Genomic DNA, 129572 nt, shown 5'->3' with positions numbered 1-129572 from the left:
CGCTGTAGCTAAGTTGAGATATTTTCTTTTTCTTTTTTTCTGACTCAAGAGAACTCATTTTGTCCAAACATACGTTACGGCAGAAATGTCCCAGTGAACGTTGTTAAAGTTAATCCTAATCCAAAAGCATAACATCTAACGTGTCGAATTATGTAGTTTTACCCTGAAAAAATTTGTCTGTACCAGAAAATTGAACATGCATGCATGCTCTAATCATATGGAGAGGGCAAAGCGTATGGAACCTCGTTGGGACTAATGAAACCCCATAGGATGCCCAAGGGCCAAAATTATATATGATAAATTAATAAATAAAAATGCATGTTATATGGAATTCTAGTTGTGTGTGTGGATCATAACTATTGAGGGGAAGCAGTGAGGAGAATCATGTCTTCTTCTGTCTTATCTAATGGTTAATAAAGTCAAGACACACGGCTCCACCGACCAATGAGCTAGCATCTTCTTCAATCTTGGCTTTTCATAAAAGCACCGCGAATAGCATTTCTACACACACACACATATAAATCAACAAATATATATATATATTATAATGCATTAAATTAATATGTATTTCTCACTTAAAAAAAGTCAAGAAGTTAACCTATCTAGTCCTCCTCGACTCTATTAATTAATTGATCAATGTCCGTGCCATTTCTCACTTTACTTTGTGGTCACTGAAATTAACCATGCACCGCAAGTTCAACTTTGCTTAAAAACATTAATAAACATACTCTTTTTCTTTCATAGCCCATTGCATGCACATGTCTCATTCTATATATTAATTAACTGATGGAAATGATTATTTTTACTGGATGCTACTTTCACATTAATTGCATGTCTTATTTCTTGAGATGGAGGAGAGGAGAGGAGAGGAGAGGGAGAGATTGAAAGAAACGCGTTGATTAATTAATGAAATAACATATTCTACACTTTATAGAAGCCTGCTGGTTGGAAATTTATCCCATAGCAATGAGAAGAATATAGTGTAACTTAAATAAATTTTAAGTCATTTTTATCTTAAGACGTACAGCAAGGTGATATTGCGTTATTTTACTTGTTTGCAAATATATAGTTGCAACTCACGGAAATTAAAGCCTAATCGTGTTTGGTTTCTGTCTATTTTAATTAGGATAATATTTTTTAATAGTTTTAATGATATCTTAATTATATTTTTTTAAAATATAAAACAAACTATTCTAAATGCACCCTATCATTTTGTTCGGGTGTGAATAAAAAAATTAGGGAATTGAAAAATGAAAGAAATAAGATATAGAAAAAAAGGAAATATGATCATTTTTGCTTGTATTATTTCATTTATTAATTTGGATAAAAATGACAAAAAAAATAATCAATCCTCTTTCTTCTGATCTGATTGTGAAAAAGAAAAAGAAAACAAAATATAATTATGATAAATACTTTTTTTATTCTTTTAATATAATACTAATAGCTCAAAGTAATAAGAAACTTGACTTATTCACTATTAGAAAAAAGACTTTTCTAAAACGATCGCTAATCGTCATAAAAGCCGACATCGTGAACATCATCTTTGAAGATAAGGATTTTAAGACGGTGTTGATATAAGCACCGTCTTTGAATTAAATATTATTTTTAATTATTGACATTTTTCATGAATGATATCCCATTAGAAAAAAATAAAAATAATTAAAAATAATTTATGTTAGCATTGTAATTAATATTAACCGTAAAATTTATTTATTAAATAAATATTTAAATGATAGATTAAATCAAAATAAGAGGTTCACAAATTATTTATATTTAATCTATCATTTAAATATTAATTTTATAAATAAATTTTAATATTAATTACAAGAGTGTAACAAAATAAAAATTATGAAGACAATTTCATACAAAATACAACTTATTATAATTTTTTATATAGAGTTATTATAATTTCTATGACAAAATCCTAAATTAAATAATGATTTTTCAGAAAAATTTAAAGGACCAAGTACCTTATTTTTGACAGGATGGATTATATTATTTCTTATAGCATATATACACAAAGAGATGCTGAAAAAATAAAAATAAAAATACTACATTAAACAAATATTTAAAAATTCCACAAATTCATATTTATAGATTTTAAACTAAAATTAAAAAAAAAACAAAAAAAAAGCCTACATGAAACTAACTAATCTAAGTCATCAAATATTTGTTAAAGAAGTAAGAATGAGAGTGATAACTGCTAAATAATTGTGAATTTATAGGAGTTAAATAGTCAAATTTTGGCTTAAAATTAATTATTTAGCAGTTATTTGTAATTAAAAGTGAGAAAATTAATTTAATTGAATTTCTGGTTGCAGATACAAAAAATAAGGTTGCATTTAGCAAAAGTGGCACAGAAAGGAAGAAAAAAAAAGAAATTCTGAAGCAGGCCCAATCCAATAGGGGCGCTAAGCGCGCATCTGGCGCTAAGCGAGCAACTAACTGCAGGCGCTGAGCGTGGCGTTAAGCACGAAGGTGGAAACCGTTACGCGCGCTAAGCCCAGCTAGGCGCCCAGCGCCCGATCCAACAGAAGCACAAGCCCAGCGTGCATGGGGCGCCCAGCGCGCGATCTGAACGCGCTAAGCGCGAGGTGTGGCGCTGAGCGCGACTACGAAGGCCCATAAGCCCACTTCAGCAGCTATAAATAGAGAGACAGTCCCAAGGAAACTTCATCCCGTCTCAGAGCACTACTCTCAGTTCCTCAAGCCTGAGTTTCTTTTCTCTCTATATATTCTTTGTTTTATTAGTCTATTCTTTCTTTCATCCCCAGTTGTAAGCCCTCAATGGCCATGAGTGACTAAACCCCTAGCTAGGGCCTGGCAGGCCTAAAAAGTCAACGATGTACAATGAGCTTCAGGAGTTATCAATGCAAAGGAATTTATTCCAGGTTGTTCTGTTCTATTTCTTTTCTTTTATTCTTGCATTCATTCTTAGATCTCTTTTTGGGTTTTATTCGCTCGGGAGAGGGTAATTCTCAATAATATTTAAGATTCAATGCATGCATCAGTTTTAGGGGTTATACCCTTGGGAAAGGGTAACACCTAATAGAACATCTAAAGAAAAGAATCATTGGGTTAGCATTGCTAGGCATAGAATGATAACTCACTGCCCATGCATTTAAGCAACATCTAGAACTTAATCTTAATGCATTTTAATTATTGAATCTTCAATAAGGCATTTGGGAGATAGATAGTTAAAATAGGCTTGCCAACGTGAGGCATCAAGGGCAAGTAGTCAACAGATGTGGGTAGAACTAATACCATTTCATTGATAATGAATATCCTATTTACATGCATCGTAGGCCAATTGGGTTTGTCTGGTCTTGGCATTTCTATTAATCGTTTCCCTTTTTTCTTATTTGTTTTAGTAATAGCACTCTATTCCTACTTTCGTTCCTATTTTTACTATTTTACTCCCACTTACAAATTGAGAGGTATTGAATAAGTGCAATAAGATCCCTGTGGACACGATACTCAGACTTCCGAGCTTTACTACTTGTCACGATTTGGTGCACTTGCCAAAGTCATAACAGAGAGCAAATAGCAGTGTGACTCAAGGCTAACTTAAGAGATTTTTTTTTAATTAGGATTTTGTGTTGTTAGGATTGTGTGTAATTAGTTATAATTTGTTAGATTTCAGCTATCACGGTGCATCTATAAATAGCTAATCACTTTATGCTGTAATTAACTTTTCTATAATTCTGTTTCAATCAATGAAACATTTTGTCCAGTTCAATAACAAAATTCTATTTTTCATTAAAAATAAAATTCCAATATTGCTTGTAACAACCGGTATCAAGAATCGTAGAAAGTATCTAAAGTTTTAAAACACTTATAGTTACTATCAGTGTGAGCAATCCTAGCTAATGGGATAAGATAAGACTTTGTTGTGGTATCAGTGTGAGCAACCTTATTCCTTACAAGCAAATAAGTAAACTACAGAGTTTATTTAATGCATAGCTTAAGAAAATTATAATTATCCCACATAATTCTTGGGGAAGTTTCCATGCTCAATCTACTGGTAGAATAAGAATTGAACATGCAGGACCATGCAGTCTCGAGATAGGTGATGACTTGACAAAATAAAAAGAAGCACAAAAAGGACTAAACTAATATGAAAGGTGTTTATTCATATGAAATATTTTTTGCTAGCCCCAACCGATTGCATCAAATTGGATATATTGTCTCCCACCCACCAGGTAGAATAAATTAACCATTCACTGTATAATATAAACTTGGTAAGTTTCTCAGCTCTGATATGACCCGCTAGAATAGACATTCCTCCAGTTTTGATTCTTATGTACAAATAAAATAGACATTGAAAAAGATTTTATCTCCTTAAATAAATTGAATTGATGCGACTCGATTCAAATTAATTAAGATATAAAGTTTGGAGAAAGGGTTTCACCCAAAAAATTTAAGATGGATTGATGAATAAATTTATTATTTCAACAAAAAATTAGTTGTTTTCTCTCCACTGTAGACAATTTTTTTGGGTCTCACTTTTTTTCCCTCCACATCTAAACAATGAAAAACGTAATGTTTCTTCCTAATTCTTTCCACCTAGCTGTTTTCCTTTTTTTCCATACATGAACATGTGTTTCGTAATAAATAAAGTTTTATGATCTTGTTCGATCGAAGAAAAGTAAATATATTTTCCATCATAAGCCCAAACATTTTGCAGATGATCAAATTAACGCAATTAATATGTACTGGTAATTAATTCCCATGTGATAGAGAGTATACTTCTCAAGGAATAAAGAAAGGACAGATCACAGAAGTGACGTACCTAGCCACAATGCTCCATTTGAAAGGAATCCATTGGCCATGACTTATGAACCTTCGCGTGCCTTTCCTTTCTTTCTTGTGTTGGGTCCATCAATCAATAAGGCCCCCACTCCTCTTCCACTTTTGTACGTTAATAATTCTCATCCAAATCCAATCTTTTTTGCTCGGAGTTCATCAAACGAGGTTGGTAAGCAACTAAAATAAGAGAGAAAACTGTTTTTAAGATTTTCTTTCAAATACATCGTGATTTTTTATTTAAAAATCGTTTAGGTGCAGCACAATCTAATTTTTATTGATTAATTTGAATAGAGTTGTATTTAACATGCTTCTTGGCGGGGAATAAGTTGCCTCCTTTCTATAATTCCATGTTGTATTGTCGTAAAAACTATCAGAACTATGAAGTTATGGCAATAAAAAATTTAAAAGGAAAATGTTAAGTAAATATAAAAATAGGGCATAAAAAGTTCTTATAATTAAATTATAATGGTGTTGGTTCAAAAGACTAGTCACTTGAATTAAAGAGAAAATTTTGATTTTTTTTTGGGTAATTTTTCAATTTGAAAGTCATTTAGATGCAGCACGATCTAATTTATTTAACTTGAATATAGTTGCATTTAACATGCTACTTGTTTTGCAACAAACTACCTCAGTCTCTACTCTACTATATTGCCCTAAATTAATGGAAGTTGAGACTAAAAATTAAAGACAACAACAAAAGTTCTTTATGTTGATTCAAATGATATGTTACTAATCCATAAGATTGACACACTAGTGTAAAATTTTGTTGTTTTGTATGTGAAGGAATAATTTATTTAGTAAAAAAATTTGTATTTGATTTTTTTTCATGTGTAATTTTTTTTCGAATTAATGACAATCATACATTGCACATTACAAGTAAGATTAATATTTAATTCAATGGTTTGAGAGATATTATCATCACCAACCAAAAAAAAAATGACAATGTACTAAAATCAATTGTTTTTAATTAAGATTTTGAAATAAGGATTATGATTTTTCTAATTGAAAGTCATTTAGATGCATAGTATTTAACATACTATTTATGGGGAACATTTTCCTTTCTCTATGCACTACTAAAAAATAGCTGATTTTAGTAATTGGAATTTTGCAGAATCTCTAGTGGTTGAAATAGCAATCAAATTGTGTGAAATTACAAAATAATGTGATTTGGATTTGGTGACTTTATGGAGAGAAAGTCATTGAGACTTTTATTCATTTTAGATCATTGGATTAATCTAATTGTCTAGATTTTACCACTTGTTTTCAAAGATATTTTTAATTTAATAGTTTAGTTTTTATAATTTTTTATACTTTAAAACCATAAAAAATATTATTAAACATGTAGATTAACTGTTAGAGATTTATTTCATTTTAATCAATAGTTTCTAGAAATAATTTTACCATTTATAATAATCTTATCTAACTCAATCATAATTGTCTTCGATAAAAGATGTTGATAATGTGTATTCAAAAAATTATAAAAAAAATTGTGACAATTCTTAAACTGCTAAAAAAAATTCCGATGAATTATATTGCTAGAGTTTTTTTTATAATTTGAACAACACTCGAAATCATTGGTTAAACTAAAATAATTATGTATTAGTTAATTTATGGAATCAATAGTATTTTTATGGGTTTAAAGAATAAAAAAATTAATAATTACATTAAATATATTTTTTTAAACAAGTGACAGTATATGTACCATAAGAATATTCGAATGGTCTTAAAATTGGAAAAGTTCTTTCACGTGAGAAAGTCATATATTGAATCCAATTCCAAAATAATGTCACAAAATTTAGCCACCACAAAAACAGTGGCTGTAAATTAACAAATTGGTCTCTATTTGTGATTTTTATTATTATTATTATTATTATTATTATTATTATATATATATATATATATATATATATATATATATATTAAAATAACTTAACACGACTGATTTATTTATTTGTCGTCAAAAGAGAAATGTTCAATAATGGTTAACTCTTTTCTTAAGAAGGATTTAGGCAAAAATGCTTTCCAAAGTGATAGCTTTTTTTTTTCTAGATAAATTTCACACGAGAACAAATTTGAGAAGAAAAATTATAAAAGTGAGTCATGACATTAAACATGTTCTAATGATAATGCACAATAGTTAACTATACACTTTGTTTTCCTGTCTTATGGATTTATTTCAGGTGCTGTTGTTTAGGTGACTATAAGCGTTAATGGTAGATGAAGGATCTAGATGCATCAAATGGAGGCATGGGGGTATATAATTGGATTGTTTGAAGGGTTAATTTTGAAATTAATAAGATGTTTACAATGTCACTAATTAAAAACTACGTGGGACAACACCACGTCATCTTCGTTAAGTCGGTATATCATGTTCTTTAAATTTTAGATGTTTACTTAAAAGCAGAACCAAATTTATTTAATTTTAAAAGATAAATACTAATTATACATTTTTTATTATTCACTGAAATTTATTTTTATTATATTTGGATTGATGTGGAGAATGTAAATGAAATAAAAATACCGTTTTCTATTTTAAATATTTTATAATAGAATATTTCATTCTATTGAATAATGGGATGTGTAAATATTTCATTCTATTGAAAAAGGGAGCAAAATAGAATGAATTGTAAGTTTTTAATTTCCATATTATCCTTAAGAGATTTATGATTAGGATAAAAAAAAAATTAAAGATAAAATAGTCATTTTTTTATGAATATAAATAGTCATTTTAGAAGCTTTGTTTCATCAAGTGCAATGAAATGGAAATAGAATAAATCATGATAATTCTTCTTTGGATGTCTCATTCCTATTTTTCATACCAAATAATGAATTTCTTGAGTTGGACACAACTTGTGCTCAACTTCAATAATATCAATACTTATAAAAAAAAAAACCAAATAATGGAATAATTTTCCCTTCTTTCTCATCCCTCTTCATTCATTTTCTATTACAATTCAAAACATAGTCCAAAATCATAAAATTGTGTGAGACTCACTTCTTATTAAATAAAGGAATTTTATTTATAATTTTATATTTCAATAATTTTTTACCAATCCAAGATAACATGTTAGAAATAATATTTTTGAATGTTAATGGAATATAGTTTAATTCATTGAGTATAGTACGTTGAACTATTATAAATTCTTTGTTATGGATAAAAAATAACATTTTTGAATGTGTAATAAGTACTCAATCTTTTGAAAATAACAGGATTATAATGACGAAATTAAAACTAAAAAGACTAGTTATAGATTAACCATATTAAGAGATAATTAAATATGATTAATCTTTTTTAAAAAAATGAGATACCATAATCCTTTTTACAATATAATATTGCACGCTGATTTTATATATATATTTGGATTGGGGAGAAAATATATAAACCACTAAATGTGGAAGAGTTGAGAAATTGGATCTTTTATTATTGAATAGACCAGTGATTGGATCTTTTTAGTAGCTAATGGACAGTGATATTATTGCTATGGATACTAGTAATATGATGCACACAATTTGATCACATGGGGTGTTAGTGGTGCTGATGTCATGTTAATCCTTGTAATCATGAAATATGAAGAACCAAAGGTAGTATTTTTAAAAAATAATTTCAATGATATATATATATATATATATATATATATATATATATATATATTGTGAGGATAATTTCATGATATAATTTTTAAAAAAACATAATATATTATTTTTATTTTCTAAAATAATTAAAATATTTTAAAAAAACTTATGTAATTATTATAAATTACTTAGACATACTTTTCAATTTTCTTAAAAAATAAATAAATAAATTTAAAATTTATCTAATAATATTTGATTCTAACAATTAATTTTATATCAATCTTAAAATATGCATATACATTTTACACACAAAAAAATAGAAAATTAAACAATTAAACTTTTATAGATATGAAAAATATGTGTGCTTAGATGTGTTATATCATATTCTATATCTATCTATATAACATTATTAATGAAAAAAATATTGACAAATATGTTTAAGCATGGGATAAATGTTATATAAGAACATTTTTATAAAATATTTTCTTAATTTTTTTATTAAGAATTATTTACAAATAAATCATTTTTTATTTATTTTAACCATGGAACGTAATTTATAACATTTTTAGTGTAAATATGGTGCCCATTTTATATATACAATAAAAAAAATCTGATTAATTACTTCACATAGTAAAAAATATATTTTTTCAAAGACTTTTATTTTGTGTTTGGTTTTCATTTTTCAGTGTAAGAATTCTTATGTTGCAATTAATCACAAGTTATTTCAAATATGTTTTTTTTAAATAGTTATTAAGAAAACAATACTTTTACTGTACTTAACAATTTATAATTATATAACATTATAAAAATATTTATACTATTAATGTATTTTTATTTTTTTTGTTTTTGTTCTGATTAGTTTTTCATATTTTTTTTGAAATAAAATTAATAATATATTTATTTTAATTAAATTAATATATTTTAAATATTATAAATATTTTAGTTTTAATCCTTGTTTAATTTTTTTCTTAATTTTTATGCCTCAGTTTTTTAAAATACTTTTATTCTTTATTATCAAAAGAAGTTTGTTAAATGTCGACACTTGACTTATGAAAACCTACATCAAGAATCCCAAATATTTAAATAATCGTTAACATTGTTCTGAATATGCCATATAATCTACTAAATTATTAACAATTTAATATTATTTTAATTAGTTTGCTAATATGAGCCATGTTTGTCACGTGTCCTAGTCACCAACAAAAAAATAACTAAGAATAATGTTTTGGGATAGCAAATGCTAGTCTATATTACAAGAGAAAGACACAATCTTATATAAGAGGGAATAATATGATAAAGTAATACGATTTGATAAGAAAAAAAAAAAAAGAGAAATAAGAATAAATGTTTGTACTATTTGAGTATCATGCTACTGCCTCATCGTGGAAGTTTTTCCTTAGCTTGGGAAATTAACTTCCATTGAACTCAACTCAAATCTTCATTTCTTCTAATCTCCCTTGCCACTGCCAATATCCATATAAATATAATGAGTAAATTACACAACAAAATTTAAAGACACAAAAAAATTTAAAGAAATTATATATGTTTCTTTTTTTTTTTATAGTCTACACAAATTTCTTTTAAGATTTAAGAAAATTACATATATTTTTCTTTTAATTTTAAAATATATCTAGATTTAATGATATTATTATTGGTATGAAGTTGATTGTATGTTGAATTATTGATAATTTGATTGAAATAATTTCATTTGATTTTAGAAACTTATAATTATTCATTTAAAAAGTTAAAAAAATAATTTAAGAATTTTTTGCAAATTTAAAATAACTAAGTTTTAAATGAGCTTAACAAGTCAAACTCAATTTTTAGTTTTTTAAACAAGACAATCCCAAATTTTTAATCAAGTTCATTTAAATAAATGATTCAATATATCTTAAATCATTCATTTATTTAACAAGTCAAGCTAAAATTTTAAGTCAATTTAACTCGATTCATTAATACTCTACATGTTACTATTGTCATTGTAAGCCATCAAGCTACAATCAACAACTTTCAAAACAAAGTATTTTTTTTCTTTAAAAGAAGTCCACAAAATTTGGCATATCGATTAATTCTTCTAACTAAATAAGCAATTTCTTTAATTAAACAATCTTAAATATGGGGTTGTATTAAATAATGGAAAAAAATGTTACTCACAGTGAGTTTAGGCAACTCAAGCAAAATAGAATCCGTTAAAAAAATACTTATGGCCTCGTTCTGGAAAAAAAAAAAAAAGTCTTTAAGACATATACTTCAAGATAAACGATTTAATATTTTAGGATTGTTGGAATATTATTGAATTGGCATCCTGTATATTTTCTAAAATACCAAAATCAAAATAAGATGTAAAAGATTTAAATGTTTATTTAATTCTTCTTTTCTGTCAGAATTTCTTGCGAAAGATGCATGTCTAAAACTTCATAAAAAGGGAATAAATTTTTAATTGTTATTTATACAGCCAACTTTTGTTTTATATATTAATTCCACATCACTTTGTTAATTCTTTACTTTTATCATATAATCTATCACTTTGCTATTTTTTTTTTTCTCCCCGTCTCTCTTTTCCTTTCGCTCATACAACCAAATTTGGGAACTTTAACATTTTTGGCCCCATCCCGCCCCGAGAATGGTACAAAGGATTCATGAAACAAAAATAAATAAAACCTATTCAAGGTTTTGTATGTAAAAATCTATTGTATCAACTCTCGGGTTATAATGAGTTAAGTTCATTAAATTATCGAAGACTTTTCGTGGTGATCGATAAAATACCAATGGATTTTTTTTTTTTTTTTTTTATAGAGGAATAAGTAGTCTGTTCTAACTTGTTGGTAATTATGATTTACACTTTACAGTGAGGTTTTTTAGATTACAATGAATTAAATTCTTATAGCGTAAAATGTACCTAGCTAGGCCAACGGGAGATGCTACGATACTTTAACCAAAAAAGCTTTTCTTAAAATCTTAATTTCTTGATTTTTCTTCTGCCATCATGTAATTATTTCTAATAAAGACTTTAACTGTAAATGATAACAATGTATAACGCTTGCTTTTAAAATGACCCAAATATATGTGCTGCTTATTATCAGCTGTCCCGTTTCTACAACATTATGATTATGATCATTACAATTGTACATAATTATATGCATTATATTAATTAAACGTAACTTTTTTGCTGACATAATTATACGTAAACTTAATTACATCACTTATTAATTATACGTATTACGATAAGTAATTTTCTATCTTTAATAGAATGTAAATGTTGTATAAGTTGATCAAATCACATAAAAATATTTAATACAAGTGGGGCTCCATATATAGCCAATTTATTAGACATGGTTTATGACGACCTGATGCATCGAATCAGAATCCATTGCAATTCCCAGCTATTGCCTATTGGAGGGAGTGAATTTCGGAAAGAGGAATCAAAGGGAAGTCGTGGGATAAGGATTCATATAAATTTTTAAGTTCTTCCATTCGGTGGCGTTGTACAAGTACAAGCAAAAATTTGCGTGCAGCAATGGATAGAAAATTTTTGGTATAAATTTGATTCGGTGCAAGTTTGGGGTCATTCAGAAATTAAGGATTATTTAAAGAGCCGACAAAGGCCGTTCTGATCCTTAATTTACATAAAATTCCGAGTCAGAAGATTACTACTACTGTAGTACTACTATATAATAGTAACATAAATTAACTAAAATTTCAACTATATATACTTATTAACATCGATTAGATAGCCAATATTATGATAAACCAGCAATTTATTATCAGCTTGATTTAACGTGATGACTGCAAACTGTTAAATGAACATGAAAGATGCTAACAAAATTTTGACATATACTACTCGATCAGTATATAATAAAATACTAGTCCTATAATGACAAATATGAAAACGGTACGTAGTCTAACATTGTCGGTGCCCAATTAATGGCCACTCTTTTTCGAACCTTAAAAATATATAATATATCAACTAACAGCGTTTAACAAATTAGAGTAGTCAATTCAGAAGAAAACTCTAGTCAGCATGATCCATTCCTTAGCATTAGGGTTTAGTTGAATAGTTAGGGTTGAGTAAAATTACTTGCAGTTTAGACAATTACCTTCTAAGTTAATTATATACCCAGTTCTTATTAATCTATAAATTAATTAACGTACATGTCAATTAGCTAGTAGCATTTTATCGATCGACGTACAATATCCTCGTCCTCCTCCTCGACGTATAACTTTATCATAGATCACTGAATGTTGTTAGACAAGTTTTTGACTGAGTTTAAATAGAATTTTAGGAACAAAATCATATGAGGACGAGCATAAAAATAAATTGCAGTTCTATTTGGATGAGTTTAAATAAATAAAAAATGAAATGATATGATGAGATGATTTGAATTTTGTTAAAATAGTAGCTACAATATAGAATCCATTTGTGTGGAATTGGTAATCCTCCATAAGAGAGTGGTCTAAAAACAAACAATAGAATGGGGAGTAAAAAAGAAAGAGAAAGTTGAGTTGTGTTGGTGTTAGGCTACCAGAGCATGGCATGGAGGTTTAATTTAGGGAAATGGACCAAAAAGAGTTGACATATAGGTTAGCTGGCACGTGAAGAGCACATGGGGAAATTCATGAGATGATTATTGAGAATATCTCTCTCTATATTAGTGTTTTGAGAGGGCTGGAAGAAGCTCATAATTGAATGAATATGAATATGGGTTCTTCTTCCCCTCCGGACACTAGCAAGAGCATAAAGCTAGAGCGATACAACAGCTACATCCGGAGACTCAACAGCACCAAGCTCCTCAACGCCTCCTCCAAACTCCTCTTCCGCGCCACTCTCTTGGTCGCACTCATCCTCGTCTTCCTCTTCACCTTCAACTACCCTCCCCTCTCCGCCACCGACTCCACCCACCGCCACCTCCACGCCCACTCCCACTACTTCCTCTCCTCCTCCTCCTTCGGCGCCTGGGAGAAGCAGGTCCGCCACTCCGCCTCCCCCCGCCGCCCCAACGGCCTCACCGTCCTTGTCACTGGGGCTGCGGGCTTCGTGGGCAGCCACTGCTCCCTGGCCCTGAAGAAGCGCGGCGACGGTGTCCTGGGGCTTGACAACTTCAACAACTACTACGACCCTTCCCTTAAACGCGCCCGGCAGGCAATGCTCTGGAAACACCAAGTGTTCATCGTGGAAGGTGACCTCAACGACACCCCCTTGCTCCAGAAGCTCTTCGACCTCGTCCCCTTCACCCACATCCTCCACCTGGCCGCACAGGCCGGCGTCCGCTACGCCATGCAGAACCCCCAATCCTACGTCACCGCCAACATCGCTGGCTTCGTCAACCTTCTCGAGGCTGCCAAATCCGCCAACCCCCAACCCGCCATTGTCTGGGCTTCGTCCAGCTCCGTCTACGGCCTCAACACCCAAAACCCTTTCTCCGAGCTCCACCGCACCGACCAGCCCGCCAGCCTCTACGCCGCCACCAAGAAGGCCGGCGAGGAAATCGCCCACACCTACAACCACATTTACGGCCTCTCCCTCACCGGACTCCGTTTCTTCACCGTCTACGGCCCCTGGGGAAGACCCGACATGGCTTACTTCTTCTTCACCAAAGACATCCTCCATGGGAAGACCATCGACGTCTACCAGACGCCGGAGGGGAAGCAGGTGGCGCGTGACTTTACCTACATCGACGACATCGTCAAGGGTTGCCTCGGCGCCCTCGACTCCGCCCAGAAGAGCACCGGGAGCGGCGGCAAGAAGCGGGGCCCTGCCCAGCTCAGAGTGTACAATCTAGGGAACACGTCACCGGTGCCGGTGGGGACCTTGGTGTCCATTCTAGAAGGTTTGCTGAAAACCAAGGCCAAGAAGCACGTCATTAAGATGCCATCTAACGGCGACGTTCCCTTCACTCACGCCAACGTCAGCTTGGCCTTCAGGGATTTCGCCTACAAACCCACCACCGATCTCTCCACCGGTCTCAGCAAGTTCGTCAAGTGGTACCTCGGTTATTACGGCCTCCAGCCAAGCCTGAAAAAGGATAATCACCTTCACAATATTGAATGACCATTTCTATAATTATCTCTCCTCTATTTTGTTCTTTTTACGGCAAGAAAAAAAAAACAAAAAAACCTTCCCCTTGCTCATGGATCATTTTTCTTGTTTTTGTTGAATCATTATTATTATTATTATTGTTATTGTTGTGGTGGTGTAGCAATTATACATCATATAAATATCTGGTATAGATGAAGGACATGCATATATATAAATGTCATGGAAACAAACAGAAACAAGTGTATGTAATTGTAATGTAGATCGATCTGTAATAATGCTGTGTGTGGGGTCTGCCACAAAGGTTGCTGATCTCTCCCCTTCTTTTATCCATATAATATTTTCTTCATTTCACACTGTTTCTGTTTTTTGTTATTCAACAAATTATCTTTCCTTTTCATCACTTTATTTTTATCATTTACTGTTACAGTTTTGCTTTTCCCTTGGTTCACCATTATTCATTGCTTTGGTTTTTGGAGATTCATGACTCTTTCTCTTGAAAATACTACCATTACTAACTGTGGCACTCACTCACCAAAACAAAACGAATTGAATTGACTTGGATTGGGGTAAGTAAGGGCAACTATATATACCAGCAAGGAAACGACACAAAGTGGTGGTTACCAAAATAATGACATCCCTAGTGTCAAAATTCATTGGCTTAAACATCTTGCCAATTAACGCAAATGCAATAACTTACACACAACACAACTCATATCAAAACTTTAATTATCTCTTTCACAAGGTACATTTAAATTCCTATATCTCTTTTTTATTCGTATAAAAGGATAAAGTGTTCTTCCTACAAGATAAATATGTTTAGCTACATTTACTACAATTATAATAATTTAAACCAACACGAGAGACCCAGACAGGTAATTACTTACCCATTTTTATACATAATGGAGTATTATAAACAGTTAAGTATTTGGGAGTTTGTTCGTTATGGCTTTCTAATACGTATTTTTTAATGATAAGAAATTATTACACTTGTCATTCTCAAGTGCCCTGTAAAGTTTTAAAATTCTTTATTCCCTGTCGGTCCCAATCGAAAGAGGCATTGTGGGAGGAATGAGCAGCAAGGACATTCACTTCTTTCTTTATTTCTCCGTAAATAAGAGAAACCATCATTTCCTTAATCAACAACAACAATAATAGAAGAGAGAATTTTGTTGTTGTGTAAAATTGTACGTGATCATCACTGTAAGAATGGACAAGATTCAGCCAGTTGCTTACACTTACAACAAAAAGACACAGAGTCCCTTGGAAGTTCCGGGTAGCAGACAGGGTTGAAGTTAAAGACTAGCGTGTTCAAAAAAGAGCATTATTATTGCAAACTCTCAAAACCTCTTAGTTGTCTATGCGCACTAAGTCAAGATTTTCAGAATCCGATTAAATAAATAATTGTGATTCCCTGTTTCCTTTTCTTGTATATACAACAATATTATTTCTCCCTGTCGTGTTATTTATCACTCATCACATCTTATATTTTCATTGCTGTCAAATTTATTATTATAAATTATTGTTTGAAAATATCCTCTCATATATATATATATATATAAGTGAAGTTCGTGAGGCTTTATCCCAAACCTAAAAAAAGTAAAAGTAATTTATTCACATGTACAATTTTTCCACGACTAGCACAGTAAAGAGTAAAGACAAGTCCCGGGACATGCTGCATATATATATATATATGTGTGTGTGTGTCACAAGCTTCTTGTCTAGTAGAACTTTTTTTTATCGTGAATATATGATCATCACATGGACATTGCCTATTGAGAAATGAAACACCTAAATTCCATCTGCATCGGCAATGAAAAAGATTTTAATTAAGGAAGGGATCCATCATATTAATTACTTGCAGTTATTACTGAAACAAACCAACAAACATAAGGGTAATTGTATATTATGTTCAGCTGGATCAATTAATATAAAAATAACTAGGTATAGGCAAGTAAGTCAATGGATCCTTCTTTCTTGCAATGTGCGTGTGAGGAAAGAGGGGTATATTATTATAGTCAATGTATGTACACAACCAAAGCAAGATAGTAATGCCCTATAGACCGAAACAGGGCCACTCCTATTGCATTAGTAAGGCACAAACTTTGACCAAATGGAAGAAAGATGTTGGCATGTGTTTGGTTTGGTTTTGTGGATGACAATTTGAATGTAGTAAGACGCGTGGACTGCAATATAAATATTCTTCACTAGTCGGATGCTCAACGACAGGCTGGAGCTGTACAATTAAGTATTAGTATTGGGAACACCAGTCCTCTTCCTCTAGATCTAGATGTGACTCTATACCTTTGTCATTCACATTGAAATTTAGTGCCTATAAACCTTCACTATGTTGACTTTCTTTCGACGTGGAAATCATCAGACTACTTCTTAATTTCATCACTTGATCAATGAATCTGATTCAATTTCACATTAAATTTATATTCATGACGACACAATAATCAACATAACTAATAGTAATTTTATACCCTCGTTTTAATCTCTCACTGATTGTGATATGCGTGTGTCATAGTGACCGATTTACCTGATCCAAAGACTACCATATCAGCTTTGTTTAATCAGAAATCTAAAATTTAAAGCCGCAAATTGTGCAACAGATGATCGATAACATCCTCTGCCATTACTGTGCCAAAAAGCAACCATGGACGTTCTGCAGACTGCAATTGGTAATCTCGTTTCAAATTATAATTGACTGCAATTCCAGATGAAAAATGAGTAAGACTGATTTCAAGCAGGTTCTCTCTGACATTCTTTTAGGCATGGCTGCTGTGTTGTAATTCCTCATGCAGCATATTCTTGGTGAATGCAGAAGGTGTAATTGTTAACTGTGTGGAAGATTTGCGATCAGCGGTCATTTTTTTATACAATTTGATTAAATGTGATTTGCATAATTTGTGGGTAAATTGATTAACTTTTTTTTAAAAATAAAATCAGGATTGCAGTTTAGGCAAATTGAGTTACCTTGCTGTTAGTAAGCACATCTGCTCATCCATGGGTCGCATTTTTACCGGTTGAGATGCTTGACGCTCTTTCAGTCTGTTACATCATTGCTTAGATGATGAAGTGACATAACTTAACGGATCTCGTAAAAAAAATTAATAGGTAGTAGTCTGAGACTTTATATATTTTGAAAATAGTTTTGGATTATATTCTTCAAAAACACCCATGATTGACAATAATATTAATAAATAATTTAGGTTTATTGGAGGGAAAACTTGACTAAAGCATACTTAGACATAATATATAACATACTAGGATGTCAAAAGTATGTATAGGTTTTTTTTTATCAATAAAATATTAGTTATTAATTATTGTAAGAATGTTAATTATTTGAACCCAGAGCCTCTCTTTTCCCCCCTTCAATCCTCCTTCTCAACCATTATCTTAAAATTATATCTTTATTTTTGTGTGTGCGAGAGAGATGATATAAGCTGGTGTATACAGTTAATGTCAACGCAAGTTTTTTTTTAATCTTGTTGGATTTCTTTTTCTTCTTATTTTAATGTTAGAGAACCAATTAGCAAAGGAGTCAGCTTATATCTTCATTTATACTGAATGAAGTTTGAAAATTTGCAAAGATACCAAACTCTGCTGCTATATGCATGCATGATCTAGGTAGTATATTTTCTATGAATAACAATGAAAATGTCTCTCTTAGCTCTATGATCAGTAGATAAAAAATAATTGTTACTAAAAGAACTCGGGTCACAATTTTTAAATTATAATATAAATAAGTTAATCATACGTGGACAAATTTCAACTAATTGTTACTAAAATCTTAGTAACAATTATTTTACGTTGCGTTTTTCCGAACTAATTTCCAAATACACCGTAATATACATGGACAAATTTGTGATGTTGATATACATGGACAAATACAAATTTGGGAAATGAGAGGGACAAAGACGTTCCACCAATCACGTTGTGCAGCAAGTTCAATCTCAGTGAAAAACTTGATGTAATGATGGCTTTTGTTCACACTTGATAATAAGGACATAAGCACATGCCCTCACATTAGGGTGACATATCACTTCGAAACTCTTGACAAGATATGCCATACTGTTTGACCCATTTAAGAAACTTAAGACTGCTCACCGACACTGAGTAGGCATTCCAATCCAAGAAAACTACATTTGAAAGAACTTGTCCAAGTTTATACATTTATTAAAACTGATTAAAAGAATTATAACTGCGCACCCGCTTTTTCTTGACCTTGCCTTTTAGACCTCGCTTGCTTTAGTCCTTCCATCCCTCGCTCCTGAAATCTTAACTACAAATACTTAAGGTAATATTGACTCTAGATGATCTATTGCTTAAGTCACTCGTTCAGTATAATAGTTATATCACAAGAACCAGCCATTGAAATTTCTTCCATGAACCTGATTTTTTTGTTATAGCTCGAAGAGGTAGAACATTAGAGCGGGAGATGAGATGACATTTCTAAGATTTATTATAATAATTTTATAAAGCTATGTACAAAAGTGAGAAAGAATAATGAATATTGAGAGAGAAAACGGGGAGTGAGGGTAATAATTATGTATTAGAAAACTCCAAAGAATAGTGAAAACAAAGGAAATATATTTTCAACATTGTCTTCTACCCTTCTCAGCAGCATTGACCTTGCATTTGTTCAGAAGTCCATTGTTTTTGGCAATAGGATTGCTTCGATTAGTTTTTCTCAATGGCAGTAGGAAAATAAATGAGCAGTAAACCCAGAATAAAAACATAATGGTCTATTCGCAACTAAATGTGAAATTTAAAAATCATTTCAAGCCTATCAACCATATCAAATTTCTCTCTACTTTTATTTCCTCACAATTTATTCGTCCCATACATGGACTGCAGGCTTCGGGGTTCCAAAAAATATACGAAATTGCAAAACCGCACGACAGAAGTCTCTTATTATTAATTTTATTATTGCTGTTTGAAAAAACAACGCATTTATTGGATTTCGTAATTAAAACTTATTTAATTTTTATTTAAATTAAATGACGGGTTGTTAAAGAGAATTACAATAAGAGAATAGATAGTTACCTACAAAATTGTGAATATGATAAATCTAAATAAAAATACTTAACAAACGGTACACAACAGGCCCGTGTAATCAAACTGATTGTCCAAGTTATTAATCTCCTTTCGTGGCTTTTAGATTTCATAGGCCCAAATATAACAAACCCATATTTAGAACAACCGAAGACTTCAGAAGAATCCACAGGCCCAAGAGTAATCGTGTCAATTTAAGGGCAGAACACCCTATAAACAATTCAAACTAGTTTCTCTGAAATCTGATCATGGAAGCATTTGATAAAAAATAAAATTCCTGGCATACTTACTGTCACCATAAAAGGTGGTAGTGCCAGGCCATTTTCTCAAGTCATAATGACAAAATATATTGAAAACACCTACTTTATTTTAGTGGTTGAAAAAATAAACACCGAACCAAGAAAAGTAATTCGAAATACAACCTAACATGCACATTGACCATAATAGATGGAAACAAATGCTCCATTAAAATCACAGAATAACATAACCAAGAAATGTAACGGGGAAAAACATAAAATTCCAATAATTACTACTTTACCACTTGAGTGACCACCTTAATCGAAGTGCTAGGCATAAACATAAAATCTCAACTAAGCAGAAGGCGCAACAAACAAAAATTTGATCACCAACCACCACTACGAGAAGCAAAATCACCATCATAATCCCCGCCACGATAACCGCCACCGCCACCAGGTCGAGGTGCAGATGGTTTATCATTTGCATAGGATACCCGAATGCTTCGCCCATTTAGATCCTACAGAACTATATCATGTCAATAATGATGACTATAATAAAAAAGTTCAATATAAACAGAAAAGCACTCTGACCTTCCCGTCCATTGCAGAGAGTGCCGAACTTGCAGACTCATCATTGGAGAAGTTGACAAATCCAAATCCCCTTGATCTTCCACTGTCTCTATCAGTTATAACTTTTGCTGTGAAACAGACCCAAACCAGGCAGTCATTTTTTAAAGCAGCTGTGAAATCTCACCAGTCACTTCTAATGTTTATTCCAGTTTTGTCAATAATAAACCAAGAAATTTTCCCTTGAATACACCAGCACAATTTAACAATAAGATACAAAATGCTATGCTTGCTGTGATTCTGAGTAATATTCACATGTGGAAATAACCAGACAAAAAATGGTAATTTGCACACAAATTCCAACAGCAGGATGGGGGCCAAAATTCCACTTATAGCAGAGATGGTATTGCAGGCAAATAACAAGTTACATAGCAGTTGAAATAAAATCTCAATTAATATGTGCATAAAAAATTAATCTATAAGCAAGTAAGAATAAGCAGCTATTTTAAAATTAATATTAACTGCAAACTTCAATTACTCAAGACAAAATACCTATGAAAACATTTAAAGGAGCGGGGGGAGGGGGAGTCAGACACTATGAACGGAGGGAGGTTGTGAGTAGTCCCACACTGTCACAAAAATGTGAAGCCAATTGAAACCGTGACACACATTGCAACTGCAACAGCTGTTTTCACAGAAGTTGCACCACAAAGGAGTCGCAATGGCAGAAGAAGGATTTACACAATGTCATGGCAATATTATAATGACATCAAAGGAAACCGAAGAACATATGGTAAAGTGAGGCTAACGGGGGACTGAAATTGGACAGCATATGACAACAATGAAAGCAGGCTGAACTTACCATCAACCACATCTCCAAAGCCAGAAAATGCATCCTTAAGAGACTGGTCATCAACTCCATATGAAAGGCCTAAGATAGCAAAGTCCAAAATAATAAAACCATAAGAAAATAGGCGACCAAGTATGTGGTTTATATCCACAACTATTTTTCCAACAGAAGTGAATACCTCCAATGAAAAGCTTGCTTGAAGACATGCAGCGGATGTAATTAAGCATGGACGCAACAGGGGCATGTGTGCTGCGAGCAGCACCCTGCCTCAAGACATTTCCAACCTTATTACAGAACGCCATTATGATTGTTTCCTGATACACAAAATGAAAGGATCAATAGAATAAAAACACATCATCGGGATAGCCATAACAACTGAATGACAAATTCTAAAAAGGTCACATGCTTCACTTCACAAAAAAAAAAAAAAAAACTTTCAAGACATCGTACTCGCCATTTGGAAGACATAAAAACACACAAAGTAAGGAAATCCTAAAGCAATCTCAACAAAAGCACTCAATCATCACAAAGCTCAAAGCATTATCCTTCTCACCAACCCAGTAGCATGATTAGTTGTACCTAAACCCTAAACCCACATTTCAGATAAGCAGATTTGCACCTCGAGCCAAAAACAAATGCAGAAATAAGAAAAGAACAGCAAAAACAAACAGGTAAATGCATCAAGGTCATAGGAGAAGGATGAAGAAGAGAAGAAAATTACCAAAGTGAAGAATGAAGAGAAGAGCGGCTAGGGTTTAAGCTCAAATATCACTCACACTTGCAGGCGCAGGCGTAGTAAATATCTTCCGCTTTATAGAGTGTGCGATGAAATCTTGTGCAAGTAGGTCTATATTTTTAAAATTACAACCGCTACTGTTGTATGCTGCCTATTGGTTTGCTTCAACTTTTTCTTCGTTGACTTTCAACACTTACGGCTTTATCTTCGGGACTATCTTACTTACGCTGCACACGATCAATCCGCTAATTTAACAAACCTCTTTTGGACGAGTCATCGTTCTTATCTTCTTTTATTTTCATGTCTCTCTATATTTTTATTGGTCCTTTAATTATAATTAAAAATTTAATTTGTTTTTAATTATTATAAAATATAATTTAATATTTTAATTATTTAAAAAATTAATTAGATTCTTCAATTATTAAAAAGTTTAAGAATACATCTTCTTTTTTTTTAAGAATGAAATTTATATTTTATGAGTGTATACAGGAAGTGTTAATAAATTTTCAATATCATTACCCAATAAAAACACTTACAAACCTTTTGAACCTATACGTTGAATCTTATCCCAATATAATAAAATTCAATTAAATATAAATATAGGGTGAGGTTATTTAAATTTTAAAATAAGTGATATTTATATAAGCGTTTTTTTAATAAATACATAGAATTTACTTCTTGAAAAAAAAACAAAACTGCTTATTTAAAATAAAAATAATTTGAAAAAATACATTAGGAAACCATGAAATTGCTTATTTTAAAAAAATAAACTTACGCAAACTGCTCATATAACTGGGTAACTTATTAACTTAAAAAACTTCAATTTAGTGGCATAATTAAACAAATGAAACATATTTCTTGAAATCCAATTCAAATAATCATAGTCTCACACCATACCTCAGTTTAGCAATTGAATTTATGCATATGATAGAGTAGGATTTGACTAAAAATCACCGAGGTTTAATATATTCATTTTGGCTTTTGTGCTTCCGACCGAAAATGCTTGCTAATAGTTCTCCAATGAAAAATTAGAAACATAGTGACTAAATTTTGTGCAATACGAAGCTATGCACATCGGCAATAGTAAATCCACAAAATCTCGAGTAAAAACAAACATTAAATCTCTAAAAAAAAGGAATTTTAAACCAGCTATATATCGACAATCGTTTGTATCCATAATCAATTATGATATATACCCAATTATATAAGCGTTTATATGAGTGATTATGGCTTGATTATACTAACCACTTGACATATTGGTTATTAAGTAGTTATTGTTAAGTTATTAAAAAAAACTAACCATGAACAGTCCTAAGATCGAATAACCCTCTCACTTTGAGCCTCTCCCTTCATGAAACTGTTAGCAACGCCGCTTTCACCTCTTTTTTCTTTTTATAGTTTATTGTGTTTTTTTAGCTACACCTATACTAGTTATGTAAAGTTGCAACCTTTGGTTAGAGTAAAAAGGGATTTGTAGTACTATGCTGATTTTTTTTCCCGAGCCGAATCTTCGCTCTTCCTCATGCGCCTCTTATATGGATTAGGATTGGGAAATTTTAGCTGTTAAGGTTTGAGAATCAACATTTTGATTCCTTCCTCAAGCATTTTTTTAAAATTTCTTTTTTTTCAATGTCAATTTTTCAAGTAATAATAAAAAAAATCCAACTCACCTATCATTTATCTAATCAGTTTCTGTCATATGTTGGTCAACATAACCAAACTCGATGGTCAACATCTTCATTTTAGATGGAATGATCAAAATAGCAAACTTTTGAAAAATAAAGGATCTAAAATTACCAATATCTGAAAATAGGAAACCAAAATTAAATTTTAGCCAAAATGTTAGCTAGAAGACCAAAATAGTAATTAAAACATTTTGAAGTGTGCCATTTTTGGTCCTTAACACCATCCAAAACACTTTTTGTCATGTTATTAAAGGATTATCTAAACTATTTTGAGGACCCTGAATTCCAAAATTAGAGGAATGAAAAACAAGACAAAATTAGAGCGGCTAAAACCAAACTTCAAAACATTTAGAAGAATCATAAATATATTTTAGCCAAACAATTTAATTTTCTAGATTTGTCAATCATTTTCAAATAATTATTTTTTCAAAAAATTCAAAGTTTATATTTTTTATTACTTAACCCGTAGACCAGTCTATTATGGATTTCAATAAAGACTTTGCCATTTTAATTCCTTAGACTCACTTTGGATAGCAAAACCCTTTATATATTTAGAAGTATTTATTTATTATAACCTTTAGTTATACAAAGTAAACATTAATTTTTTTGTAAAGGACATACTAAAATACTAGTCAAAAGTAGTGAAGGAAAAGTGAACAAGAGATAAAAAAAAACACAAATAAACATGTTGTAAAATATCTTTAGGATATTTAAATTAAATTGGATTTCCTATTAATGATATGAATAAATTGATGTGAAGTTATTTCAATTTAACAGTGATTTCAGATTTCAGTCCTGAATTAAATATTTGTATGGACAATTTTAGTGACCATAATCATCTTACTCATTTACCTTTGAGCTAAGATAAAATTAAAATTTAAAAGTTTAAATGAATTAAAATTCATAATCATATATGCCTATTTTTAATTCTATTGCCCATCCGAACCGTGGGCAAAATAATGAGGTTAGTTTTGTGAAAAGATAAAAGGAGAAAGAAATCATTGAATTGATGGCATTAAAGTGCAAGTGTGTAGAAGCCTTATGAATAACGGTAGAATTAGAATTTAAATTGGTATATTATTATTAAGGGCGTATTTTTGTAGGTGTATTTGTTTGAAATAATAATAATCCTGAAAAAAGGGAATAGATAGACGCAGAACGCAAAGAAAGGAGCATTATAACAAAAACACATCAGAAGAAGAAGAAGAAGCAGCAGCAGTAGTAAGGGGAAGGGAGAATAGAAAACCCAGAATCTCGACAAGACGATTCTTTTCTTTTGTCCCCGAAGAGAAAGAGAGATCTTATCTCCTCTTCCTACAATGCCCATTCCAATAACTCTCTCTTTCAATCTCACCCCTGCCCCTTTTCATCGATTCCTATTCTTATTATTTATTATTCTTGCTTAGGTACCCCAAAAAGTTTTTATTCGCTCGATTGGAATTAGGGTTTTCTTTCTCTCTCTGGCTATTCCCGTTTCCCGCTATCTACTCAGCTTCTTTCTTTTACTTGATTTTCTAGGGTTTCCTTGGATCGTACCCTCTCGGGGGATTGCATGAAATGAGCATGAGCTCTGATCTCTTCATACCTTCCAATTTTGTGCTTCAGCATTTCTACTTGGAGATTTCTCATTCTTAAGTTTCACATGAGCATGGAAGAGGATTGTCTATATTAATTCATTCTTTACTCAGTCGCAGGCTGGCTCTTCCTTTTTCACTCAAAGGCAAAACTGTTCACTTCTTGTTACCGAGGATCTGATTGCAGCTCTGCCCCAACACCTAAGCATATACTTATTGGGTTTTAGCTCAACCATTTACCACTGTACTAGGAATCCTGTTTGTCAGCTTCAGTGTTCCATGTTCATTTCATTCCTTCATTTCTGATGATATTAGTTTCCGCCGATTGCATATTTGGTCAAGGCAAGTAAAGTAATCCTTGGTGCTCCCCATAATTTGTGTTTATAGTCAATAAGAAGCTTATGGAGGAATATTGAAGCTGGAAATGAATGCGGTGACATGGTGCATGGACAAGAGCATAGTTGCTGGTTGGTTCCCTTTCTGGAACAGTGCTACTGGAAACTAATTAAAAAATTCTCAATTTTACAAGGAAGATACACCGGACATATCTGGACTTTGTGCAATGTCGCGCTGCTTTCCTTTTCCACCACCAGGATATGAAAAGAAGGCTACAGCACAGGACGTGGATGTACTGACAAAGGTTAACGTACTTTCCTTATATTCACAATATGCATTTTGTTTCATTATCAAGATTTGGGATGCAAAAATGAATTTTCTTGTCAGCTGTATAGGTGTTAAATGTGCATTGATAATATAAGATGCTTCTTTGTGAATGGACCATCAAATTGTTTGTTAAACCATTAAGAGTAATATCTTTTACCAAATCCTTATCATTCTACTGCCTTTGTGGAAGTTTATTCTCTCAACTGAATTTGATTTGTACTTTCATGCCAGGAGTACTGATTTATCATTTATTTTAAATCATCTATAATATTTATTACTCCCGGGCAAAAGCAAAAATATTAGTGAAACCCACTTTGTCTGTCATACATTGTAAAATAATGCTTTTGTTTTGGATTTTTTGTTTTTGCTGATTTTGTGGTGCTGTATGTGTTTGATGTGGAGTAGGGGAAGGGGTCAAAACATAATCTGTTATTAGAATTGAATAAACAACTTGTCATTGTCATCAACTTATTAGTCCTTCAGATGGGAAAAGTAATAGATGACAAATTGTGGGAAAGTTGGACGTATGTTATTGAGCTGAGATAGTGTGGAGAATTAAAGCATGTCTATTATTGGATGGTTTTGGTGTACTGTTACTTTTTGTATGATAAATATGTGGAATGTTGGAGAAAACATGATTTTGATGTAAAACAATGACTTTTGGGCTTGATGCCTTTTCATTTAGAACAACCACGAGGTAAGATGTTATATCTGTAGATATTGCAAGCACTTTAGAGATACTTTTTGTCTCCTGCTTTGAATTTTTTTCTTGTGCTTAATAATGATTTTTATTTTTGTCTTTGTTTTTGTTTTTTGTATCTCTTCTTTGGTTATAAAGGGCTAAATTAATGATTAGTTGCTGTGTATTTTGCATGTAGAACAGTGAGCATTTAATGGTCTTGTTCTTTTCTTAGCTGGATCTTCTAGGACCATGTTGTTATGGTTCTTCTATGGATATTATTCTCTTTTGTATTTCTTTTCAGGGTGGAATGGAGATGTGAAGTCATTTTGCTTGTTTCCTCATTTGATTATTAGTCTTAATATCTATTTTCTCCATACAACTTGCAGGAAAAGCACAGAGAAAAAAAGCATAAAAAAGAGAAGAGGGACAAAGAGAAGAAGGAAAGTAAGGAAAAGAGAGACAAAGAAGGAAGGGATGGAAAGCATAAGGAAAAGAGGGACAAAAAAGAAAAACACAGAGAAAAAAAGAAAGATAAGGACAAGGACAGAGATAAAGATAAGAGCAAAACCAGTGCTGCAATTGAGAAAGACTTTCCAGGACAAGCTCAGGGTCCCAATGCAGGTAAATTACATCAAAAGGAAATCAAACCAAATGATAAGAAGGCTATTTTACTTGAGGATAAACTCACCAAACAGTTTGCCAGTAACAATGGAGAGAAGGTTAGAGAGAATAATCATTTGGCTGAGGAAAACAAGGATTCTAAATTCCTCCTGGAGTTGGACAAGAGGATTAGGGATAATGATGGAGGAGCTGAGAATCAATTGGCTCAAAAGTTTACAACTGCAGGACACAGAAAGAATGATGGGGCTGTTAGATTGGTTACTAAGGGTAGTGACACCTGGCCTGATGGTAAGGAAAGGCTTCAGGATAAGGGCATTGATACTAGAAAGGTTGATAGGAGAGGAATCTGGGGTGAGTCCCGACCAGTTGGAAATGCAACAGTTCAGAATAATGCTGGAAAATTTCATCCCAGGGTTGATGAAATGCCCAAATCTTTGGAAAATAATATTTACAAACCTTTGGAAGCAACAGTTGAAGGAAAAGAGAGGAGGGTTAAGGGGAAAAAAGATGATAAACATGGAGATAAAAAGAAAAATAAAGAGAAGGGGAAAAAAGGACATGGGAAGGACAAAGACAGGAGTAAAGAGAAGAAAAAGGAGGAGAAAGCAAAGGAGAATGTTGAACATGAAAACAGAGAGCAGCAGAATAAATTAAAAGAAAGCAGCAAAGCTGGTACAATAGGTTCAAATTCTTTCACACAGGTTTCCAGGCACAGCTGTGAGAAATCTGCTGTTGGGGAAAATCTCAAGAAACGGAAGGACATTGAATCAAATGGAATTATGCATGGTGAGTGTCATACATGATGAATCATCATTTTCTTATTGTTGTTCAATGGTCCCATCTGGTTGTAATTAGATAAACTAGAATGTCTCTTGTTAGATTTAAAATATTATTTCATTGACCTAATAGCTGATATCTACACTTCTCCATCCTATGAGATTTTGTTAGATTTCTGATGTTGCTACATAATTATTTTCATATTTTAATGGTTAATATATTTTTTCTATTATAATGTATTTTGTTGTTGGTTGACACTCATTTCTGAATTTTCTGACAGCAAATGACAGTTGGCCCAGTAAGTTGCCAAAGCCCTCTCCATCTCTCTCTCATCTCACTGAAAATGGGAGGATATTGGAACCCTGCCAAATTTCCCTTCAGAATACATCTGATAGGCTAGCAGCAGCCTCTAATATCAAGGTTGATAACAAAGAACGCAAGATAAATGGCATCATCGAAGCTCTACCATCCACAGTTTCCTCAAAAACTCCCACTCCCATTGCTACCATGCCAGCTCCAGTCAGTGAAGCATCTGCAAAACCACCTCATCCAGATAGCAAATACATAAGTCAGGTATATTCCGTGCCCAAAGTAGATGAGTGGTCTGATTTTGATGACCAAGAGTGGTTGTTTGGCAGCAGCCATTGGCAAGGAAGAACACCTGCAGTGAAATCTTCAGAGGTTGAGGATACACTACAGGTATGGGCAGAAGCTGTGCATATAAAGCCAGCAGATATTTTTGCTCTGCCATTTGTCATTCCATACTGACTGATTGTTTAGGTGGCACATGATACTTCAAAAATACCTGATCTGCTCAAGGAACCCTCTATTTGAGAGGAACTACAGCATCTGGAGCCATGAATTGATTCTTATTTTCTGATGCATTCTTTTGTTAGTTGCACACTAGCAACAAATAATGTTTGTCTTGATTTTGAGTTGGTTGGAGGGAAGCATCTGTCATAAGTGTTTACATGTTTGGTGTATTGGCGGAGGCTTGATTGGGGCAGTAGTTCTCACTTCACGCGACGACATAGTAATTCGTTTACAGATTAGACTTCATAAAGAAAGGCAGCCGCAGGTTGTGGGGAAGAGACGTGCAAGCTCGTGCAACTTTTTTTTTTTTTTAAATAATTTTTGCCTAGATCTTTTCCTGGGCAGCTAGCTAGTTCTTTCTAGTTGAGAATGAGAATGTAAGAGAACTAGACCACAATTTTGTTTTGTAACATAGAAATCCTATTTACTAGAATATGTATGATAGAGAGGGGGGAAAGGGTCTTGGTAGTCGGATTCATTTATTCGGTTTCCTGTAAATTTTCTTGGTTATTTCATCATTTTGCAAGTCCTTGCTTTCAATGGGCAGTGTTGAGTTAAAAACTATTACAAGGGTTATCATACAACCAAAGATATGATTGACTTGTTTCTCAACTAGCTAACAGAGTTTACTTTCATATCTGTACAGATGAATATCCTAATTATTTAGTCAATATCAATTCAAATATTTATTTATTCATTTGGATACAAAATACATGTTTAGGGTTGATTAGTAAATTTAATTAAATGGGGGAGGATGTTGAATATTACTATATCAATTCGATTGACACGAACTTAATTTCTTTAAATTATTTCTGACGCTTATGGGATTCAAGTTAATAGCTATCCGATCTACACACCATTTCAATAATTTTTTCATTAAAAGAAACAAAAATGGAAAGTAATTAACCTGTTCTAGAAGCCCAGCAACAAATAAAGCAATTTGTGATATTGTATATACAGTGATATACCCTGTAGCAAAGATTTATGATATTCATTGTCAGTGTCAACTTCCCACCAATCTTTGAAACAAAATTTGACTTGATAGCTTAAGTCTATTATAACATCAATTACATTCATACTTGAACAAGAGATAGTCACACGCGAAATTGTAATTTGAATATTTTAATTTTGAAAACCCTAATGTACTCATGTTGATATTATTTTTTTTAAAAAAATTAGTAGCAGGCTGATGAGTTAGTGGACTGAAGACTCTATCCTGCTTGTCAAATTTATGGTGAGCTGGTAGGCTAGTTTGTCATGCCTAACTCACATTGCTACTCTTATCACAAATCATTGAACTCATGATTCAAAACCCTAAGCACCAAAATTCAAACCTCCCCAACTTTGAACACTTCTAAACCCTAATATCCTAACTCACTTGTAAAACAAACATTAAACTCTCTTCATTTTAATCTTGCTTCCACGAACTCTTTTACTCTTGGTATAACGCTGTGCAAAAATTGTGAACATGAGGTGATGATGGTGACAAGAAAGCCAGACAATAATGACAAGTTTCAGTGTTGCAAGTTTTAAGTGTTTGTAAATTTGTGTATTTTAGGTTGTTGATTTTACTTACTACATCTTTATTTTTTTCTTCTTCAAGGTTTCAAATTATTTTCTGGCAGTTTTGCACGGTCAAAAAATTTGTAGTTCCATAAAATTGTTAGAAAATATTTTAAACCAATAACATTTTATAATGTGATTGTTAGTTAAATTAGTAGTCCAAATAATAAGTCATGTGACTATCACATCATTCTTAATATAATGATATTTGATGGTAAGGACTAAAAATAATAATGAACATAGTTGAGAGATAAAGATTGGTCTAAAAATCAAGAGACCAAAAGTAAATTTTGTGAAAAGATGATCAACTAAAAATGAATTTTGTAAAAAATAAAAGATTAAAAACATAATTTTAAAAAATTAAATATTGTGTCAAATTTGAGATCATTTATGATAGTATCACTCATCACTTTATTTTTTGAAAGTAAAATACTTATAGCATTTTGATCAACATAGAAACAAGAATACAATTGGGTATATGGTTAAAAATTTAGTGACTAACATAAAACCTATAAACCGTAACTAGAGAGTAGACATCTTGATTTATATGTCTCTTACTAAATTCCCCTTAAAGTTTGGATAATTTTTTAAAATTAAGTTACAACTTTCAACGATAAAATGGAATTTTGGTCCCTTAACAATTATATTTCACAACAAACACAAAATTTTATAGGAGAAATAGTTCAGGATTTGGAACTTGATTGCCACTACTAATAACGATCCTTAAAAATATATTAAACATAAAACGTTATTGAAATTCTAAAGCATACCAAAATAATCCAGCTAGTAAAATTGTTTGGCATCAAAACGAGTGATCCATGTGTGACGTGAGTTTCTGTGGTGTCTATGGTGCATAAGAGACAAAACGAGAAAGCAAATAGGATGAGCCGGGCGTGTTCCACCATATCCTCCCTTTCCATTTGGATAATCTACCAAAATATTCCACAGATATTTTTTAAATAAACCTTAAGCTCAATCAAATTTCAAACAACAAATTAACAATAAGAACACGCAAACGCAAAGGAGCTAAGGTCAGTGCCTTCCATTTTTACACATTGTATTAATTTGGATTGGATGCTTGTTATTCTGAAACTCAAAATTGATATCGGATTTTGATACAATGACATTTTGTTTTGAAAATCATGGTTCTCGTTACTCCAATTTGTAAAATAACAAATTCATGTGTTGATTTTATGCAGAGGAAGAGGATGATTGCGGGTTATGTTTGATTGATGTGTTCAGTGATCATCAATATGAGAATGTTGCCTGTTTGCTCAGCCACCCCACGTTATTCCACATCTTCCCAGGTCAATTTCTTCAGTCTTCTATCGATGTTCTGTGCTTCTGCTTTGTTCATCAATCATCATACCCATCAATGAAAAATCTCTGAGATGGAAATACTTTAGTTTTATTTATCTATCACTGTTTGTTAGTTTTTGTTTTCTTGAGGCAATTTGATCTTGTTCCTGCAGATTCCCTTGTTTGGGGGATTGCACCCCATTCGAAAGGATCTTGAGAGCAGATGTGTGGCTGAAGAAGGTGTGCATTTGGCTTCACAATATGGAACTCATTCACTGAGAAATTCATTTGCAGTGCAAGCTACAAAGACAGTATTGGGTAGTTTTTCTTCTACAAGTGAACCGGGATACCTTACAAGCACGTGGGATTATTTACCAGTGACAACAGATGGGCATCATTCTCTGAGTGATGGGGAAGTCAGACACATGGAATATTATCATCTATCTACTGTGCCTGATGAATTTGCAGATTTTGCAGAACAGGTAACTGAAGGATCTAACACATTAGTGACACCAGCACAACCAGAAACACTATCGACTGCTGATATAATGCCAGAGAACTTTGCACCAAGTCCTAGTTCAATTAATGTGGACAATGAATCATTAGTCAGTACAAAAGCAAGTGTTGGAGACCTTGTTGCCGGAATCAATGAATCATTCAGTGCCTCAATCAATAAGGGAGAAAATGCTTTACGAAGCTCACTGGATACAGCTACTTCTTTTGTAGATTCTATTGTTAAAACTGCTACTAAATCTGTAGATAATGCTTTTAGTAAGGCATTTTCTTCTGTTGATCAAACAGGGGAATTAACAAATAAGAAGTTAACCAGCTTTTCAAGTGAGCTGACTGGAGTCACAAATAAAGCACCTGCTGTGGCTATTGATGTGTTGCGCCGCACAATTATAGTTGTAGAGAGTTCTCTAACAAGTGGGGCTTCATATGTTGTCTACCTATATGGCTCAGCAAAGGAGCTCCTTCCAGCAGGAATTAGGGATACAGTCAATGTATATGAAGATAAAGCAACAGAAATCTTGAGGCCAGTTGGGTCTGCAACTCAAAGGGTAACATTTTACAGAAACATAGACGTTTCAATAAGATACTTTACTCTCAACTTTACCTGATTCTAAGTCTTAACTTCCCTTGAAATCTCATATTGGTTAATGTTTGTTTGAACTTGACTTGAATTATCAAATAAGTTGAGTCAAATCATTTTCTTCATGGGTGATTTTTCATCAGCTTTGCTTAAGAAGTTCTTTGCTCTTATTGGTGGTTGAAATATTCTGAATCCATGCTCTCAATTTGCTGTTTTATTTCACAAACATTTTAAATTTGTTAGCTGTTTCTAGTCTATTTACGTATTGTGACAATTTATGCTCCATCGGCAGTTATACATGGCTGTCTATTCATTGGAGAAGAGTCTTGGCTTGGATCCAAATGACCCAATCATTCCATTTGTTGTTCTTTTAGGCTCTTCAGCCACATTATGGTATGTGAATTTCTCCTTCCTCAAAAGTAAAATTTTGTTATTTGTCTATTAAAGAATAAAATTTGCAATCACAAATGCTCTCTGTAATAGATTGCATAGATATGCAGGGCCTTTTATTGGTTGTGGACATATGGAGGTTACTCAGGAGATTTGTCCCCTAAATCAGCTTTTGAGCTTTTGGCCGAGGATGCAAATGCTGCACTTATTGATGTCCGTTCTGAGGCAAGTTATGATTAATTTTTCTGGATTTTATTCATAGCAGGAAAAACATTTGTATAATTTATGAAGGTAAAGTCTGACTATCCCTGTGTTTTGATACCCATTCTATTTTTGTTCAACACTTCTTCCAAACTCGAACTATGGTCTCCTCATGTTTTGGAAGTTTTCCTATCTTTTTACATTTGTTTGGCTAACTATTTTGATATCAAAATTGACCAATGGAATTACTGCTCTTTTTTGGCAGGAAATGCGAGAAAAATATGGCATTCCTGATCTCCGACGGGCTGCTAGGTTTCGTTATGCAAGTATAACTCCTCTTGAGGTTGGTTTAAAGCACACTAATGTTTAGAAGATGTGACTGGGATAATTGTGGTACACCTTAAGTTTGTTAAATGGATCAAATCCTGATTCTTGGTTGCTTGTTAGATGGATTAACAATTAATTTATAATCTGTCTACTGCTAATATAACATATTATGCAATTCTCAGGTTGATGGCTCCATACGCAAGTTGTTGAAGAGTGGTAGAGAACTTGATGATTCCTTGATTGCTGCTATTATTCGAAATTTGAAGATGGTTAAGGTGTTTATCTTTGTATCTTGGAATAGGGTCTATTGTTCTGAATAAAATTACGTGAAAGTTCCTGGAATAACCCCAGAAACTTTTCCTCTTTTGAGATTTTCTTCTACATGACATTCTTTGCAAAGCAGTATTTTATACATGCCCTTCAATTTCTCTCTCTATTTTAATATTATGGTGTGAAAGTATTGAACCTTAAAAGGGATATCAATAACTACTTGCTAAAGTTATATGGTATTTATAAAATAAGCGTTGTCTTTTGGCAGTTTCATCATTTTAATTTTTTCTAGGACATTAAATGGGGCTTTTAAAGTGCTTGTGCCTAGATATGTTGCATCTTTCACAATAGGTAAAAGTTCACGGTAAGAGATAGTCACATATTCAATGCGTTGAGTTTGTGTGCCAATAGCCAAATACTTTTTAAATGTGATTAGGAATTGGCATGAGAAATGATGTCTCAAAATCTTATTTTCTTTGGCCAATAGGACAGTTCCAGGGTTATAGTGTTGGATGCTGATGGTACTCGTTCTAAAGGCATTGCAAGATCCTTGAGGAAAATTGGGCTCAAGGCAAGTCTTTCAATACCTGCTGAGATATTTTCTGCAAAACTACTGATATATTACATAAAATTCTTGGCTCAGTTTAGCTTTGTACAACGAAATTTGGGATCTAGGTAACACAGAACAGTTTATGCCGCTTCCATATCTGATATAGAATCCTCGAAATTAACTTTTGTATTTAAAGGTTGGGGTTGAAGAGCTCTGTCTTGTAGGGACGGATCTAGAAACCTATTAAGGGGGGTTGAATTTCTTTTTCCTTCCTTTATAATTGTTTAAATGTCTAATTTCTAATAATTTACTATTTTTACATATAAAATTAAAACATTTTTATTTTAAATGATAATAACCTTAACCATTATCATAATAACAACAAACATACAACTAGTTTTACACAATTTGACACTAGTTATCACTTTAACTATTGCAATAATAACAACAAATACAACTAGTTTTACATTAACTAACCTTAATCGTTATTACAATAAGAATATGCACAATTAATTTTATACAGTTTTACATTAACTAACCTTAACCATTATTATTATAATAACATGCACAATTAATTTTACATAATTTTATACTAACTAATTTAAAAATATATATGTATATATACGAAAAATCCCGAGCCCCCTCTAGACCTGTCCTTGCTGCCATGGAGGAAAAGTAAGATAATTGAGAAAATTTCTGGCAAATGTACTCCTACTATTCCACATAACTCTACTCTCTGTTAGTTTCTGCTTGATTTCAACCTTAGCGGTGTCTTTATCATCAATATCAAATATAACTGGATAGTTCTGAATGAAAATGGATTGAACTCATACTGTGAGGTTATAATATGATGATTTATGAGCTAGTTCATGATACTCCAGCAAAGGACATGAGTCTTTGATTGCTTGAAACTGTAAATGAGAAAAATAAAAAATAAAAGAATTTGATTGAATTCCAGATGCCCTAACTTGTATATGTTCAAACTAACACTTAGTCCTTCCTAGTCAACACAAATGCCGATTGTCAGATATGTCATAGACATAAAGACAGCTTCTTTTAATTCAAGTGTCTGTGCCTTAGTGGTGGTTTGTATTGCCCAGGTTGACTAACAGATACATTCTGCACAATCCACTTAATCACCAACTTTGAAATCAAATCCATATAATGGAGTATCAGAAAATTAACAACCTGTGTATGATATTACAGAATCCATACTTGGTTCAAGGTGGCTTTCAGTCTTGGATGCAACAAGGTCTCCGCATCAAGGAACTCAAACCTGAGACAGCACTTTCCATACTCAATGAGGTATTCGTCGAACTACTGTTGTTTATCTGTATTTTTACCAATTTTGTTAGCTTGAGTATCCAAAAATAATGGGATGAAAACTCTAGGTTAGGTAATGGTGCTGCTACTTAGGTGCTTCAGCCATGACTTTAAGCTCCTTGTTGTAAATTAATCATTTGGCTAAAAGCCTAAAATCCCCAAATTGATTTCTACAGTAAGCCATTGGCTTGCTTCCTTTGTCTTCCAGTTTCGTTGTCTGTCTTTTGAAAATTAACACAAAAGTTGCAACCATGTATGATTCTGCATTTCATTTTAGTAAACTTTAAAGTAGCCCCATTGCATTTATTTAGGACTTTATTAAGAATGCAGTTGCTTTATAAATCTTCTTTTAGGACAGATGTGAAACTATAATTTTCTAATCCAGTAGATGCTTATCTCTGACATTGTATTGAATAATTAAGATTTATGCCAGCCTTCTTTCTATTTATTCTTGTAAGGCTTCCTCTGTGTGTGTGTCAGTTACAAACCCGAAAACAGAACCTGAAATTTAAGAGAGGTTAGAAAACTGAGAAGAGAGAAAGTTAAAGAATGCATCTGTGATGATGGATCGAATGACAAGCAGAGAAAAAAGAGAATACTCCTTCCAAGGTTTTTCCCTTTACAACCGAGCTAGTGCGGGTTTCTCCAATATTAAAATTCCAGGAGTCCCCTTTTACCCCCTCCTACTATTCAAGCCAGCTACCTAACCAATTCTTTCACTACTCTTTATTACCTAACTAATTCTGTAACTACTCTAACTGCTTTTTGTTGGTTTCTTTCTTTATTGTGTCCTGGGTCCCATCTGTTTCTGTGTTTATGCTTTTATTTTGAAGACATATAAAAGGTTAAAAGAGAAACTTTAACTTGATTATATATGTTGGGTTTTCATTGATGCACATGCATTTCGGTACATATACAGGAAGCTGAAGCAATTCTGGAGGATGTTAGTCCTTCTCCTGGGCAACTTTTAGGTTATGGTACAGTAAGTGTCAAGTTACTTGAATGGCATCTTCATGATTTTCCAACTGTTATTTGTCAATTTGGTTGGATTTCTCTATGTTAGCTATTAAGTCAATTTAATAAGGTTCGTGTGTTTATAACATGATATGTATAACACCACTATAGGGTAGAAAACAATATTCAGTGGAGCAATTTGGGTTGAGTAGGGGGGGGGGGGGGGGGAGAATTTGATAATGGGTTTCTAGTTATTTGATTTATTCCATTGTTCTAACATTTTCAGTAATTTACTTATTGCTTCTTGAATATGTATGTAACTAAATATTCCCGTGTAATAGACAATATAATCTTAAATAAATATTTTGTCTACTTCCTTGATATCATGAAGGAATCTTTTCTTTCATATTTTTATGTGATTTGGAAATAGTTACATGATTGCTTTCAATTTTATTATCTGCTAATAATGCAACTACTTTTGACTCAGGTACTTATTGCAGGGCTTTATGCATTACTAGGTGCGTGCGTGTTCTTTGATAACCTTTCATAAACTATCAATTTGTTAAGACCTAAGAATTTGAAACTTAAATTTTTGGGTTACATCCAAATTCTATGGCGGTAGCCAGCGGTTGTAGAATTTTATTTTCATTTTGATAGGTGCCTCTGCGTGTATATGCCTACAAACATAGATTTTTTGTGAAGCTGATTAGTGACTGGTCTACTTTTTCTCACACTATATTAAGGGGTTATATCGTATATGCAAATTCATTTTGGTTCAGTGGCTTAAACTGAAGCTCTAAATCCATCAAACATCATGCATGAGTGACTCAATGTCTATGATTTCTTTTTAATGAAAACCTAAAGACTTCCATCACTTTATTGTTCATCATCCTCAAGTGGGATGAGGCTTTTTTATTTTTCCTGATCTGACAAAGCACAATCAATTTGTCTCAGAATGGGAGAAGACATTACAGTTGATTGGTGCTTTTGGCCTCGGTTTGGTATGTTTATTTTCCTTTCAGCAAGTGCTTTTCAATCAAATTGTTTCTTTGAAAAGTTTCAGTGAGAGTTTAGTTTATATATCCACTTATGTTGGAAATCACATGGCCGGCTCATAATATTTGTGTGCTGGGAAATTCTCATGTTCTGTCATGTTTTATGATCTCTTGGTCAATAACATCAGAGATTTTTCATTTCCTTACCAATGGTTCACTGTATACCAGACCATCTATTTGCGGGTTTCTTCATATGAAAAGTCAGAAGATCTAAAACAAGATGTGAGGTAAGTATACTTCATGATGGATATTTTGGTCATATAATCATGAAGGTAGACAGCCTTTTAGTAATTTAAATATTATCTTATGACCATGTCATATATTTTCAGTTTTGCGCAAGTTATCTTAACATTCATGGAAGGTCTGTCACAATCGTCTTTTTCATGTTAACTATTGCACAGACACAAAAGCCATGATTTTAGACATGTGAAAGGATCAGAAAATGTGTTCATATGCCCCCCTAGACAGTATACATGAACATAGAGCATGAGACACATATATATTTAAACACTATTCATTTTGGAATTCGTGTAGCTAAACCAACTCTTTAGGCATGACTGTTTCTTTTATTTTTGTTGAGAATGACAAATATCTTTGCTTGCTAATACCTAGAAAATTTTTATTGGAACATAGTATACATGGAAGAAATTTTTATTGTGTCCTGATAAATAAGATATTAAACGTGACTTGTGCATAAATATGAATAATACACTTTGAAACTTGTAACTAGGATAGAGTTACAATCTGGCTGGTGTTTGTTCCAAATACCTTTAAACTGCTATATACCAGTGCCCAACTCAAGCATGTTAAAAAATTAGGGGAGAAGAGATCAGTCTGATATTATTACATCTATAATATAATTCTCTCCCAGAAGAATGGAAAACAAATTTTTTTAATAAATAATCAATCTTCTGTCTAGAAAGATGTGGTTTAGATTAGGAAATAGCAGCTAACAAAAAATACCAGCTAACAATAATGTCAACTAATTTTACTCTGTCATCTATTACAAAATTTGACCTGATTGTCTTATTTTGTCCTTCAAAGGTTGTTGCTTTCTCCTGTTAGACTTGGAGCTCAAGCATTTTCATGGGCTGCTGGAAAATTAGAATCAAATGGCTTAGGATTACCTACATCACCATCATCATCAGATGTTCAGAACCGGGTGTTGCAGGCTGCTGCCAAACATGAATCCCAACCATCCGATAGTGAAGGTAACCAAGATCCAGTACCTGAACCGACAGTTCCTCTCAATCAGAATGTATGAGTCATTCCAGATTGTCATGTGCTAACATGAAAATTAGAAGAGAGATTAATATGGTCACAGCAAATTTAACTTCCATGATTGAAAGTTTGGAAGTTGACATTATCCAAACACTGCTGCCACGGACTCTGCCCTGCCTGTAGGCGTTTTGAATATATAGAAAAAGAAGAAGAAATATTTCATGAGGATGATTATGTTTGATTTTGTTGCATGCATGCCACGCCAAAAGTGCTCGGTACAATTTCCACTGTCAAAATAATAAGAATGTATTTGCGTGATGCAATTTGTACCAAAAATTTGTGGTGGTTCAACTTATAGTATTGCAAACTAATCCTTCAATAAACTCATTGATGGTTTGGTCTTCTATGATATAGTATGATCCGTTTGCCACCGGAGCACCGCAGTGGAAAATAAGGGACAAATAACAAATTTTGTTTATGGAAAACGAGCTTTTGTAGATACTTTTGAAAGACAACTAATTGCAATTGAATTTAATAGATATAAAATGTATGTGTGAAGATGGGGGAAAATATATACTTTAATTACGAGTTTGGCAATATGTTACTGTAGTTGATAGAAGAGAAGCAAACTTTACTTTTTCTTTTAGTTGCCTAATTGTCAACTATTTATTATATACTTCCTCCGTTTTCTTTTATAAGAAAAAAACTCATTTTTTTAAATATAAGTAAATATTTAACTATTTTTGTTTTATTTAATAAAATTATGTTCAAAATATTTTTCATTTAATAGAAGATTTGTGTTTAATATCAAGTTTAAATCAAAGATAATTAAGAAAAAATAGAACAGTCGTTATTGAGACGATGAAAGGGACAGTCAGAAAAGGAATGAAATTGAACTCGTCAGCTAAACTTTTAATTTTGTTAGTATCCCTTCTTTTATTTTTTCTGGTATTTTATGTGAAATGAAATAAGTCTTTTTCAGAAGAAAAAAACCTTTTAGTTGTCATGTGGTTTAATCCCCATTTGGCGTCTAATGTATTCCAAAAAATATGTATTTCTATTGAAATCCGAACCACTATGCTGCAGATAAAAATGAAATTCACAGACATGGCCAGTTGCCAACTTGACCACACATGGTTGTTAGAACTATTAATTTTATTTTTTGATGAATCGCTTAAAAAAAAAAGTTCATCAAGATTCAAGATCTAATAAATGGCATAATTGAGAATTACTCTTCAATTTAACCAATTTGTGACTCTCAGAATAGTGAAGTCAAGTATGTGAGCTCCATCTACCCACTTTCTCTTCTTCCGTTAATAAAATATATATCCACACTCACGATGGTCTCTGTCGTTGTGTGGACCAGAGTACCTATTTCCGTATCACAAACAGCGACCACAACACGACCGAGCTCAAAGAAAAATTCAAGCGCATGTGTACACAACACAACACATGGATCCCTTAGACTAAAGTGCATATAAATAATATAATTGATGATCAGGTGAAAAGTCAATGGTCACTTGACAGAAGAGGGTGGAGGCCAAACTAGGCTTAAAGCCAGAAATATAATATTGCGAGGTGAGGGACTCCTATGGGGACCTGGACTCACTGTTGAGACCCTTCTGCTCCACATGAAGCTATATATACCTATTTGGCATGACTTTCATGTCTAAATTGCATAAAATCTTCTTTAGAAGACATTAATAACATTTGTTCCATCCAGTAGAATACGAGTTTCAGCACATGAAGCAATATTTCAACCACAGATAAAGGTTCTAGAGGTATATCTACAATTAGCATCATAAATATGATGATATCCTTAACCTGAATTATCACCGACCCGAAGATCAAGCTGCAATTGTTCCATAAGTACTTCTTCAACTGCATCGACGAAACTTGATATATTCTGCCGAATATGGGTATCTAAAGAATTGGCCAACTTCTGAAAAATCAATAGCCCAATATTGAAAGTCAGCATGGAAATCTTCCTATCATATATACTGTCAAATCAGGTCATGATCAGAATAACACTTCAATGCAAAATGAAGACATGGGATGAGGAGAAAATATCTTCGGTGCCAAACCGCTGTAATTCATGATACAAGTGATTAAGTGCATCATCATTGGAAAATTTTAAAAAAGACACCACCAAACAATGGCCTGTCAAAGATCTATCAGGGAGGTGCATGTGAAAGACCGCTCATTAAGTATTTCAAAAACACGTTCCCTAACATCACATTAAATCAGAATTCATATACCCTATAATTTTCAGAATGTAATACTAAAAATACAACTTAAATACAAGAATTTAAAGACCTAGGAATCTAGTGTTCCAAATTGTAAGGTACGAAGTGCAGACTGCAAAGTTGACACTGATTAAAGGATTCAAGTACCATTTTGTAAACTCCTGGGAGGAAACTGATACTAGCTGGTAGCTGTCTTATCAATTTTGTAAACACTGATTATCATATTTTTGAAACATTGTGGACATACAAAAATTTGCTCTCCATAATATTCGAACAGGACCTCATTAAATTGCAGTTATCCCCAAATGTTCGGGACATGATTGCATTTGCAGTACAGATAATTGTATGTAGGAGACAGTCACCCATTTCGGGTTTCTTTTATTAATAAGTTAAACATCAATGGTGTTAGATAATAGGCCCAATGGCCTTTTATGTTACTTCTTAGTTGGTAGCTGTCTTATTATATAGACACTTTAGGAGAAAAATTACAGCATTCAGACTAACATTGGCTATGCCACTGAATTAATTTTATTGTTATTGTCAAAAGAAATGAAGAATACATGTAGGACTAAGCTACTCTGGAATTTCAATAGGTTTTCAGCAAACAATTAAGTATGAACATTTTTGAGCTTAAAACCCTGATGCCACACTGAGAATGCCTGTACATATCCATAAACCACAAGGAAAAATGTTGATAGAAATTTTATAGCTGATACATATTGAAATTCTCTCACCTCAACTTTGCAACGAAAACTTAGAGAAGTTCTCTTCAAATCATCTGATCCCTTTATACATATCAGTTTCAATGGAGAAACAAATATAGGCCAACCAAGTGACAATTTTATGTACGCATCGATTCCTCCAGCCATATGAACCACAATAGTCTTATCTTTGTCCAAGTATTCAAGCGAATATCTGATTTGAGACAAAAATTTAAAGAGAACACTAAAAGATAATCCAAATTTAAGAACATCAAAGCGAAACAGTCTCACCTTGATTTATTAGCATCCTTTACTACAAGATGCCTAAGTGTGCTTAGTATAATTCTATCTTGCACTTTCTGTATAAACCACTGCAATGAAGACTTGCTGTACGGAAAATGAATGTCAGGGCATGAGTTGTGGCCACAAGGAATCTGGGACCCATGGTTAAGAAAAAAAATGAGGACATGGCAAACCTGACAAACTTTGCAGTATCAACAATGTCGTTCACATATATATCATTTGGAAAAACCTAAAAATAATACCAAAAACATAATAATAAATCATCTAAAGATAGCAAGGATTGTAAAACTGCTAAATTAAATTAACAAATTAAAGTTTTTTATATGCCGTTAAGGCATAAAGAAATGGTAGCCTATAAAAACGTCCAACAATACAAACTTAAGTTAAAGGAGATTAAGAAAGAAAAAGGCAAATACGTTGCTGTGTTATACCAGGATCACATTCAAAATATGAAACAGTACCATGAATAGAAAATTAGAAATAGATTCCTCGTAAGCAAGTCAAATTAAGATAATGATCTGTTTTGATACCTGAACATTCTTTGACCTCATAGTTCCCTCAAAAACTTCAATTAATAACTCATGATTCAGTTCAGCTGTATCAACGGTAGCTTCAACTCTCGGTAGGTAGGAAATGCCCACAAATGTTGGCATATAAGTCTGCAACGACAACCTAATGCAATTCTCACCGAATGCAAGCACTTTTAGCTCCATGAATGCATACTCAATCTGCTCTACAACTTCAAACCTGAACAAGGGAACATGATGAGTAAGTATTTGAAGTGAGTGAAAGTAGTTGAACTTACCATTTGACTGTAAACTGAAGATTCTGTAGAGACTTTAGAACCAACTTCATTTCATCAATCTTATTATCAAGTTCGAATTGCTGCAACATAAGAACGAAAAAGTATACCCTTTAATCTTTATAAGCAAATTATAATAAAGAACCACCGAAATGATTAGGTGGCTATAAAAAAACCAGAATGCGTGTCTTTGAAACTAATTCAATTGAATGCCCAACTTCCCAAGAAGAAAATAAATAACAAGTAGCATGGGTTGTGAACAACACCTCTTATTGTCTAGATTTGCACCGGTCAAATTTAGACAATCATCTGCCACCATAGGGGAATCAATGCCTTCAGCTGTGTCCTGTAATCATAATTATTTGGAGATTTTTTTATATTCAAACATGTCTTGTTTTATTAGGTATAATGGAGTATTGCATGCACTCCTTCACATCCATGTCAAAGTCATCATCGGATCGATGACTTGGTTATATTTTTATTATTTTTATTCTTTTACACACACACACACACACACACACACACACACACACACACACACACACACACACACACACACACACACACACACACACACACACACACACACACACACACACACACACACACACACACACACACACACACACACACACACACACACACACATATATATACACGCGCATGATGAAAGTAAATGAGAAATTGGACCGAGTTAGAGTTATATTCTTTTTAGGAAAATAAATCTCTTAAAACTTTTTTTAAAAAAAATAGATACCTTAAATTTTAATTTAGTCCTAATTGATTCTTAACTTTTATCCCTTCACAAATAGACACTTTAATTGCATTCTAATTGATTCTTAAAATTTATCCTTTTTACAAATAGTTCTTTTAATTTTCTGATGTTAGAGTTAAATTATTTATCTTAAATATCAATAATTCATTATTATTTTCTTCTTTTGTTACAATTCATTTCTTCAAATATTAAAATATAATAAAAACAAGAACTTAGAAAAATAAAATAAATAAAAATCATAATTTTTTTTATTTCTTAAGTTTTATAATGTCTTCAGGTTTGGAAAATGATTTATAAAAATAAAATTAATAAATGAGTAGGATTAAATGAATAAATTAGGAAGTAAGTGATTTGAGTTGCGTTGAGTTTTATTTACTTTTTAATTCAATCAAATTAAACTTATTTAGGTTGAGTTGTACTTTTTATTTTCAACCCAATTTAACTTTAGTTGAATTGAGTTGGTCATCAAATTGGACCATTAAAACTTATCACCACTTTTAAGTTTTAAAAAAATTAAAAAATATCCAAACTCAAAAATATTAATTGATATTTTTTAAAATCAATATTCATAAAATATTATACTATTTATGTAATAAACAAAAAAAACACAAATATATACCGACAATACTATTTATAAAACCTTGTATTAAAAAAAGTACGAGAATGTATGAATTTTCAGAAGAAAAAAAACACAACCCAGAATAGAGTGTATGGATTTTTAGCTATCCTAAAAATATAATGTAAAAAAAAAAACAGAGCGAGAGAAAGAGAAAGAATTGATATGTTATGAAGACAAATAAAAGAGTTTTGATATATTTCTTAAATTAAATAATTGGATGAGTTTACATATACTAAGAGAGAGAAAGAGTGAGAAAAATTATAAATAACAATAGCAAAACTCTTAAAGTTTGAAGAATGTCATGGAATTTCTCAAAAAAAAGAAAAATGCATTTGTGTTGTTGTTTTGACTAGAGAACTAAAATAACCAGCCAGAATGTGCCTTTGATGAGAGTTGTTGTTGCACGACCAAAATTGATGCACGACTCTCCAAATCTGGTGAAGCAAGAAAATCACCAATGACACCTAATTCTGGGAATTCGCTCCAGTCTGTAAGTCCATCAGTTTGAGGGGACTCAATCCCATGGCGCCTCCCAACTAGAAAGAAGTCATGCTCTTTCACTATGTCACTAAGAAAAGCAGCTGTCTGGGCCCCTTCTTTTGCTATGATTTGTTGATACCTTATATTATGTTCATGTGCATGCTTCACATCTTCTAGCTCATCATCCACTTCTTGTCCCCACTCATCATCTTCTTTAAAAACAAGGTGGTAAACAACAAGGTTCACCTCTGGGTTCCTAATTGCTCTCCTAGCTATGCACAATGCCTCTTCATCATCATGTCCGCCCAAATAAATTAGTGCTAATCGAGTGGTTGAACCTCTAATTTGGTGAGAGGCACGAGTCACAAGTATTCCAACCGAGCATGGAGATATTTCTAGGACCCTATTATTTAGTGTCCTTATGTTCTTGTCATCAAATTGAACTTCCCCATCACTAGACCATCTTTGATGAAATGGAAGAATTATGATGGAAGCAACTTTGTCAAAGGCAAGGTTGCAAACATCTTCATGCATGAGGTTGGGTGGAGCTATTGCTGTGCAAGGGTATGCAGATACAGCATGTGGGTTGTCATGCTCATAAATGTCAAAAGTAAGAATGACATCATCAGAGTATGACTTGTGTTGCAATCCTGATGCTTGCCTTCGAAGGCGATGGGGAATAAAAATGGGTAGGGCGCGTCCAACTAGCTCTATTAGATGCAATACTTCCACAATGATTGGACTTTCTGTTGTTGGACAACACAGGTCAAGCACATCTATCATTGACGATATGTGACTTGGTTTATGAATGCACACCAGCATCCTCAGCTCAGACCACGGTTTTAAATTCATCATGTTCCTTTTCTGGTATCCAGCGAATTTTCTTGAAGGGTCATACAAAAACTTGACAGACCATTGCACAATGCATGCTACCACCATTATGCTCAAAATCATTACTCCGAATCCTAGCCCATCAATTACCTTGGTGTCGTATAAGAAGCAGAAGAGGCCAATTTCCACAACGCCTTTGGTGTTCAAAATGAGGGCAAGAGAGAGAGCATCACGCCACGGCATGTTGCAATAGAGGGAAGGTACAAGGCATGCTATGATTTTAACCAAATGAGTGAAGATGACGACGAAAGTCATAGTCATAACTGATGTGGATGAATGAGTGGCGGAAAAATCTGCTTTCAACACACTGATAGAGACGAAGATTGGCAAAAGGAAGGTGGTACCAAAGAAATTAAGCTTCTTAACCAATGCAGATCCTAGTGGAGGTCCTTCTGGAACAGACAATCCCAAAATGAAAGCTCCAAGCACGAATTCTTGATTTATTTTAACGGAAAGCCAACCTAAAATGAAGAGCAGTACGATGATAACATAAACGTAACCATCCTTCACAGCTCTCCCTTCCGGGGTATGTTTGATGATCCATAACATTGCTGGGCGACACACTAATGGGATTAAGATACCCATGCATATCAAAGACAAGATGTTTCTTGTAACCTCTTTGACATTAGAATCCTCAGTAACCATAACAGCAGTGCCGGTGGAGGTAACGATTGTGCACAATACGTCACTGATCAATGCTGAAGATAATGCCAATTTCCCAAGTTCGGAGTTTTGGATTTGAAGTTCATTAAGAAAGGAAGAAATGACCGCAAATGAAATTACGGTGTGGGAGACCAATGCAACAACCAAATCATCGTAGTTTCCAGAGTGGCCAAATGGAAATAAGCTTAGTATGGAAATGGCACAAAATATGGGTACTAGCAATCCGGATATGGCAATGGTCCATGCCCTCTTACCCATCCTTGTTATCAAACCAAAATCCATTTGTACACCGTTTATAAAAATGAAGAGAACAAAACCAATAGATGATATTGTGGTAATGGTGTCGTGAGTTCCATACGGAAACAAGAGCCTCATGTATGAGGCAAATGGATCCAACGCAAAACAAGCTTGAAGAATGAGGCCAGCCAACATCTGTGAAATAAATATAGGGAGGCCCAAGGGATTGAGGAGGAGACGACAGATTTGGGTGATGGCAAATATTAAAAGGACCTGTAACTCAAACAATGGGAGAAAAGATTTCATTGGTTTCCTATTTGCTGCAGCACTACCCCATAACCCATCTGACACAATATGGGGTGGCGCAGCAAGGCATACAGTGTACCTGTGCGTCGCCTCATCCACTGGTGTAATTGAAAGGAACATGGTTTCATTTGGGTTCGAATTCATTTTGATCGATGATTAATTACTCAATCGCATGTAATTAATCAGAGAGTTTGAAAGAGCTAGATGTCATATCATATCATTTATATTGGTCACGGGGGGCTTGCTAGCTACTTTTTGCTTCGGTGTAATTGATACTTAATTATGTAAAGTTTGACCCTAGTGTAGGAAACAATAGCTTGCCATCTCATAAGTAAATGTTCAAGGTTGTTCCTAATTTCATTATACCTGTTTAACAGAACATGCATTTTACAACTTGAGAACATATCATTCTATATTTACACCTGCATACAGTTGTCTAATCTCCTTAATTTCAACCATTTTATTATAATTAGACAATTAGGGTGGAAAATGTCTCCTTTATTGGTTTTAACAAACAATTAGATACCTCTCCACGTATTAAAATTATCCCATTCCTTGACTAAGGTCACGCCAATCGTGTTTAAAATATAATATTCTTTTTTAATTACTATTTTTTTAATCATTTTCCATTTTTTTAATTAAGAGGGGGACAAAGAAACAAATAAAAAATAGTAACAAGTTTTTTGAATTAGGCAGAAACACAAGTTTATTGTTTGTAATTTATCTTGAATAATTTTTTTCTCTCCATTACGACTATGTATGATTTTAGTTACTCAACATTTTTTATTCTAATTTACTCCCTCATGTTTTTTATTATTACAATTAAGTCATTCCATTATTTTATATTTATATAAAATCCAAAAATGGAAATTTGTGGGTTTTAAATAAAAAACTAATGGAAAGAATTGATTGTAAAAAATTTTAAAAAATAATGTCTTGATTGTAATAATTAAAATTAAGACTAAATTCGAAAAAAAAAATAATATCGGAAGATTAAAATTGCATATTAATCACAATCAAGTGACTAAAATTACAATTATTTAAGCCTTATATTTTCTTTTTCATGACTATATGAATAACTGAATCTTTGAAAGAACAATATCCTTTGTCATAATAAAAAGAAAGCTAAATTATAATTTTTATCTTTTTCTAATTTTTTATTCACAAATTTTATTTCCTTATTTTTAATTTTGCAATTTTAGTTTTTTTTTAATCTACAATTTTAATTCAATCTTCAATTCTGCATATATATTTTTTCCTTTTATTTTAGTCCAATTGAATCTTAGACCTAATATATTCACTTAAAATATCAGAAAAAAGAATTTAATTAATCAAAATATAAAAAACAAAAGAAATAAGTGTATGAAAAGTTGAAGATTAAACCAAAATTGTGATTTTTTAAAAATAGGAAACCAAAATTACAAAAATAAAAACAAAGTGACCAAAATAGTGGATTAAGAATTATAAGAGTCACAATTACAATTTAGTCTAAAAAAAAGAACAATGATTATTTAGGGAACACTTGTTTAACCTTATGTTCTTCTATTCCGAAAATATGAGGTTAAAAACATATACACCTATGTTTGTTAGAAGATTATGATAAATTATTTTCTGATAAGTTGTATTTTGAGTAATGTTATATATTCATATTTCAAGTTAATTTTATTCTCATGAAGAAGGAAGAGTATATGATATTTCAAGTTAATGTTATTTATTCCCACCACATTCAACTATATCTCTTTTTTCTTTTTTACTTTTAATTGTTTATATTTTTTAATTAAATAAATTTTAAATTTTTCTATAATTCTATATACCGATCATGTCTATGTGAATAACATTCCTGAGTATAATATTTTCAGGAATGTGATTATAAAAATGTAAAATTATCCCGTGAAATATATGTTCCTTTAGAGTTGAAACCTTTATCTAAATCGTCATTAAGGTAATTAGGTAAAGTAGAATGAGTATATATATCAAGTTTATGTCTATTTAATGTCCACCAATCCTACTTGTTTTCCTTCTGAGCGCCACCCACGGCCTATCTCTATGCAACCAACCCAGCAACACAATGAAGCGAAAATTAGATGTACTCCTTATTTAGCAACACATATTAAGAGACTTAATGAAGAAATATACAACCAAAAATATTCATGACTAATTTTGAACTAATGTTGTGTTTGATTTAGGGAGGGGGGAGTGAAATAGGAGAGAAATTCGATGGATCTCATGTAAGATTTTATTTTTTATACTTTACTTTAATTAAAAAGATTCTTTTATTTTTATCTGCTAAATCAAACATAATATAAGTTATTGTCTCATTAAGCCAGTAAAATTACTCGTGAGCTAGTTAGGACGACTCCATTATTTTTTAGTATCTATATTTTTAATCATGTAATTCCTTGTGTTTGAACAATTTCTTTATAATAAAATGCTATGATTATTTTCCAGAAGAAACAAAAGTCATTGTCTCATGTATTTCCAATTAAAAAAATGTGATTCTGACAAGAATATGACCAACATTGTAAAAATATATATTATCTTAAAAACATAAATCGTACAAGTATATATAATTTTTAAACTTTAACGGCTTAGGTGATGACTATGAATTAATGTCCCCACAATTTATATGTATGCAATGTACCATGTGGTATTTAACATTGATAATATGGTGTAGAAATTTCCTTAAAAAGGAAAAAGAAAGAAATTTCCTTAAAAAAGAAAAATAAAGAAATTTCCTTAAAAAAGAAAAATAAATTCCAACCTGCCGGATTCGAACCAGCAACCTAACGATTGTCTGCAGAAAACAAACCAACTACAGTCCTCCGCTCTACCAACTGAGCCAAGGTTGGCTTTTATGCCAAAATTTCAAGATTTCAATTAACAAAATATTAATAATGAAAAGCATCGTGTGCCATGAATAGGACCATGGATGACGTGTTATATCCAAAATGCAAGTTGAATGGTGAATAGAATCGTTGAGCAAAACTTTGGTCTTCAAATTTTAATGTTTTTAGTCCCTGTAAAATATAATTAACTCGAAGCTAAGCGTAGTTAATTCAAACCTAACTTCAAAACGGTGATTATCATTTCAATTTTATAGAGACTAAATATGAACTGTTAATGAAGCTCAAAATTTGTTGCATGCCTTTGACAAGCGTAGTTTCGCAGTAACATACTTTCCGAAATGGTACATACTGGGAAGAAGTTATCCAATGGAACTTAATTTCGAAAGAATATAATAAAAGAACATCTTCAATTATTTTCCTTTCTTCTTTTAAATACGTATTAGAAGTCAATGTTTAGAACCTATATATTTATGTTGGTCCCAACTTTGCTACCTCATGGAAACTAAACTTTTTCTCTCAATTTGCCACATTTTCAATTTCATTGCTTTGATTTTGCTCTAACAGCCTTAGAATGCAAAATGAGAGAAGAAAGTAATCGAGCGAGTGGGATGCAGCCATAAAACATTGAAAATCAACAGCCAACAAGGGCAAATGGTACGTCTTAAAGCTTCAACAATATATTGTTCTTTGGAGGGTGTACGGGAGGTGAATAACTAAATGTGAATAGAGGCGAATTCCACCAAGATCATAGTAATGTGGGCTTACCATTAAAAAAATAAAATGACAAAACCAAGGCATAAAAAATACCCGTTGCTGCTCTGAAATCTGAACCAACATTTACAATTACAGAGTAATTTACAATTATAAAATTAAACACTATGTTAGAGACAAAAACACAATGCAAAATAATCCGCGGTGAAAACCATTTTTAGACTGACTGTACATGTAACTTATCTGCTACTTGGAGCAAATGACTAATGTTTGTAGAGGGATAACTTTGCAGCATCTTGAGGTTAGAAGTGAAATCACCCGCTAGAAGGCGTCTACGAACGAGAATTAGCATTGCACAGCATATTCTGAGAAGTGTCTCCTACACAGTATTGCATCAGTTAATTTTCCTGCTTTTTCTATTTTTTCACTGAGTGGAAGAATTACTAGATATTTTGAGGAAAAAGAAAATCAACACATAATCCCATGCTCCATAACCTCCTGATAAACCATTATCAGTTCTATGCACAATTTGACAAGCAAAAGGAATTTATTGTTGCTTACAGTCAAGGAAAGCACATGACTTGTTAGTTGTAATATACTCTAACACTCCAGCACAACACAGAAGGGAGTAACTTTGATTTTGTTCTAATCATATTTCCTTTCCAATGGGATCCCATAAAATGCAAGCATGGGCGGATTCATGTACAGCACCATGGGGGAAATTGCCCCCACAAAATAGTAAATGTTTGTCTGCTCCCATAAAAAAAAATAGGTATTGCCTTCATTAGACAATTTTTTTTTAAAATGAATGTAGAAAGTTATAAGAGATAAAAGAGAAAGATGAATAGTTGAATCTTGAATAATTGTTTTACATATCTAGAGAAATGTTTTGGATAATATTGACAATGAAAAACTCATATAACATTTTCAAAATATGAATTTGAAAATACATATTAGACAATTATAATTTATAGGAACTTAAAAGTATTTTGAATTCTTTTTATCATGGAATTATGTATTTATAAAAATTTATAATATTTTTCTGTGAAAATATTATAAACTATTTTCTTGTTCTCACTAAAGAAAAAATCTGAATCCACCACTGCAGGTTAAACTTACAAGTGGGGAGTAAATAGAGCGTGCGTTACAAAGTATAGTAAGGAGAGAACTATTATTAATGATGTCTTATAGGTTTTTTTATTAGGTATTCAGTTTGGTTTGCCAATATAAATTGCAAAACATATTGGTGAAACTATTCACTTAGTCCCTATATTTCTCATTTTTGTCCCTATGCAAAAAAACAGTTGAAGTTCCAGTTGCTATACAATTTTTTGTGGCAGTTTATCATCTTAAGAAAGTTTACGTGGCAGTTTTATCTAATAAAATTTTTTCTCTAGTATTCTCAACAGGGACCAAAACTTAACTTGTATACATGTGTAGGGACTCAAACTTAACTTGTATACCCAGGCTACCATGGACCATTAAGTATTTTGAACGAGTTTATAGTGTCCGTTGGATATAATAGTATTTTATTCATCGTGCGTGATTTGAACTGGCAATAGGTTTTAGTAGTTGAATGTAATATTTATGAATTTATTTTTTATAGGCAGTTGATGAAATTAACTGATTTGCCCTTTGATTATGATTGTGTTTTAAGTTGGATTAGCCATTGGGTGTTTTTTGTTGTCTTCGTAAGAAGCTGCGGCAGGCACGAGATTTGAGTTTGTCTTAGTTTTCAGTTTTCCGTTCAATTTCGATGAAGACATTATGGGTGTTAAATTTGATTATTGCTTTCATAGTGGATTAGTGGTATTGGATTTTAAAATATGGGTATTCGTTGAGATGGTGTTGTCGGACTGCACGCAGCAGTAGGAGTCTAAATGTACAGTTGGGGGTTGATTTTTGCTTGGCAATTTTGTTAGATTAGTCGTGATTTATTTGAATGGCAAGCAAGGTTAATTTAGATTAGAGATAGTCATTGTTGCCCAGCAGGAAGTGAAGTCGAAATGTCATGTTCTGCTATTAGGGTCAAAAGGGCATTTCATGGTAATTATATATTCAGTTAAAAAAATAAAAATACAAAGGTAACCGGCAATACCCAAATGGTTCAGAATGTACCATTAGGTTATTAGTCCACCGAATCAAATGAGGAAGAAATATTTGAATTAAAATAAAAAAAAATGGGATGAGGAACCTTCACTATTTTTTTAAAATTTACCCTTGAATAGTAACTTCTCTCCCTCAACCAAACCACTTCTTAGGAACTAAAAGTTAAAATAAAGATACTTATAAAAATCAAATGAATAATTTAACCAAACATTCAATAAAATGACTAGTTTAATTTTTAACTTAATTTTGAAACACTGTAAACTTAGTTTTTAAAACAAAAAAAGAGTTTTGACTTTCAGTTTTTAATTATTAGAACAAATTCACACCTTTTCCAACACCATATCTAGGGGACAGCAGCAAGAATCTCAGGTCCTTCCACTGGACATAATAGCTGGCAAAGGACTATCAAAGCCATTTGACATAAGCTACCAAAACTTAATGAGAGTATGCGTGTGTTATGATGCTGGCTAGAAGATGGCTATCATGGGACACAGGGTCCAGTGTATAAAATGGATGAGCACAATGGGTATACTGTTGCTGTCATGAATGCACAGGACATGCAAAATCAAAAGGAACTCAGCTGGATTTGAGGCACGAAGATATGCATTTCTTGGTGTAAAGACACAACATGTGGAAGCACTTAAGTCCTGCTGCAGCTTGTTGTGGACATTCTCATTAGGGATGATTGTTGTGGACATTCTCATTAGGGATGAAAATGAGTCACGCTGCCTATAAGGAACTTTTAGTGTGACCTGGACTTGTTTATTATAAAGATCAAATTTATATTTTTTTAAAAACTTATTTAAATAAAAAGGTCAGGTTTAAGCTTTAAAAAAAAGTATTTTAAGTCTGTCAAACTGATCTGTTAGATTAAAACTTAAAAGACACACATCAATTTTTCTTAAAAAAAGAAATAAAATATTTTAGTATTTGATAAACTTGATAAAAATTTGATAGAAAATATTTTTTTGCTGGCAAAAAGAACAAATACAAGGATAAAATTGAAATTATAAAAATACTTAATTTTAATTTTATTATTTTATTACCTATTAAATCACTTTAATTCAAATCTTTCTTTCCTTTCTACCTAACAAGTACACTTTCATCTCTCTTTTTTTTCCTTTTCATTCCTCACATTTCAATCTCTTTTCTTTTACTCCAACTGAACAATACCTAAAAATAACTCTCCACAATTTCAAATCCATCACCATTTCTTACCATTGGCATTACTAAGTGGTGGTGGAACATAAGGTTAAATGTCAGTCCATTAATTTTTTTTTTTTGAGGGAAAAGTTTAAGGTAGTACAAGATAAATAGGAACAAAACTGTACCTGTGGACCCTCTGGATCACTTAAAATGACGTCCCAAATATGAAGGATGTCGGCAAAATTAAATTCCTGTGTCAATAGGAGAATAATCCACCTAAATGCATAGAATTGGGGATTAACCTGACATGGAATTAGAACCAGAAATGTGAGATTTTTCTGATCAACTGCTCAATAATCAAGTCAAACGCGTCAAATCATCTGGCAAATTGACACTCAAGATATACTTGCTAAGTAAAGACCAAAAGTGCCACTTAACTAATAGAGGAACATAAAACAGGGAGAAAAAAAGTGTAACATAGAGAAGAACACATCACTGAAACAGTGAAGCAGGTAAGAAACACTTTCTATTTTGCCTTATGCTGGATACCTTGCGCCTATTATTTTATATCAATACATACCTATTTTGCCTTTTCCAAAAAAAAGAAAAAAGAAACACACTTTCTAGATCATTTATTATTTAGTTTTACTAATATAATATTCGAATGATGAAATTCTTTTTTAACAAATTTAATTAAACAGAGCAGAGGTGAGAGGACATTGTCTTTATTCCTCAATCTTTGTATTTTATGTGCCAAACAAAATGAGTTAATCACCATTGTTCTAAGGAAAAGTTCTCCCTCACAAGTCACAACCCTTATTCCATTCTCAAATTGTTGAAAAGATTTTTATTATTAGATAGAGCACGTACTTAAAATTGCATGTTACCTTAGTGGTGACCTCAAGATGACGCCACAGTTCTTCATCATGTTCTTTTAAAAGCTGGGACAATCTTGTAATAGTGGAACGGATTCCAACAATACTATTGTCAAGTTGTTGACAAAAATTATCTTGGAACCTACTCAACAGCTCAACAAAACAAAAGAATGTGTCTGCTTCAGCAAAGGCCTGCATTTAGTATGTGGCAACAGCTGAAAAAATTTAAAATCATATAACACGAGCAAAATGAAACTACATTACTTAGTCACTGCTATCTGAGCAACTTTTTGGAAACAAAAACCTTATCAGCATACCCATGTTTCACATTTTGTTTTTTAAATTTTCTTTTATGTAGATGGAACCATTGTATCAACATATGGCCCTCAGTAAGCATTTTGAAACTGAAAGAGAAAGAGGGGTGGGAGAGAGTTTGCAAGGATGTACTTACTTCATTTTCCTCGTCAGGGTCATTTTTGAACACATAGAAGAGAGGAGCCAATACTTCATTCATCCCTTGAAAATATCTTATACCCGAGTTCAACTTTGCAAAAACAATTAATATGGTCTTTAAAGCCTCCTGCAAAATCCGGAAAAGTTGAAAGTCAAAATGGCAAGAAAAAGGACCGAGTTGGCATGAATTCGAAAATAAAAATAAATAGAGGAAGAACCTGATTAGATTTTGCAAAAAGAGAATCACCAGAGAAGAAGTGTATATCTGGATGAGTACGATTGACATCTCGGTCAATCTGGTCTATGATCTCTGTGTCCTAAGACAAAGAAAGAAAGAGAGGCATAAAGTGTGTGTTGTAAGTAGGTGATAGCATAATAGAGATAGTAGTACCTGGAAGAACTGATTCCATATGCTGGTCTTGACAAGACTCAAAGGGTGGTCCTGATGAGTGATACGTGATCTAGAAAGCAAGAGCCTAGTCTGAGTATGAGATTTTGCATCATCGATACCAAGAGCAGCAGAGTTGGAGTTGTACATCCTCCTCGTGATTTCTGACTGACTAGGTACAGAAACATTCAGATGTGTGTGGATGGAGAAGCAAAAAGTAAGTAAGTATGAAGTAAGAAAGTTACAGGATTCGTGAGGAGGTCGTCTTTGAAATTTTTGTACTGGGACCTCTTTTTGGCTAATTCAGAGGACCAAAGGGAACGATCGGGCGGAAGATATCCAAGCAAAAGCTGCAAAGGTGAAATTGTATTGTTTGTGTTTAATTGGAAAGGATAAATTAATCTGCAAAGGTACCTTCCAGAGCGTGGGGCGCAAAGCACCAGCATCAGATATTCCTTGAGAAGCGACGACTCTCCTCAACTCGCGCATGTCTATCACCTTCCTAGACAACTAAAACGAACAACTAACTTAGCAATTCAAGACAAGTGAATGAGTGAGTGAGGAAGCTAACCTCGGCCAACAACTGAACCTGAGCCTGAGCATGCCGGGAGATGTCATCGGCAGTAGCAGTAGGAGAAGAAACGGATGAAGAAGAAGAAAGAGGAGGAGAGGCATTCTGATTGGTTGGGATTGTCGGGGGTTCTTCTCTAACAGAAACAGAAGCAGGAGGGTCGGAGGGGGTGGACCACAGAGAACTGTTCATCCACTCCGGCACCTGCTTCTTTTTCTTCATCCTTCTTTCTAGGGTTTCCTTCGAGAATTGTTTATACTCTACTATTCTATTCTAGTCTAGAAGAAGCTGAAATTGAGATTGGAATCCTATACTCAATCAAATTCAATGACATGCACTTGCAATTTTGCATTAACACCTCTCCTCTAATTTCAGTGGGCCACACATTCTATACACATGGCCCGTCCAGAAAATGCCACCACAACACAACTCCCCCAAACATTGCCACTCCATTCGTATAACAATTTCTTCATTTTGCATTGGATTGACACAGTTTATCAACACTTTTTTTAAGTTAAGTGATGATTGAATATATTTTATAAAAAAAATTACAATTCTCTAAAAGTGACTCAATTCGAAATCATCAAAATAATTAACAAATAAATAGATATTAAAATCATAGCACATATTGCATTATGCATTTTAATAAAAGCATTTCACTTTTAACTCACTCTTCTAACTCATTTTAGCCGGAAATAATCAAGTGAGGGAAATAAATAATTAATTTGTGAAGTCGAATGATTCATTTAGTACCCAGAGTTTATCTTTGAAAAATATAATTTTTATCAAATTTTATTTATTTTCTATCAAATCCCGGATAAATCAGGATTTTTTTTTTCACGATACGGATGGTTGAAAAAAAAAAAACTCATTATCAGAACGGTCGTAATTTATTTCAATAAACTTGTATTATTAACTTAAGTTATATTATAAAAGTATACCATAATTCTCTACTCCTTGATCTTCTTCAGAATTTTCAACCAGCTCCAAAAGCAAAACTTCCCGTGGTTCTTTGGTCCATCTGGAAAAAACCGTAATGATAAGGTCTGAAATAAAGTTGACATTGATCCCTCCATATCAGTCAACCTCAGCTATCAATATTTAACAGATTGGAGAGCACCTAGAAGAAACATGGCGGAAATGCAGCCATCACCCATGGAACATCACGCCAGAAGCTGGAAGCCCCTACCGAATGGCTTCCTCAAATGCAATTTGGATGCTGCAATTTTCAACGAGTTGAATTCCTTTAGAGTGGGAGTATGCGTCAGAGGTGAACAAGACAACTTCATCAAAGCAAAGACAACACTTTTTAAAAGGTATCCCAACATCAACAGAAGCTTAAAGCTGGACCTTACACTGTGCTATTCAATGGATCACGCAGTTCGGTTTCAATGATGTTATGTTTGAAAGTGACTGACAGACTGTGGTAGAGGCTTTTAATCATGTTGCAAATGGTGTAGCTAACTTGCATGTTATCCTTGACAAATGTAGAGCAATTTTTTCACAAATCCTAAATTCTAGGGTGAGTGAGTTTTGTTATGAGATAAGTTAATCATGTTGTTCGTTTTTCTTGTTAGGGCATCAAGATTTTTTACTTGTAACCAAGTTTATGATTCTCTTCCCAATTGTATTCAACATTTGATACCGAGTGATTAACGTAGGTTCGGTAGTCTGCAATTTCTAAGATGTCAACTATAACTACATCCATAACATCGTGTATATGAGGGGGATTCTTTTGTATGCCTCACCATCCAGTTTACGAAACCATGTTCAAGATCAGCTGACAGCGATAGAGGAAGCAGTAGTATGCGTCTGAACAATGACCCCTGGTGGTAAACATAAGACGACTTCCTTGCACCATAAAGGGGAAAAAAAAAACATAAATGAAACCGAGCAATGCATAGCTTTAATCTGTCATAACATTGTGTTATTTACAGTACATGCAAGAAGCTGGGGGAATAATACAGTTTCTAGTCAGAGTAGTAATAGTAACCATACATCATCTTCAAAACTAGTCTAATAGACCAAACCATATTCTAATCACAGTTATCAGATAACTTACAACTCCGTAAGTAAACAAAGAAAAACAATCTTCCGAAAACATGGAACCTCTTGTTTGAAAACTAGTTACAAAATTCAAAATTAAAGTTGGTCTTTATTAGCTTTGCACTGCCAGCACCTGCAACTGATCCAGAAAAACTTCCAAGCTGAGGTCATCGGTAAATATAATGTCGGAACCCTCTGTGTAGGTTGAATTTTGAGTAACAGATGGATTCAACTTGGCAAGAAGAAATCTAGCCTGACTACTATGCTGGTCACATCTTATAATCCTTGGCACTGGAAGGCGGTCAGCAACCAATTGCTCTGCATCCAGTTCTGGGGCTTCCAACAGCTTTCTCAAGCTTTCGTGATTGGGGTCCTTATCATAACCCAGCTTCCTCCACTGGGCAATCTTGGACCCATAATGAATCACCACACAGAAGAAAGAATCAAAGAGCAAGATAAAATCTGGAGAAATGGAACGAATATCTAGCAGCACTGGCACCGGTGGGCCATCAAACGAATATTGGAAAAGTGTGGGTTGAATCATTATAAGGGATCCTACTACTCCCTCGCGATTGAGCACGAGGCGGAAGAATGCAGTTTCATCCGGAGTAGTGTTAGAGACATCAATGAATTGAGATCGCCTCAGGTGGTACATAAACTGGGGATAAAGGGAGAAGTTGGAGGATAGGCGGAAAGAGGATGGATCTTCAGGGACATAGTCCCCAAACTTGGAAGTGAAACGTATAAGCGTGTCATCCAGCCATCTAATGACATCACGGGCATGGCATGTTTCTGCCCGGAGAATGGCAAGTCTTGCCATGACTGCAGCTGCGGCTTCTTGATCAAACCCGGCACCAATATCTGCCGAATGGCTTGCAACCCATCGCCTTGCAGCAGTCGTCACTCTTTTCCGGATCATGTTTCCCTGCCTGTATCGCGTTATAAACTGGATTAAAAATGCAGAGCCCGGTTGAATTTTCATTTTCTGCTCCTGATTCACTTGGAAGAAAAACGCAATGCAAGTTTTGTGGGTGAGCGTGTTTAACTTCCAGACAGAGGTGCCACCTTCTCCAACCTCAGCCTCGCTCACCAAACAGTTGTTTCTCTCAAGGGACACACAAGGACCAAGCGCTCCACAGATTTTCACGTCTTTGGTGGTGACTATTTCAATAGTCGCATCAAAATTCATTCTCAAGTGGCCCTGGTCATCACATCTGAACATCTGCCTCAGACAATTCTTGAACTGATCGGAATCAAAAGACTCAGAGAGAACGATGAATCCACCGGAGTGCTCAACGGGTCCTCGGAGCTCGGCTGCCCCAACTTGATCAAGGGAACAGGCAAAGAGATCGAGAACAACAGATGCACCGGATAGCCTCTTGGAGAGTTGATTATAGAAAGCGGAAGACTTAGCATAGTGTGTTGCTTGGGCGTTGAAGATGTGATGGTGGGTTCTGATGGGTTGGCGGCGATCAGAATCGACAACGATTCCGGGTCCCAGAGTAGCAGGTCCAGAGGTGAAGACCAAGATCCTGGAGCCTGTATTGATGGGGCAAGACTCCAAAAGACCAAGGGCGACGGAGATTGCAGAGCCGGTGCACCTGGGAGGGCGAGAGGCGGAGATGGTGGAGTTGGATGTAGAATGGATCTCTTCAATGGCAGTAGTGATGGAGAATTGGCATTCGGAAATAGGCAAAAGAAAAGCCTGGTGGCGGTGGGGGTTAAGGAAGTGGCGGATCTGATTGGAGGAGAGATGGCGGTTGCCGTGAAAGACGAGGAGAGAGGAAAAGTGGGAAGAAGAGAGATGGTGGAGATAGACCATGGAGTCGAAGGTGATGAGAGAGACGAGGGAGTGGTCGGGCAAGTGGTGGAGGAGGTGGAGGAGCTGGTTCTTGAGGGGAGGAAGTTCGTCTTGGGGAGTGGAGAGATCGAGGAGAAAGACGAAGGCAGGGGGAGGGGGAGGGGGAGAGGGAGAGGGAGACGAGTACTCGACGGTGCTGTAGGTGGGGAAGAGTTCGGCGGGGAGGTTGGTGTCGGCGATGGGGCGGGGGAAGGGGTTGCGTAGGGAGCAGAAGGGGCAGTGCCAGATGCGGGACTGGTAGTCGAGGCGTGCGTAGGGGTTCAAAACGGCGCCGCATCGGGAGCAGAGGAGAGGGTCGTAAGGGAGAAGAGGGACCTCACTGTTCAACAACATCAAGGGTGTGCACATTATGCTCAGTGGGATTATCATATTTGTCCCATCCGCCGCCCACGAATTCCACGCCCATCGGAGCCCTTCCACCGCCTCCAATTCAACCAAATCCATCCCCCCTTCTCTTCTCTTTCCCCTTTACGCCTCTACTTCGCAGCTACCTCTAACCCTACTCTCCCCCCATTCATCATAATTATTACTGTCTAATTATATTTTTAACTTATCCTATACAACCCTTATAAACAAATAAATCTATTAAATATCATCCTACATTACTTTTTTAATATTATTAATCGGTATTTTTAAGAAATTAATTAAAAATTATAAATATTTATTACGTAAATTATAAAAGAACTTAAAAAAGATTTGAATAACATCATTTTTAACCTTAAAAACATTTCTACTCTAAATTTCTCAATTAATATTCTTAAAACACTTATTAACATTTTTTTTAATCATCACACATTACCCGGTATGCGCAGCTAAAACATAGAGACCGGAGGGTTGGAAATATTGACGTTTATAAATATGAACCATGGAAATGTAACTTATCCAGGGTTCTTGTCAGTAGTAGTTAGATTGGTCCAAACAAAACAGCCTCCATTCATTCTTTCTGACTAGTATGTAATAGCATTCGCTCCATCACCATTTGAGTGATCATTTCATCTATTGTTTCTTTGAGGTCCTTTTCAGCCTCCCATGAAATAAAATAAAATAAAAACTTCTTGATTTGCTCCACGAAAAACGTTCTCCATTTTATAATAAGGCATGAAATCTTTGACTTTTGCCTTTTTTTTTTCCTTTATCCCAATGCATTTAAGCATCTCAACTCATTTTGCTAGCTGTCATTGCACTCCTGAAATGGGTTGGGTTATAGTGTGTATGTTGTTTTCTCTAAGTTGTGTCATTGTTGATGGCGGAGTTCCAACAACTCTGGATGGACCCTTCAAGCCTGTGACCGTTCCTCTTGATCAGAGCTTCCGAGGAAACGCCGTGGACCTGACAGATACAGATCCTCTGGTTCAAAGAACCGTTGAAGGGTTCCAGCCAGAACAAATCTCTCTCTCACTCTCTGCTTCTCATGATTCTGTTTGGATTTCTTGGATTACAGGTACTCATCTTCATTGCTACTTTCAGTTCACAAATGAATGCAGTCATCACTTTTCTTGTTTTTTTGCTTCAGTCGTTCACGTGAACTTGTAACTTTTATATAATTCCTGCCATCACGGTATGCAGACAAAATGCCTTTTGCTCTTTGTTTTATCCTAATGCAATTCATGTTACTTAGCATTGAATGAAAACCCGTGTTGCTACAGGAAGCACACTCACTCTCTAGGTGCTTATAGTTTTTTTTCTTTTATCTTCATTCCACAGTTCACAAAACCAAACATACTCAAAGCAGCCAAAAATACACAATTTGAGGCAGTTGAATTATTTTTTGTTCCAAGGCACATTCTGATTTGTGCTTGTGCTTCTACCATAACTCTTAAGTGGCTATAAGTTTACTTTTACTATATAACTAGCTAACTAGTGCTTGTCTATAAAACGCATGTGGCATGAAGTACGTATCACACATTGTTGCAGGGGAATTCCAAATTGGGGACAATATAGAACCCTTAGATCCTGAAACTGTTGCTAGCATAGTTCAATATGGAAGGTTCGGAAGGTCCATGAGACACCAAGCAACGGGTTATTCCCTCGTTTACAGTCAACTTTATCCTTTTGAAGGCCTTCAGAACTACACCTCTGGAATTATACATCATGTTCGTCTCACAGGTATAATAACACTTTGTACAAGCTAGCTTCCCTTCTATTATTAATTGCCTAGAACTCAAGTTTTTATTTGCATGGCATGTAATTAATTATTTAGAATTGTATTGTATTTGGTGCACGCAGGATTGAGACCCAACACACTATATCAATATAAATGTGGAGATCCTTCTTTGTCAGGAATGAGTGACGTTCATTATTTCAGGACTATGCCAGCTTCAGGCCCCAAGAGCTACCCTAGCAGAATAGCAGTGGTTGGAGACTTGGGTCTTACATACAATACCACATCCACTGTTAATCATATGACCAGTAACCATCCTGATCTTATTCTGTTGGTTGGAGATGTTAGCTGTGCCAACCTCTATCTTACTAATGGCACTGGGGCAGACTGCTACTCTTGCTCATTTCCTAACACTCCCATCCATGAAACCTATCAGCCTCGTTGGGATTATTGGGGAAGGTAACATTTTCTTCACTCTCTTCCTTAGGAATCTTAGATAAATGGTCTTGTTGATTTTGGTTGCAACTTAGCTTGTTATAATTGATTCAGGTACATGCAGCCTCTGATTTCTAGTGTCCCAATAATGGTAATAGAAGGGAATCATGAGATAGAAGAACAAGCTGAAAACCAGACATTTGTTGCTTATAGTTCTCGATTTGCATTCCCATCAGAAGAGAGTGGATCATCATCCACTTTCTATTATTCTTTCAATGCTGGGGGGATACATTTTATAATGCTGGGGGCCTACATATCCTATGACAAATCAGGTTAAGTCTTGCTTCCTACACTACATGATTGATATTCTTCATGTTACTAACATGCATGGTTTAGTCTTCAGAAAACATTCCTGTTTAACTATTTACATTCATGCTACTGATCACTACTAGTTTTAAATTGCAGGGGACCAGTACAAGTGGTTGGAGAGAGACTTGGCTTCTGTTGACAGGGAAGTAACTCCGTGGTTGATAGCTACATGGCATGCACCTTGGTATAGCACCTACAAGGCTCATTATAGAGAAGCAGAGTGTATGAGGGTGGAGATGGAAGACTTATTATATAAATATGGCGTTGACATTGTCTTCAATGGACATGTAAGTATATTACTGTACGTTTTCATTGCATATGATCCATAATCCATAAATAAGCAGACAAAATTCAATAAGTGCTTATATACAACTGCATTTTTAATTTAGTAATAGCTTGTACTTAGAAATTTCTTATGGGAGAACAGGTTCATGCGTATGAGAGATCAAACAGGGTATACAACTACACATTGGATCCTTGTGGTCCTGTTTATATCACGGTTGGAGACGGTGGTAACAGGGAAAAGATGGCAATCACACATGCTGATGAACCTGGACAGTGTCCAGAACCATCAACTACACCAGATGACTATATGGGTGGCTTCTGTGCCTTTAATTTTACTTCCGGTCCAGCAGAAGGTAACTTCTGTTGGGACCGACAGCCTGATTATAGTGCTTTCAGAGAAAGTAGCTTCGGTCATGGCATTCTAGAGGTACACCTCATCTTTCTCTTCTATATATATGGGTGGAGATTTCTAAAACATTAACTCGTGCTATAAGTTCGTGCATGTTAAAGGTACACAAAACATGCAAACTAACTTGTAACATCATATGCAGGTGAAAAATGAAACCCATGCACTGTGGATTTGGCATCGCAATCAAGACTTTTATGGCAGTGCTGGAGATGAGATTTACATTGTTAGGGAACCTCAAAACTGCCCACCAATCAAGCCAGAGGTACATAATCTTATGTATTTATCATCATTATTCATCAGCTGGTAATTCAGTTTCGTAATTATCATGAGCAAAATTTATTTTTTAACCTGAAAGTTTTCTTTAATTTTGTAGGAGGGTGCTAAAATATTTAACTTCAAGATGCATTAAGCATAGCAACACTTTCAAAATGTGGAGCACTGAAATTATCGTACGGCGTTTTCTGTCACCATGTGCTGCAATTGGATTCAGAGGCATACTGTACTCTATTGTGTCTTGACAACACGTTGCGTTTTACTCAGTATAAATTTTGTATTCTTGAAGTTTGATAACATTTTTTCTTCTTCGAATTACTGGAATCCTATCAAAGTTTGCCTCCAACTAAATTATGAGGCAAGTTGTCTCAAAATTTTATCAAATTGGAAAAATGTATTATTTATTCACAAACTCAATTGTCATACAGGTGCAAAATTGTGTTTTTCTGCTGCTTAGTCAGTATTTATATTGTTAAACGCCTTAGTAGTCGGTCAGGATTTTCTTTCTATTTGACGATCAGATATGCATGAGGGAGTAAGGAAAAAAAAAATGATACGCAAGAAATTCGTTGTTAAAACGCTAATGATATTATTGTCGTGTCTGAGAAACACAGGGAACAACTAAAATGAGGTGTTGGTTTAAATATAAAGGTAGTTATATACCTCAACCGCAAACTGACACGGGCACAGGCAAGCTAATTAAGGGATAAGGGGCAGAATGAGAAGGAAATCTAAAAATGAGGTGGTTATTGTGTTCGAATTAGGTGATGATGTAGAATTTTCAGGGATTGGAGGGTTCATTCCATTTCCTGCACCATCCCCGCCATGGATTGGAGTTGTTGTGGTAGGTGCTGCCACATTCGGCATCGCTGTAGGTGTTGTCACTGTTGTATTTGTATTTGTATTTGTATTTGTAACTCCAGCACCAGCAGTAATACACAGTCATTATAAAGAATTGAAACCAAGTAAGCAAATATAATAACCCATTTCATTTTTACAGTACTGTAGTGCATTCATTTAACTGAAGAACTCGAACCATTTGACCTCCTTTTAGTCACCTGCTTGCATCAGCAATTTGCTTTCTTCGCCAAGGCATAACCAAAAAAAAAAGTTGCAGATAATCACACATTTCTTTTTTTTAACTGAAGACAAAAAAAAAAATGACTTTAAAAAATAAAACTAATTTTTTTCTCTCTTTTCTTTTTTCTTTGCAGATTAAGGTGTCGTTACTAATGGCAAGTAGCAATAACATGGTTACTGTTATACTGTACCTAAGGGATAAGGGTTTTATACAGTTAATTTTCAACTATTCAAATTTCAACTGCATGCAATCAAACATTTTATACATTAAATTATTATAAAATAAATGTAAGTTAAAGATGTTTTGACCGTTTGATTAAAACTGTATGACTGTGCACTCTTTTTAAACGCTGGGTGATCCTGATCGGGGTGTTCTAGTTACTTGCATTTTGCAATGTCTAACCCAATGGATCCTGTCTTGTTTGGATTAAAATAATAAAGAAAGAAATGAAAAAGAATAAAAATAGAAGCACAATAGAACATAAAAAATGTTATTTGTATAGATTAAAAAATAAAATAAAAATTCTCTTCAGATGATTGGAAAAAAATAAATGGATTATATAAAAAATGTTTTGTAATAATTAAAAATGTGATTTTTCAATTTAATATTTTTCTTAACAAAATATTATTTATTATTTTTTAAAAACATATTATAAATATTTTTTTGAAGAAGCATTTTTCCTCAATTTCATTCTAATTGGAAATAAAGTACAGTAGTTTTTAGTTAGCCTCACTAACATAGCTTCTTTTTTACTTTTCCTATTATACTTTTCAAACAAACATTGAAAATTTAATATTTTTATCTTTTCAATTTTCTTCCACCCTACTTATACCCAAATAAACAAGGGTAAACCTAATAATATACAAGATGATCTATGAATATCACAAATATATTTTTAACCTAGAGAGATAAAGAGAAAAAATATAAATACATACATATATATATATATATATATATGTTTTGATAAAAAGAACTAAAATAATATTATATATAATATTTGAAATGATATAGTATTCACATGTCATTGCTCAATTATATATCTAGCTATATCAATGATATAAAAAAAAAAGTGTGTTTGAATTAGCTTCTAAGAGCATCTTAATTAGTAAGAGTTTGTCCCACTACTCTTATATGGAGTTTGTCAAGTGGAACTGTGAAAGAACTCTTTGATCTATAAAAGAATTGGGTTCTTACGAAAAAAAATATTTGTCGAAAATAATAGAGAAAAGACAGAGAAAATATTTTTATCAACAATATGAAATAAAATTAAAAGATGAACAAATCAAATTAAGAATGAAGAATAAACCGTTATTTTTTTATTGTTGAAAATTAAAATACATATAAATTATTATTTTGAAGTAAAATATAAATATAAAGTTATAAACATGTGAAAATATAAATATAAAGTTATAAACATGTGAGACAACAAGTAGAGCTCGATTTAAGTTTTCAATGGATTCATTATTGAAGAAAAAAATTAATGAAGTTCTTAAATTTAATGTTACAATGTGATTTGGGATTTAGAAAAAGTAACTTAAGAATCTAACTCTTATTTAACTTTTGACCAGAATTCTAGTATGTTTGATAAGAAGGAAAAAATAAAGAGAAATATAACACAGAAATGGTATATTTTCTTTTATTTGAATTAAGAGAAATAAAAAACTTATAGAAATAAAAAATAATTTTTTTCTTTCCACTTTGTTTCTAATTCAAATTTTAATTTTTTTTTCTTTCCTTTCGATTCTCTTTCCTTTATTCGAAAAAGTGTTAGAGAGTGACTTGTTGAAACTGAACCAAAGAAAATACTATATTAGTTTCTCGCCCTTTGTCTTATTTCTTTTTCTCGAATCACTTCAATACTTCAACATAATATGGTATTTTTACAGTAAATCGAGTTTTTTAATATAATTCCCATGCACCACCCAAATAAACGTATGGTTTGTTTGTTATAGAATATGAACATAATTTGAAGATAAAAATGAGTTGGTAGTGTTCAGAAAGTGCAAGTCACAGGAGAAATAATTTAAAATTAGTGAAATTCTCTATAATATTCTTGTTTATTTTTACTGATTTATTTATTTTCATCTCTTTTCTATTTTTTGTTTCTACTCTTCTACTAAATATTTATCTTATTTTTGTCCTATTTGCTGTACTAAACATGGGAGTACGTAGGATGGAGGGAGAACCTTTATCTTTTGGACAAGGCGTGCAGGAGAAATTATTGCCCGTAATAATTTTTGTTGTACGAGCTTGCATTGAGAAGCATCCACTGATCCCTAGATTTGTGGAAAACAATGCAGGATGAAGATGAAAATGAATCGTTGGATGGAATGGTCTAAGCAAAGGTGAGAAGCACAAGGTGGGTGGTGAATAGAGATGGCAGAAAAGACAAGAGACAGCCATGTAAAGAGACACCTGAAGCCTCGCTCTCTCTGCCTGCACATGCACGTGAACTCATTCCCTTCCCACTATTTCAATATTTAATGCTGGGAAATATGCTCAAATAATTCATATAATCTTGTACTTAAATTCAACTAATTAATTAAAATAAATAAATTTAGATTTGATTCTAACAATCATTTAAATAATTTGATCAGCCAAGGAGCCCCAAAAAAAGTACAGTACGTGCGTGGGGGGAATCCATGTAAAGATGAAGATGAGAGATATGCGGGCGATCTGAATAGAGATTAATTAAGAAGATATGCGGTTGCGCTGGTAGAAGCATGAGCTTCAATGTAGCAGAGGCCATCAGCTAAAGACATAGTCGTGCCAACTATTTGCCAATCAACCAAAGTATTTACAGTCTTGTTTGTGAATATGTCTGTCTTTCAATATTCTCTTTCTTCTCTTTTTGAGATAAAACTAAAAGCATGTGAATCCCTTTTTTTTTTTTTAAAAAAAAAAAACTTTCAGCTGCCTTTCGTACATAATAAACATCCTACTCATGTACTTTCAGTCCTTTTCAACTGAAATGATGAACACGTTCACTCTTACTTCATGCTTCTAAATCAAATACTACCTTAATCGTATCGTGGTGAATCCGTTATCAATTGTTGATTATAATTAGCGGTGTTGTCTCGTATCACTCGTCACTAGTTGTAACTACATTGAATTTTAAGATAAGAGGATGATATTATAAGATTTTTTTCTGAAAAAAAAGAAGTTAAAATGTATTACCGTAAGTATCATTTGTTTAACTTTTTCATTTTACTTTCGGTTGGAAAAACCTCTAAAATAATTTCAAACCCAACACGCTCATTTCAATATTGTTTTTTTCTAAAAAAAAGCTAGAAACCGCAATTTCATCATTAATTGTATGCAATATTTATATTTACAATTCAAAAAGTGTTTGAATGCTGTTAGATTCTTTATAGTTACGTTGAAATATCTATTAATATGAGTTTGAGTAATTTTTTATATGATTAATTTTATGTCGAGAAATTTATTATATATAGACCTAAAATATATTATGAGTTGAAGAAATTTTATGTAATTTTTATGTTCAATAAAAAAATCTATACTAAATTTTATTACTAAATATTTTTTATATTAAAAATATTTAAACATAAATTATATCATTTTAAAATTAATTTTGTTAATATTCATTCAAACACACATGTAGTTACAAAATATGTTGTTAGTTGTGAGAACTTGAATCTTTTAAGTAATTTCATATTAAACTTGAGTGTTGCGAATAAAAAAATGATTAAAAGAAAAAAATCATAAATATGGTTAATCAAATTCTTTGTTAAAGATTAGTTGTTAATTAATAAAACTATAGGTAGATATTTTACAATAACACAGTGAAAAAAAACCCCTCAATTTGGAATTGATAAATGAACCTTCGATGCTTGCATAGTTACAATATGTTGCTGCAAACGGATATAGGAATTCTTCAGCAAGGGGGGGGGGGGGGGGGGGGGGGGTAGCTAGGATTTTAGTGAATTAGACATATGCTTTTGAGGAATAAATATGAAAAAAATAATATAAAAACTGATGAGGAAAAATGTTAAAATATTATCACATAGAAAATGTTATGTTAATAACATGTAATAGAAATTTAAAGGTGTAAGTTTATTTTGAAGACCTTAGTTGTTATTTGTTTTTTTTAAATTATAATAACTTAGCGATATGTTTCAGAATAATAAAGATTTAATTAAAAATTTGATAAAATTTTAGAAACTTATAAATAAATTTAAATTAATAATATTTTTTTAATAAGCAACATGACCCAGCAGATTGTAGGTGCAGAGAAAAAAATATAAGTTGGTTCCGGCCAAAAAACATAACTCCTTGACCTTCACAGCGTTTCTAATTAACTAAGTTAGACTTTGTTCCAAGAGTAAGGCCAATCAAAGTGTCATGACTAAATTTGTGTGTGCACTTCTTCTCATATTTGTCATGGCTTTTGTGACTCAAGTTGCTTATGTGAGTGATGTTTCTTTCCCTATATACTCAGCAGCCATAAATATATATTGAAAACTCGATCCAGCCTGCTAGGCAGTGATTAGTGATCAGATAGTTTTTTTTCTTCTTATTTACATCAACATAAATAGACTTCTGATTATTTATTCTTTTGTTCCTTTTACATCTTCAGGGTGGTGGAGAAGGATCACTTACGCCCCAAGGTACTGATTCTATTCATATTTTTGTTGTTGTAAATTTGATGTCGAGAATTGAAACATTAGTTACATTATTAATTTAGAATGTCCGGGGGCATGCGATTATCGTTGTTCAAAGGCTCGGGCTAGGAAGGCGTGTTTGTACTTCTGTAACTTGTGCTGTGCAAAATGTTTGTGTGTTCCATCGGGAACCTATGGTCACAAGGAAGAATGTCCATGTTATAACAATTGGAAAACCAATAAAGGAACACCCAAGTGCCCCTAATTCAACTTCATTATTGCGTTTCATCAATAAAATTTGTATACTTGTGGCATGTACTTTATTGTATATGCCTTCATAAATAAATGTTTGCACTTATCTTATTTTCATCCTTTATCTTCTTTACCATCAATCCTACACTTTTAATTTATTCACAAAAAGACGAAATATAAATTAAATAATAACAGTTTAATATCAAGAAATAAGTAATAAACGATAAAATGATTATTAATTGGTAAATTTTTCTAAAGCCATTGGCAAAGGGAGAAGTCAAAGTGAAATTTTTAGAATGAATGATCATTAACCCTTTGTTTTAAGAAAAAGGAAAAAAAATAAATTTAAATCTAAAAAAAACAACCCTGATTGGTTTATTTTTATCCATGAGAAACACAACGTTTTATAAATTGTTGTGTGAATAACACAACACTGATTTTTTTATTTTTATTCATGAGAATTGAATATAATATTAAGAGTTTTACAATAATTCATGCATTACGCTTAATCAATTGAGTTAAATTTTCTTAATTTCTTAATTTTTAAATTATTATTTTTCTCCAAATAAATAAACAAATATTATTGTCCATAATTTTTTTCATCTACATACCATTTGGAAATATAAACAACCATAACTTGATATTTAAATTTTGATGCATTGAGAGGAGAAATCAAATTATATCAATATAATTTTGATAATTATTATATTTTTAACTTGATATACAATATGATTTTTATTAATTCAATCGTTGAATTATATCTACATATTATCAAAATTGTCTGTTAAATTTTGTAAAAATTGAAAAATACTAATAAACAAATTATTCATATTTTAATATATTTTAAAATATTTATATTACATTAATTTTAATCAATATGAATAAAGTGACAATTAATTTTAGATTAATATAAAATTTTACATATATATAATTTATGTGAAAAATTTTCAATCGAATAATAAATTTTAAAAAAATATTATTCTAATTCTCTTATAAAACTTTAATTACTGGGTTAATCACACAATTTACATGTTTCTTGCTATTCACATTACATTTTCAAATTATAAAGTCTTAGATAAGAAATTTAGATACTAGTGATGATAAAAAAAAAATTGTCAAGAGTAATCCATTAAAGTTGTACAAATTGAATTGAACTCGTAGCATAAAGCATTAAATGCTCATCAATGAAAAGCTACTAGTATTAAATAAACAACTTAATGACATTTAAATATACTTCGCATGGTAATTGTGTCATTTTGAGTTTCAATTTTTTAGGTACTGTAATTTTAGACTATTTATTACTATTTTCACTTGAATGAGATGTTTAGATGGCTACAAAGTGTTGGAGCGAATGCTTTGTGGTGGCTTCCCATACAAAATTTCCATGATCGTATCTCTTGTGTTCGTAAATTTTATAGAATTTGTTGAATTATATCTCAAGTGTTGAAATTTCCTTAATTGTTTAAGGATGTTAGAGAATGTGCTTTAGAGGCTCTAATACCTAATTGGAATTTGGATCATCCATTTGTCATCAAAGTACTATATTTTGATTTAAAAATACAGGCAATCGCAATTTGTTTTCAAATCTTTTTTTTTTTTTTTTGTGTGTGTGTGATTTGTTTTCGAATATGATGCACATGAATTTCGGATGTTAGTGATTAAAATAAAGTCGAAGTAACATACATTAAATTTGCACTAAATGAACTAAACTCATGACGTAAGGCATTAAAAGTTCATCAATGGGAAGCTATTAAATAAACAATTTGATGACATTTGAATCTTAATGGTATAACAATTGTGCCATTTGGAGTTCCAAATTTTTAAACTATGTAATTTTAATTTGACTTGAAAAAAATGTTAGAGATGGTTATAAAATATTTCCTCTATTCCAGATTATATGATGTTTTAGAGAAAAATTTGTTTCAAAATATATGTCGCTTTATAAAATTAGTGTTAAATTAAATATATCTTTTAAGATTATCCCAATCAATACTTAGTGAAAATAATATATAGAAAAGTAAATGTGTCATTAATTAATTAGAGAAATAAATGATATATTAAAAAATTACTTAATATTTATTTAAAATTTAACAAATTAATTATATTCTTTAATACTTATGCTAAAACCTTAAACATCATATAATCAGTATTAATATGGATACTGGACACTTTCAAGACAAAATTTACACAAGTATAGTTTGCAGAATTTATTTAATTATATCTTAAGTGTTGGAATTTTCTTAAATTGTTCAAGAAAGTTAGAGAACATGTTTAAGAGTTTCTAATACCTAGTTTGAATTTGGATCACCCATTTGTCATCAAAATGGGGCATGCAATTGTATATTTTGATTTACAGTTACAGGTAACTACAATTTGTTTTAAAAAACTTATGTGTAATTTATTTTCAAATATGATGCATATGAAATTGGATGTTAACGATAGAAAAAAATTGTAAAAAAATAACGATTAAACTTGAAAAAAAATGAATTGTACTCATGACGTAAAGCATTAAATGTTCATAAATAAAAAGCTATTTTAAAAAAATTTGATGGCGTTTAGATATTCATGGTACAGTAATTGTACCATTTGGAGTTCCAAATTTTTGAGTTGTATATTTTTAGTCTATTTATTAATTTGACTTGAAATAAATGTTGAGATGATTATAAATTAAGTATAGGTCGTGCTAACTGGATCGTGTATAAGGCTAGGTGGTTAAGGCCATTGCCTTGGACTCACATTTTCTTAACTTTTTTCCCCCCTGTAATAGAATGGTGGCAATTGACATATATAGTGCCTTGACAAGTGATTAAGTTGTTCTAATAACAAGGCCTAATTTGGCCTATAGCGTCATTTATGTGTGGTGAGAGTTTTTCAGTTTTCAAGGTTTAGTCTTAATGTTTTATTGCTGTTGCATTTATTTATCTTTGATATACTTTATTGCCTTTGTTTTTCTTTTTTATGCATACCTTTATTAATTTAGTGTTGCAATGCCATGTTTAATTGCTACTAGAGGCAGTTAACGTGATTAGCAAATGAGAAATAAGAATGTAATTGTGGCATACCTTAGTACAATATTTTTTTGAAGAGGCAAACACAATTTTATTCACACAAATCAAGGCCACAAGACGTGACCCTAACAAGCCGAAAATACAGAAAGTATATGCTGCCATAACAACACCGAAAACCATCCTTTTGAATTTCAGAGAACATGTCTTGAAGGTTCAAATCAATTTGAATTTGGACTATCTTTTGTCATCAAAGTAGGATTCATGGTTATACTTTAATCTTTGCTCCTAAACTCTAATAGTAATTTAACAATATTGTGTGATCATGCAAGTGAGATGAATGTGAAAATGTATGAAAAAGAAGTTTAAGGTTTTTTAAAATTTTAAACTTTACCAAGAAAATAATTAAGGATACAAAATCAAAGTTTGAATTTCGCGAAGACTAGTGAAAATTGAGAGATTTTTAAGGATTAAAAGCATTAGTAAATGTTGACCGTAACAATATGCATTCCTTTTTCCTGATAAATTCGAGCATTTATGATTAATTTTAATAAATTGTGAAATATGATATTTACTAATCTAACATATTTTTTGAATTTAACAAATGTAATGTTAGTAATTAATTATATTCATTGAATTTATTAAATATAATTCTTAAATTCAATAAATGTAATAAATATATTTATCCCACAATTTCTATTGGTAATTACTATTTAATATTTTAAATTTAACAATATATTTTAACAAAATCTTTATCGAATGAGCGAAGAATAAATTGATAAATTAAAAATATTTTAATATAGGTTCTAGTTAAAAGTATTTCAGCATTTGTTGTGATTTAGAGCTGATTTGTACTATAATTTCTTTGAAACTTTTAAAGTTAAATATTGTTTATTATCATTTTTAAGAAAATAACGAATTTTGTATTAAGAAAAATGATAGAAAAAAATGCATTTTAAATTAGTTTTTAAAATTTATTATAATTTTTTAAAATTTATTATAATTTTTTAAAATTTTCTTTTCCACTCATATAAATAGATAGATTGATTTTTTTTTTTTATCCATCTAAAAAAACAGTAACACAACGCAACTTTTGTTTTGTTTTTTGGTTCTCTAATTCTATCATTCTTATTTCATTCCTCCGTGTTTCACTTGTAACAAAACATAACAGTGTAACGAGTAGAAATAAGGTTATGTTAGCAAGGAGATTGTTTTGCAGTTGCTTCGATTTTCCTTTCAAAGCGCTTCGACAAGGAATGAGTTGTGAATTATAATGCGAGTGCCAAAGGCAATTCATTTCTGACTTCAGATTCATCTGTAGCTACTACGTACAAACAGGTTCGTTTTCGTTTTTCAATTCGTTTTATGTAATATAATACTATCTCTATTTGTTTCAATTTATGCTGCAATCTATATTCATTCTCGTACGCCTTTTTGTTGTTGAATTAGACGAACACCAATTACAGTTTCCGGGTTGTTCAATAAGAGAATGAGTGCTGAGATTGATTCAACTTGTGCTCCTGAACCTCACAAAATGTCTGGCCAAAAGCTCTCTATATTTTCTGCCAAATCTGGATTTGTCATCCCTAAAAACAAATTGTCAGGGTCACTGGTCCCTATTTTCCGAGGGGCTAAAAAGCATGGGGTCACTGTTGGTGCCACCAATGAAGAAAGTTCAAAACAAATTGAGAGGAAATCAAAATGGGGACCTGATCTCACACAAGATGCAGCTGTCAGGAGGGGAAAAGTTTTAGCTTTGCAGGTGTTTTCTGGAATCCTTTCAAACAATACTCCATTAACATTTATACTGCTTTTAGGTTTTTTTTTTCCCATCATCATTTCCTTGCTCACGGTACCCCTCCCCACTAATGCTTCCTTGCCAGGTTAAAACCCTCAGTATTGCATATTGTGAGATACACAATAGACATTTTACTTACACGAAGATCATGAGATTGCCAATAGTAAAGAAGTATTTTTTGCTAGTTGGGTGCTGTAGTGTGTGCTTCTGCTGATATTTTGCATAGGTTCTTGCTTCTGTGATGTCAATAACTGATACTGTTATTGTACACATTTTGTAGATTCGAGTGGACCAAATTACAAAGCAGTTGGAATCAGAAAAACTGGAAGTTGGGGACACTCAGAACTTGAATCCAGATCAAAGCAAATCTGGCCCTCGAATTACCAGCAAGGTTAACAACAATTGACACTGTTCCTTTTAATTCTTATGACTTGTTATTTTCCAAATGCTATGAATTTATTCTTAAATAAACTTCTGATGTTGATTTATGGATTTAAGAAGTCAGAAATGCTCGAACTTGAAAAGCGGGAAGCAATAGGTTTGTTTTCCTTGAAGTATATTTTTCCTTTTTATTCTTCCCCTTTACTTCGTACAGGCTGTGTATTCCATTGTAATCTTGATCTTAATCATATCCAGGTGAAATACTAAAATTAGATCCCAGTTACAAGCCTCCACGTGGTTTTAAACCATTGTTAAAAGAAGCCAGCATTCCTTTGCCTGTAAGTATTGATTCTAAAATTCTGCTAGATGTAATTCTATGCTATTTAAATTCCATAGTAACTTATATTTATGACAAATAAAAGATAAATTTCCTGGATTTAGAGTTCAACACCATTTTTTAGTGCATCCATACGAGTGTCAATTGGATGGTTTGGATAATTTTTTAGTCCAATTATAATGGATGGATAAAAAAAATCTATTAAAATTCATGACCCAACCATCCAATCCATCCATTCATTAATCATTTTTTTTATGGTTGAATATCCAACCAATCTGTTTAAAAGCATGTTATGTTTTAAATTTCATTTTCCATAATTGTGTTAGTATTGCCAATGGATCACATAGTGATGGAGAAGCTGCAGGAAAAAGGAAAAATGGACTTTCAATAGCAATAGGAAGAAAAACCACTTGATCCATTTTCAGTAATTTAATAATCCAATGAATTGAGAAACAAATGGATAGATCATTATCCATCCATTAATCACAATAACCCAGTCCATACAATCCATTTACTTTTGTTTACTGAAATGAATTGATTGCATCGGATTTAATTTTCGATTGATTGGTTGGGTTATAGATATATGGTATTTTGCCACTTGCATGCATCCAGCATGTGCATGAGTCTCCCACCAAATAGGGTCTGGGGATCACAGATGTTTTGCAGTCCTACCCCCACAAACCAAGGGGCTATTCCTAGGATTTGAACCCATGACTTGTGGGTCACAAGGTAGTAACCTTACCATTGCGTGGATACTTACCCTCTATTGACAAGTATTGATATATTTAATGATTTGATGCCTTGTCAAAATATAATATTTTAATTCTGTTAATAATTATAATATTAATTATTATGGGTGTAGTTAAGGTTTTGTGGGTCTTATAATATTTCTTTTATGTTGTAACTTGTAAGGTGGTGGCAATTTTTAGGTTGAGGCCTTATATTATTTCTTTATGAGTCTGACTTTAAGGTCCATGGTGTTTGACTTGAGCATGTGGCAAGTGTTAATTAACTGACCAGAAACAGATAAGTCATTTCCAGACTTTTTATTTTCCAGAAATGATCTTCTCATCCATTTTCCTTGGCTGCTTTCCTGATGGTTGATGTTGTTGTTGAAGCTCACTCCTTGTATTCTTGAGGGAAAGTTGAAAACTAACTTGTAGTATAAGATGTATCATTGAATTGAGGCACACTAACAGCCCAACCTAGATTACAATTAAAATATATTACTTTTATACCGATTGCTCTACAGAGTAAGAATGCAAAATGACTCAACCTCTTTTGCTTCTGATATGTTAATGCTAAAGTTTGGCATTTCTTTGTTGTAACTTAATTTTAAGAATGATATTTTGCTTTTTTCAAAAATGAAATATCTTCAACTAAACCTGAAGTTCTATAATACAATGAAAACTCTTATATGTAATACCATCTTTCCAGGTCCAAGAATATCCTGGGTACAATTTTGTTGGTCTAATATATGGGCTTGAAGGTGATAATCAAAAACAACTTGAAAAGGTAAGATCATTGTGTTGATATCTATTCTATCCTTCATTGGTTATCTGCAGTCAGTAAGCTGCAGTCAGTAAGCTGTATCTGCTGATTGAGATCACAATATTAAATTTGTTTATTTTTTTAATTGATCTCTGATATATGCATATATCAGGAAACTGGTGCAAAGATAAAAATTCATGGAATCAAAGCAGACACAGGAGAGAAAGTAAGTTCCTTCACTTGATAATATAATGTGGCTTTTATTCTGCACGATGACTTTGAAATATTATAACTTGATTTTGGGAGGAAAGAAATGTAATTGTTTGCATTTGCTTTCTGTTTTCCATTTATTTAACTGTTACATTTTCAGGGTGAAATTAAACCTGGAACTGATATCCAGTGCAATTACAAAGAGATGCATGTTAACCTATCAGCTGATAGTTTTGAAAAAGTGGATGCTGCAATGTCAATCATTGAACTGCTAGTTACCTCTGTAATTGTGAGTCTTGTCATTTCACATGATAGAACTTTTTTATGATTTACGGTTATGTTATAATACTTTTTATTATTATTATTTTTGTAATGATGCCATTCCTTCTGTATTTTCTATTTTGATTGTTCTTGTAATTATTGGTGTCTTTTATTCAGGGGAATTTAGCTGCTGGTTCTACTCCCTCTATATCAGTTTCTAGGTACAGCACTAATGTTCTGAGTCAAAGCCACGAATGCCCCCCTTCTCATGCAGATTCTCTATCTCTGGAAAACCAGGCTGTGTTGCAACCAGTAGCTGTTACACAAATGCATGGTGATAACTTCCAATACTCTAGTCCATGGTTTTCAGTGGTTCCATCTCATTCCCCTGTGTTTGCTTCGTCTGGCAGTGTAGCCCTCCCAAATCCATTAGGTCTTGCTAGAACTCCCCATTTTCCATCACACACTTCAAACATGACTTCGCCTTTTGGTGCTCAACCTGGACCTGCTGGATTTCAGCCGATTATTCCAAATCAACATGTTTCTGTGCAAGCACCACCACCAAGACAGGTTTTACAGTATTCACATATGACTCAGACAAGTCCTTTGGGTCACATTGGGCCCCCAAGAAACCCTGTACAGAATTTGTTAACTCCAACAAATGCTTCACTTTCATTTCCTGTTACTTTAAGCCAACCAACGCCAATAGGACAACATCAGACATCTGTGTCTTCAATGCATCTACCTATGTCTGGTATATCGTCATCAATACCTAACCAGTCATTGACCCATCTAGGGGTCTCTTCTGGCCAGAACGAAGCCCCTGTCACTGTTAAAATGTCTGTTGGTCCCAGCAATATGGTGCCAATGGCTTCACCAGTGGTTCCACCTGCAAGACCTGTTTCTCTACATCAACAGCCAGATGTTGCATTTAAGCCACCACAGTCAAATATGTCAATGATGCCACGATCTGCCACCTTTCCTCCACATCAAGTAGGAATATCCCCTGGACAACCATCTTCTTTGAGACCAATGCCTGTACCAATATCTGCAAACCATTTATTGGGACCTGTTTCATTTCCTTCACCTGGAATATCCCCTTCACTTCCATTGCCTCAGCAAGCAGGAATACCTAATCTTGCTTTTGGAGTTGCTCCTTATCACACCCATGTAAAACCACCAGTCTTGGGGACATCAAAATCTGGAAATTTTACTTTTCAATCACATCTGCCCAATGCAGACTATGGTCAAGTCTATTCTGGACCAAACAGTCAATCAGGTGCTACACAAGAACCACCTTCTGGTCCACGACCTCCACCATTTGGTTTTGCTGTGCCTGATCAGCCTCGTCAAATCTTTCCAAGGACACAATTCCCTGGTCAAGTGGATCAAGCCGTTGCCTTTGGGGGAAGATCAGGTTCCATCTCGAACTCAATTCCACCACCCAGACATGGTGTGTTTCCATATGCTGGTCAACCTGCACCTAGATCATCAGCCGCACAAATGGGTATGAAGAACTTCATTTCTGCCCCACAAATTCCAAATTTGACCAGTGCTGGTTCCCAAAGAGGCATGCCTATTCGAAAAAGCTATGCTACTCAGATGGCATGGGCAGATATCTCAATGCCTCTGAATCAAAAGTTTGTCAGCAATCCCCCCATGGCTTCTGGTAAGATTGCATATGCTACAGACCAAATTTATGATCCCTTTTCACCCACTTCTGCACCTCCACAACACAAAGGTAATCCTGGAAAATGAGGGAATTGGATGTGGCTACAGATACGTAACTGATAGTGAAAAACTGGAGTCATGACTACAGTTTTAGGCAAACAGGCGCGATACTATTTGTATAGATTAACAATGGCCATGTTACAAAATAATATATGATTTCTTACCGCTAAGTTTGAGTTGAGGACTATTGTATTAAGTGTTTTTTGGGCCTTCCTTTTCAGAATGCCCATTACTGATGCTTGATTAGGAATTGAGTTGAACCAATCTTTGCAGGAATTTGGTCATCTCTCCTCCATGTAACCACATCATTTCATTTGGATTTTTCACTTCGACCAAGTTGCATTTAAGCTTGGTTTCAATGATTGATACTGTTTGTTGACAATTGTAACTTCTACTACTAATAGTTGAATTTTCAAGTATTGTCAGTTTTAAGATTTTTATCTTGTCAATCAATCAGGAATGGTAGGACATATACGACTTTTAAGAGTAGGTCTTAATTTTTTCAACTCTTTTTCTTTTAGTATCAAGAGTTAGAAGTACTTGAAAGAAAGGAGATATATTTCAACCAAAAGAGAAAAGAAATGAGATAAGCTCAAGGGGAAAAGAATCGCAAACGTAGTGGATAATATGAATTGAATTGAGCCGAAAATGATGTATTCGTTCAAGTTTTTCGTTTACTAATTGCAAATGCAAAGTCAAAGAAGAAAATGAATTTGTGGCTCTGAACTCTCGAGTCCCTACTTCCAAATTCAGAAGTGGTTTCCTATTCACCGTTAGAGAAAGTTTTTGTGGGTCCAATAACTATAATCAAATAATATAGGTAATCACGGATAAATCCAAAATAATCACGGGTTACCCTAAAGAATATATGCATCGATTTGTCACGGGTTCATGTTACGTATGTTCAAATAAATAACATTAAAATTATGAATTTCTTGTTATCCAATTGTTATATATTAAAAAAGCATAACGATTCCCATATTTAGCAACAAACACATACTGGCTAGTGGCCAGTTGGAAGACGCGATGTTCAGGAGAAAAAATGAAGACGTGACGAAGAATTTGTCAAAGGAATTAGACCACCATATGTTATTTACCAAAGTTACAATGTTGCTATCATGGAGCTTATAAGATATGAAGAAACTAAAATGACCAAAAAAATAAATGCAATGGAGGACGAACTCAAGATGCTGAAAAAAGTATTAGACATGAGAACTGATGGACGCCAAAAAAAAAGTGGTATTGTATCTTCAAGAGAGGAACATCTTATCACTTACAAAAGTGGAGGGACATGTTCTCAGATAGATTTCTTCCTTATCAGGAAGTCTGATAGGAAGTATTGCTTGAACTGTAAAGTTATCCCGGGAGAGAGCTTGACTACCCAACATAGAGTTTTGGTTATGGATGTAAGAATTAGAGATAGGGCAAAGAGAAGAAGTCCTATGGTAGCACCAAGGATCAAATGGTGGCACTTGAAGGGTGAGAAACAAGGAATCTTCCAACAAAAGATATGGGAGGGATGGTGTGGACAATCACAAGGAAGTGCAAATGATATGTGGAACAAGATGTCTCAAGAGATTATTAAAGTGGCTAAAGAGACGTTGGGTGAATCTAGAGGTTTTGGACCTAGGGGTAAAGAATCGTGGTGGTGGAATGAAAATGTTCAGAGCAAAGTTAGAGTAAAAAAGGAGTGTTTCAAGGAGTGGTCTAGGTGTAGAAATTCTGAAACTTGGGATAAGTATAAGATAGCTAGAAATGAAACCAAAAAGGCGGTGAGTGAGGCAAGAGCCCAAGCTTTTGACGGACTATACCAAGCTCTAGGAACCAGGGACGAAGAAAGATCTATATATAGGCTTGCTAAGGGTAGAGAGAGGAAGACTAGAGATTTGGATCAAGTAAAGTGTGTTAAGGATGAAGAAGGCAAAGTCTTAGTGCATGAAAAAGATATCAAGGAAAGGTGGAAGGCGTATTTCCACAACTTATTTAATGATGGATATGGATATGACTCTAGCAGTCTAGACACAAGAGGAGAGGACCGGAACTATAAGTACTATCGTCGGATTCAGAAACAGGAAGTAAAGGAAGCGTTGAAAAGAATGAGTAACGGTAAGGCGGTGGGGCCAGACAACATACCTATTGAAGTGTGAAAAACTCTTGGAGATAGAGGTCTTGAGTGGCTCACCGAACTCTTTAACGAAATTATGAGGTCAAAACGCATGCCGGAGGAATGGAGGAGAAGCACGTTAGTGCCAATCTATAAGAACAAGGGGGATATACAAAATTGTACAAATTATAGGGGAATCAAACTCATGAGTCATACCATGAAATTATGGGAAAGAGTGATCGAACGGAGATTAAGAAAGGAGACTCAAGTTACTGAGAATCAATTTGGTTTCATGCCGGGAAGGTCGACCATGGAAGCGATTTATTTATTACGGCGGGTGATGGAGCAATATCGCATGGCCCAACAAGACTTGCACTTGATTTTTATTGACTTGGAGAAAGCGTATGATAGAGTGCCTAGAGAGATTTTGTGGAAAGCTCTAGAGAAGAAAGGGGTTAGGGTTGCATATATTCGAGCTATCCAAGATATGTATGATAGGGTATCGACTAGTGTTAGGACACAGGGTGGAGAGTCAGACGATTTTCCCATCACAATTGGTTTGCATCAAGGGTCAACCCTTAGCCCCTACCTTTTTACCTTAATTCTGGATGTCCTCACGGAACAAATCCAAGAGATAGTGCCGAGATGCATGCTTTTTGCAGATGACATAGTCCTCCTTGGAGAGTCGAGGGAGGAGTTGAATGAGAGGTTGGAAACTTGGAGACGAGCTCTAGAAACACATGGCTTTCGCCTAAGCAGAAGCAAATCGGAGTATATGGAATGTAAGTTCAACAAAAGAAGGAGGGTTTCTAACTCAGAGGTGAAAATAGGAGACCATATTATCCCTCAAGTCACATGGTTTAAATATCTTGGGTCTGTAATACAGGATGATGGGGAAATTGAAGGGGATGTGAATCATCGCATTCAAGCAGGATGGATGAAATGGAGAAAAGCATCGGGGGTGTTATGTGATGCAAAGGTACCGATCAAGCTAAAGGGAAAGTTTTATCGGACTGCGGTAAGACCGGCGATTTTGTACGGAACAGAATGTTGGGCGGTCAAGAGCCAACATGAGAATAAAGTAGGTGTAGCGGAGATGAGGATGTTGCGGTGGATGTGTGGTAAGACTCGACAGGATAAAATTAGAAACGAAGCTATTAGAGAGAGGGTTGGAGTAACGCCTATTGTAGAGAAGATGGTGGAAAATAGACTTAGGTGGTTTGGGCATGTAGAGAGAAGACCGGTAGACTCTGTAGTGAGGAGAGTAGACCAGATGGAGAGAAGACAAACAATTCGAGGTAGAGGAAGACCCAAAAAGACTATAAGAGAGGTTATAAAAAAGGATCTCGCACTTAATGATTTGGATAGAAGTATGGTACTTGATAGAACATTATGGCGGAAGTTGATCCATGTAGCCGACCCCACCTAGTGGGATAAGGCGTTGTTGTTGTTGTTGTTGTGTATCTTCAAGAGATGGAATGTGAAGGTGACTCCACTTCAAAATAATAATAAAAAGAATTATAAACATTAGATGGTTTTTACGAAAGTAAATGATTAAATTTTGTAATAATTTAGTTTTAGGTTTGCTAAAATATGTTTATTAAAATGTTTAAGAAAATCATCTTGCACCTTGCAATTTATAGTGTGTTTGTTTTTATGTTTAAAATCCGTCCAATGCCAATATATTAAGTGTGTGTATAGTTATCAGTTAAAATAGCGTAAATCGCTTTTCAACATAAAAAACGAAGTCTTACTCCTCAATTTCATGCTGGAAAGTGTTAAGCCACACCAATTCTTCCCAAACACACCTTAAACAAGGAAACAAAAACACACTTAAACTCATTTGAGTGTGTCCGATAGCCGTTTCTCGTTCAGAAATGAAAATTATATAAATTTTTATACTGAACAGTTCAATTTATTTTTTTTTAAGTTATACAGATGATAATAAACATAACAAGTACAATAGAATCATGGGACAGGGCCGCGTAGAGATCAAAGTTGGTTCACATGTGATGGATAGCTAGGGAAGGGCCCACACACCCCACTATGTTATGTTGAAAATGCGGAGTGAAGTCCCAAGTCACAAGCATAGCAAAGCATAAACAACATTATTGATAGTTCTCATTCACAACACAATGATTTCTAAGAGCAGCAGCAGAAGGTTGAGGGATCCCATGTTAATGTTAATGTTACTAGTTGTGGTATTGCTGGTTGGTTTTGCAAAGTCAGATTTAAACATGGACAGAGAAGAATGTGCAGACAAACTAATTGGGCTTAGCTAGCTGTGTTCCTTACGTTGGTGGTGAAGCCAAAACCCCAACCATAGATTGCTGCAGTGGTCTCAAAATGGTCCTTGAGAAGAGCAAGAAATGCATCTGCATCCTCATCAAAGATCGCGACGACCCCAATCTTGGCATCAAGATCAACGCCACTCTCGCTATTCAACTACCCACTGCTTGCCACGCACCTGCTAATAATATAACTCAGTGTGTAGGTAATGAAATGTTATTAATTTGCTTTATCTATAAATACCAGTATACTACTGTGGCTTGGCTTGCTGATATCATATCATATCATATCATTCAGATCTTTTGCATTTAGTACCTAACTCTCCTGATGCTAAGGTGTTTGAGGGATTCCAAAAATCCAGCAAAACAAACAGTTCCAGTTCAACTTCAGTTTCCAGTGGTGCTGAGAAGGGATCAACCACTGGAAACAAAGACAAAGGCAAATAAAGATAAACATTGTAAATTCCTAAAATAATAGACAAATCAGTTATAAAAGAACTCATTCTTAAGATTCTTACATAAACAAACTATCCAGACTGTTATATAATGCAAGAAATTGTGACACATTATACAACTTTTTAAAACAAAATAATGCATTTTAATTTTAAAGTGCGTTTGGATTGGAAGTACAACAACCTATCCAAGGCCATACTTGCTAATGTGTTTTAAAACTACTAAAGTTCTAATACAGTGATTATCCACCTACCCATTTTTGTCTTACCAAACATATCCTCAATATAAGAAACACCATGAGCAGATATTTCCACACAAATATGTCACAATACAAACATCCGGCAAGAATACTTTTCATTCATTTCAGTCAACCACTAAAATATTACAAGCCTTAGCCCATCAAAATGGGGAAGTCAAGATGACAACATACATTGGGTAGAAACATGATCAAGAGATAAAAGATCCGACTTTAAAGAAATGCCTCCACCTCTCCCACCGCATATTCTACAACCTTTCTCCCACCAAAATAACCACCCAAAATGAAGAGTACAGAAAGTTGTTAAAAAGAACTCCTAATATGTTAGTAATCGCCATTGCCAACACCTACTGACACTGCACTACCTTTACTGATGTGGAAATGATGCTACATACACACCCACATCTCCCTTTGGTGATTAGCATTGTAAACCGTACAAAATGATATTGTGGCTTGAAACACTAGAAAGGTAAGAGTAAATTAAAGACCATAAACTTGAAAAGAAGACAAAAAAGGGAGAAAAATCACCCTAGGTGTATGTCTGCACCTAATACCTAATAAGACAGTATATAATGCTATCAGGTTGAAAATCAATCCCATGCACTGGTTACCCCAGGACCATATCCTCCACCATACCCACCAGAAGTGCCATATCCACTACTGTTGTTTCCTGCACTGTAGTAATCAGAACCACCCCTACTAAAAGAACCCTCTCTTCGAAAGTCACGGCCACCAAAACGGCCTCCTCCTGATCGACGGTTCCTTCCCCCACCAAAGGAAGAGCGAGCAGCAAACCGTGAGAGCCAATCAGGTACTTCTTGATTTGCTTCTTGCATCAGATCTGCTAAGGCCCTTGCCAGGGATGCATTGTTGTCATTAAAGAACGCAGTTGCAAGGCCTTTCTTTCCTGCCCGCCCTGTCCTTCCAATTCGGTGTACATAATCATCAATATCATTAGGAAGGTCAAAGTTAACCACATGGGCAACATGAGGAATATCAAGACCACGTGCAGCCACATCAGTTGCAACCAATATGGGGGTGTTGCCACTTTTAAATGACCTTAATGCCAATTCTCTTTCCTGCACGCATTGTAAAAAAGATAAGCCTATATACACTCTACTGCACATCCACACCAACATTATACTACCACATCAACATTTTGTTAAATATTAGATGTCAAGTTAATAGACGACCAAAAATTGCACAATAAAGTAATAGGGGAACCAAATTAGTGAAAAAATAAGGGGGGAGGGGGGGGGGGGGGTTTGGCAAATTTGACAAATGACGATAGTAAGGAGGCCAAAAATGCAATTAAGCCTAAATATTACAATACAAAATAAATAATTTATACTAGACAAACACTCTGCTATTTGAATCACATAGAGGCCCAAGGCCACACCGCTCCACTACAGTATAGTGTGCTATTGACTACTACGATTACACTCCCTTATTCCAGGTATTTGAGAACTTGGACTCTCCTCAAACAACCTTTTTCAATCCAACTGTCCTAACTGACTCCCTCTTCTCCCCTTTTATTTCTATACATGTAAGTCATAGGAAAGTCAGATGTCATCCCTACTTTCCACTAAGCATTCAACACTGCTTTCCCGGATCATCACACACTGTCACAGCAGAAAAAATGAGAATAGTTGGGGCCTATTCTGCATCTACATCCACATACAGATACAAAGGCAAATATAGTTGTACAACATACTAACCTGTTGTGTCCTGTCACCATGAATAGTAGTTGCTGGAAAATTATTACGGCACAACCAGTGCTCTAGAGCATCAGCTCCCTTCTTTGTCTCCACAAAAACTAAAGTCAAAGCTTGCTGCAGAGTACAACATCACCCATGAAATAGGCTTTAGATAATTTAGCAATAGTGTTTGCTTTCAGAGAGAAAGAACATAATCATACAATGAGAAAACACAACATCCATGCTATAAATTTACCACAAACAAACAAACAGATGCCAAGAGGTTTGAGATAACAGAATGCATGTAATCATGTATTGACCTAACTATGTTCAAGCAAGACAATTATAGTGTTGTTGATCAGCATAATCCAGAAAAACCCATCCAAATTAGGTCCAACTGTCTCAGAGACAATACTAATCATCAAGTTTACTTTGAAAGCCTTTTCAGTTTGCCAGAATACTGCTACAGGAGTCACAGATTATTAAAGGCAAAAAAAACTTGTAACCATAATCAATCAACTTAGGAATACCAAGCATCATTGAATTCATAGCATAACCCTCATTTCAATTGATCTGGAACATCCTCCCAAGACCAATGGATGTATGGATCAGCATTCATCAGCTTATTGAGGCCAAAATAACTTGAATAAGCCCTTGGAAATGTGTATTTCATTACATTTAATTGCTAAAAACAAATATATTTATTGAGTTTATACAAGTAAAATACACTTTCAGTGAACTGTGAGAATACCTTTCCTTGTACACCATTTGCCTTCTGTGCATGAAGAAGATCCATGAGGTGACTTCTCTTGTCAGACTCTTGAACATACTCAACTCTTTGGACAATTAAATCAGTACTTGAGCCCACTCTTCCAACAGCCAGAAAAATATAATTTGAAAGGAAATCGGAGGCAAGTCTCTGCATATTAAGTAAAACACAACAAAATTAAAGGATGAAATGAGTAAGCTATATATCCAACAAAAAATATTTTAGACCTCTCAAGCCACTTATCATCCCAATTCAAATTAGGAATGCCCATCATTTAATTATAGTAGTGTGTTAATCCTTCTAAGAAGGAAGGTGGAAGGAGCGATTCCCTGAATGCAAATAAGTTATGCACAAAAACATGGACCTCAGATTAATTACAGGTTACAAGTAACAACGTAAGGTGAGGCACATCCTCCCAATCCCAAAATAGAGAGAATATGAAACCTGTATCTCTTTTGGAAATGTGGCACTGAACAGCATAGTCTGTCTGGCAGCTGCTGGAGGCATGTCCATTTGTTCTACAATCTTCCTTATTTGTGGCTCAAAACCCATATCCAGCATTCTATCTGCCTCGTCTAAGGCCAAATACCTAATCATTTGCAATGAAACTCTAGCTCTCTCCAGTAAATCTACCAGTCTTCCCGGAGTTGCAACAAGGATATCCACCCCTCTCTCAAGTTCCCGGAGCTGGAAAATTAGTTAGGATCAATAGAAAGAAACATTAAAAAGTAAACAAAAGCAACAAGAGGATAGAAGACCTGTTGGTTTATCGGAGCTCCACCATAAGCAACAACGACCCTAACCCCAGTCTGGTAAGAAAATTTCCTAGCCTCTTCATGTATCTGCATGGATAGCTCCCTAGTAGGTGAGAGAACAAGGGCAAGTGGGTAGACTGTGCGGACACCGCGAGGAGGCGGCCTCTGGAGGACTTGGGCTTGGCCTCTCATAATCCCACTGATGATTGGGAAACAGAATGCGGCAGTCTTTCCAGAACCAGTCTGCGCACAAGCCATCAAATCCCGCCCCGCAAGGGATATCGGTATGGCATGCCGCTGAACCGGCGTTGGCTTCACATATTTGCAGCGTCTAATGTTCTGATTAAGCGCGTTGCCTAAGTCAATCTCCGCAAAAGTATTCACAGCCGGGGGCACGTTTTCACCGCTCGTCTCCACCGGAATGTCCTCATACGCATCAAAGTTAATTCCCGTGCTCTCCTGCTGCTCCTCGCCTCCCAACTCCTCTTCTGCTGCTGCATCCTCCTGACCTCCGAAGGGATTCACTTCGCGCCGATCCCAACCACCACTTCTGTTCCCCCATCCGTTTCTGGGTGGCAGAGCACCCCACCGTGATCCCACATTATTATTATTATTGGATGGAGGTGCTGGAGCAAGGGATTCTGATGGTCCACGGTTCCTCAGATGCGGAGGCACATAAACCGGCCGCGAAGGAGCTGTGGAGTTAGAGGTTCCCGCATTTTCAGACGCCGAATTGGCAGCCAAATCAGCCCATGAAGTTCGCATGCTTCCAAGCGATCACCCTACAATTCAAACAATCAATCAATTGAATTCCAAGCATGGCCATGGATAAAAAGAACAAGATAGAGAGACAAGGGAACCTGTATGCAGTGTGTATTGGGAGGAGAGGAAGACTAAAACCCTGACTGAAATGGAGACGACGATTATTGACGAAGATCGAGAAACCCTAAACGCCACCCACACAACAAACACGCCTTCAAACTTGGATGGGATGATGGATACAAAAATATCTTTTCTGCCTTAGGATGCGCTCCTCTCTCTCTCTCTCTCTCTCTCTATATATATATATATATATATATATATCTTTTTTTTTCTTCTTTTTTAATAAAAGGCTCTTTCCGTTTCTGCTGCCAATTTAAGACGCGTTGTCCTGCCTGTTGCGGCTGCCGTAAATCTCAACTCCTGTCCTGAATATTAACCTAAATTCATTATTGCCTAAACTCTCGTTAACCCGCAACTTTCCTCCTCTCTTCCTAGTTCCTTCCCTAATCTCCTTTCATTTTTACTAATTCAAACTCCTAATCTACATTGTAAAGTTTCTTACTTTTAATAGTGAATTCACTGATTATAAATAAGTATCATTCTGCAACTCTATACTTTTTAATATTTATTTGTTTAAAAAATAATTCATTTGTATTTTAATTTAGAAACAGTAAATATGCAAAAAAAAATCAACAATTTTTTTATCGCAATAATATTTTCATCACAAAAAATTGTGTATGAAAACTTGTTGGCTAAATTATTTTTTGTCTTTCCATTTTATTCATTTAATTTGGTCCCTTAATTAATAAAATGTTCAATTTGGTATATTAGAGTTAAACCTTTTAAAATTTACTTACCATGTAGGCAATTCAATTATGAAACTATACTTAGACAAATACTAATCAAGCAACTAAATTTGGCATCACGTATAGGCATGTATTGAGGAACAAAAGCCTCCCGATCCACAATTAATCAAAATTATCGCGAGTAGTTTGACTCACAGAACCATTGAATTCTAACATTAATAACATTGTAGAGTTTTCCTTAGCACAGTATTGAGTTTCGCAGAGAAACACAACAATGCACACGACATTCATTGTTTTCAGTTACATCTGTAATTGAAATTCTCATCGGATTTACAACAAGCACAGTCATATATTGGCAGAAAGAGCGGCTCAACTTTCTGGGAAGAAGAGCCCCCAGGAACACTAAAATGAAATCCGACAGGGCAGGTAATAAAAGAAGATTGCTCATAAGTCGGGAATAGAAGTGTAATGACTAATTATCAGGATGCTGCTATTCAGAATATGCATCGTTGCTCAATATCGTATCATATATACATGACACTCAGTTGGGAATGAGAGGTTTTCTGATTACAGGGCTAAAGAATGTTCATCAACAAGTTACACAGGGAAAAAGGCAGATGCACACTGCTAAGCATGATAATGACTTCTGTTTGCTTTTTGATTCATCCTATTCATTATTCGGGAAGCATCATTAAGTCTATCTGCTCTCTCATAAATGCTAGCAACAACAAGATGCAACTCTTTCTTGTTGATATTAGGATTGGAATCCAGCTTCTCAAACAATGACTCTACCATCACGAAATCTTTTCTTGCACCATATAGACTCAGCATCTGGAAATGAACTTCATCTGGAAAAACACACCCTTCTTCATGCATCTGTCTATATAAAGCATCTGCTTTATCAAATTCACGCAACTTTCCAAAAGCATTCAACACAAGAGCAATAACATCAGAATCAGGAAAATATCCCACCACTCTCATCTTCTCAAACACTTCAACTACATTGCCATACTTTTTGTTCTTAGAGAAAAGATTAATCATGCAACCAAACACAGATATATCTTTGACCTCTCGAGCATCAAAAGCCTGCCGGAAAACCCAGGTAGCCTCTTCAATTCTACCAGCTCTGGCAAGAATTCCGATCGCAGTGTCCCTGGGAATGTTATCTGGTCGCTTGAGCTCATGAAGTAGACGCTTTGCATGAGCAACTAAACCTGCCCTCTCGTAGGCTACAATCATTGTCTGGTAAAGAACCTCATCAATTCGAACTCCTGAACTCCTTAATTTCTGAAACAAGATGGCAGCGCGGTCCAGTTTCCCTGCCTTCTCCCATATAGAAATTATGGTGGAATAGGTGATGGCATTGGGTTCAATACCCCTTTTCTTCATTTCTTGAATGAGATTGGTAGCCTTCTCGTGCTCAAGAGTCTTGCCATAAATATTAATCATAGTGTTGTAGGTGACGACATTCTGTTGTACATCCTTACTTTGCATCAAACGGAACAGATGGATGGCTTCCCCAAATAGGTCAGCCTCTCCATAAACCCTCAAGAGCGTATTATAGCTAACGACGTTGGGTTGAATCCCCATTTTCCTCATACTCCAGAAGAGGCGGTCGGCTTCCTTGGGCATGTGAAGCTGGCCATAAACATCAATCATGATGTTACAAGTGGTGAGATCAAGAGGGCATTTGGCTTCATTCATTTCGAAGAATAAAGAAAGTGCTTCAACAAACTTTTGGTTGTCAACGTAGATGGCAAGAAGGGTGGAATAGCTGACGGTGTCGGGTTGAACGGCATTGTCTCTCATCTCTTGAAGAAGAAGGCGAGCCTCGCGGAAGAGCTTGGCTTTTCCAAAGACATTGATCATGGAGTTATAAGCAATGAGGTCGGGGGAAATAGTGGAGGCTTTCAATCTGGAGAAGATGGAAATGGCCTTGGAATAATCGGACAACTTGCGGGCAAGGTCAATCAAGTTACTGTAGAGGACAAGGTCGCCGGAGACATTGTCTTGCTCCATCTGCTGGAGCCAAAAGAGGGAAGAATCAAACAAGCCGTGTTTGCCGAAAGAAGTGATGAGGGTGGAGTAAGTGTACCTATCTGGGGAGAGGCCCTTTTGGCGCATTTCATCGAACAGGCCGTGTGCGAGGTGCCACTGCTTGGCCCGAAGGACGTTGCGGAGAAGGACGTTGTAGGCGAAGAGGGAGGGAGAATAGAGGGCCTTGTCGTTGATCCAATCGAGAAGGGCAAGAGCACGTTGCCAATCGGGCTCGCGGGACAGCAGGGAAACCATGAAGCGCATGGATAACTGCCTCCCGTTGTAGGGAGACATAACCGCATACAGTTCATCCTCGTTCTGGGTCTGTCCAATTGCCGCTAATAGCTCTTCCATGTCAACGCTGCGGTCCCAGTACTGCTGCCTTCTACTACGTTGCCTACTGGTGTTGGAAGAGGATGTTCGGGTCCACACATCTTTAGCCATAGCTGTGGCTGCTACGGATATAGCGGGGCTTAAATGGCTTATGCCATTGCCAACGCTCCTTTTCGTTTTGGGATAAGAAGAAAGCCATCCCACAAGGATTGAACTTGAAACCACCGTGCACATCTTCAGTTATGCTTATGGATTATCTATCTCTTCATACTTGTTACTACTGCTCATTCCTCAGCAACATGGGCTTCATTCGTTGCGGAAGGCCCCCGGTTTTGGCCCAAAATCCCACTCTCAACCTCAAGAGTTTTAAAGTATTTTAATTTATAATATAAATTACATTTATTTTATCTCTTTAATTCATCTTCTAAGAAAACTTGTTTAATTCATTTTATTTTGTTTTATAAATATTAATAAAGCAATACCTAAATAAATATGTACCCGCGAGTTCATTGGACCATCCCAATGAATCAAGTCATTGGTCGAGTTCAATAGATTATAGACTTTATACTTCAGATTCTTCGTGTACTCAAGCTTGAGGGACTGTGCCCTCTAGTCTCTATTGGGTCGAACCCGAAGGACTTACTCTACTCACTAAGTAATGGGTCAATCCTCTTAATCATATATATTATGAACGTCTGATTCTATAACCTTTGACATCTAATCATGCATCTTTTATTCTATCTTAATTATATCTTACTTGAATTATATCTTAATTTCGTGATTTATGGAGATAAGATATAATTAAATATCTTACCATATTTATTTAGAAAATTCTATATAACCCACGTCTCACCTAATAATTAGAGCAAAATACACTTTTATACTCTAAAGTAGGATGTCTTTAACCTACTAGAAGAACCCTATTTAGAAACAAAAGCCTGTAGTCATTTTTTAATTATCTTGAAGAATATCTTATCTGAAATTAGCTTTTTGTTTAGAAAGTATATTTTAAAAGAAAATATACAATTATAATCATTAATTAAAAATTAATGATTTAATTATAATCAAATTCATGAGGTTATTAAAATTATAATGTTAACTTTTTTAATTAAATCCATTTTGCTACGAAAGAAAATATTGTGAATGAAATATAATATACACCTTGACAAATGCTAATGGCCATTCCGTGGTTACACTTGGAATGTCACTCTTGAAATTGAGGCAACATCTTTCACTTTCAGGTTGTGTAGCAGAAGAAGCAGCCTATTGGTATGTCATTGCCCTTTGCTTCAGATGTTCTAAATTAGCTCAAGTCGTCAAATTGTGGTAAAGCTTGCTGCAAATTACTTCATACTTCAACAAATCCTTTAGTCTAGATGCATTTGAAAAGATTAAAAACAAATAATATTCCTTATTTATTGTGCCTTGTGTCAGGATCAAAAAGTGAATAGCATATGTTTTTTTGACAGCAGTGAATACCATATTTTAGTGCACCTAATTATTTTAGTGCAAAGGACACATATTCATACAGGTTTTGAGCGTTGATTTCATTACTTTCTTTCCAATCAGAAGCTACTGCGGTTAAAACTAATTCATATATTGGTAAAACTTTTGAGAGTTTATAAGTTATTTTGAGTAGTTTATAATCTACTTTGATTTAAATAAGCTATATATTAAAATAAATTTATATACTAAAATAAACTTTTGATTAAAATAACTTATAAACTATAATCAAAATCTTATAAACTCATCAAAATATGAATTAGTTTTAACCAATATGAATTAGCTACTTTTGAGGAGTTTATGAATTTTTTAACTTTTAACTTATAATTTATAAACTTTTAAATAGCTTATAAGTTATAAGTTTTCAGTTAATTTTTTCTAATATATCCTTAATTACAAATATCATGTAATTTAATTCCTTTATAATTAAAGATCACGCTATATTTTTGAAAGATTTCATGGAATTTATGATTAAATAGTACTATGTAATATGAATAGATAATCTTAATATAATGGTCATAATTGAATATTTTCTTTTTTACAATAATTAAGAATTCTTACATGTTTTTTTTTTATTAAGTCAACTGTTCAATTATAATAGTTTTAAAAAAACTTTTGAATTATAATTATATACTAATTTCATTGTTTGTATATTTGTTAAATTTAAACAACTACAAGTATATAATAACGAAAATTTTATAATATCTCTCGATCTCCGCATCTGTACTTGTATATATAATATACGCATACACAATATTCACACGTTGGTTCAAAAGGACCCTTTCTTAATTAAGGTGTAGGGAGAGTGGGTTTAAAGAGAAAGAAATGAATTTATGCATTCGGAATTTTTATCTTTTGGGGTACATTTGCACAATTTTAACCCCAAGGAAATGGCAGGTGGTAAGATTCCTGGGGGTTTCATCCGGGTCTTTCTCCCTTCTGCGAAAACCGAAACCAAGCTCAAGTATTCATATTATCTTCGGAGAATATATCATCTTTACAAGGAATCCAAGTATGCATTTCATTGGATCCGTACGTAGTTTCGGGTACTATCTAGTTTGCTAGATAGGCCTTGTTAAAGAACGAAATTTCGTTTTGTGATTTGAGAGAGATCTAGTGTAAGCTAGAGGCAACGTTAAAAATTTCTTAGCTCGTCCCACGTAAGCTCGTTTAGTCAAATTGTCGTAATCGTTGTCTTCAATTGCATCCAAGATCTTACGATACAATATTAATGATGACCAAACCTGCAGACATACAAAGAAGGAAAGTGTTAACCTCTGCAAGTCACCAGCATAGCATGACATGATCCATATATATCCTGATCGATACGATCTTTGCTATTTTCTGGGACTTAAATTTCTATTATTTATTTATATAGTTCTGCATGTTTTCAGTAAATTTTTAAAAATATAATAAATATGTCCTTACCGGCCAACGGCTGGCCTTTTGGAGCTGAGAAACTCCTTCTTCTGCCCGGTTGAAGTAGAATCTTGCCCTTGTGATCTGATATTTCATAAACTTTCTCCATCTTTCACTGACGTTTCTTGAAAAAACATCCTTGTCACATAATCCAAACTGGGCTAGTTCGTCTTGGGGAAGGTACACTCTACCTCTTAATGCACTAATTAATTAAATAATTAAAAGAGTCTGGTCATATATATGTATATAGTAAGCAGAATTAATATATATAGTGAAGAAAAAGAACTTACTCCTCCCCCACATCTCTAAGAATGTTTGTGAGTTGATTTCCTACACCCAGATATAGTGCAGCATCATATACACTTTGAACTGGGATGACAGACTCCTGGGCAATGCCCATTATTGGAACAGTCATTAAGCCCACAGTTCCCGCCACATAGTAGCAGTAAAGATATAACTCTTGGAAATTGTTGTATCGGGCTTTCCTTGTATCCATTCTCATGCCTTGTATCATGTCCTTGAAAGGCTGTGATTAATGAAATACAAGAGTAAGTACTTCATTAATTAAGCGATCCAGATAAATAAATAATTCTGGTAATTAATTAATGACCTTAATATCCAAGGGAAACTTGGAGACTGTATCAGTAAGAGCGGCATCAAGCATATCATAGGGTTGTCCATTGAAAATGTCGTGCAATCTATCTTCCCACCTATCAAGAACAGAAGAGCTCATATACCCAGCGTTAGGACCATCAACAAGTTCATCCGTCCTCCTGCACCAAACTGAAGAGAAGCTAGCGTTTCAATAAAGGTTTCACTATAAATACAAAGCTACCATCATGCATCTTTTTTGCAATTATAGTGTCATTTACCATAAATTGCCCATATAGCTTTCTGTCTTTCTTCCGTCATAAGCAAGGTTCCTGTTTAGAATGGGAAGAAAAGTTCTGTCAGTCAGATAACACAAATTAAGAAAAGAGTGGATTTGATTTGTACCTACCTAGATAAAAGGTCTTGGCATATTCGGCGCAAATATTTCTGCACATTTCATAGGCATCATAAAGAAAAGTGGGCTCGAACAGTGGCCTAGGCTTGCTACAATGATTTATGATCTGAGACTGCCTGTGAACAACCTCTTGTACAGCAAGAGGAACTCCTTGTTTTGACAATTGGGGAATTCCTCTTTGCTTGGGAGCCACGTTTACTTCCGACCTAATTATAACACCAAATCTTGTACGACCACAACATGGTTTCCTATTGCTCCCATTGATCATGGAACAAGGCTTTGCTATCAGCGAACAAAATGATAAACTCATCATCCCACTATTTCTATTCTCAAGGCTTAGCTTAACTGGGATATATGTTGCTGCTAACTCAATTAATGTGGCTGGAGGAGCCTATCAACTATATAATTAGATATGGTTGTTGTATAATAGGGTGTAAACACCAACAACCATTTCAATGGCAATTTGGGGTAGTATAGAATATTCTTATGTAAGATTGATGCTTTAAATTGCATTTCATTTTTTACTACTAACGAATGAAACAATGGAAATCACCTAGTTAATGCAATAAACAAAGTTCTGGAATATTGATAATTTATATTTAATTAGTTTGGTTTGAGCAAGAACGGGGCTTACAAAGATGCTGCTTTTGTCTTGTAAATTTTCTCTTACAATTGTGTCTTCTAGTTCAGTTCCTTGTAACGAATCTTAGTCACTGGTGATGCCTTCTCGAACTCATATACCCCTTTCCTTGGCCTGTCCATTTTTAATTTCTTTTGTTACAATCAATCCTTCGCTTATTTGTCCTTTATTGGCTGAACTTTAGAATCTGCCGTTTTGTATGGCCCTACCCCTGGCCCTCAATGTACAACTACCCAGGTGGTATATATTACAATTACATATATAGTCTCCCGGCCTTGTATCGGTTGGACATATTTATATATACTATTAATGAATATTACATAGAATATGGTATTAACTAGTTTCTTATCGTAATATGAAAAGTTCGCTTTATTATATTAATATTGTTTGATGTACAAACTTATTTTTATATTATATACTATAAATTTTTTTATTCACGATACTCGATTACGATTTTAGTACAAAGACACTAGGGAGATGTTCACTAGACGAACAATTTTTATTTTTCTATGAATTTTAGAGTAGAAAACTATAATTTTTATGTTTGACATGCAATTAATAAAAGAAGATTATCAGAAAATTATGATTCCTAATTAATTTTAACTCACTTTTCCATAAAAGCATTTTCAAGGAAGGGATTAGGAGTACAACTTTTCCGAATGGAGGGAAAATTTTATTTTACATGAAACTTTAATTCTAAAAAAAATATATTAAAACTAATAAAATCTATTTTACATATTCCCATGAATCATAATTTCTAGATTTTTAAAAAATTAATGTTTTCAGAGCATGAAAAGCTTTTCCTCCACCGAACGCTCCGTTAGGCATTAACTAGCAAAAATTAAGAAATGACCTGCATCTTTCAATTTTGTTTTATTGTTTACTAGTTAAGCCATTATTTTATAATTTACTTTAGCATTTACGTGCTTTTCCAACTATTATATTCGTTTGGTTTTCTAAATGTAATATTACTATGAATTTCATCATTAGCTTAAATATTTACTGGCTCTTTGAAAAAACTGAAAACTAATCAAACCCAGATCGATTTTAATTAATTGGATTAGAAGGGAGTGAATCAAATTAAAAATAAAAAAAAGAATTGAATAGAAGATTAAGTGTCAAAACCAAAGAGATTGAATCGATAATTTTTTACCTCAGAATCATTCAATTCAAATTGTGAAAGTCCGTAGTATTAATTTCTATTTTTTTTATATTTTATTCTTTCTTACTCATAAAATATTTATTAGATTTACATTTACTCATTTTTGAATAAGTAGGATTTTATTGTTTTTTTTATATTTTATGTTATAATGTTTATTTTAACCATTATACTTTTTGTATAATTTATTCTACCATTTTAACATTTTACTTCAAAATATTGATAATGGGTTAATATGACCATAGGCAATCATAGAATCCTAAAATTATTTTAATTTTTTTAAAAAAATATTTTAAAACAATTCTCTAAAAAAATTATTAAATTATAAATATTTTAAGATAATTTTTTGAAAATCTATCTTAAAATTCTAAATTTGTTTTAATTTTTTTAAACCTCTTGTAATTATTTTCATGAAAATCGTTTTAGAAAATATAGTTTTTCTAAGACGATTTTTTATGAATTGTCATAAAGAATTTTGACTTTTCATGTCCGTGGTTATAAACATACGAATCTTGAAGTACATACGAATCTTGAAGTACTATTTTTATATCCCCAGACCAAATTCATTCATATTTGGATTACTTGTTAATGATCGATCAAGTTTGATAGATTTACCTTCTGAAACAAGAAGTTCTGATCTTGAAAGTATAATATCAATCACTTCACGTTCATCCAATATATCCATTATAGTTAGTTCGTATCCCTCTTTTTCTTTTCGTATGATTTTTTTACCATACCGGCTGATTCAAAATCATTCTTAAATGTGTTGTAAAATGAATGTAGAAGATTGAAGAAGAAGGAGGAGAGAAACATAACGGGTTGAAGGATGTAGGATTGATGCTGGACATGATAATGATGGCGCACACTAACTTCGGCAAAGAGCGCACACTTAAAGAGTGGGAATATGTCATCAAAATGGCAGGATTTAGCTCATACACTGTCAAACCAATTATATTCATGCTGTGCAGTCCGTCATTATGGCTTCTACTAAAATATCCACCAAAAATTACCCTTGCAAGTTTGCCACTAAAATGCATTAAATAATTTTTGCTCAAAAATAAAACATATTGTGTGATCCATCTTGCTCGTGTAAAACAGTGTAAGTTAATTTGTTGTAACAAAATGAAAGCATTTCATTTCTGTATCTTTAATTCATACTGTATTTAATTTCTTTCTTCTCTGCACGCACCACCGCAGCATTGATTTTACGGGCAAAGCTATAAGCATCTGAGTTAATTCTATATAAAGCAAAGATTAGCTAGGGATCGAGTTATCAATGATTTGCATAATCACCTATTGTATGAAACTCGGATTAATTTAATGTCGAATATATTATAGAGTATTTATTGGCATATGTAATTACTCTTGTTATTAGATTATTATGAGTATTTATAAGTATATATGTAGATTATATTTCCAGACTTAAAATAAAATATATTGTTAGAGAAAACATGCTTGCAGAGCTAATAATAAATCAAACACTTCACTTTTGGAGTTATCAAAATGTTGTAACTCTATGCATGGTTTGGTTAAGTTTTGATGTTTTTCATCATCGGAAGTGCAAAAACATATTATTATGATATATGTATAAAATAACATCATTTTTAGAATCATGCTTCTTATAATATTTTCATATGCGCTTGGACCATTTTTTTGAAATAACGTATTTATCTTAATTTAGTTATATGATGCATTTTTCTTATCCACCATATTCTTTATGTGAGTATAAACTTCTTAACATGTACGATATATGTCTTATTGGATTATTTTTTTCATTGTTAAGAATTTGTATTCTATGTTCTATTGGTTGGTGTATACCTTAACCGTAATTGGTATTCTAATATAATTTTTTTAAAAAATTCATATATGTAATTAACTAATATTATCTAAATGGAAGAATGTTAGATTATTTAAATAATTAATCTATTTTGTAGATTGACATTAATCAGTTACTAGAATATTTTTTAATTATAAATATATTAATTATGTTCAATAATTGTGTTGTTTGTTTTTGCCAAAATGATTATGATCAATAATTAGTAATAGGCACTAAATCATTGATGGACATTATATTGGGCTTTATTTTAATAGTAACCTTGTAATGAGTTTGGTCATTTATTTATTGTATAGCCCGTTCAGAAATCCCTAGCTACATGCATGTTGCTTATGTCTTACGAGTTATAAAACTGATACCCCATTACACATTTTGATACACATGAAAAACACTATAGAAAGTGGGCTATTTAATCTCAATACAAGAACACAAGTCTCTCTTGTCAGTTGAAGCATTACGGACTCAAGGATGAATTCAAGAACACTTTCTTGATCTCTCTCTTCATGTATGATTATTAGTATGCTATAATATATTGCCTCTCTCTCTCTCTCTCTCTCTCTCTCTCTCTCTCTCTCTCTCTCTCTCTCTCTCTCTATATATATATATATATATATATATATATATATATATATATATATATATATATATATATATATTTCATAGAAGAATCAAGCAAACAATCACATTCCACACAAAATAATAATGAAAATTTGAAGTACCGGCCTTAGTTCGTAGTGGCAGCTTGCTAGTCTTTATCTGATCACAAACTCTTCAAAGTGGCAATTGAAGTCTTCGCACGACGGTAAATCTTCACAGAGCAACTAAACGGTATAGAGAGATTAAGAATGGTTGGGGGGTGGTTTCGCAGTGGGGTCATAAAAAAGAATGAGAGAACTAGAGAGAGAATAAAAGAAAGTGAGGGTGCGATCGATTGAGAATAAAGTCCAGACCTAGCATCGGCTAAGTGCAACTTTTCTATTATGCATTAAATTTAGCCTCAGTCAAGTTAATGATAAATTGCTAACATAAATAGGAACACAAAAACAAAATAGGATCACCATGAAAAGAATTCAGATTTAGGAAACGAATTTTAGTTTTCACTTAAAAGAAGGATATTGACATTACATTAAAAAAATAGTTAGATGAGAAAGTGAGTAATATATTAAGATCAAATTCAATTTTTTTTTATCAAAAAACTAAGAGAAACTTTCACAAAAGAGGAAAACTCATACTTCATTTTAATTCAACTCCCTTCAAAGCCATAAAGTGAGCTCCATTTATACGCTAAGTTTCCCTTTAAACATTCCACTTAGCAATTAATTCCCACTAGGAAATTAGCTCTAATTGAGCGATTTGTTAAGTGTCATTTTAGTTTAAATTAGTTGCATAGTTTGTTGCTAAGGTCTTAATTTTGCATTTTCTTTATTTGTTTTTAGCTTTTTGTTGAACCTGTTACACGTTGTGTGTTTCTCTTGTGGATGTGGAGTTGTTTTTACTTGATTTTGAGGTGCAAAAAGAGCTTTTTTTTTGGCATATATCAGACTTTAGGGACCTAATCGTGGCATTCGGAGGCAGTTTGAGTTGAAGAAGGAAGTTTTCTGAAGTTGGTAGAGATCTGCACAAGCGTGCCACTTTTGATTTATGTTGTTTTGGATTTGGCCGAAACTCGCACAGGCATATAAAAATCCGCACGTCCGTGCATTGCCCCAACGAGATTTAATTGCTTTTTTATTTTTTTTTAAGTGACTGGGTTAGATCATGTTTGGCCGGTTACTTAAAATAGGAACTTTATGTTCTATATTAGGTTCTGAACCTCGAGTATTGACAACTTAGCAAAAGCTTTGAATTTTCTTAACTTTTCTCGTCTTCAATTGATACTATATATTCTTCTTTTTATGTTTTCTTTGGGATTGTTCATAATTATGTGTGAGCAATTTCTTTTATTCTAGATTGGGACATATAAAACTGACAAACTATAAGTGAGACCTAAAGCAAAAACTATATGTTGAGCCTTTTTTAATAACATATGTGAACTTTTTTGCTAACATGAAGGCCTTTTTTGAATTATAAAAACTAAGAATAAATAATTTTTTTTGTGCACATAAAGCTTGATCTTCACCTGTTTTACCTCGAGACATAGCTCTTGACAATTGTTCATGTTAATGTATGTTATTTGAGGTTCTCTTTAATTCTTCCCTTTTAATTATTCTTTTATCAATTTATACATGTTGATGTTTGATCACCATTTGAATGATGTTAAATGCTAAGGGATAAAATGAGAGGTAAACTTTTGTGTTGGAACCATGAAAGGGGAGTTTAAGTTTTAATTCACGACAATAGAATTAGTCATAGGGAGTAAAATGAATTATAGTAAAGAACGTAAAGGGTTTAAATAAATGAATAGAATACCACGATAGTGGGGGCAAATTCAATTAGACTTATCTTCATTGCTTGAAAGAGAACAGATAATACCTTAGATTAATTAGTCATTAAAGAAAAATTAGGAAGAACCTTGAATTGTTAGATTAATTGAACAAAGAGTCTTGGAGTGAAATCCCATTTTCAAATTTGAATTTAATCTTAATCAAGTCTTCTTTATCTTTTATCTTTATGTTCTATCTAATTTTTTCATTTCTAATCAAATATTCTAAAAATCAAATTTTAATCTTTTTCCAAATTATTTAGTTTCTATTTTTATTGTGATAATTGTTAAGTCCAAAAGCGTTGTTCCTGTGAATTTGATATTTTATTTCTTGATGTCAATCATGCATTTGCAATTTTTCCCTATGATGATCCACTAGCCTTGATTTTTCATTAGGAAATGAATTCTTACTAAGTATTAAATTTCCACTAGAAATTAAATTCCACTAACTATTATAATGGCTTAGGAAGCCTAGAAAACATAAGAATCGACTTAAAACATATCAAAATTCATTTGAACTTATTACATGAAAATTAAGTGTCAAATTTTGTAGAAAAATAAAAAAAATAAGCATTAATTGATTATTCAACCTAAAATCTATTTAATCCATCCAAATGAACTCCAACTCATATATGTATCTTGAGTATAAAGCATCGAGTTCATTGTGTTCTTCACAATGTTGTCTTTAAGTTTCATGAATTTATTTTCAAATTATAGAAATGAGACAATTCTTTGATTAAGCTCTAATTTAACTAAAACTTCTTTAGCTTTCACTTTCATGATTAAACTATGAAAAACCTTTTTGTTTGTTTTTATCAATGAGTTTTCCATCCATTACAATTTATCTTTAAAGTTATTGGAGTTTGGCAGGTTCATGTTAAGGTTGATAGTATTATTTAAACATTAAAAATTGAAAAAAGAAATAAGATTCAAAAAGTTGTGTCCACTGTCACATAATGTTGGTTTGACTAATGTTTTTTTTTGGTAAATAGCCACTTTGGTCTTATAGTTTGCATTCAATGACAATTTTGTCCCCATACGATATGATTCTGGTTACGACTCGTTTGATGATAGGTGTAAGGTGTCACTTCCAGTAATGAAAGATAAGTTAAAGGAAGACACCATAAGGGTGATGGATAGCCCCTGATAAGTCCGAATGGGTTTAGACTGAAATCTAGAGAATACTCTCACAATACACAAATATTTTTCTGAAAATTCAAGTCCCCATTCCATTGTAATTTTCGTGTACATATAGGCAACCAACCTCTCATTATTCTAAATGCGCCATCAACTACAATTATGAACATTAACTACAATTATGAAGGCAACATTAGGACCTCTAGCATCATGATTCAATGATTTTCTATTCCTTCAATCCTGCCATAGAGCTCCTCATTATTTTGTCTCATCATCCTTTGCATCTATTCATTCATAGCATCAAGTAACAACCTCTAAGCTCCACCTAAATGAGGAGGGTCATCACCACCGGCTCATGCCATATTTTGAAAAGCAAATAGAAATTATCAAGGTTAATAGAAATGATCCTCACCACTTCACTCACGTGTTTACACTCGATCAAATGGTTGCACTCATGTTTTTGCACTCAATATGGCCATTAAAACAGATGTACTGCACTCTTGCCTTTTACTACTCTAGTATCCTTTTGAGTTTCTGGATAGAACTAAATTGGACACATCAAGAACAATCCAACAGCTCTTGATTTAAAATAGATGTATTGCACTCATGTTTTTTTTTATTTGAATTCTGCTGTGTTTGTAGAACTAGAACACTAAAACAAAAGCATTTTTTTGTATTGCACTTTTTTTTTTAATTCTGATTTGTGCTTGTAGAACTAGAACACTGAAACAGAAAAGTTTTTTTTTTGTACTACACTTGTTTTTTATAATATACCCAGAGCACAAAAATATAGAGACAAAAGACAAAAGAATGCCAAAACAAAACCGAAAAAAATGAATAGACAGAACAAGCAGAAACAAGTCGAACAAAGAGATGACTTGAACAACAACGATAGAATAGCGAAAAACGAAAAACAAAAAGATAAACGAATGAAAAGGATAGATAGAACCTGTATCAAGAGTCAAAGCTCTAATATCAGATGATATGATTCTAGTTATGGATCGTTGATGACAGGTGGAAGGTGCCACTTCCATCAATGGAAAATAAGCTAAAGGAAGATGCCATAAGGGTGATGAGTTGCCCTGATAAGTCCAAACAGGTTCAACATGAAACCTAGAGAATACTCTCACAATAGGCAAGTATTTTTTTTTTTTAAATTCAAGTCCCATTCCATTGTAATTTTTGTGTACACATAGGCAATCAACCTTTAATTATTCTAAATATACCATTAATTGCAAGTATGAACAATTATGAAGGCAGCCTACCTTTAATTATTCTAAATGCACTTTGATTCCTAGTGGTGCAAATGAAAAGACACCAAGGCTGTTAGCCACTAAAATAAATAAAAAAAATGAAAATAAAATAAAAGAAATACAATTTTATTTAATTATAAAAAAGAAGAAAGTCAGCTACAACACCTAGCTCATGGGTCTTTAATAACAATCATGCACTGAAATAATTTTGGTTCAATGTCCTTCACCGCAAGTGCAACTTCAAGAATTGTTGCTACCACTTGTTTTAGGGTCTCCTTTGGCTTTTTGACTCTAGCTCTAGTCATAGGTCCTCCTAATCCTTGTGTCGGTCCTTGAGTTTCAATGTCCTCGTCACTATTATGAAACTGATCAATTTAGTCTACAAAAGTGCAAATGTACCAACAATTTAGTCCAACCATCAAGTTATCTTTGTTTTTGTTAACGTTTTTTGGCTACATGGCCCATGAAAGACAATGTGGCAAATCCATGTAGCAAAAATGAACTCCACATTATAGACAAGGCAAATCAACGAATGCAAGTGATTTGCCACGTCAACCAACAGTGTTTTGGACTAAATTGTTAGTGATACTTTTTTTAACTGTTAATTTTAAATTCACGAAGCTAACAATTGTTTTGCTAAAGAGTTTGTTCTTAATTTTTTGTAATAGGTTAGGCAACGACAAATTGGTCCCTAACATTTGTAACTAAATGACAAAATGATCCATAATATTTATAAAAGTGGACACTCACTTAAAATATTGATGATAAAATTTAGATCAATTTCATCATCAAAAGATTATTAAGCGTCATCATCATAACCTCCATCATTATCCTCTTCCCATCTTCATTTTTCTCCTCAGTATCTTATTTATCATCCCCAACTTCACCAAAGAAATCAATCATTACTTTAGTTGCTATGTCTCCTTTTTCTACATTAAAACCACCATAATTAAGTGAAATATCATACAAAGAATGGACAACGACCTGTGTAGATTTGTCAGCCACTACATCTCCTTCTTACACATTACCCACACCACCATCATTATCTCTACACTAAGCAACAATTTTTTTGCTACCTTATCAATTTCATTTAGCATATCATCTCCAATACACTCATCTATACCCACATCCTCACCATCAAGGACCTATTCATTTATGTTGTCAACTAATGGCTCATTAACAACATTAGACACACGTTCTATGATTATCTCTAGCATGCCATACAAAAAAGAAAAAAGGATTCAAACACAACATTATCATTCACGCATCTATGGTGGAAAAGAGTAACAAAACTACGACCTTACCTTACAAAATTGCCTCTCATCTTCAATGCATAAGGAGATATACTCTTCAAACGACGATTAGAAATGAAATGCCAGTGTCGGCCAACACATCATCACTGTTGGCCATCGACACTACAAATGGTGGGAAACAAAGATTTACCACTGACATTGAGAAATTGGTCCACAACGCACAAAGTTTACTTCTGTCATTGGTGCTAGCACCTGCTGGACCTTTTCGATTGTTCATTTTCTTTAAGGACCCAACTACCCAAGTTAGTAGTTAGTGATGACGTTAAATAACAAAGTAATCTTTGAAAGAAAAAGTAAAGCAATAATTCTTCCTTTTAAAGAAATCTAAATACAATATTGTTATGTTAGTTGAAACTTTAATTTGACGACAGACAAGTAACAGTTTAGATTGATTATAAAATTTAAAGCAAGTCTTAGTGCGAACCATGCTAATTTGCAAATTATTGGTCTTCTTCATATCAGTTGATTCACGTCAACCTCCCTGCGTTTCTCTAATTCTCTTAAATCCTTCGCTTTTATCAAGGACGATATATACCCTCGCACAAAAATATTTTATAAAAAAATACTCATAATATATATATATATATATATATATATATATATATATATATATATTAAATTACGTACTAACAATTAATAGTAGATTATGTTATTAGAACAAACTTTATTCGGTAAAAATTAAATTATCAGTATAAAGCTTTATAGATTTAGTATACTAACAATATGATAAATCAACCAGTGACTAATTCTAATACTTTTTTATCCTCTTAAATTAAGGTATCGTATAAAAGATTGTTGGGAGAACTATCTATTTATTATGATTTATGAACGTCCTGATTTGAAAGTAATTATCTTTCGTAAAAAATTTATAAACTGTTTTATTAGAAAAAATGATTTTCATAGACACTTCTTACATCTTGAGAGAGAAGAGCTAAGGGATTAATTTTATTGGTGACTAGGAGAAAACAAACACTCAGTCAAATTGTTTTTCCATGTTTTGTTTTAAATAAAAGGAAGGATGATAAAAGTTAGTAGATGGTTTGTGAATGTAGTTATAGAAATAAAATAATAACTTAAAAATGCAGTTATAGAAATAAAATGGATATAAGAATGTGTACACCAAAATATGTATTCTATTTATATATAGTTATAGATGTAATGTGATTGGAAGGGAGAGATACAAAGAGAGGAGAGATAAGTGATTAATTTTATTGGTGATGTAGTGTGATTGGAAGAGATAGATAGAGAAAGAATAAAGAGTGCCGATGAACCGTTTAAAATTTATAGGTGTCCAAATATTATAACTCATTTATTATAATGGTCAATAACCGCAGTAACTTTCCTTACACTTTCCTAAATCCGCAAAGGCATGTTGATAAAATGATCCAAAGCTTTAAAAAATTAGTTGTGTATCCAAATTTTTGTTGCTAAACAAGCAACATCAAAAAAGATATTCATGATGTTAGGGCATTTTCCATTCCTATCACAAGCCGAATTTTGGGGGAAAGAGACACTGTTTTATACCCAAGTGAAGGTTAATTTTAGATTTTTTGAAAATTGCTTAGGACCTTTTTGTAATTTAACTTTAAATGCAACGGCCGAAGCTTTAGCACCAAAAGAAAATTTGACTTTTGATTGTATGACATCGCATTGTACAGTCAACACCTCATCACATGTCGAAAAAATGGTATACAATATACGGTAATTGCTTTTACACGCACCCGCAATGATTTATCTCATAAATTTAGTAAACCGCTATATCTACCTCGAATATAAATACGTATAAAGTAGACGGACGTTCCAGTCAAATTTTTTCGTAGAATAAAATGTATGCCTCACAGCGAAGAACTTCATCAAGGGAAACTTCACGCACATATGCATCACTTGCCTGATACCATGTGGAACCCTCATTCTCTTTATCACCCTTCCCACAGTTCCTCTGGCCCCCTCTCACATACGCAACATAGTGACCCCCTCTCATAGTTCCGGAGTGCTCCACTAAGCCAACCAAGTGGTATGCATACTTCTCTTCATTTATGCACCTGCTTGGATATAATTGGGAGTGAATTACATTCCAGTATATCAATGTGAAGTACTGAAGAAAAGAAAAAAAAACTAAACATCTACAATCAAGACTGCATTTACGAATCCAAACTGTTTGCAATTGCAATGAAGAGAAATTATGTCCAAAATATTTCTTGTCATAATAAAACTAAAAAGACAATCCTTAACACTTGAAAAAAGAAAAGAAGCTAAATTGAAGATTATAGGGGGTATATATGAAATAAAAGCAAACATGTAGAAGCATCTATAAAACACCGACCTCCGATATAGAGATGGCTAATGTTCAAAATATAAGACACTGGGATACTATATATATATATATATATATATATATGACCAAATTCTAAATTGAGAATTAAGATTTATATATTTACCTTCTAAAAACAGTTTTAAAGCTTTACAATTTTCATATTATAATATCCATCACAAAATGAATACTCCCTCCTTTACAATTTTGATTTTGTTCCAAAATAGTCGTATTTTAACGCTTTTAAAGCTATTTTTTCCAACAATACCCCTAGATATGATTAAGAAGATAAATTAATACTTTCATTTAAAAGAGACATCAGTCATAAAAATAAGTTAATGGAAAGCATAATGTATTTATAATTGGTAGATAGTAAGATAATTCATGACAAAAGTAGTTGACAAGCTGAGAGTATTTTTGTCTAAATTTGTATTAATTGAATATTTCTTAATCAGTGTCATAACCTTAAATGGAGCACCAGTACTAAAGATGGACGAAGACTACATGAGACAAGGTTGAAAACAAGGACAAAGGACAAAAACATAGATGTCTAGCAACCACGATGCTGGAGGAGCATCACCCAACCACAGATGCCCAAGGTGCAGCTGGCAACAACAAAAACCATGGTGACTGACCCGGCAACCACCACACTGGAGTAGAGCGGCAACTGACAACCAAGACAAAAACAGGGTTTTGTTTGCAAAGATGTTTGCATTCAATGGAAGAACAGGTTCTGTGCTTCATAATATTTTAAATGAATTCAGTTTTAAAAAAATTTCTAATATTTATAATATTAATATTAGTTGACTTTTAAAAAAATATCTTTTCTGTATGATAGGAGTGAATGATATGTGTCTAGCCAATAATAGACGTCAGCTCACTCTCTTGGCCAGTGTTCAAGAGGCAACTGAGCCAAAATTAAATTGTTCAAGGCATGTCTAAATAGTGTCTGACAAGCTGATATTGGGAAGGGGTGTCTACGCTTTATAGATTGTTCAAACTTCAAACAAGATCTAGCAAAGTGGCAAATTACCTGGGATCAATATAGGGTCTAATATCCATTGTTTCTCTGAAATTGACATGGCCATTTAATTTACTTAAGCGCCCACGGGCATCTTGGCTGAATCTCTTCAAGTGAATGGTCAAGACAGGAGGCGCTTTATAAATGAGGACCCTCTTAGTTGCATCCCTCTTCACTTTCACACTTTTGGAGTCAGCCTCTTCTGAGTCATTGTTATCACTACCTATCATCGGAGAATCTCTTCTTTGGACATTTTCAGTAACACAAGAATCAACAGCTAAATGACTACAGCTTTCTTCATTGCAAGTATTATGAAAACTTGAAGACTGTAATTCATCATTATGTGTATCTTCCATTTCAAATGATCCACTATCCTTTTCATTAACAATTAAACTAAGCTCATCTCTTTGACCATTTTCAAGATTTGTTTTGTGTTTATCACATGCAACCAAATTTTGTACGTTTTGGTCATTTTTTATGTCCCCATTTCCAATGGTTCTGACTTTAACAGAACAAGAGTTAACTGCATGCCATGGTTCATCATGAATTCCAGTCTCATTTCTATCAGATACAGCTCTTGCCTGCTTTTTTTCTTCCATCTTTTGATGTTGGAGAACTTTTGAACAGTTCTCACAATGCCAGGCATTTTCATCCGAGAGAAGCTCGGGTTTTATAAAATGTGCCAAGCAACTCTCTACAGAGACAGGAGAATCTGTATCATCTACTTCATCTGGATCAGACTCACTGTTGCTTCCAATGATAAAACCAGCTTCCATAACCTCACTACATGAAGATGGTCTAGGAGCAGGCCCAGCAACAACTTCAGGCTCATTGAATAAGTCACCAAAGCCATCAAACTCCAATTCTTCTTGACCACCACCCAAAACAGATGAGGAGCCCTCACCATCTCCTCCAATGATCTCAGCAGCAGAGGAACTTTCTTCTTTGTATGGAAGTAACAGGACTTCTGAACCTTGAACTTGTAATGGAACCTCGTCTTCCCACCCATTTGCTGAAGAAAATGTGGGACTTAGGTTTTGATCCTCCTTAAGGAAACAAACAGGACCACTAGATTCACAGGTGGCCTGTCCATGCAATTCATTTAAACATTCATCTTTGCTCTCAGTATCCTGTACCTCTGGAGCATCCTCCTTTTGGGAAATGAAATCACATTCATTTGCTCCAGCTTCCACATAATCCAACCATGAAAATTCGTCTAATGTTTTCATTGCACCATTGTCAATCACTTGTGTATGTTGAGACTCTCCAGCAGTAACCAAATTAGGTGAAGACAAGTCCTCTTTATCAGCTACACTTTTTATTTCTTCAGAAACTAATAATGTAGAATCAGCAGAACAAGTCCCCATCTCTCCAGCAACTGATATAATGGACTGATCAAGGCAAGATGATTCGGGGCTGGATAATTGGTTTGATTGAGTTTGAACAGGTAAGGAATCAGTATCCCTGTTAACTCTGACTCGAATCTTTCCACCTTTTTTTGGTGGAAGTTTAGCTTTTTTGGTTCGGGGTTCTTGTTGGGCCTTGCGAGGTGGAGGTTTCTTAGTTGGAACGGGCAGAGAAAGATCTAAGAAAGGTTCATACACTGTTGAGAAATGCCCACACTCTATGCAACATACAGTACTAGATATCAGACCCCCGAATAAAGCATCAACTAAAGTATTGGAAGAGGTTCCATCTCTTTTGGGAGAACCATTCTGTTTCCTTCCGGCTAGTTCTTCAGTACTTAACCCATCCAGTAAACAACGGAGCAATTCGTGACTGTCATGCTGCTGATATCCTCGAAATTGGGGAGACTTAGAACAGACACAGCCAAAAAAAGATCTAGGATTTATAACATTTTTCAATCCTGATTCAGGGTTTGTTTCAGTGAAAAGCTTCTTCAAGGAACTAATAAGTGGCCCAACAGGAGCATCTAACTTAAGAAAGTTGTCCCGCAATCTATTCATAGCCAGCAGATTTTGCATAATTGAATTGAAGAAGCAAGTATTCCCAAGATTAATCATACCTCTAACTACATAACCACCTTGTCCATATGAATCATTTGCAAACAGAGCCCTTGAGTTAATTTCTGAAGTAATACTACCGCCATCCCCAACGGAAACATCCTCAATATCCACTGAAGATTTTTCTTGTGATCGTCCTTTCAACAATTTCACAACATCAGATAGAAGATGACCTGATTCATCAGTTTTTTCAATTTTATCAACTTGAATAAGCATGTTGCAAGGAAAACACCAACACAGTTGGGGCTTATCAAAATGAACCACCAAGGGGTGCCGGTTTTTCCTTGCATGCCCTACCACATGGCAGTGAGGGGTTATTGGTAGCCCCACGCCTCCACAGGTATATTGACCACACTCCAAACAAACCCATATAGATTTTGACTCAGATTTTGAATCTAATGATGCACCACCTTTCTTCTTCCCATGTTTACCTTTTCCTTTACCGCTCCTTCTATTAGTCGCACCTTCCCTACAATCTTCACACCTAATGGATCCAGAAGAGCCAACCTTAGTGGACAACCTGTCAAAATTAACCCCTTTTACAAGATGAGGGCAAGAATTTGTCTCTTTTGCAACCTCATCAAAAGACTCGACAGTCGGGTTGGATGATTCAATAACCTTGATTGGCAAATGGGTAGCAACCCCCATCTCCTTGGCAGAACCTCGAGTCTTCTTTCTGACTTTCTTCCCCATCAGTTCCTACAATCCAAAACAAATCAATGAAATCTGCCAGCACACAACAGATATCCATTATGCATCAAAAGGGGGAGGACGAAAATAGAGAATTTGAGTTTGCAAAGCACTAATGTTTGGAATCCAGGAGAAATCAGATATAAGAGTGTGATGTTTGAACGAAGAAGACGAATTCGGATACGTTGCTGGGTCCCTACCGAAAGGTTAGGACGCGAGCGGAATAATGTAGTTGAAAGCATCAGATCGAAAGATATTGTGAATGAAAGCATTTATGAAGAAAACAAACAATACAAATACAAAGTGAGTACCTGCCAGCGAGTAGGCGGAAAGGCCTGGAGGAGTTGGGCAAGAGAAGATGCAAAACAAAGCCAGTGAGTGAGTGAGATAAATCCAATAAAAGATACTGCTGTCTGTAGTAAGGATTGAAGAAGAGTAACAGTGTGGTGAGTGCTGTGGGAACGGAATGGATGCCTCTGACGAGAGACCTGCAAGGTTTGGTTTGGTTTGTTTACCAGTCCAGGCGGGTCACTACCCGATCCGCCCCCTCTTTTGAGAAGAAACCAAGCACGCAACTGTACCCTAATCTTAATCTATATCCTCACTAGATTCATTAAATCACTATTTTAATTCCAATATTTGGTTTACATAATATAAATTGGGTTCAAATCACCAACTTTTATATAAATTATACAAATATAATTTTAATTAAGTCATACAAAACTTTTCTCTAAATTTTAAAAATGTCATAACTAATATTTAAAATATATTTATAATATAATTTTATATACAATAGTCTATCTCTATTGTACAAAAAAGGCCCCTTCTCTTTTCCTTAGTGTCAGTTGTCGTAATATTATTTTTTCTTTTTTTATTTTATTAATTTAATAATTGATAATTATTAGTAAAAATCCCACGAAAAAGAAAAGGAACACCAAGCTCACAATTTTACCCATGAAGTTCAAACGAATGGAGGCAAACAAAATGGTAAGATACATACTTACGGCGGGGTTGAGTAGAGAAACCGGAGAAGAAAAGAGGAAGAGAAAAAGGGAGCAAATGGAGACCAAAAGAAATGTGAGTGTTCATTTTCCATTTTGTCGTTCTCTCTCATTCCTCTCTCTCCACTTCTTATCCAGGACCCGTGTACAGCGTGAGGCTAGACAGTCTTAGGTCCTGTTCTTTTTTCCAATATACTAGTTACTATATAATATTACAGTCTACCCAGCAAAAAAAATGTAATATTACAATCTCTCTTTCGAATTAGAATCGTAGATAATTGTTACAGACGCAAAAAACGGGATTGCTCGCAGATTGTTATTATCATTGATAGTAATTATAATTGGAATAACATGTACCATTGTATAATTGATTATTATAATAATTATTAATTGGTTTGTTTCAGATTTTGAATGGTAATATTTTTTTTTGTAATCCATGATTCATTGTAAGAAAGAAAAAGAAACAAACTCTGAGTTCGGTTGAAAAATAAATAAAGTCTAACCTAAGAATTGTTTTCCCCCATAGATACATGCACTATTACCTCCTAAATTAAGAAATCAAAAGACAAATTTACTTATTTTAAGTGCCTATAAAATTGCAACGGAAAGAATAAAACTAATTAAAATTATATGTTTGATTTTTACTTCTAAGTTATAACGGATAGAATATTTTAAAATTGTATACATAAAATTGTTACTTTAATTTGTTTAGTTCTATCATCTTCTCTCTCTTCTTCTTGTTATCTTTGCATTCTTTCAAAGACTTGAAGTGATTTTTTAAAGTGGATAATTGATGCTGAATTAGTGGAGTAATTAGTAGATAATAGTATCATGCAATTCTTTTTGTATTGAGGTTCTATCATTTTATTATTTTTTATTTACTTCGCAAAATTCTTTTAAATTTAACTTACAAATAAATAGCATTGCAAATATAATCATCTAACAAATCTATTATTAATATTAATGTTTTAATCACTTAACAAAACCTATAAATTAAACTTGGATATCATATGATGACAATATAGATATATAAATTTATTATTCTTAAATAGAGCGAAACAAATATAATATATGTTAAATCTAATACAATCATAATATACAAAATAATATTAGAGATTTACAAGTCAATTCAAAATCAAAATACTATTTGAAAGTATATGGGTAATATTGGTCTCAAGTCTCAACATAAAAGTGTTAATATGAAATTTACAAATCAAAATCATGGTCATATTTCACTTTTTCAAGATAAAAGATCTTACATAAAAAATATATTATAAAAGAAATATATATGTATAATATAAATTATTTACTTAAGTAATATATTATAATTCAGGGTCGTGGAAACCATAAGGCCAATGAGGCCTTTGCCTTAGGCCCCCAAGAGTTTCATTTTATTTTTTTTACATTTTTAATATTTTTTTGTCAATTTAAATTATTAAGTGGTAAATTTTGTTAAGATATGATCTATTATTTGTAATCATTTTTTTCATTAATAAGACTACATAACCTTAAGTTATGAATGTATACGGTTGGGTTAGCTATTTTATCTATTGATTAAAATTAAAATCAACAATGTTATAAGATAGATTGAATGAGTTAGCTATTTTATCTATTGAAAGTGAAGTGTTAGAATTGCTTGATTATAAAACTCTGATAAATGATTTTGCAGCTAAAAAAGCTAGAACATTAATATAAAAGTTGATATTTTATATAATATACTAAGTCTCTTTAAAATTCTTGTAAAAAAAAGACTCATTTAACATTTTCGCCTTAGGCCCCAAAATGTTTGTACACGATCCTGTTCTTATCTCCCCGTTCTCTCTTCCTTCCTTCGGTTCCTTCTTCTGCCTTCCTTCTCTTCCTTCTTCTGTGTTTTTTTTTTACATCTAAAGTTGCGGCCTCCTCTATGGAAGAGATCTTCACCAACGGTGTTGAAGAATAAAGGTTCCATTTTTATCTATTTTCCTCCTTTTTTTTGTCTAATTTTTTGTGGTGATTTTTGGGACAGGCTAACGGCACTCTGCCCATGCAAGACCCTTCTTTGTTTGATTTTTTTCCCGCTTTGGTTTTTATATTGCTTTGGATGGAAAAAAGGTGTCACCTTTGTCTGATTTTGATGTTGTGGACTTATGTTGTTGTGATGCATACAAATGTAGCTATGTCCGATTTTGAAGTTGCGACCTTTATGTTTGTGAAAATCACACAACCTGTTTGTCTTGCCTTCTTTGTGGGTTTGACCTTTGTGTTCGTTTTTATGGCTAAAACTTTCAACTTTGTGTTTCACTGGGTCCCAAAAACTGTGAGCCTTCCATTCTTTGCTCGATTTATTAAATACTTTGTTTTTTTTTTTGCTTTCGATAGAAAAAAGGCGTGACCTTTGTCTGTTTCCAATGTTGTGGACTTCTGTTGTTGTGTTGGATACTAAAGATGTCAACTTTCTGTTACCCTGCATCAGAAAAAATGTGTTGTTGTTGTTTGTGTATTTTTTATCTTCTACGATTTATTTTGGGCCGTTTTCACTTTGCTAGGTTCATTGAGGGTATGGATTTGATGCCTAATCTATATGTTTCTGTATTTTAATTTTTTTTTGTTGGGGCTAATGTTTATTTGTTTGCCTGATTCTTGGATCGATGGTTACTATTATTTCTTGATTTTGGGATCGATGTTTGCTATTATTTCCTTTGCTAAAAAAAATAACCACATCTTTCTGCAAGTCCATGTTCTGACGTTTGCTCTTTTGAGGTGGTTGCAATATCATGGACCTAGAGGTGTTTGAAGGCACGGGATAGTGTACATTTCATTGGCTTTCCTATTTTTAGCTTTTTACCTAGAAAAACATTTGGTTGTGTTTCAAGGCACATGATTATACACATTTGTGTCAGATACATCATTTGTTTTTTTCCTAGGTTTCTTTTGGGTTACAATTTCCCAGGTTTGGTTTGGACAAGGTGGATGTCCATGGCTTTAAACTCATAGAACTAAGTTGCCTTTCACACACTATAAGGTACTTACTAGAGCCAGCCTGATTCACCTAGGTATCTCTAAGTGAATGGGATTATGACAAGTCGCCATCAGTATGTGTTTTTATCTGTGACCGTGCTTCTTTATTACTGTCAATGACATACTTATTTGACTCAGCATTGACCATTACATATTTCCTTTGTTCTCTTTAGGTACTGTGAGCAATTTGCATAACTTTAGGTATGGGGTAAGGATGTGTGATTCTTAAAGCCATTTTTATTGAACCCATTTCATGAAAGCCTGCAGCTAATCCTATGTTTTAACACTTTAATATTTATTCAAATTCAATTGGGTTTAAGATCACACTAAAACTGATCAATATTACTTTTCTATGTGGCCATTACTGTTTGTTATCTACTGAGCACATCCACTCCTGAAAAAACGTTTGGTTGTGTTTCAAGACACAGCCGAATACACATTTGTAACAGATACATCATTTGGTTTTTTGCTTGGTTTCTTTTGGGTTACAGCCTCCCAGCTTTTGTTTCGACATGGTGGATGTCCATGTATTTAAACTCACACAACTAGCGCTATGAGGTACTTACTGGAGCCCACAGGATTCATCTGGGTATCTCTAAGTGAATGGGGTAATGACAAGTTGCAATCAGTATGTGTTTTTATCTGTGAGCGTGCATTTTTATTGGTATCAATGACATATTTATTTGACTCAGTATTGTCCATTATATATTTCCTTTCTTTTGTTTAAAAATTGTGAGTAATTTGCAGAACTGCAGGTATGTGGTAAGGATGTGTAGATGACACTAAAAGCCTTCGAATTCTGTAAATTAAATATATAGCTGTCGCAACCTACCCTTCGGCGGGAGGGCGACGCGTGACTCGCGGGATGCGTGTTCCACGAAAGGAATACGCGCGGAGTCGCCACCAACGTTTATTTGAGGAAAACGTCGGAAAAACCGGAAAAGACGTGATCTACGAACTTTTAAGTGAAAGGTTCGGGAGTTGTATTTACGCACGGGGAAGGTATTAGCACCCCACACGTCCGTCCCAAGGGACGGCAGCCTTTAATCGAATGTGCAAACATGACTTTGATTTTTCATGTTCCCTTTTTATGTCTCTATATCCTTTATACCCTTTTTATATTTTCTCTTTTTGTGGTCGACAAGGGTGTTTCCCTTTGCTCCTACGTATTCCTCAATTTGGGATGAGAAAATCAGACCTACGTAGTTCTTTTTTATCAAGTGATTCTTTTTTACTTTAAGAGGTGATCATTTTAAGGCGTTGGACCTTAAAAATGATCCATTTTACTTAGTGAGAAAATGAAATGACAAACTTCAAAAGCCTATTTTTATGGACGAGCTTGACTAGGCGAATTGATTTTAGCCTTTAGTTTCACTTTAGTTATTAATCAATTCGATTAAGAATGAGAAATCCCAAAGAGAAAACGTCCGATTGATTTTCCGCTTTATTTTACTAAAAGATGTCTTTTTGATTATTATATTATTTTTTACCTCTTTTTGATTTCCAACGTGGTTACGGCACGACCGAACGGTCGAAATTTATTTTAACCGAAGTTAATGGATAATACAATTCAAACGTTCGGTGGAAATTTATTTTATTTTTAAGTTAAGCGAGAAATGACTTAAGTAAAATGGCTTAAGCACGTCAACAGGGGGTATAAAAAGTAAACAAAACGAGAATAAAAATGCACGAAACACAATGTGGACCACTACGGGTACATAGAATGAATCGAAAAGCTTGGTTCGAGGTACTTACCCGTTGAAGATCGAAGAACGATGAAGAACGAATGAAGAACGTCGAAGAACGGTTGAAACCTTTGCGAAATTCTTCACGGAAAACGTTACGGAAACGTTTCGGAAGCGCCTCGGCTTAGATTTTCTTCACGGAAACGATTTTTCCAAGCAAATTTGAAAGAGAGAGAAGTGCCAAAGGGGCTGAACATTTTGAAACAGCTCCCCCCTCCCCTATTTATAGAAAAAAAAGGGAGGTGCTTGCCACCCAAAGACTTAATGAAGAAGATTTCTAAGCGCACCCGAATTACTAAGTTCACCCCCCTTTTCGTATTTTACGGAAAAGTTACGGAAGCCTTACGGAACTGTTTTCGAATTTGATTTTCATCTTTTTTCTTTTCCCTTTTACCAATGTTAAGTGGAATATGCTTACCCAAGGTTTTCGGAAATTTTACGGAAGTATTACGGAAGCCGCGGAAGCCCCGAAAACCATTTTTCAAAAACGTGGAGGAGCTTGCCGCCCAGTTGCTTCCTCCTTAAGCAACCCAACTTCCAAAATGTCCTGGAAGGGCCTAGATTTGAATTGCTATTTACACCCCTATCTTGATAAGTTCACCCCCTTACCTTTTTTGGTGATTCTTTTTTCGTAAAGTTACGGAAACTTACGAATCTCGTAACGATACTTGTTTTCTTTCCGTAATGTTACGGAACCTTGCGGATTACATAATCATCCCCTTTTTGACTTACGGAATGTTACGGAATCTCACTTAATTATGCAACGATGCTTCCATTTGATTTCCGGTGTGTCACGGAAACTTACGGATTGTGCATCAATATTTTTTGGTTTTCCGGCATGTCCTGGAATTTCACAAATTGCCTAATGATGGGTGCCAAGCACCTCACAAGGACCAAAGAAAGGTCGCATGTCATAAAGCAAAGGTCCCCGGACGAAATTAGGGTATGACAATAGCCCTAAAAGTAGATACCATCAAAATGTCTTTTTGGAGTCATTTTTATTGTACCCATGGGATCAAAGCCTGCAGCTAATCCTATGTTTAGACACTACAATATTTATTGAAATCCAATTAGATTTTAGTATTCACTAAAACTGATAAATATTGATTTTCTATGTGGCCTAAACACTACAATATTTATTGAAATCCAATTAGATTTTAGTATTCACTAAAATTGATAAATATTGATTTTCTATGTGGCCGGAATTGTTTGTTATCTACTGAGCACATTCACTGGCTTTAGTTGTGCATGAAAAAAAACTATCGTGATGGTTTTGTCACCATTACATGAACACTCACATTGACTTAATCACATTTTTGTTTGGCTTAATGGCTAACCACTATGTTCATGGCTTTTCTTATGCCTCAGGATTCTAATGGGGCAATAAATCAAGAGGGCCATGTGTGGTATTGTGTGATCCATCGTTTTTGTCCTTTGGGTTTGCCTTCTGACATTCCACTTTCTCTCCAAAACAACTACCAAATTGCCATTTTTCACTGCTTACTGATGGTTGGGTTACACTGTTGTCAATATTTTAGCCGGCCATAATTTTAGACGTGGCTCACTTTTGCAGCTAACCAATCATGAGGTGGCTCACTTCATGGATAAACATATAACATGTTTTTTAGATGCACACAATCCTCTATGAATATTTTTCCTACTTGGCTCTGGGGTAACTTATTGTAATTATATTTTTTAGGGTTATTTGAATTAGCTTTTGAGGCTTACCTAACCTCTTTGTCCTTGCAACGAATCCAACATTTCTCCTTTTTGAAAATTTGATTTTCCTCTATTTGGCAACATTCAGTTTAAGCTTTTTTGTTCTTCTAATTAAACTTTCAATATGTAATACACAAATGATTATTTGTATATATGTGTTGTATACATTCGTTATTCAACCACATTTATGAATGACAGGCCCATATACTGAAGAGTATTTGGTTTATCATATTGTGTTTTTTTTCCTGTTTTGATCTATCTGCTATATACAGACAAGGCCCCTGCCAATACGGAAAATACCAAAGTGCCCCTGAGTTCCTAAGTTTTTTTCCTGTCTTATAACACTTTTTGGATTTTGGAAGCGAAACGAGCTTGCAAGTTGATGGTCTAGGTGTTGTTCAGCCCATTTATTTTGTTGCATGTCTTACTAATTTGACTATCTATCAAGGATATTCCAGGGATATAGGTTTTCAGAATTTTTCTTCTTCTGTTGTTATGTCACTCTCTTAAACTACAATGTGGAACATTTGTGTTCCCACTACAAGGTACTTGCTTTCTACCTCCTTATTGTTTCTTTTTCCTGTGAACCTCCCATATATTGTACTTAAAATTGAAAATTTGTGACGTGTCTATTATGTGAATGTGGTCATTATTTGAATTCACGGGCAAACAGGTGTTCCATGCATCATATGTTTGAAATAGGGGAACTGCATGTCATCTATCACAGACAACACAATTCTCACATTTGAAGGTGGATTGTAGAAGCAATTGATTTTGGCTTTCACGATAGGTTACATCCTCTATTTGGATTATCGTGTTTTTGTTTAGGGTTTATTTTTAAGTAGTGTTTGACCCAACTTTTTCCAGATTTGTGTTACTTTAAAAGGAGAACCTTAGCCAAACACTCATGGAGAAAAGCACTTGGAAAATAAATTAACTTTATTTTTTTACAACAAAAGGAGGAAACATAGCTTTTATTTAAAGGGATGGAATGAGATATAAGTCTATGGAAGGTCAAATGTTATACAGAAACTAATTTATTATTTTTGGTTTTCCTATTTTCCACGCTTGCAGGGTTCTGACTAGGCATTTCCTATACGGGTAATTGATCAATCCACCAACTTATTAAACATGTATATTATATATACATTCTTGATTTTTATGTGTCATTTCTTTATTTTGGATTGGATTCTGGGGAGCTTTTCTTTAGTAGATTTTGTTGTACATTGACATTGATTTATTGACATTCATTTGAAGCTCACACATCCTATTCCTGATTGCATTTACAGTTTAGTCCAACCATTGCAGTTTATGGTTATCATTATTTTAGATATGAGAATCTGCTTAATAAATGTACTGCATAATTCCAGGCATTGTATTTTCCTGTGGTGCCATACAACCTGTCTAATCATGGTGGATGGCCTACTAAATGTGATGATTATCATGCATTCATATTCACTAATTTACGTAATTGATGTAAACAATATGGGTGAGCGTAAAAAAAATCATTAAAGGCACTATTAATGTCTATTGGTTGTGACTGTTCGGAATTGTGGTCTGCAGCAACCTTCGAGGAGTCTCGAATTAATTCGCGGTTTTAAAGAAGTAACTACTCCACCAGTTACAAACGCAAAACATACATCCATTTACTATATATATATATATATATTGTGTTTGGTGACAAAATGGTTTTTCAACTCCTTTGTGTAACTGATTTTACGTTCACACACAAACATGAGACCTTCCAGATTCCACTCAACTGCTGTAAGTTTCTTTCACACATTTCTCCTTCTGATGTTTGTTCTTTTCGGTTTTCATTTAGTTTATCATTATTGTTTCCTATTTTCTTCATTCACACCTTTTTTGTCCCCTCCTGCCTTTGCTATTTTCCTCTTTTGGTTTCGTTGCTCACTATTTTTATTTCTTGCCTGTAGCGTTCATCAAATTGGTTGGCCACAACCCGTTTTATAGCGCCATTCCGTGTTGACAGGGTCAAGATTCACAGCCACAAACATCCTTTAGTTAACGTCATTCTAAATTTTTTAAAAAAACATACTTGTGTTGACATGTTTTTGGTGCAGAACGTTGTGAAGGTCCCATTGTCTTTTCATAGACAATGGATGTACCGTTACCCAAACTATGTTTTATTCAATTGTGATGGCACCAAACATTTTATTAGGGTGAGGAGATATGGTAGAAGATGTTGTTTTGCTGATGGCCTCAAGGATTTCAGAAGAGCCCACAATGTAAATGAGAGTGTCATGGTTCGTTTTATTGCTTCTGACATAAATACAACTTTGTCAGTTGATGTTATGGGACCTATACACAGGCAGATGCATGTAAGGTCTGTTGTGTCAACCAAGAGACATATTTTTACAACTGATGTCAATGACGACATGATTTAGCACAGACTCCCTTTGGTGGGTTTTACTACGCCTTCTATCATCAGAAAATGTCTGGTCTATTAAACTTGTGTGCTTTATAATTTTTTGTTAATATTGCAATGCCTGCTCATTCCTTCCTGTTCAAATTGTGTGACCATTGTTTTCGATGTTGGTACAATTTCTTCCAACAGCGGCTTCCAGATTTGTTTATGGTTCCAAAGAAATATTACACTTCAGCAGAGGCTGGGAAAACGCACCCAATGGCAGGTGACTATCCATGATGGGGTGCCATCAATTGCTGACCCATGGTTCCGGTAACTTGGTGAAAAAAAAATTGATGGCCGGAGATGAAGTTGTCTTCTACTTCCAGTTTGATGACCATACATGAGAACTTTTGATCAGGAAAGAAATTGAATGGGAGAAAGAGGACGTCCAACTTGAAGATTGACTTCTTTTTTATGAACAAAATCTTATTGTATTTTATTAAAAAAACTTAAATACCTTAGGATATTGAACAATCTTTTGTATTTTGTTGCTATCGTGGATCCTCATCCTCAAATGTAACCACTTTATATATTATCTGTTCTATTACTTCAAATATTCATTCCTTATACTTTTATACAAATTTTGCAAAGAGTAGGGACTCGACATACCAATCCTCTTTGCCATAAACTGTTTTCCTTTTCATAGTGGACCAACAAATTCACTGTTTCTTTAACTAACTGTGGTGGAGCCAAATGCCTTCCTTCTGTTGTCAAGTGGAGATTTTCATATCTTCTTTGCTCTACAAGGTCTTCCTAAGGTCACCATTGGCTTCCTCCTTCAGTGAAGAAGGTTTATGTTTTTGGCCCATCCCTTTTCTTCCATTCTTTTCTTTTTCTGTTCTTTCCTCTTGCCTTCTACATTTTATGATTTCCACCAAATTTCCACCATATTTATCCCTCTCTCATCATCATTTTTATACCAACAGTGCATGCCACCGTATGTGCATGGAATCGTGATAGCAAATGCTTTTTTAGTGGTATAGGAGATGGTTTGATATATGTATCTATCTTTTCAACCTGAATTATTACGTAATAAACTCAATATTTGTTTGCTGAAATTAAACTTGGATTGAAACAATATTAACTACCTCCTTATATATTCAAATACATTTTATTTTGAATTCAGTAGTTTGGTAAGCAATTATTTTTAACCAATTTGCTAAACTACACTCCTCTTTTGGTGCCACATCAGTTAGCTTAACTTCTATTTGTTTTTCACTTCATCAGAATGAAGATCGCCCACTAATTCAGACTAGCCAACAAAATCTATTTCACCAAGATCACAACAAAGTTCAACACAGATTGCTTTTTACCTGTTTGGTCAAACTGAAAAAAAAGGCAACTATTATGTATTTCTAATTTAAAATTTGTTTATAATAAGCATATGAATCTTTTGTTCACTAACTATATCCTGTGTTGTAATTGCAATTACCAATATCTACACAATATTTATATCACTTATAGTAAAGTTCCAACCCGTGCATCGGCACGGGCCCCACGCTAGTTATTATATTATTAGAGTAAATAGTTAAATTCGTTATCAAAGTGTGAGATACTGATAAATCGATTCCTAGATGATGAAAAATTTAAATTTAATCCTTATATATATATATATATATATATATATATATATATATATATATATATATATATATTAGTCCTGCATACAAATTAATGACAAATTGGTTCCAAAACTTTGTAACTTAATATCAAATTAGACCTAAAAAAATATAACTTATTATCAAATTGATCATTGAACATTATAACTTAATGATAAAATAGTCTCAGATATTTAAGAGTAGAACTAATTTATCGTACTTTTTACACATTCATTGATTAAATTTATATTTTTCTTCTTCTAAAGATTGATTTTATCATCACATCACACTTTCAGAAATAAATTTGACTACTTACCTTAATATTTAAGTTATTACATGTGATATATATATATATATATATATATATATATATATATATATATATATATATATATATATATATATATATATATATATATATAGAGAGAGAGAGAGAGAGAGAGAGAGAGAGAGAGAGAGAGAGAGAGAGAGAGAGAGAGAGAGAGAGAGAGAGAGAGAGAGAGAGAGAGAGAGAGAGAGAGAGAGAGAGAGAGAGAGAGAGAGAGAGAGAGAGAGAGAGAGAGAGAGAGAGAGAGAGTTTGCTTATCTTATCTTGTTGTTTAAATCAATTATATTCTATTTAAGATTATATTAAAGAAGTTATTGGGATCTGATTGGAGAGGATGTGTGGAAGTTTGTGGCAAGGGTGTTTGAGATAGGCATGTTTGATGTGCGAGCAGCGGAGGCTCTCATGGTGCTCATTCCTAAAGAGCATGCTCCTTTGAATTTTAAGAATTTTTTACCCATAAGCTTGTTGAATGTGTTGTACATGTTGATCTCTAAGGTCCTTGTTAACAGGTTGAGACTTGTCTTAATTAACTCGGTTTTAGCTTTGTTGCCATCTTATGGTATGCAAGTGAGTTGGTAACCATAATACATTTTTCATTTCATAGATAGGTCCATAAGAGGTTTTATTTAGAGAGGGAACAATAACCGAGGGGTGTATATGGTAAACTGGAATGCGATAACAAAGCCTAAAAAAGGTATGGGCAATTTAGGAGGGTGTGTGGATAGAAACCATAATATAACATTGCTGGGAAAATCAGTTTAGGACTTACTACATCCAAATAATCAACTTTGGGTCTCAATGTTGAAGGCAAAATATTTCCCAGAGGGGAATTTGTTCTTGGCGTGTGATCGAAAAGGGTCCACAATGTGGAATGCGATCACGAAAGCTTTAAATCATCTTCGGGATGGTTCAAAAGTGAAACTAGGTAACAAGAATTCTGATCTCTGGTATAATTACAAAAAAATAAGCCCTTTGCAAATCATGTCCTGTGGATTGATATCCATGATGTAGGTAGGAGGGTGAAGGATTTGTGGAGGGAGCAGAACTGGCATCTGAACTCTCAGTACACGTTGGTACCAATGGAAATTAGTGAGCTCATTGAGGACACGACTCCTACTTTTGTTGAGAACATGCTTGATTTATGGTTATGGAATCATAGCGCGCGTGGAAGATATGTATTCGTCTAAGAGTGCCTACGATTTTCTCCGTGACATTGACATGGAGGATGAGCGGGAAAGGGAGTGGAAATGAATATGGAAGATGAAGGTCCCATTGTCGGTCTAGTTCTTTGTTTAGCAAATCAATTGTAGAGCTATCCCAATTCAAAGGTTTTTGAAGCATATGGGGATTATGGAGGTGGAGAAATGCCCAAGATGCAACCAACACCCTGAAACTATGTTACATTGGCTGTTTCGGTGTGTGCATGCCCAAGTCATTTGAAGGATGAATGATTTTGCTTTAAATATTCTTCCACTTGAGAAGGATCATGTTCTTTTGTGGTTGGAGGAGAAAGTGAAGAGGAGAGACACTATGGTATCATTATTTTATGGATGATTTGGTGTGCTAGGAACAAGGAGGTGTTTGAAGGAACGAAGCAACAAATTACTGGCATTCATGCTTGGATCCAGCAGGCTCTTTGGAATAATTCGAGATAAGCATTTGGGTTAAAGACCTTAGACCCGAGAAATTTAAGACATGTAAAGTGGGAGAAATCTAAGGAGGGTGAAGTGGCTCTGAATATGGATGGAAGTGTCTCAGGTGAACCTATGTTGTGGGTTATGGGGGCTTTGTAGAGATCATACATGTATCTTCTTGTGTGGCTTTCATGGTAAGTTGGGAAGGGAGGATATTTTGTACGTTGAGATTATGGCACTGCTTCGTGGGCTGGAGATTTGTTGGGAGAAAGGGCACAAAAGGATTACGTGTTACAGAAACTCGTTGCATCTAGTGCAACTAGTGAATCATGAGGTGTAGCCTTGTCATACTTATAGTAATGAATTATTGATGATTAAAGCTCTTCTAAGGAGAGATTGAGAGTGTCAGGTTAAGCACTCCTTCGTGAAGGAAATGTGTGTGCTGACGTCTTAGCCCAGTTGCGAGCTTCGTCGTCTAGTGCTTGGGAGCTTCTGCAAGAGCCTTCTGAGGAGTTATCCTCGCATCTCCTTGCTAATATGAGGGGTGTGAGGTTTAACGTAATTTAGTTTTTGTTTTGTTCATGGTTTCCTTTTCTCCTTGTATATAAAAAAAAGAAATGAAGAAATTATATTCGTCCTAAGTTTTTAATATTTTCAATTATTTTTATTTAAGATTAGGATTTTAAAATATATTTTTATTAAAAAGTTTTTATTATATTCAATCAAAATTCTTAAATAATATAAATAAGTATTATAATATTAGGAGGGAGAGCTTCGACAGCAGGGTGTCTTTCAATTGGCCACTCCAATTAGACAAACACAAGTGACAAATAACAAATTAGAGTCCATTATATTAATCTGAATCAACTGAGAGAACCTTTAAAATGAAATATCACATAAATAATTGTTTGATTTAACAATGGTTCTAGGTTGAAGTCTATAATTCAGTGATACACGGGCGAGGCTCAATTTTGACCGGCAATAATCAATTTTTAACTTCTTACATTTATAAAATGACCCCAATTAACATTTTAGATTTTTATACTACCAATTTTTAATAACAACAAATAAGTCCCCCTAAATACTCCTCCCCATGAGCCACGAGTAACTATATAAGGGAACTTAACACCACACTTTAACCCAAAACCTTAAGGCTCAAGTTTATGAGTCTTCTCCTCATTTATATGATGCTCAACTTTTCCACTTTTACTCGATGTGAGACTTCACCTCACTTGTACTTCAACAATCTCCCCCTCAAGTGTGAGTCTCTTCCACATGATAGTCTTCCCCTCAAGTGGAAGTCATTATCATCCATGAGTATTCGATGGTAGCCATCAGAGCCCACATGCTCTAGGTACTTGCACCACCATTCCACCCACGGGACACGCAACCTGAACCCACTGCCAAGAAGACTTTTAATACTAGGGATCCCCAAGGCTAAGGATCCATCGCTGCCATCTTACTCGTCTAAGCCGATCACCAAGTTGAATCATCGGCTCTGATACCAATTGTTGGAGAATTTATTTTTGCTACCTATAGCTCTGTTATTGAGTTTGTTATTGTGTTGGCCTATTTTCCTCATCAGAGTGGTATCAGAGCTCTTTGGTTAAAGGGTTATTTTTCTACTTGCTTGAATGATTGAGGCACATATGAATATGGTATCTTTGAGTGGAGCAAACTATCACTTTTGGAAGGGCAAGATGAAGGACTTGTTATTGTGAAGAATATGCATATTTCAGTCTTTAGCACACAGAAGTCAAATTCTATGTCTAATGAATAGTGGGGTTTTGAACATGAACGTGTATGTAGTTTTATTAGGCACTTTGTAGATGAACCCATTTATAATCTTATTTATCATGAGATAGATGTGAGAACTATGTGGAAAACTTTTGACTCCTTGTATGTGATAACTGCGAAATTTGAGTTAAATTGATAGTCAATTTTGGCTAATAATGATTACAATTTCTTCGCTTTACTATTATTTTTAATGAAATAATGAAAAAATTAACATCTTTGCAATTTTTGATAAGTAGAAGTCAAAAGAAGAAGATTTCAAGTGCTTTAAAGGAAAATTGATGCAAAAATTGGAAGAAAAAATCTTGAAGAAAAGTTGGAAGAATTGGACAGCTCGCTTAGCATGTAATCCAGGCTTAGCATGCACCCTCGCTCAGCGTGCAATCCAGACTTAGCGCGAAGAAGACTCATGAAGAAGCCTAAACTTAGTGCGAAAGCCCTTGCTAAGCACGAGGTCAGTGTGAAAAGTAAGCTACCTTGGGCCTATAAGATGAGGAAGAAGCAGAAGGAAAGGATATACCGAGTCTTAGAGCTCTCTATTGAAGGTATCCAAAGCCTGAGCCTATCCTTATGGGAAACTCTCATTCTTTAACCATTCCTCTCTTTCTTTCTTTTAGTCATCCAGCCCTTTCTTCCATCCACATTAGCCCCCTGAAGTATAAAGCCTCTCATGGCCATGAAAGGCTAAACTCCCTTTGTTGGGAGTCTAACAGGCAACACCCTTGTAATGTAACTGCTCTTATTATCTATTGAATGCAATTTCTATTTTTATTTCCTCTTTTCTGCTATTCATCTTTATTGTATGGTGTGATCATTCGTGCATTAGTTTTAGGGATTATACATTGAGAAATGGTAATTTCTAAAAGAACTGGGAAATGACATCTAAACAATTCATTACTAGGAATAGAGTGACTTTGTGTTTTCCTTTGCATACATCTCCATGCTTCATGCAATTTACTATTCAATCTTTGCAAAAAGATTTAGGATAAAAAATAGATAAATTAGGTTCTTCATCGTGAGGGATCAGGGTTGAGTGTCTTAGTAGATATTGGTAGAAATTTGGAAAGCATTTGATAGAGAAAAACATTAATATTGCATCAAGGGTAGTTAGGCATGCTAGACCCTAACATATTTAAATTCTGAAATTATCTGTCGCATTAACTTTTGTTTATTTTATTACTCTTGTCTTTTTAATTTCAAATTTTCTTTCTTCTTATCTTTATTGCTATTCCTTATTTCTTGCTTACAAATTAGGTATACATCAACTCAAATACAGACAAAGTCCCTGTGGACTCGACATTTGGACTTTCATTTTAACTTTATTACTTGTGACAAAAATTGGTACACTTGCCAATGAGTTAACAAGTTTTTGGCGTCGTTGTTGGGGACTTTGTCCTTCGTACTTGGTTATTCACGTATCCCAATCTGAAAGCAATTTTTCTTTATTCTTTATTTAATTTCTGTTTTAATTATTTTACCTTGATAACCTACACGGTAGTGTTCTCTTTCTTGTATACGAGGTACATCTGCAGGGGAAAATCTTGTTCCCTTGAACATAGAGATCGAAGCAACTTGTAGAAGGAACAACGCTGCAAGAAGAAGGAGAAAGCAACAAGAGGTGTAGATTAATCAAGGAGAAAAGGCCTTCATTTGAATCATCCTTTCCCTCTCCGTGACTAATCCACATCCTTTCTCTAAAGAACGCGTCATAGCAGAAGACCGTCCACAGAGGATGACGCTAGAGGACTACTTTAGCTCTGTTACTCCTCAGTACTTCACCAGCATAGCCAGATCAGATGTTCAAGCAGCCAACATCATATATCCATATTCTGTTATCCAGCTGATTCAAGGGAATCTATTCTATGGCCTGCTGAGTGAAGATTCGCATGCACACCTTGTCACATACATCGAGATCTGCAACACGATGAAGATAGTGAGAGTTCCGGAAGATGCCATCTGTCTCAACCTATTATCTTTCTCCTTGGCCAGTGAAGCAAAAAGATGGCTTCACTTGTTTAAGGGGAATAGTCTGCGGATATGGGAAGAGATGGTAGAGAAGTTCTGAAAGAAGTACTTTCCAGAGTCCAAGACTGTTGAGGGAAAGGTGGAAATCTCATCTTTCCATCAACTCCCTGATGAATCACTAAGTGAAGCACTAGACCGCTTCCATAGGTTACTTCGGAAAACTCCTATGCATGGGTTCAACGAGCCAGTCCAGCTCAACATCTTCATTGATGGCTTGTGACCCCATTCCAAGCAGCTCCTCAATGCCTCTGTCGGTAGGAAGATTAAACTCAAGACTCCAGAAGAAGCCATGGAACTGATAAAGAATATAGCAGCCAGTGATCACGCCATCCTCTGTGATTGAGCCTACACACCTTAAAAGAAAAGCCTTCTTGAGCTCACCTCTCAAGATGCTATGTTGGCTCAAAACAAGCTCCTGGCCAAGACCTTAGAGACCCTCACAACAACCCTAAGTAATCCCCCTCAATAGATGACATTGCTCATGAGAAAACTCCTCCTAAAACTCCTCAACTAAATGGTTTGGCGAAAAGGATGAACAAGACAATGATTGAGAAAGTGAGATGTATGCTCTCTGAAGCAAAGTTACCTAAGTACTTCTGGGGTGAGGCACTGTACATGGCAGTGCATGTTATCAATCTTAGTCTCATTGTTGCTTTAAATAGTGAGGTGCCGAACAAAATTTGGTTTGGTGAGAATTGGAAATATGATCACTTAAGAGTTTTTGGCTGCAAGGCTTTTGTGCATGTTCCAAAGGATGAGAGATCCAAGTTAGATGCAAAGTCAAGACAATGTATCTTCATTGGTGATGGTGAGAATGAATTAGGTTATAGATTTTATGATCCTATTGAGAAGAAGCTTGTTAGAAGCTGTGATGTGAAATTCATGGAAGACCAAACCATCGAAGACATTGATAAGGTGGAGAAGTCTATACGTAAGGAAGACAATGGTGTGGCTGATTTTGAACCAGTTCAGCCGCCTATTCAGAATCTGAATACTGATGTTTGGAATGATGCTGGTGTTCAGCAACCTGAAGATGAGGTAGATGTTCCTGATGATGATGATGAAGAGGAGCATAACATGTCACAAGATGAAAATCTTGGTGATGCCACCGAACCACTTCAATTTTAACTCAGGAGGTCCAACAGGGAGAGACAACCTTCTATGAGGTATTCTCCTAATGAGTATGTGATCCTAACAGATGATGGAGAACCTGAGTGCTTTAGAGAGGCCATGGAAAGTGAAGAAAAGAGAAATTGGTTGGATGCAATGAAGTATGAGATGAAATCCTTAATGATAATCACACTTTTGATT

The 129572-nt window shown here is 33.9% G+C and overlaps 14 protein-coding genes, 2 long non-coding RNA genes, 1 other non-coding gene and 1 pseudogene across 22 annotated transcripts; 7 read left to right on the top strand and 11 right to left on the bottom strand.

Annotated features, from left to right (window-relative positions):
* The first annotated feature begins 12836 nt into the window (after nucleotides 1–12836).
* LOC114396477 (UDP-glucuronate 4-epimerase 6-like) lies at nucleotides 12837–14777 on the top strand. The gene has a single exon (XM_028358473.1). It carries the CDS (start codon nucleotides 13070–13072, stop codon nucleotides 14429–14431), a length of 1362 nt encoding a protein of 453 aa, XP_028214274.1. The 5' UTR covers nucleotides 12837–13069; the 3' UTR covers nucleotides 14432–14777.
* Nucleotides 14778–19883: 5106 nt separating this feature from the next.
* On the bottom strand, nucleotides 19884–21981 carry LOC114395695 (glycine-rich RNA-binding protein 2, mitochondrial-like). Its single transcript, XM_028357527.1, has 5 exons — nucleotides 21852–21981; nucleotides 21309–21444; nucleotides 21143–21211; nucleotides 20305–20411; nucleotides 19884–20231 (listed from the first exon to the last, which is right to left on the bottom strand). The coding sequence occupies exons 2-5, from the start codon at nucleotides 21430–21432 to the stop codon at nucleotides 20100–20102; spliced, it is 432 nt and encodes a 143-aa protein (XP_028213328.1). The 5' UTR covers nucleotides 21433–21444; nucleotides 21852–21981; the 3' UTR covers nucleotides 19884–20099.
* A 3549-nt stretch (nucleotides 21982–25530) lies between these two features.
* Nucleotides 25531–29326, top strand: LOC114396530 (myb-like protein X). The gene is made up of 3 exons (XM_028358547.1): nucleotides 25531–25765; nucleotides 26857–27877; nucleotides 28149–29326. Exons 1-3 carry the CDS (start codon nucleotides 25688–25690, stop codon nucleotides 28634–28636), a joined length of 1587 nt encoding a protein of 528 aa, XP_028214348.1. The 5' UTR covers nucleotides 25531–25687; the 3' UTR covers nucleotides 28637–29326.
* A 1781-nt stretch (nucleotides 29327–31107) lies between these two features.
* LOC114394542 lies at nucleotides 31108–39359 on the top strand. Its single transcript, XM_028356154.1, has 14 exons — nucleotides 31108–31275; nucleotides 31444–31551; nucleotides 31717–32604; nucleotides 32929–33029; nucleotides 33137–33251; nucleotides 33493–33570; nucleotides 33737–33829; nucleotides 34312–34395; nucleotides 35581–35679; nucleotides 36617–36679; nucleotides 37139–37169; nucleotides 37606–37652; nucleotides 37875–37933; nucleotides 38751–39359. Exons 2-14 carry the CDS (start codon nucleotides 31477–31479, stop codon nucleotides 38968–38970), a joined length of 1953 nt encoding a protein of 650 aa, XP_028211955.1. The 5' UTR covers nucleotides 31108–31275; nucleotides 31444–31476; the 3' UTR covers nucleotides 38971–39359.
* A 1069-nt stretch (nucleotides 39360–40428) lies between these two features.
* Nucleotides 40429–43071, bottom strand: LOC114394817. Its single transcript, XM_028356490.1, has 6 exons — nucleotides 42983–43071; nucleotides 42708–42924; nucleotides 42351–42406; nucleotides 42166–42261; nucleotides 41908–42088; nucleotides 40429–40869 (listed from the first exon to the last, which is right to left on the bottom strand). The coding sequence occupies exons 1-6, from the start codon at nucleotides 43069–43071 to the stop codon at nucleotides 40747–40749; spliced, it is 762 nt and encodes a 253-aa protein (XP_028212291.1). The 3' UTR covers nucleotides 40429–40746.
* Nucleotides 43072–44633: 1562 nt separating this feature from the next.
* LOC114395016 (cation/H(+) antiporter 3-like) lies at nucleotides 44634–47094 on the bottom strand. The gene has a single exon (XM_028356706.1). The coding sequence runs from the start codon at nucleotides 47092–47094 to the stop codon at nucleotides 44731–44733; it is 2364 nt and encodes a 787-aa protein (XP_028212507.1). The 3' UTR covers nucleotides 44634–44730.
* A 2611-nt stretch (nucleotides 47095–49705) lies between these two features.
* Nucleotides 49706–49799, bottom strand: TRNAY-GUA. Its single transcript has 2 exons — nucleotides 49763–49799; nucleotides 49706–49741 (listed from the first exon to the last, which is right to left on the bottom strand). It is a non-coding gene; the product is annotated as a tRNA-Tyr (tRNA).
* Nucleotides 49800–50541: 742 nt separating this feature from the next.
* On the bottom strand, nucleotides 50542–56468 carry LOC114397464 (TBC domain-containing protein C1952.17c-like). Of its 5 annotated transcripts, none has more exons than XM_028359501.1 (9): nucleotides 56050–56455; nucleotides 55893–55988; nucleotides 55724–55828; nucleotides 55482–55646; nucleotides 55309–55407; nucleotides 55089–55217; nucleotides 54650–54829; nucleotides 53948–54064; nucleotides 50542–50886 (listed from the first exon to the last, which is right to left on the bottom strand). In XM_028359501.1, exons 1-9 carry the CDS (start codon nucleotides 56269–56271, stop codon nucleotides 50725–50727), a joined length of 1275 nt encoding a protein of 424 aa, XP_028215302.1. In that variant the 5' UTR covers nucleotides 56272–56455; the 3' UTR covers nucleotides 50542–50724. The 5 variants fall into 5 exon arrangements, with proteins under 5 accessions (XP_028215302.1, XP_028215306.1, XP_028215307.1 ...); XM_028359505.1 differs by having other exon boundaries at nucleotides 55893–55980; nucleotides 56050–56090; XM_028359502.1 differs by lacking the exon at nucleotides 50542–50886 and adding an exon at nucleotides 50894–51257 and having other exon boundaries at nucleotides 56050–56468.
* A 1461-nt stretch (nucleotides 56469–57929) lies between these two features.
* Nucleotides 57930–60510, bottom strand: LOC114396171 (protein transport protein SEC23). The gene has a single exon (XM_028358072.1). It carries the CDS (start codon nucleotides 60398–60400, stop codon nucleotides 58208–58210), a length of 2193 nt encoding a protein of 730 aa, XP_028213873.1. The 5' UTR covers nucleotides 60401–60510; the 3' UTR covers nucleotides 57930–58207.
* Nucleotides 60511–60683: 173 nt separating this feature from the next.
* LOC114396172 (purple acid phosphatase 15-like) lies at nucleotides 60684–64264 on the top strand. Its single transcript, XM_028358073.1, has 8 exons — nucleotides 60684–61397; nucleotides 61871–62062; nucleotides 62183–62516; nucleotides 62607–62824; nucleotides 62958–63148; nucleotides 63289–63573; nucleotides 63698–63817; nucleotides 63929–64264. Exons 1-8 carry the CDS (start codon nucleotides 61055–61057, stop codon nucleotides 63962–63964), a joined length of 1719 nt encoding a protein of 572 aa, XP_028213874.1. The 5' UTR covers nucleotides 60684–61054; the 3' UTR covers nucleotides 63965–64264.
* A 4885-nt stretch (nucleotides 64265–69149) lies between these two features.
* Nucleotides 69150–69725, top strand: LOC114394786. Its single transcript, XR_003662840.1, has 3 exons — nucleotides 69150–69337; nucleotides 69507–69537; nucleotides 69615–69725. It is a non-coding gene; the product is annotated as an uncharacterized LOC114394786 (long non-coding RNA).
* A 4182-nt stretch (nucleotides 69726–73907) lies between these two features.
* LOC114396578 (splicing factor 1-like) lies at nucleotides 73908–79391 on the top strand. 2 transcript variants are annotated; one of them, XM_028358640.1, is made up of 9 exons: nucleotides 73908–74126; nucleotides 74238–74550; nucleotides 74867–74977; nucleotides 75088–75124; nucleotides 75223–75305; nucleotides 76742–76819; nucleotides 76968–77021; nucleotides 77166–77294; nucleotides 77444–79391. In XM_028358640.1, exons 2-9 carry the CDS (start codon nucleotides 74278–74280, stop codon nucleotides 79022–79024), a joined length of 2346 nt encoding a protein of 781 aa, XP_028214441.1. In that variant the 5' UTR covers nucleotides 73908–74126; nucleotides 74238–74277; the 3' UTR covers nucleotides 79025–79391. The 2 variants fall into 2 exon arrangements, with proteins under 2 accessions (XP_028214441.1, XP_028214440.1); XM_028358639.1 differs by having other exon boundaries at nucleotides 73909–74126; nucleotides 75085–75124.
* Nucleotides 79392–83091: 3700 nt separating this feature from the next.
* Nucleotides 83092–83836, top strand: LOC114396156 (annotated as a pseudogene).
* Nucleotides 83837–84165: 329 nt separating this feature from the next.
* LOC114395850 (DEAD-box ATP-dependent RNA helicase 52C-like) lies at nucleotides 84166–88383 on the bottom strand. Its single transcript, XM_028357716.1, has 6 exons — nucleotides 88180–88383; nucleotides 87323–88101; nucleotides 87009–87251; nucleotides 86547–86714; nucleotides 85817–85930; nucleotides 84166–85177 (listed from the first exon to the last, which is right to left on the bottom strand). The coding sequence occupies exons 2-6, from the start codon at nucleotides 88082–88084 to the stop codon at nucleotides 84689–84691; spliced, it is 1776 nt and encodes a 591-aa protein (XP_028213517.1). The 5' UTR covers nucleotides 88085–88101; nucleotides 88180–88383; the 3' UTR covers nucleotides 84166–84688.
* Nucleotides 88384–89307: 924 nt separating this feature from the next.
* On the bottom strand, nucleotides 89308–91579 carry LOC114394413 (pentatricopeptide repeat-containing protein At5g39980, chloroplastic-like). The gene has a single exon (XM_028355984.1). The coding sequence runs from the start codon at nucleotides 91489–91491 to the stop codon at nucleotides 89515–89517; it is 1977 nt and encodes a 658-aa protein (XP_028211785.1). The 5' UTR covers nucleotides 91492–91579; the 3' UTR covers nucleotides 89308–89514.
* A 1945-nt stretch (nucleotides 91580–93524) lies between these two features.
* On the bottom strand, nucleotides 93525–95730 carry LOC114395785 (phytoene synthase 2, chloroplastic-like). Its single transcript, XM_028357629.1, has 6 exons — nucleotides 95180–95730; nucleotides 95052–95102; nucleotides 94790–94962; nucleotides 94470–94705; nucleotides 94189–94381; nucleotides 93525–94004 (listed from the first exon to the last, which is right to left on the bottom strand). The coding sequence occupies exons 1-6, from the start codon at nucleotides 95496–95498 to the stop codon at nucleotides 93822–93824; spliced, it is 1155 nt and encodes a 384-aa protein (XP_028213430.1). The 5' UTR covers nucleotides 95499–95730; the 3' UTR covers nucleotides 93525–93821.
* An 8010-nt stretch (nucleotides 95731–103740) lies between these two features.
* On the bottom strand, nucleotides 103741–105160 carry LOC114395132. The gene is made up of 2 exons (XR_003662952.1): nucleotides 104935–105160; nucleotides 103741–104009 (listed from the first exon to the last, which is right to left on the bottom strand). It is a non-coding gene; the product is annotated as an uncharacterized LOC114395132 (long non-coding RNA).
* A 1388-nt stretch (nucleotides 105161–106548) lies between these two features.
* Nucleotides 106549–111572, bottom strand: LOC114396440 (ubiquitin carboxyl-terminal hydrolase 2-like). Its single transcript, XM_028358417.1, has 3 exons — nucleotides 111301–111572; nucleotides 108288–110998; nucleotides 106549–106985 (listed from the first exon to the last, which is right to left on the bottom strand). Exons 2-3 carry the CDS (start codon nucleotides 110990–110992, stop codon nucleotides 106748–106750), a joined length of 2943 nt encoding a protein of 980 aa, XP_028214218.1. The 5' UTR covers nucleotides 110993–110998; nucleotides 111301–111572; the 3' UTR covers nucleotides 106549–106747.
* Nucleotides 111573–129572: the final 18000 nt, after the last annotated feature.

Source organism: Glycine soja, chromosome 18 (genome assembly GCF_004193775.1).
Source record: "Glycine soja cultivar W05 chromosome 18, ASM419377v2, whole genome shotgun sequence".
NCBI lineage: Eukaryota > Viridiplantae > Streptophyta > Magnoliopsida > Fabales > Fabaceae > Glycine > Glycine soja.
Note: the sequence above shows the minus strand (reverse complement) of the source record. Positions and strands in the feature narration are given on the sequence as shown.

What these genes read in the sequence shown, in the direction of transcription:
- LOC114396578 (XM_028358639.1), top strand. Translation starts at nt 74,278, where the DNA reads ATGAGTGCTGAGATTGATTCAACTTGTGCTCCTGAACCTCACAAAATG. An exon ending in AAGCCAGCATTCCTTTGCCT is followed by an intron (nt 75,306 to 76,741) that starts GTAAGTATTGAT and finishes CCATCTTTCCAG; the next exon opens with GTCCAAGAATATCCTGGGTA. An exon ending in AAGCAGACACAGGAGAGAAA is followed by an intron (nt 77,022 to 77,165) that starts GTAAGTTCCTTC and finishes TTACATTTTCAG; the next exon opens with GGTGAAATTAAACCTGGAAC.
- LOC114395850 (XM_028357716.1), bottom strand. Translation starts at nt 88,084, where the DNA reads ATGCGAACTTCATGGGCTGATTTGGCTGCCAATTCGGCGTCTGAAAAT. An exon ending in GAGCTCCGATAAACCAACAG is followed by an intron (nt 87,252 to 87,322) that starts GTCTTCTATCCT and finishes CTAATTTTCCAG; the next exon opens with CTCCGGGAACTTGAGAGAGG. An exon ending in CAAATGGTGTACAAGGAAAG is followed by an intron (nt 85,931 to 86,546) that starts GTATTCTCACAG and finishes TGTACTCTGCAG; the next exon opens with CAAGCTTTGACTTTAGTTTT.
- LOC114395695 (XM_028357527.1), bottom strand. Translation starts at nt 21,432, where the DNA reads ATGGCGTTCTGTAATAAGGTTGGAAATGTCTTGAGGCAGGGTGCTGCT. An exon ending in AAGCAAGCTTTTCATTGGAG is followed by an intron (nt 21,212 to 21,308) that starts GTATTCACTTCT and finishes TTGCTATCTTAG; the next exon opens with GCCTTTCATATGGAGTTGAT. An exon ending in CTTTGGAGATGTGGTTGATG is followed by an intron (nt 20,412 to 21,142) that starts GTAAGTTCAGCC and finishes TCTGTTTCACAG; the next exon opens with CAAAAGTTATAACTGATAGA.
- LOC114396171 (XM_028358072.1), bottom strand. Translation starts at nt 60,400, where the DNA reads ATGGATTTGGTTGAATTGGAGGCGGTGGAAGGGCTCCGATGGGCGTGG.
- LOC114396440 (XM_028358417.1), bottom strand. Translation starts at nt 110,992, where the DNA reads ATGGGGAAGAAAGTCAGAAAGAAGACTCGAGGTTCTGCCAAGGAGATG. An exon ending in AGACCCTATATTGATCCCAG is followed by an intron (nt 106,986 to 108,287) that starts GTAATTTGCCAC and finishes ATATCCAAGCAG; the next exon opens with GTGCATAAATGAAGAGAAGT.
- LOC114394817 (XM_028356490.1), bottom strand. Translation starts at nt 43,071, where the DNA reads ATGTTGCAGCAATTCGAACTTGATAATAAGATTGATGAAATGAAGTTG. An exon ending in TGAGGTCAAAGAATGTTCAG is followed by an intron (nt 42,407 to 42,707) that starts GTATCAAAACAG and finishes TATTATTTTTAG; the next exon opens with GTTTTTCCAAATGATATATA. An exon ending in GATACTGCAAAGTTTGTCAG is followed by an intron (nt 42,262 to 42,350) that starts GTTTGCCATGTC and finishes TTTTCCGTACAG; the next exon opens with CAAGTCTTCATTGCAGTGGT.
- LOC114394542 (XM_028356154.1), top strand. Translation starts at nt 31,477, where the DNA reads ATGTGTTCAGTGATCATCAATATGAGAATGTTGCCTGTTTGCTCAGCC. An exon ending in GTTATTCCACATCTTCCCAG is followed by an intron (nt 31,552 to 31,716) that starts GTCAATTTCTTC and finishes TTGTTCCTGCAG; the next exon opens with ATTCCCTTGTTTGGGGGATT. An exon ending in GAAATTTGAAGATGGTTAAG is followed by an intron (nt 33,830 to 34,311) that starts GTGTTTATCTTT and finishes TTTGGCCAATAG; the next exon opens with GACAGTTCCAGGGTTATAGT.
- LOC114396530 (XM_028358547.1), top strand. Translation starts at nt 25,688, where the DNA reads ATGTCGCGCTGCTTTCCTTTTCCACCACCAGGATATGAAAAGAAGGCT. An exon ending in ACGTGGATGTACTGACAAAG is followed by an intron (nt 25,766 to 26,856) that starts GTTAACGTACTT and finishes TACAACTTGCAG; the next exon opens with GAAAAGCACAGAGAAAAAAA. An exon ending in ATCAAATGGAATTATGCATG is followed by an intron (nt 27,878 to 28,148) that starts GTGAGTGTCATA and finishes ATTTTCTGACAG; the next exon opens with CAAATGACAGTTGGCCCAGT.
- LOC114395016 (XM_028356706.1), bottom strand. Translation starts at nt 47,094, where the DNA reads ATGAATTCGAACCCAAATGAAACCATGTTCCTTTCAATTACACCAGTG.
- LOC114394413 (XM_028355984.1), bottom strand. Translation starts at nt 91,491, where the DNA reads ATGTGCACGGTGGTTTCAAGTTCAATCCTTGTGGGATGGCTTTCTTCT.
- LOC114396172 (XM_028358073.1), top strand. Translation starts at nt 61,055, where the DNA reads ATGAAATCTTTGACTTTTGCCTTTTTTTTTTCCTTTATCCCAATGCAT. An exon ending in ACATCATGTTCGTCTCACAG is followed by an intron (nt 62,063 to 62,182) that starts GTATAATAACAC and finishes TGGTGCACGCAG; the next exon opens with GATTGAGACCCAACACACTA. An exon ending in GCCCACCAATCAAGCCAGAG is followed by an intron (nt 63,818 to 63,928) that starts GTACATAATCTT and finishes TTAATTTTGTAG; the next exon opens with GAGGGTGCTAAAATATTTAA.
- LOC114396477 (XM_028358473.1), top strand. Translation starts at nt 13,070, where the DNA reads ATGAATATGAATATGGGTTCTTCTTCCCCTCCGGACACTAGCAAGAGC.
- LOC114395785 (XM_028357629.1), bottom strand. Translation starts at nt 95,498, where the DNA reads ATGATGAGTTTATCATTTTGTTCGCTGATAGCAAAGCCTTGTTCCATG. An exon ending in AGTTTCCCTTGGATATTAAG is followed by an intron (nt 94,706 to 94,789) that starts GTCATTAATTAA and finishes CATTAATCACAG; the next exon opens with CCTTTCAAGGACATGATACA. An exon ending in AAAAGGCCAGCCGTTGGCCG is followed by an intron (nt 94,005 to 94,188) that starts GTAAGGACATAT and finishes GTATGTCTGCAG; the next exon opens with GTTTGGTCATCATTAATATT.
- LOC114397464 (XM_028359501.1), bottom strand. Translation starts at nt 56,271, where the DNA reads ATGAAGAAAAAGAAGCAGGTGCCGGAGTGGATGAACAGTTCTCTGTGG. An exon ending in ACGACCTCCTCACGAATCCT is followed by an intron (nt 55,647 to 55,723) that starts GTAACTTTCTTA and finishes GTACCTAGTCAG; the next exon opens with TCAGAAATCACGAGGAGGAT. An exon ending in ATCTTGAGGTCACCACTAAG is followed by an intron (nt 54,065 to 54,649) that starts GTAACATGCAAT and finishes ATTCCATGTCAG; the next exon opens with GTTAATCCCCAATTCTATGC.